General features: G+C 37.0%; 7 protein-coding genes across 13 annotated transcripts in view; 2 read left to right on the forward strand and 5 right to left on the reverse strand.

The window, feature by feature from the left end:
• Positions 1-275: 275 nt before the first annotated feature.
• On the reverse strand, positions 276-9115 carry ethe1 (ETHE1 persulfide dioxygenase). Of its 2 annotated transcripts, XM_079624643.1 has the most exons (8): positions 8749-9115; positions 7156-7285; positions 5608-5752; positions 4637-4785; positions 4111-4240; positions 3054-3143; positions 2706-2822; positions 276-727 (listed from the first exon to the last, which is right to left on the reverse strand). In XM_079624643.1, exons 2-8 carry the CDS (start codon positions 7183-7185, stop codon positions 681-683), a joined length of 708 nt encoding a protein of 235 aa, XP_079480769.1. In that variant the 5' UTR covers positions 7186-7285; positions 8749-9115; the 3' UTR covers positions 276-680. The 2 variants fall into 2 exon arrangements, with proteins under 2 accessions (XP_079480769.1, XP_079480768.1); XM_079624642.1 differs by lacking the exon at positions 8749-9115 and having other exon boundaries at positions 7156-7652.
• A 191-nt stretch (positions 9116-9306) lies between these two features.
• LOC307004970 (uncharacterized protein) lies at positions 9307-24983 on the reverse strand. The gene is made up of 10 exons (XM_079624644.1): positions 24414-24983; positions 22449-22989; positions 13354-13458; positions 13118-13240; positions 12840-13014; positions 12491-12669; positions 11810-11905; positions 11594-11736; positions 10095-10250; positions 9307-9458 (listed from the first exon to the last, which is right to left on the reverse strand). Exons 1-10 carry the CDS (start codon positions 24447-24449, stop codon positions 9405-9407), a joined length of 1608 nt encoding a protein of 535 aa, XP_079480770.1. The 5' UTR covers positions 24450-24983; the 3' UTR covers positions 9307-9404.
• An 837-nt stretch (positions 24984-25820) lies between these two features.
• On the reverse strand, positions 25821-54510 carry drd2l (dopamine receptor D2 like). Of its 2 annotated transcripts, none has more exons than XM_079625388.1 (8): positions 54323-54510; positions 45919-46289; positions 44270-44379; positions 41723-41859; positions 36680-36885; positions 30843-30926; positions 30404-30752; positions 25821-26925 (listed from the first exon to the last, which is right to left on the reverse strand). In XM_079625388.1, the coding sequence occupies exons 1-8, from the start codon at positions 54348-54350 to the stop codon at positions 26729-26731; spliced, it is 1482 nt and encodes a 493-aa protein (XP_079481514.1). In that variant the 5' UTR covers positions 54351-54510; the 3' UTR covers positions 25821-26728. The 2 variants fall into 2 exon arrangements, with proteins under 2 accessions (XP_079481514.1, XP_079481515.1); XM_079625389.1 differs by having other exon boundaries at positions 30397-30752; positions 54323-54470.
• A 1012-nt stretch (positions 54511-55522) lies between these two features.
• On the reverse strand, positions 55523-74619 carry xrcc1 (X-ray repair complementing defective repair in Chinese hamster cells 1). The gene is made up of 18 exons (XM_079625386.1): positions 74472-74619; positions 73504-73602; positions 73081-73173; positions 72817-72924; positions 71133-71291; positions 70944-71021; positions 70738-70861; positions 69792-69889; positions 67833-67989; positions 66380-66611; positions 66152-66268; positions 61957-62035; positions 61609-61699; positions 59754-59796; positions 58630-58769; positions 58445-58535; positions 58223-58298; positions 55523-56993 (listed from the first exon to the last, which is right to left on the reverse strand). The coding sequence occupies exons 2-18, from the start codon at positions 73552-73554 to the stop codon at positions 56886-56888; spliced, it is 1845 nt and encodes a 614-aa protein (XP_079481512.1). The 5' UTR covers positions 73555-73602; positions 74472-74619; the 3' UTR covers positions 55523-56885.
• Positions 74620-74758: 139 nt separating this feature from the next.
• LOC307005338 (B-cell receptor CD22) lies at positions 74759-86153 on the reverse strand. Its single transcript, XM_079625387.1, has 9 exons — positions 86097-86153; positions 84726-84842; positions 83036-83413; positions 80783-81094; positions 79335-79598; positions 78391-78660; positions 77397-77496; positions 77099-77270; positions 74759-75779 (listed from the first exon to the last, which is right to left on the reverse strand). Exons 2-9 carry the CDS (start codon positions 84766-84768, stop codon positions 75672-75674), a joined length of 1647 nt encoding a protein of 548 aa, XP_079481513.1. The 5' UTR covers positions 84769-84842; positions 86097-86153; the 3' UTR covers positions 74759-75671.
• A 47-nt stretch (positions 86154-86200) lies between these two features.
• On the forward strand, positions 86201-105058 carry LOC307005341 (pituitary tumor-transforming gene 1 protein-interacting protein). Of its 2 annotated transcripts, XR_013799250.1 has the most exons (8): positions 86203-86503; positions 87500-87546; positions 88142-88250; positions 91312-91417; positions 94923-94988; positions 97244-97290; positions 103184-103429; positions 103487-104376. XR_013799250.1 is itself a non-coding variant. In XM_079625398.1 (7 exons), exons 1-7 carry the CDS (start codon positions 86242-86244, stop codon positions 103231-103233), a joined length of 687 nt encoding a protein of 228 aa, XP_079481524.1. In that variant the 5' UTR covers positions 86201-86241; the 3' UTR covers positions 103234-105058. The 2 variants fall into 2 exon arrangements, 1 of the variants encoding a protein (XP_079481524.1); XM_079625398.1 differs by having other exon boundaries at positions 86201-86503; positions 103184-105058.
• Positions 105059-107477: 2419 nt separating this feature from the next.
• Positions 107478-144179, forward strand: part of cdk14 (cyclin dependent kinase 14) — a 180191-nt gene continuing 143489 nt past the window's right edge. For 2 of the 4 annotated variants that reach the window (XM_079625390.1, XM_079625392.1), the window contains exons 1-2: positions 107487-107806; positions 112698-112729. In XM_079625390.1, the coding sequence (XP_079481516.1) occupies positions 107713-107806; positions 112698-112729 (126 nt within the window). In that variant the 5' untranslated portion in view covers positions 107487-107712. Of the gene's footprint in view, positions 107807-112697; positions 112730-116379; positions 116407-144179 lie in introns of those variants that run through there. The other 2 variants (XM_079625391.1, XM_079625397.1) reach the window with 2 other exon arrangements.

Consider the following 144179-nt stretch of genomic DNA (forward strand, 5'->3'; position numbering starts at 1 on the left):
CTCTGAAAAGACTGAAAGTCAGAAGATCAAACTAACAGCATCACCGTAATCTGAGTGTGAAGACTCATCAGCACTGATATACTGATGCAAATGACATTGTTTTGAAGACGAGACTTTCAGGCTGTGCATGAACTTTCAGACCATTTCACTTGCAAATCACCTGGTTTTTCTCGTCTGTCCTGACGGTAAAGGCATTTAAGGAAATGCAACATTCAGGATGTTTGTATAAGTGACAAAACCCCCAAAAGAGCCAAAAACTGTGCTTGACGCAGCTGTGGATTGACCAAACATTTATTAAAAACAGATTAAATATATATATTTTAGAGTTTTATCACAAAATATATCATAAGATGAGTTTTACTATAACCTTTCACATTACAAATGAGAGCTTCAGCACTTGATTATTTAAAGGAAGCTGAAAGAAGCAGACAATCATTTCTCTGAATGAGATATTACATGATTCGGCACACAGGTTAGGCCAAAGTAGTTTTTGAAATCCAGAAGAAGAAGAAAATCGACAACAGCAAATACTGACAATAATGAAAATGTAATTTCATTATTCTGGTTCATCTTTGTCTGCTTACCCTGAATCACAGGAATCATTACATATATCATCTCACTGAATGTAGTTTATAATTATATGCACTGTAAAATTAAAAAGTTAATGTCAGCTTTCACATTCAAATATCATGAAGTCCACACACCAAGTTCGCAGGCACTGATATATCTGTGGGTTTAAAAACAAAACATGAGGCATTTTAGTTATTACAATAATGTTAAAAGAACACAACTTTAGACCTCATTTCCCATCGAATTAAACTTCAAACACACTCAATATGAGCAAACCGACACACCCTGTCAAACCCGACCCAACCATCTTAGTCATAATGACTTTAATAACTGATAGATACATGTTTTCACTCACTCCATTAGAACGGACCCCTACGGCACCTTTAAAGGGATAGTTTACCCAGAAAATTAATTCGTCATCATTTACTCATTTGCATGTTGCTCAAATCTGAATAACTTTATTGTCGTAGAAGACAAAAGAAGAATCGGGTTTGACACCATGACAGATGTTGTAGCCAAAAATGCCACTTGTGAGTGTGTGAAAATGTGAATGAGCACTGAAACCTGGGTCTGTTCATCACACAAAATATCATATGACGTGGAATATAGTGCCAGTCGTGCTCACAGATGTTGAATTATTAATGTTACACAGAATAATTACATCATGCCGGTGTGGAATGACTTTTTAAAGAAGTCTCTTATGTTCAACAAAGCTTTATGTTTGATAAAATTGTAATATTGTGAAATATTATTACAATTTATAAAATGGTTAGTTCCAATCCTTGATTCTGATTGGTTAATAGCTGTGTTTTATTTACGATATAACACGGCTATGACCGCTTCACCCAACGGTTCTATGCATCACTACACAACAACCCTAGCAACCGCACTTAGCAACTTAAACACGTTTGATCTCATCCGTATTGTTCATTGAAGCTATAGTAGATTATTGTAAGAGATCGAGTAAGCGAGTGTACCTGCATTTACAGTAGACATAGCATTTTCCGTCAGGTCAGTCCTATATTCCTAATAAAAATGTCCGCTGCGATATCTTGTCCTTTTAACAGTTAAGGGGTTTTCCCGTGCCTATAGTCATCTGTCAGTTGCATCTTCCTTCTCCGTGATCACAAGTTTGAGTCCTTTCAATGTAAAAGTCTTCTCTACTGACTGACTCACTCATAAAGACAGTCTTTATGAACATCATCAAGCTAAGAACATCATCAAGGACAATACTCATCCAGGCCACCATCTGTTTCAATTGATGCCTTCGGGTAGGCGTTACAGGTCTATACAAACAAGAACTACCAGATTTAAAAATAGCTTCTTTCCAAATGCAATTGTTTCCATAAACAAATGTTGTTAGACAAACTCAGTCACTCACTGTCAACTTTTGCACTGCGATTACGGTTTTAATTCTGTTTTTTTATTATTTTTATTCTGTTTTTATTCTGTTTTATATATAAGGTTTATTTATTGTATTTTATCGTACACGCCCAATGGAGAGCGATCCTAATTTCGTTGTATTTTAAATGACAATGACAATAAAGGCATTCAATTCAATTCAATTCAATTTGCCGCCATCTATTGGCAAAATAATGTAACGTAACTTGTTGAAAACTATGATACACTACTATTCCAAGGCTAGAGATAAGATTTAAAAATAATTAATTAATACTTTTACTGGCAATAAATTTAACAAAAGTGACAAAGACATTTATAATAATAATAAAAAATCCAAATTAAATAAATGCTGTTCTTTTGAACTTTCTATTCATCAAACAATCCTGAATTTTTTTTTATTGTGATTCCCACAAAACTATGAAGCAATTATGAACAATTTTTTTTAGCATTGATAATAATAAGAAATGTTTCTTGATCAGCAAAACATCATATTATAATTATTTCTGAAGGATCGTGTGACACTGAAGACTGGAGTCTGAAAATTCAGCTTTGATTAGTTATATTGTAATTATATTCAAATAGAAAACATTTATTTTAAATCCTAATAATATTATAATTTTAAATTATATAATATCTTTATAGTATATAGATGTATATAATGCGCATATAAAACTGTAACGGTACCAACAGTGTATTGTAACTGTACATGCAACATAAATAAACTGATACTCTACCTAATTTTTTAGGTTTGGGGAGATTGAGGTTGTTCATGATGTTCACAAACTCGTCCAGTGTCTTTGTCAGCCGTGGATTAAACTTCTTTTCCTCGTCTACGGTGGACACAGTCTGACCTTCAGCGTTCAGAGTAAATCAAAACAAACAGGAGAAGAAAGAGAAAGTTAAATATCCCTACTACTACAAACCTTAGTAAATAGTTGTTTAATTGTTTAACATTCCTCAATGGACTGTAAAAGCAGCGGTTTCACTTGCCACACAGTTAAAGTGGTTTTAGACTTTAGTTTCCCGTGGTAAAATGACTTTAACACACAGTGACTGATAGTTTAATGCTGTAAATCATGTACCCTTGTAGTCGTGTGCGGGGTAGATGAAACAATGTGCAGGCAGGGTGAAAATCTTCTTATGGATGGACTCGTACAATCTCTTTGGACAACCTGAGTGAAGACAGAGAGGAGCTTTACGGTCTCGCCATCATGTGGCCATTTGAAGTACTACAAAAACAAAGGCAACAATGATCACAGGGAAACATTACTAGGGCTTACTATTAGGGCTTATGATATTGTGAATATTCACAAAATACTACTCTACAATTTCATTGATTTTATTCTGCTTTTTATTTGGGTATTACATTTTCTAAACAGTATGTAATTTGACTACCTTCACAATCAACGTAGGTACATATTGGCGTTTATGACTGTGTTGTTATATTGGTGCATATTAATGTAAAAGATTAAATCTTATTCTTCCTTGTGTACATTTATAGAAAAAAAGTATGAAAATATCATGACCTTTAATGCTTTTTTACATTCTCATCTTTCTTTAGTGTGTGATGTTCCTGTCTGAGCCTGAAAAAGGTCTGCAAAGTTACAAAGTCCTCCAGCGAGAGTTATTCTCAATATCATTGTCTCTGTTTCTGAACAAAACGAGTCTTGAGGCTTGAGTTTTCTTCCAGGAACGAACATGTCACAATATTCCTCATTTAAATAATTCCCACCTAAGGAATATGCAAATAAAGGGGGCGGGCCTGGTTGAGTTAGTTAGTAGTGTGTTGAAACTCGCGGTTATGGTAAGAGGCGTGACATTTCCAAAACACCCTCAAAGCAACTGACGAATCACAACACACCGTTCCAGACAACCAATCAGAGCACATTGAGCTTTTCAGAAGGAGAGACTTTATAGAGACCGGAACTAAACAGAGCGTTACTGACAGACTGGGAAGAGAGGTTGAGCAACAATGTCAAATACATGAAAAATACTGTGTTTATTAAACATGAAAGCCTATTCTAGTAGAGCCCAAATACAAAATCAAGACTGTAAAAGGGCATAATATGGCCTCTTTAACAGCTCCACAATGGGAGATTAGCTCAGTCTGTATTTCTGTAATCCTAACGCTTCGGTCACCTTGCTGAAAGTCTGTCCGTCCGCAGCCCCGGATGAGGATGGCGTCACCAGTGAAAGCCATTCTCTGATCTCCAGTGACGTACGTCAAACATCCATCCGTGTGTCCCGGGGTCTCTCGCACGGTTAGACACTGAAACACACCAAGAGCCAAAGTTCTGAAAAGAGTAATAATCCTATCAGCACTTTAGTGATTATATAACCCGTTCAACTCTCACTGACTACGATAAGCATGATAACAACACTGTAAAACATCAACACAGCCTTTGTGTTTTTCTTCACACTGTCATTAAAATAGATTAGTCATAAATAAACTAACTGTAAATGACCCGTTCGTGATCCTGTTTTCAAATCCGAGTGGATTTGTAAGGTTTAGTGGTCACTTGCAATATTAAATTGCATATTATATATTATTTAGGTGATATTATTATATATATTTTGTATATATATAAATAAACATACTGTAAATGCCCCGGTCATGATATTGTTTTTGAAACAGTATGGATTTTGTAGGTGTAATCCTTCATACATGTTTTCCGAAAGGGATCCGGTCTCCCTCTGAGAGCTGTATGTCCGCAGTGGCTCCGCTGTGTTTGGAGATGCAACTCTTCAGTCCAAACACCTTCTTCTTCAGCAGTCCAGTGCCAGTGATGTGATCCGCGTGACAGTGAGTGTTCACTGGTGGAGAACAAGCACAGACAGACATCATCAAACTGACAGAAGATTTAATTCATAAATGGAAGATGGAAACCAGGGCCTAAAATGAACACTTGCCAAGCTCCAAATGCGAGTCAAAATCGCCGTTTGAGACTGGAGAATATGAAACGGTGAGACTCGCCAGTTGGCCGGTAACATTTTTGTGAATTCTAACAATGCCTGAAGGTCAACGACGCTCGGGACGGTTGATGGGAAAAGGAGCTCATTACATTACTCACGCACAGTGTAGAGAGTTTTGTGTGTGCAAACATCCAAAGTGCGCGCCCAGAGCGTGTCTCAGACAGCATGCGAATACTAAACTGAGCTTTCACGTCTTCTTGCGCTTGAGAAAAAAATCTCTCACTGCTCTAGACTGAATAACTTTCGTAACTTTAATAAGGATGCTAAATTTATGCAGTGTTACTTAACATTTGTTTACTTTATTAAATTTCTGAACCTGAAAACTACAGTCAGACCTACCTGAAAAAACTGAAAAGCAGTTTTTCCCCTTCATTTGCATCTTTATTATATTGTATTTATTTGTGCTTTTGCTAGTAATTTGATTATTTGTTCTAATTTTATTACTGACTGTTTACTTGTCTTTAATATTGTTTTAAATTTACATTAGTTAGGCTAGTAGTTTTAGTTGTAGTCTCAAAATTCTGTGTAAATTTTCCCTCATATCTAAAGTTTAGTTGCCATTTGTTGCATTCACAAAAACAGTTTCATGGCTCCGGCCATTGGCGGCTGTGGCAGAAAAGTTAGTTTAAGGTCCTGGATAGAACGGTAGATAGAAATATTCACCGGCCACTATGAGTTTAAGTCCCAGTTGATCGATGAGCTGCAGGTCTCTGTCCACTGTTTCCAGCACGGGGTCGATCAGCACGGCCTCTCTGGTGTCTGTGTCGGCCAGCAGGTATGTGTACGTGCTGCTTTCAGATTCAAACAACTACAGGAACAACAACATCATCATCAGGACTGTCAGAGTGAGTCAGCTGAATGTGTGTGTCCAGAAACATTCCATTCATATCTGCCTTCATCAGCAAAATACGCTTACCGTGTATCAGTTTACTCGTTACATGCAGCTCACACACACACAAAATCAACAGGGTAACCATTATTTCTGACAAAATTACATAGTAAAACTTATTTGATCTAATTTGATATTTTCCACCACTGATATAAAACAAATTAAAATGACAAATTAATTTTAGAATAACAGGAAGTAGCCGAAAGAAAGATTTTACAGAAGTAACGGTAACACTATACAACAAGGTCCCCATTAGTTAATATTAGTCAATGAATGCAATAATTAATATCTAAAATTAATATTAGCAATTTATATTTTGTTACAGTATTTATTCATCTTTGTTTACATTAGTTAACAAAAAAAATATAAAAAAATTGTTCATGCTATAACTATTATTTAACCATTAAATAATAAGAAAAAACTTTTGGTTTTAATACTGTATTTGTAAATGTTGGAATTAACATTAACTAAGATAGTTAATGTAACTCATGCATGTTAACAAATGGAACATTATTTTAAAGTGTTACCAATGTAACAACAACTGCAGGTTTAACTGCATTTTATACTTGCATTGTATATAACATACCTGTACACATAGTGCATACATATATAGTTAATTGTCTATTTTGTCTATTGTTTATTTTATATTTATATATTTTTTAATCACTTATTTTATTTGTATTATCCGTCTTGTCATTCTGTCTGTGCAAGACAAATTGGTAATAAAGCTCTTTCTTTTTCTGAACAGTGGAGAATGAATGAAATGTTGCAATTTGTTATGCTTTTGCTATGGACTGTCATTTAAAGATGCTAAAACGTCAATACATTTTTAGGAGTTTTGCTTCACAGTCGTTTCAATGTTCCTTTGTTTTCATGCTAAACATATAGTATGGTAGTCATAAATATGTTTCCCACACTTATGTTAGTGGAAAACATATTTATGTAATAAATATTTACATAGTTATGTAACTGACGCATGTCAGTTCTGCTCAAGCTCACAGGTCAGGTGTTCAGAATCACATTAAATAATATCAACATCTATTGCAGATTTATTGTTTTAGAAAACTTTAGGTCAAATGATGCGATATAAGTTCCTGCAGACTTTAATAAGAATGTATGTGTCTGTGTTTCACTGTCTGATCATAGTGTATGAGAGATGATGTCCTGTAAAAATTAACTTTCCATCGTCGTTTATAGCAGTTCTGTATCCACAGTGAGCAGGCCACCATTAAATACAAAAACATACACTTGTTTCTCCTCATGTCACATGAATAAACAAACTAATGTGCAGACAGAGCATCAGAAGCCCCGCGCGCTCTCACCTGTCTGAAGAGCGGGGCCCCGGGCTCCATCAGTCCGCTGTAGAGTCTCACTGACGCCGGGCCTCTGTGATCGATCACCGGTGCTTTGCAGTTCCACAGCCGGATCGCAGAGCTCACTGCAGGCTTCAGTCTGTTTAAAAGAGCTGCACTCATTTTACTTCTGTGTGCAAGTCGGAGTCTCCACCTTAAACCGGTATGACAAGTCTCTCAGGATCAGATCACTGAAGGAACTTGGGTCGTCAAACTGAACTGTAAACGAGCGAGTGCACGCCTCCTTCCGGGATCACTGCAGATAGTGGAGGCGCGTATATTATTTGGCAAGAGACGTGAATTGCTCATGCATGGGATCGCTTTATAAATTTGCTAATATGCAGTATAGATAGTAGTGTCAATTCCTAATGTTTATGAAATTCTAAAGTGATCACGGGCACTGACAAGGAACCTTGAATTGTCCGCGCATGCGCAGCAAGCTCGTGTGTGCAGCGCTGCCACTTGGCGGTGGGACGCCGAATGAACTTGGTTTAAAAACAAAACCTAGCCTTATATAAAAATATAACCATAAGAGAACATTCTGTTTACATTTTTATTAGGGTGTCACAAAAACCTCCCTCTCTTCTGACAACATAGAAAACAGAAACTAGTTCACAAAAAAAGAAGAAGATAATTTTGATGAAATCTGAGAGATTTCTGTCCCTTCATTGACACCTGCGCAGCTACCACTTTGATAGTACTTCAGACAGTTCATAAAGAGTGTTACACAGCACATATAAGCTTCTGCAAGAGGTTTGTCCTCGTGTCAAGCAGGTTCGGTTGAGCTTCTGTTTATGTTCGCTGATCAATGTTTATATTTAAGCCTAAACCCCTCAATTCATATGGATAAGTTTTACGAACGCTTTATAAACTTTTTGTAGCGTCTAAGTGGTAGTTGCGTAGCTGTCAATGGAGGGACAGAAAGCGCTCAGATTTCATCAAAAAGATCTTCATTTGTGTTCTGAAGATGAACAAAAGTATTATGGGTTTGAAACAATATGAGGATGAATAATTTTTGGGTGAACTATCCCTTAAAGTATCAACATCTATTGCATGCAGACTTTTTTTGTCAAATGTTGTGAGAAATGCTCCTGCAGACTTTAAGTGTCTGTCTGTTACCAAAACTTTTTAGTTACCAACATTCTTCAAAATATCTTTTGTGTAAATAAGAAAAAAAAATAGTTTATACTTTTGGGTGGACTATCCTTTTAAAAGAATGCTCCTAATCTTATAAACTGATTCCCAAAATGAACCAAACAGGAAACGTGCTAACGTTAGGATAGTATTTCGTGTTTGCTGGGGTTCAGTAGTAGAAACATTGCAACGTTTCAATCAATTAAAATTATACTATAATAACTAAAGGTTAAAAATACAATAGAAGCAGCTCACATGCTAAAAGGCATCAAAGCAACATTTTACAGAGAACATTTAAAATTATAGTAGGCGACAATTAATGTTATTCACATAACCAGAGTAAACCACAGACATATATTAACAGAGGTTTCTGAAGCCAAAATAAAACTTTAGAGACTATCAGAGTCAAGAGAGCTGCTTTGAACTTACCTGGAAATACGCTTGTAAAGGTCAGCAGCTGCTGTCCTTCTCTATTCCTGCACTTTCAGGTTCTTTGTAGGGCAGTGGGTGACGAGCACAAATATTCAATGATCATGAGTGTCTGGAGTCACGTAGGCTCAAAAATATCATTGAGTCTCTGAGGGTCAATTACAAGATGCTTCCAGTGAGACACCAAGCAACAGCAGCAGCACACCTTAATTCATTTTCATGAGCCGTCTAAAAGATGAAATGAAAACAATTTGATGTTTACCAGGCACTATGTGCACAAGTTCCAGTTCATTTATGAGCTTCAAGTCTCTGTCCAGAGTTTCCAGTACAGGTCAATCAGCAGGATATGTGTTTAGATTCAGATTCAAACAACTACAGAAACAACATCATCATCATGACACAAAGAGACAACTGTCAGAGTGAGTCAGCTGAATTTACTACGCTTCACATTCCTTTAATATCTCCCAACATAATTTTTATTTATGTATTGTTCTCACACGCCCTTTTCCGAGCTTACGTGACTCCAGTCAGTCATATTAAATCAGCATGAGCCGGTCTGGATGTAATGATCTTTATTACAGATGATATCTGCTTCTATTCAATGTTTCAATTATCTGTTGTAAAATGAATACAATCTGTATAACAATACTGCATTTTCAAAAGTTATTATCCTTTATGGTGGCCACTGAGAACGCCTCTTGATTTCCATCCTGAAATAAAATGAAATAAATGTTAATGGTTTTTGGACTTTATAAACATGCCGATTGGTTTAAAGGAATGTCCCAAGTTCAAATCAGCTTAAGTCTGTGTAAACAGTCTTTTTTGTTGGTGGTGTTTTGTTGTACATATCAAATAAAAGGTTCTGGTTTTATAAAGTCATGTCAGGAAGGGTTGGTTTATTAGATGTGGTTTATTTTACAGTCAATCACTTTTTTTGCAATCCCCATTGGAGAAATAAATGGAAAAAATACTTCCGGAACTAGTCAAGTCAAGTCAAGAATATTTGTATAGCGCTTTTCACAATACAGATTGTATCAAAGAAGCAGCTTCAACGCTGCTGAAAAAGTGGGCGTAAAGTGTAAACAATGTCATGTCACTTTTAGTGCTTTATACAATGCAAATTGCTCAGTATTGATTCCATTTAGTGTCAATGTTACAAAGTTCATCAATTCGATTGTATGCATAAAGTCCTGAGGTTTTACTTTTGTGTGTTATGCAGTGTTTTGCCCCCATAGACTTCTATTGTAAGGGCATTACAGTAAATGTTATTTTAGGTCAAAGCTTAACTTGAACCAGTAACATTCCTCAAACAAAATGATGATGCTGTTGGTGTTGTTAGCGCTTACACTGATGTATTGATCCAGCCACTGGAGAAGCTGAGTGATTCTGGTGTAGACGCCTGGTTTATTGCGTCTTCCACATCCTTCTCCCCAACTCACCACACCAGCCAACCTCCAATCACCAGCTTCAGTCTTGCACACGAGAGGACCTCCGCTGTCACCCTGGAGAACAATTACACAACACACACACACACACACACGCACGCACACACACACACACACACACACACACACACAGGATCCTTCAAGGGAATATTGGTAACACTTTACAATAAGGCTCTATTTGTTAACATTAGTGACCATGAACTAACATGAACAATACTTCTAAAGCATTTATTAATCGTGGTTAAATCCAACATTTACTAATATATTATTGAAATCAAAAGTTGTATCTGTTAATTATTTAATGGACATGAGCTGACACAAACTATGTTAGAAGGGCAGAGAAGAGAGATGAAAATATAAGAGCAGCAGTTTTATTGAAGAAAACACACAAACAAAGATCCGAAAACAGCAAAGAAGATGCCAATAATCCATACAGGAAACATAGATCCAAACAGGAATGATGAAATCCAAGCAAGAAAACAAACCTAACAAGGATAATGATAACAAATGCAACATCTTTACAAGGGGATGTAAAGACAACAACCGACTACTGAAACACAGGGGTATATACACAAGATAACAAGGGACATAACAGTTGAGGGTAATTATTCACTATAGAAACAAACAAGGGTAACTATGGAAACAAAACAAGGGAGCTAAGGAAACGAGGCAAACACAGGAAGTGAAACACAGGAACAATGGGAACAGAAAATACATATCAAAATAAAAGATCTTAAACACAAAACACGGAAACAAGACAAGAGTTATGACTAACAATAAACAGTTGTATTTTTTTTAAATGACACAAAAGTCAGTATTGTATTAGTATCATTGATATACGATTACAATTTTTGTTATTTTTCTTGAATTAGGTTTTATTTGATATTTTCTGCTTTCATTTTAATTTTTGCTAAAGTTTTCGTAATTTTGTTTAAATGTTTATATAGTTTTTATTAATGCGAAATGTTGCCCTTTAGCCCTTTTTTAAAAACTCATTGTTAGTTAATGGTAATGAATTAACTAATGTTAACAAATTAGACTTTATTGTAAAGTGTTCACTGTTCATAATCTGTATCAAAATATTTCACATAAAATGTACAATTCTGTCATCAATCACTGGTTTATGTCATTTTCCCTCATGAGCTACTGCAGGTCAATATGAATCAGATTACTTTTAGTGAATCTGTTCCTCATTATTATTGGACTTGAAATAATAATGTGCATGAGCATTTTATAGTCTTTTTCATAGCATTTTATATATATATATATTTTTTTTTTTACCTTTTGTGTTCCACCGAAGAAAAAAGAAAGTCAATCAGGTTTGGAACGACACAAGGGTGAGTAAATGATGACAGAATTGTAATTTTTGAGCAGTCTATCATGTTAATGGATGTGTGTACCTGACAGGAGTCCACTCCTCCCTCCATAACGCCAGCACAAAGCATTCTGGGAGTGAGTTGGGAGCCGTACACGTTGGACTGTAAGCATATGGACTGATCGATCACCTGAACGTAAGCCTGTCTCAAGTGTGAGGACACCGACCCTGCATGAGAGAGTGAAAGACACCTTCACGAGAGTTCGGGAGGCCTGTAAACGCTTCAGAAACACGATCTCACCTCCTTCATGAGTGTAACCCCAGCCCGTGACCCAGCAGGGGGAGTCAGGAGGAAAAGACTCGCTCAGACGCGGTAAACACACGGGTCTCACTCCATCTAAACAACAGTCAACACATCTGCTCTGAATTACAGAGGAGAAACCATCTGCATTAATATCACTTAAGTCAACATGACATTCGCACCTAATTTTACTAGATATTATTCTCATTTGTTTTTTACCTATCTATATATTATAATACAAAAAGAGATCCTCTTTTATTGATACTTTCAACTAGAGATAAAAAAGGAATCTTAAATTTGCTTTGAAATGTTAACAAATATCAAGATCAGAAAAGAGTATATCTTGCTCTCTGATTCAGTCACATATGTTCATACGAAGATAAACAAAAACGATAATATTTTTAAATGTATATATTATTTATATACATGTAAATAGTAACACACACACACACACACACACACACACACACACACACACACACACACACACACACACACACACACACACACACACACACACACACACACACACACACACACACACACACACACACACTTTTTTAAACCAGAAATGTGTATTAAGAAATTAAATTGAGTCAATTTACATGGTACATAAACTTGCAAAATTTTTGGAATTGCAAATGAATCTGCCCATAGCAAGTCCTGCCGGAGCGAACATACCTCCCATCTCCATCTCAGTCTGCGTGCGCAGCAGACACAGGTCGTAGTCGTTGTCGTTCCCTGAGAATCGTGGGTGTGGGTGTATTTGCAGTGTGTTGTAGCGTTTGCCCTGAGACGAGTCCGAGACACTGACAGTATCAACAACCACGATCCAATCAGACTCCAGCATCATATCATATCTGACAAACAACACAAACGCAGTCAAAATGCATTTGTACAGCGCTTTTCACAATACACATGGTAATAAATGTTTATAATTTTTTTATATCTTCACACCTTATAGTCGCATTTATCAGGTTAGAGCTGGTCGATAATAAAGTTAACATTTTCTCTGTTGTCTCATACTCACTGTACAAAGCAGTGTGCGGCAGTGACGACCCAGTGAGAAGTAATGATGGATCCTCCACACACGTGTTTGCCACGCCAGTGTAAACTGGTCTGCCACCCCCACTGGTCCTTCGCAGCCTCCGTACCACCAACAATACGCATCCCATGAGACCCAGCATTCATTGCTGTGGAGCAATCTGGGCGAGAAAGACCAAGTTCACTTCGACAGGAAGAGACCATGTGACACCATCATAAAATCAAATCTGCACAGCAGATCTCTTAATAAATCTCTGATGGTACCTGAGGAAATGTTGATGGTATCGTTGGCTGGATATTTCACCGAATAGAAGGGCGCCGGTGTGATGGTGCAGTTCTGTGAGCCGCCAGTGTCTCGCACTTTGGTTGGGAAACACACAAACTTCACTAAAGAGGAAAAGTATTGCGTTATCTGACTGTTTTCATGATTTAATCACTGTAAATAGATTTATATTGATTTGATTCTAGCAGATCACAGTCTTTACTGAGAGCACATGCACCTATAATGGCAAAGCAGACGGTGAGGATGATGAAGGTGGGGATGAGGGTCGTAATTAAAGCCAGACGTGATGGACATGATGGACAGAGTCTGAACCCAGAGACATCTGTGATGAGAAAACAGAAGCGAATTAAAAAGATGTAAAACACAACTATCTATCTATCTATCTATCTATCTATCTATCTATCTATCTATCTATCTATCTATCTATCTATCTATCTATCTATCTACCTATCTATCTATCTATCTATCTATCAGTCCGTCTATCAATCTATCCATCAATCAATCCATTAGTCAGTCAGTCTGTCTATCAATCCGTCTATCTATCTATCTATCTATCTATCTATCAATCTATCTATCTATCTATCTATCAATCAATCAATCAATCAATCAATCAATCAATCAATCAATCAATCTATCAATCTATCTATCTGTAGAGGCCAAAGTACAATTCATAGCAATGTGAATAAGAATGAATGTTAAACAAGTAAATAATTTCTTTTAGTAGTTCATGTAATGGTTACAAAATGTTAAATAATACTTAAAAGGTTAAAAGCTTTCTAGAATTCATGTGTTTATAGGATTTTTCATGTGTTTGTAAGATTTGGTAAAATAGTATACTGCCTCTTTAAGAGTATGCATACTCCGGCTACGTTATGTTGATTCTCAGAACGCGATTCAGATCTTGAGAGCTGTGGAAGCAAATGGTTTTCTTACCTGATAACTGATAACTGATAACTGATAACTTCTAGTTATTTCTTTTTATTTTCAGTAACAATTAGAATAAGTGTATTATTCAGCTCACATTCTTTGTTGTAAACCAGAAACCAAGGAATAAAAACCGGAGATTTTCATCTTTTATTTCAACAACGTTTCTGAGGTGGATTTATTGAACGGCATTGCTGGGCTGGCAATGAACACTGCAAATGGGAATAGCTGCTTGGATTAATGTTATATAGTTATTAGTGTAAGCCATTGCACATATCAAGATTTCAAACCTCTACATTAGTAAGAAAACCCGCTTGACATTGGACATCGAACCGAGAGGTTTGCGGCAAGTGGAACATTAATGAAAGTTTCGACGAGGGACTGACTGATCATGCGCTGTGCTCGTGGCTGGTGAGTGATAAGTGGATTGCTAACGGACTTAACGAGTTTGTCATTGCTGCTGCGTGACGGAAAAAGTAAAAAAAAAAAACGAACTGTATGAATATCAAAGCAATCATGACGGAGACAGGAACAGAAGCCACGGTAAGCCCAATTGAGGAAAAGCGAGTGGTTAAACCAACACTTAAAGCATTGGAATATAGTTTGAAAACTAAAATGAGCTCCAGAAGAGCTATTTTAGGACAACTTACTGCGAGAAAAAACGAATTGCATGCTTTAATGGATGATGATGCAAATGTGGAAATCATAACAAAGGAGTTGTTGACAAAGTATGAAACACAGATAAAGGAATTCAGTAAAATAAATGCTGACGTTAAAGACTTATTCTGCCAGATTGAATGCGTAGAGAATTTGAACACAGATCAAAGGGATTGGTTTGAGCCAAGAAATAATGAGCACAGAGAATTTGTGCAAGAAGTGAATGCATGGCTACAGGATGCAATACTACGCAGAGAAGAGGCTAACAAGGTTAATGAGCAGATACACCCTGAAGATAGTGTGTCAGCCACCAGTAAGTCTAGAAAATCGAAGTCTGTTTCGACTACTTCTGCAACTTCGTCAGCGCGTGCTGAGCGCTTAAAGGTTGAATTAGAGAGAGCTGCTCTGTTAGTCAAATCAGATACATTAAGAAAAAGACAGACTTTGGATGAACAGGAACTACAGCTCAAGGTTGAAAAAGAGCAGTTGGAGCTGCAAGCAGAGCTCGCTGCAACGGATGCACGATTAGCCGTGATAAGGAAATATGAATGTTCAGATGTGTCAAGTAGAACCAAAGGCAGTATGGTGGAAATAGCCACGTCTGCGACAAGGAAACGTGATGTCAGCCACAGTAAGAGAAGTGTATCTAACAGTGGAACTTGGCATAACCACACTAGTGAAAGAGGCGCAGGCGCGATACGAGCTCCTGTCACTTCAGATGATCACACAGATAATCTGGTTACCGTCATGCAACGACAAAACGACATCACTGAAAGCTTAATAAAGCAGCAAAGGCTATCTACATTGCCATCACCGAACATTCCAGTTTTCAAAGGAGATCCATTAGAATATCGTCTATTCATGAGAGCCTTTGAGCACCGCATAGAAAGCAAGACTGAAAACAGCAAGGATCGGCTTTACTATCTAGAACAGCACACAAATGGACAACCTAATGACTTAGTGCGCAGCTGTTTTCATATGGATCCAGATCAAGGATACCCTGAAGCCAAGAGACTGCTAAAGGAACGCTTTGGTGATAAATATAAGATATCCATGGCATACCTTGATAAGGCTTTAAACTGGCCTGCCATTAAAGCAGATGACACCAAGGCACTTGAAGCATACGCCCTCTTTATGACAAACTGCAATAATGCGATGTCGGATCTGGAGTACTTAGAAGAGATGGAAAATGCTGCTAACATGCGCACGATCATCTCAAAGCTTCCATACAGGCTGAGAGAGAGATTCAGGAGTGTTGCCATAGACATTCAGAAGAAGCAAGATCGGCGGACAAAGTTCAAAGACGTAGTGTCATTTGTCAACACACAGGCTGAAATGGCTTCACACCCTGTGTTTGGTGAAATCTTAGGACAAACTAAGCGCCAGACTGAAAGGTCAAGTGGAAAGAAAAACATTACAACTTTAGCCACTGAATTAAAAGAACAGAAAGCTGAGAAATATGCAGCTGGTGCCGGAAACAAGAAAGCTCAAGAGAAGGGAACAAACATGGACAAAGCCTTCATGAAACCTTGTATCTTCTGTCAGGGAGATCATACCATGGAACAGTGCAAGAAGCTCCAAAGAAAGCTGCACAAAGAAAAGCTTGAATTCCTTAAGAGCAAAGGACTTTGCTTCAGTTGTCTTATAAGAGGACACATGAGTAATGCCTGTGAAGAAAAGAAGAGCTGTCAGATATGTTCAGCGACACACCCTACGCTCTTACACATAAAGCAAAAATTTAAAGACTTATCAAGGGAAGAAGCTTCACATGAGGAGCAAAAAGAGGAGTCTCCAAAGGGAGAGCAAACCGTTGTCAGTGGATTCGTGGATGCAGGGGAAGCATGCTCTCAGACTGGGGTCGGGGGTACAGGTAGTGTCTTCGCCATCGTTCCCGTGAGAGTAAAGGCGAAGAGAGGCAACAAGGTGCTGACTTGTTATGCATTCATGGATCCAGGGAGTAACGCCTCCTTCTGTACTAACAAGCTGGCTAACGACCTTCACTTACAAGGGAAAAATGTGAACATCCTACTCACTACTATGGGAGACCAAAAGACAGTCTCATGCAAAGCTGTATCAGACCTAGAAGTGAGTAGCCTAGAAGGTGATGACTTTATCGAACTTACAGGTGTTTTCGCACAAAAGGTTATACCCGCAAGTAAAGAGAACATTCCAACCCAAAAAGACGTGGATAGGTGGCCACATCTACGAGGTGTACGAATTCCTTCGATCAATGCTGATATCGGTCTTCTGATTGGGACTGATGTGGCAAAGGCTTTGGAGCCAGAAGAGGTAATCCGCAGTGTCAACGATGGGCCGTATGCAGTACGCACAGCGTTGGGATGGACAGTAAACGGACCGCTGCGTGATAACATCAGAAGCTGGACAAAGAACGGATACCCGCAGATTCAGATGAATCGGATCTCAGTGGCTCGACTCGAAGATTTGTGGACTCAGCAATTCAAGTATGATTTTCCTGAGAATGCTAAAGGAGAGCAGTTGGAGATGTCTAAGGAAGACCAACTGTTTATGGACAGAGTCTCTAAATCGACAAAGCTGGTCAACGGCCACTACTCTATTGGTCTGCCGTTGAAGAACAAAGATGTGAAAATGCCCAACAACAGAGCAATGATAGAGCAACGAGCGCTCAACATGAAAAAGAAGCTTCAGAGAAAGCAGACGTTCAAAGAGGACTATGTCAGCTTCATGAATGATGTGATAAAGAAGGGCTATGCTGTAAAGGTCCCAGAAGAAGAACTAAAACGGAATGATGGAAAGGTGTGGTTTATTCCGCATCACGGTGTTTACCACCCTAAAAAGCATAAAATGCGAGTGGTATTCGACTGTGGTGCTGCATATCAAGGAACCACACTCAATGAACAATTACTGCAAGGGCCTGACATGACAAGCAGTCTGATTGGTGTCTTGACTAGATTCCGTCAAGAGCGAGTCGCAGTCATGGCGGATGTGGAATCGATGTTTCACCAAGTCAAAGTCCCACCAGAAGATGCTGACCTTCTCAGGTTTTTGTGGTGGCCGGACGGCGACACCTCAAAAGAGCTGCAAGAGTACAGAATGGAGGTACACTTGTTTGGAGCCACTTCCTCACCAAGTTGCGCGAGTTATGCGTTGAGAAGGTGTGCCGAGGACAACAAGAACATGTTTGATGCTGCAGTAGTGGATACAGTCTTAAATAATTTTTATGTAGACGATTGTTTAAGATCAGTTGCCACTGAACAAGAAGCAGTCAGACTATTCCAAGACTTGAAGGCCATCTGTCAAACAGGAGGTTTTAGGCTGACAAAATGGACAACGAACAATCGAAATGTGTTGTTAAACATTCCACTGGAGGACCGGGCAACAGAAGTCAAAGATCTCGATCTTGACCAGGATTCACTCGCCATCAAGAGAGCTTTGGGAGTACAGTGGTGTATCCGGTCAGATCAGTTCAAGTTCCATGTGCACATAGAGCAGAAGCCTCTCACCAGGAGAGGTATCTTGTCTACGATGAGTTCAGTTTACGACCCACTGGGAATGTTGTCGCCAGTCATTCTGCCTGCTAGAAACATCTTGCAAGAATTGTGTAGACTAAGAACAGGCTGGGATGACACTGTGCCAGAGCATTTCGCACAACAATGGACAGAGTGGACTGAAGAACTTCAACAGCTCACTGACTTTGGAGTGGATCGGTGCTTTAAGCCACCTGAGTTTGGGAAAGCAGTGCAAGCTCGGCTGCATCATTTTTGTGACGCGTGCGAAACAGGCTACGGTACTGTTACTTACTTAGTCCAGAAAAACAGTAGAAACCAAATACACTGCTCATTTGTCATGGGAAAGGCAAGGGTTGCACCCCTTAAACCACCAACTATCCCACGAATGGAGCTGACGGCAGCTGCCTTAGCTGTGAAGGTGGATGTTATGCTGAAGAAAGAACTACAGTTGCCACTGTCAGATTCCAAGTTTTGGACGGACAGTACTGCTGTACTCAAGTACTTAGCAAATGAGAACATCAGATTTAAGACATTTGTGGCGAACAGGATTGCCATAATCTTGCAAGCATCAAAAGTGCAACAATGGAGCTACATCAACACTCAGTTGAATCCTGCTGATTGCGCCTCCAGGGGACAAAAAGTGAGCGTCTTCATGAAGAATGAAGTTTGGATTGCAGGGCCTGTCTTCCTCACTAAACCTGAAAGGGAATGGCCAGATAAGCACGATCTCCACGAAGAGCTCATGGCTGAAGATCCTGAGGTCAAGAAGGGCGTACTTGTCAATGCTACAACGGCAAAAGAAAGCACTGATGCAATGCAACAACTAATTCGATACTACTCTTCATGGATACATCTCAAGAAAGCTGTGGCGTGGCTCACGCGACTCAAGAGAACCCTGGTAAACCTGTCAAGGAAGAGAAAGGAGATGAATGGATTGTACAGTGATCAGCAACGGGTGAACAGGGAGATGTTGAACTACAAAAGGAGTCTCAAACAGACTTACCTGACCGTGGACAATCTGCGACAAGCTGAGACGGATATCATCAGTTATTGTCAGCAAAGTATGTTCCAAGAGGAGATATCTGCTCTTCGGAGAAAGGACTCCATCAAGAAGAGTAGTCGAATATTCAGACTGAATCCACGACTTGAAGAGGGAATCCTTCGTGTTGGAGGGAGGCTCAGTCGAGCATCCATGCCAGCCGAAGCCAAGCACCCGATGATCCTGCCTAAAAACCATCGTGTGGCTGATCTGATTCTCCAGGATTCACATGAGCGGCTGGGCCACAGTGGACGTAATCATGTCTTGTCTCATGTATGTCAAAGGTACTGGATTATTGGTGCTCACTCGTCAATCAGAAGAATGCTGTCACGGTGTATTATCTGTCGAAGACAACATGGTGCATTAGGCACACAAATGATGGCGGACTTACCAAGAAACAGAGTTGTACCAGACGAACCACCCTTCACCAGAACGGGAGTGGATCTATTTGGGCCATTCAACATTAAACGTGGAAGATCATCTGTAAAAAGATATGGGGTGATATTTACCTGCCTTGCATGTCGTGCGGTCCACATAGAAATGACAACATCATTGGAAACAGACTCCTTTATTCAAGCTCTGCGTCGCTTCATTGCAAGAAGAGGTCAGGTGAAGGAGATGAGATCTGACAATGGGACCAACTTTGTTGGAGCTAATCATGAGCTCAGAAAGGCAATAAAGGAGTGGAATACTTCACAAATTGAGGATAGCTTGCTCCAACGTGACATCAAATGGTTATTCAATCCACCATCCGGATCCCACCATGGAGGGGTGTGGGAGAGAATCATCCGCTCCATCAGGAAAATCATGGGTGCTACGCTGAGAGAACAAAACTTGGATGAGGAAGGTCTTCAGACGTTCTTCTGTGAATGTGAAGCCATTCTGAATAGTAGGCCTATTACTATGCCATCCAATGATATTAATGATCTGGAAGCTCTTACCCCACAACACTTACTTCTGCTCAAGACTAACCCCAACTTACCACCAGGACTCTTCCATAAGGATGATACTTATGCGCGTAAAAGATGGAGGCAAGTCCAGTATATGAGCGATCTATTCTGGAAGCGCTGGACCAAGGAATATCTGCCTCACCTCCAAAAAAGACAGAAATGGAACCATCCATCACGGAACTTCATACCGGGCGATGTAGTCTTGATTGTCGACGAATCAGCCCCCAGGGGATCGTGGCTAATGGGAAGAATCGTTAAGACTATGGAGGACGAGCATGGAATGGTCCGCAAGGTTCGAGTCAAGACAAAGACAAACGAACTTGAGAGGCCGATAACTAAACTCTGCTTACTTCAAGAAGCAGTATGAGAAGGACTGTTACTGAGCTTTACTCAAAAGAAAGACATTTAAAGTTATAATTGCTTCTAGGATAGAAGGCAATTAGGGGTCGGGTATGTAGAGGCCAAAGTACAATTCATAGCAATGTGAATAAGAATGAATGTTAAACAAGTAAATAATTTCTTTTAGTAGTTCATGTAATGGTTACAAAATGTTAAATAATACTTAAAAGGTTAAAAGCTTTCTAGAATTCATGTGTTTATAGGATTTTTCATGTGTTTGTAAGATTTGGTAAAATAGTATACTGCCTCTTTAAGAGTATGCATACTCCGGCTACGTTATGTTGATTCTCAGAACGCGATTCAGATCTTGAGAGCTGTGGAAGCAAATGGTTTTCTTACCTGATAACTGATAACTGCTAACTTCTAGTTATTTCTTTTTATTTTCAGTAACAATTAGAATAAGTGTATTATTCAGCTCACATTCTTTGTTGTAAACCAGAAACCAAGGAATAAAAACCGGAGATTTTCATCTTTTATTTCAACAACGTTTCTGAGGTGGATTTATTGAACGGCATTGCTGGGCTGGCAATGAACACTGCAAATGGGAATAGCTGCTTGGATTAATGTTATATAGTTATTAGTGTAAGCCATTGCACATATCAAGATTTCAAACCTCTACACTATCTATCTATCTATCTATCTATCTATCTAACTATCTATCTATCTACCTACCTACCTACCTATCAGTCCGTCTATCAATCTATCCATCAATCAATCCATTAGTCAGTCAGTCTGTCTATCAATCCATCCATCCATCCATCCATCTATCTATCTATCTATCTATCTATCTATCTATCCATCCATCTATCAGTCCGTCAATCAATCTATCCATCTATCTACAAATCAGTCCGTCTATCTATCTATCTATCTATCTATCTATCTATCTATCTATCTATCTATCTATCTATCTATCTATCTATCGATCCATCCATCCATCCATCCATCCATCCATCCATCTATCTATCTATCTATCAGTCCATCTATCTATCTATCTATCTATCTATCTATCTATCTATCTATCTATCTATCTATCTATCTATCTATCTATCTATCTATCTATCTATCTATCTATCCATCCATCTATCAGTCCGTCAATCAATCTATCTACAAATCAGTCCATCTATCTATCTATCTATCTATCTATCTATCTATCTATCTATCTATCTATCTATCTATCTATCTATCTACCTACCTATCAGTCTGTCTATCAATCTATCCATCAATCCATCAATCAATCCATTAGTCAGTCAGTCTGTCTATCAATCCATCTATCCATCCATCCATCCATCCATCCATCCATCCATCCATCTATCTATCTATCTATCTATCTATCCATCCATCTATCCATCCATCTATCAGTCCGTCAATCAATCTATCCATCTATCTACAAATCAGTCCTTCTATCTATCTATCTATCTATCTATCTATCTATCTATCTATCTATCTATCTATCTATCTATCTATCTATCTATCTATCTATCCATCCATCCATCCATCCATCCATCCATCTATCTATCTATCATCCATCCATCCATCTATCAGTCCGTCAATCAATCTATCCATCTATCTACAAATCAGTCCATCTATCTATCTATCTATCTATCTATCTATCTATCTATCTATCTATCTATCTATCCATCCATCCATCCATCCATCCATCCATCTATCAGTCCGTCAATCAATCTATCCATCTATCTACAAATCAGTCCATCTATCTATCTATCTATCTATCTATCTATCTATCTATCTATCTATCTATCTATCTATCTATCTATCTATCTATCCATCCATCCATCCATCCATCCATCCATCCATCCATCCATCCATCCATCCATCCATCCATCTATCACCTCACCTGCCCCGTCTGTAGAGGAGTTCTTAGAAACACTGATGTTAATGCTTCCTTCCTGTAAGATGGTCTCCTCTTCTCTGGAGGAGGCTCTAGGGTCTGCGAGGGGCAAGGAGCCGCTCTCAGGTGGTGGGAATCGGGGCAGATGTGGCATGAGTGTCGACAGTGTGTAAGGAGCCAACTCCGAGACTCCCAGCAGCTGGACACAACCAGGAGAGATCCGTGGATGTGTGGACGTGTACAGCGTAACAGGAGGGAGAGGAAACTGTATGGATGCACTTTCTGTTCCGTATAGAGGGAGTTCTGTCGGCTGCGGAGACACACCTGTGAGATTCTGGACAACCCCGCTTTTTGATGTAGTTCCAGGTATCAAGGTGAGAGGTGCGTCCATCATTACTGGAGCCATGAGAAGAGGAAGAGCCGTGTTTAAAAGCTTCGGGCAGGTGGACAGCAGATCTGGAGGAATCCCAGTGGACGGAGGAGGACATGTTGGGAAGGACTGCGGAGGCTCCTGGTTGTCTTTTGCAGGGCTGATTTTATAGAAACCCTAAACATAAGAAAATGTCAAAAGTTAATCATGTCACTTATCACTTGGCCTGGACGGACTCCAGACTTTTTTTCTAGCCAGTGTTCCTACACATTTCAAATTTCCAAACCTATAATATTTCTTCAAAATCATCATTTTTGATGATTTTTCAGACCATATTCAACATAAATGGTTCATACAGCATTACCAGCAGCATTTTCTTTGGTATAGTACAGTCATCTGTAATACTTTTCTCTTTTCTTCATTTCTCTGACACATCAGTTTGATACTGTAAATGTGGGTTGATGAGTCACGATCACCAAACAGCGAAGTACAGTCTGATTTAGATAATCATTTGTTCCTTTATCTGTTGTTGGTTTGAGTGACAAACGCACATTTCTTTTAGTGAAGTACAAAAGAAACTTGTTTATGGTAAAGTCCTTGTGTGTCTTGAATTCATTCAGTCATGTTCAACTAAACAATCACTTTTGCCATGAAAATACTCTGCTTGTGAGACAAATTTATTTTAATTTTATAGTTTAGAAAACTGAATATGGGCAATATTCTTGAAACTTATTGTTCCATACTTTTTTCTTTTTTCATACTTATCCAGACCTGGAAATTACTCAAATCAAAATTGCGTAGGAACCCAGTCTATGAGAAGACTTTAAACAAGGTAAATTTAGTTAGAAGGACTAATAAGATACTTTTAAAACATAAAATTAGCCAAAATATTGAATAAAAAAAAATAATTTTGTTCATGATGGTCACTTTGGTTCAGGATGCATCTGACTATCAGCACTATTGCCAATTGTGTTACCCAGACAACGAAAAAGATCATATAAAGCATAAAGGATGCAGAAAAGTATTTCTGCAACATTAACCATTTAAGATAATTCAGAAAGAACAAAAAATAGCTATTATAGTTAATGGAAACTAAAAACATAGAAACACTATGAGTTACTTCATTTCAGCTAGTTGCCAAGGCAGTATTTCTTATTTTCACTTAGTTTAACTTTATGTACTAAAATAACTAAAAGTGAAAAAAAAAAATATATATATATAGACATATAAAAAAAACTAGTAAAAAAAGGACAAAAACTAACCAGAATGACTAAAACTTGAACCAAAATTAAAATGAAAAACAAACAAAAAATCTAAATATTAATACAAACTTTAATAGTCAATTATACTAAAATAATACTGCTAGTATTATACAAAATATAATCATGACCCTGTTTCACATTAACTCATGCCATTGGTTGAGCAAATGTCACTGTGTCAGTTTCCTCTGTATTAAACAGGATATGAAAGACTATTTAGCAATTACACACTCCGCCACCACACATTAAATGTCATGCTGTTCAGCTAATGTAAACTCAGCGCCAGTTTCTTCAAGACATTTTGATCAATTGTTACAAATACTAAGAGACTATTGTTCTTACCTGGGCAAAAGCCATAGTTTGTGTCAGCTCATGCATTTAAAGCAGTGAGGCCATTCTTCTAGTGCCTCCAACAATAGATGACACTTGGAAACGCAAGCAATAATGAAAGTCCAGAAACCTTGGATGAGTGTCAAAAGAACAACAGCAGAGATGCCGCTCGCTGCATCCACCATCCATTCATCCCGCTGAGATGCTCGCCGTGTTTCATTGTGTCCCAGAGTTGCTCTCTTGTCCTTCACTTCCTCTATATCAACAGCATTTCATCCGCTGGCATTCAGTCGAAACCTTCAGCTGGTGTCTAACGCTGCTCAGGAATCTGTATGAAGAGTGGTTCGGCTGTAATGGATAGCAGTTGCCAAGGCTGATGAAAAATGCATGCTGATTATTGTTAGACGGGGTCAGAGTTGAGAGACTGAGGGTAAGTTATACTGCGACTGATCATCGATGGGTCACAAAAAACACAAAGCCAGTGACTCGGCACGTACCTACACAGGTTACTGTTCATAATGAAAAAAATCATGTTAGCATCATCTATACTTTGCATTGGTTGTATCTAGGGCTATGCAGATTTGTATACAAAACAGGCATAATACATATTTAAAACATGACACGTTTGATGCAACCTCAAATGGAAAATGTGCGCATGTGAGTGTGTGTGTTGGTGTGGTTTGAGGCTGTGAATCCTGTTTCACCCCAGCAGGGGTTTTACCTGCCCGATCACATTACAGGATTCGACCGTGTAAGGTGCTGGAAGTCAACAGGAGACGTGCAATCTGTAATGGGAGCAGTTAGATTGAAAACAAGATTAAACTAACTCAGTTACGACGTCAGATTACACTAAAGGACAAGCCGAGGGAAGGCAAACAAATAAGAAACAGGAGTTTCAAGCGTCTTCAGGCTCCTTTTGAATACGGTATAAATATCATAAAACTAAAACTAAAAATTTCCGGTACTTGAAATAAACTGAATGTTCATTTAGTTTAGCTTGATGTACTAAAATACTAGAACTATATTGACATATAAAAAAAACACTAATAAATATGACAAAAACAACAAATTTACTAAAAACAGGAAAAAAATTAATTCAAAATATTACTAAAAACTGCTACAAAAATTTCACAATGATAAAATAAAAATGCTACATATACTGGATATGTTTTTTGTTTTTACACCAGATTAAATTAAACTAAAACAGATTAATTATTTATGAAATGAGCCCTGATGATGATGTATATAATTGGAAGTTTTTTTAAATATTTGCACATTTTTAGGTCATGTGGTAGGGGACAAAAATCTCAGTGGACTCAATATTGAACATTTATCTCCTGTTATTTACAGCATACAGTACAGACTCAGACCTTCTGCATGATATTATGTTAGATCACACATTCTCTCAAAGATACAAAATGATAAGTGTGTTTATTTCTTCTGTGCATTTGTCAGCATGAGCATATTTTACATTAGCATCAGCTCAGCACTAGAGATTCCACTGAATTATTTAACTTCAAAACATGTTTAAATATTTAAAGACGATTGAACTGGTTTAGAGATTAAAAAAACCAAACTGACCTTATCAGTATCATTTGAAATCTACGAAAATGTATCTTTAAATTGTGCATTTTGTGATCATTTTCAGCATTGTTTTAAGGATAAAAACATGATTTAAAGGGATAATTCATCCATAAATCAACATTCTGTTATCATGTAGCCTACTTACCCTTATGTTGTTCCAAACCTGTATGACTTTCTTTCTTCAGTGAAACACAAATGATTTGGATGGTTAGGAGAATGCTTGAGCTTCTGTTTTTGATACAATGGATGTATGGCCAAAAAGGACAACAACAAAAAAACACCATTAATTTATCATAAAAGATATGCATCATATCAATACTCCTCAAGTCTTCTGAAATCCTTTGTGTGAGGAACAGACCCCGATTTATTTTGTCTCCACAGAAGCATTCAAATCTCATTTATGATCATGTTCAATTAAACAAATCATAGCGTGTCCCCATTGAGTACAACATCTTTGTTTGCGTTTCACAGAAGAACTGAAATAATATGGGTTTGGACGCACGGGAGAGCAAATGGCGACAAAATGATAACTTTTGAATGACGTACTGCTATAAAAACATCCTTTGCCGATTGCAACCGTTTCAGAGAATCAGTTCCACAAACAAAGACTCTTTGCCTTTTCAAATGTCTCGTCTTTTCTTTGCTGTCACTGTGTTGCTTGATCTGTGTTATCGTTACATACTGAGCTTCAGATGTTCCCCTTCTCTTGTTCAGTAAATTCCCCTGTTGTGGTGTGCTGTCTGTCAGCAGTGCAGGATTTTAATGAAGGCCTTGCGGAACTCGATGTTGAAGGTGGTGTAGATGACGGGGTTGACAGCGCTGTTGAGATACCCAAGCCATGTGACAGCGCTGTAGAGCGACGGAGAGATGCAGCAGCTGCCGCAGTGAGCTTTCAGCACGTGTGTGAGGAAGAAGGGAAGCCAGCATATGATGAAGACACCTGCAGAAAACACAAACATCAAGGAGTGAAAACCACTTCAACAACTTCTGCATTTGTAAGCTGCCCTGGTTACAAACATCAAATCAAGAAATCACCTCGTTCACTCCTTTTAAAGGGGCTGCGTGTAAGCATTTTCTTGTATTAATCGCTTTTTGTATTGGAAATGTGTGAACAGCTTGCAACGAAACTTAAAGGGGTGGTTGATTATGATTTCACTTTTTTAACTTTAGTTAGTGTGTAATGTTGCTGTTTGAGCATAAACAACATCTGCAGAGTTACAACGCTCAAAGTTCAAAGCAAAGGGAGATATTTGCTTTTAAAGAAATAGCTTTTTAAGGACTACAACAAACGGCTGGTAGGAACTACACGACATTCCTCACGGATTAGTGACATCTCTAACCCTAAAATGTACATAAACCCCGCCCCCAGGAATGCAATTTATAGATTATCATGACAGAATATGCTAATCAATGACTAGAAGATAACTACACATCAGCAACATAAATTGTTGCTTCTACATGTTGTCACTTCTTATTGAGTCGCTCATCATTGTCTGACTCCGGTTTGAACATACAAGCCTACAAGTTTTTTGAAAATTTGTCTGTGTGAGGTAAAAGGACACAAGCTGTTGAAGCTCCGCCCACTGTGTCGGGGTTCATTTGCATTTAAAGGGACAGACACAAAAACAGTGCATTTTTGCTCACCCTCAAAAAGTTTTAACATGCTATATAAAAATATCTGTGAGTTATTGTGAGCTAAAACTTACAGCCTCTGGGGACATCAGAGACTTATTTTACATCTTGTGAAAAGGGCATATACCACCCTTTTAAAAGGACAAGACCTTCCCCGAAAGCCTGTAGACCGACTTTTATATGAAAGATTCGGGCCGGTTTCACTTGGAAAATCAAAAGGATTTCACACGTTTTCACACACTCCCGAGAGTCTCTCTTCCATTCTATGACACATGAAATGATTGCTTATACAATATTAATTTCAGGATAATGCTGAAAGAGCTATTCTATACTGTAATGTCAATGTGTCATGCAAAGACAAAGGACTAATTCAAACTATAGTCTAACATAGCCAGATCTATATAGTCTCAAATATACTTTATAATCAAACTATCATAACAGTGTAGTTTTAATGACCTCTTCTGTCGACATGATGCCGGTGAATTGCAGTGCTTTTGCAAATATATTCACATCGCTATGATCGATGCTTTCTTAATGGCTGTTTTCTCATACTGGCATTTTTGTAGCGTGTTTATTTTGTTATTGAGAGGAAAGCTTGCAGCACATATTTACATATTCATCTAATCGTCGCTCTTAGCAGCGTCACTGGGGCATTAGCAGATTGTACGAAAATATACTGATGAGATCGTACAAATTCAACATACATGTCACTGGTGTGTAAGCAGATCGTACGAAAATGTGTGAATAAGATCGTACAACTTCTACATTCCCGTCACTGGGGTGTAAGATCGTCCGAAAACGTATGAGTGAGATGTTACGAATTCATACAAATTAGCCACCAATTTATCAAAACGTATCAAATTAGTTACAAATTACCAAGAGATGGTGTTGGAATAACACAATAAGCATGGCTTTATTTTAAAAGTGTTTTTTTACGATGGTGTCAATTGTGTGTTGTGGTTTGCTACGTATCACTGTGGTTTTATAGTTGAGACAAATTTCCTTGGAAAAAAAAAAGGTTTAATGACAATAAGGTTTAACTTGGACTATATTTCACATGTAATTACAAAGAATCAGCAAGTAAAACATTGAATTACATTTTTTTTGTAAAACATACTCCAAAAAACAACAACTACGAACTACGAACACTGAAACAAATTTGTGTTTGATTTACTTCTAAACAATTTTCACTTTTAAAATTGCTTGTAAATTTCACAAATAATACAAAGAAACGGCAAGTAACACATTGAATCAAATGTGAAATTGTGAAGTAGAAATACTGAAATAGTTTTTTTTTTAAGTAAAATATACTGTATAAAAAATTATACAGTGTAGGAGTTAAAAGGTGCCTATAAAAAATACTGCACATTTGTACCGTTCATCTGAAGTCTAATAATAAATGTGTACGTGACGAAGTGCTGTTGAAGAAATACTGACTATCAGCACTCTCTGAATACCTCTCGTCCAAACAAATGAGAGAACTTGAACTATCTGTTGAATAATGAATATTAATTATGTCAAAAGTGCTGCTTAAATGTCAAGCCTAAAAGAACAAAGAGACCTAAAATCACGTATTTCACATGCTTATGTTCACCAGCATGTGCAGCGACTACAAACCAGCCGGAAATGCTTCTCGACTCCAAATGGAGTCCGTAGAAAGATACTTTAATCGGAGAATAAGAAGCCAGTTTTCTTTGACAACATGAGATATTTCAATGTGGACACTTGAAAGTGGACTCAAATCAGGGTTATTATCATTAACTAAAATAAAAACTAGTAAAACATTTAATTTATCTGAAATAAAGCTGAAATAAAATAACATGAATATTAGATGAAAAAACTTAAGGTTAATGTAATTTAGAAATTTAGAGTTGAAGCTGGAAATATAAACTGACCTAAAATAATAAATAATTGATAGTGATACCTAAATAAAGAAGAAGAAAACCCCCCAATTAAAGCTAATTCTAAATATTAATTAAAACTATATAATACTTAAATAACAATGACATAAATCTAATTTTGTCCACTTTTGCTGTGATATGGTTTCAGACAGAAAAAAAAAAAAAAAAAAAAAACTCAGCCTAAATTATTTATTATTGGTCAAAAGTAATTTCTTCACTCAGTCGTAAAGTTAAACTCTCAAGTCTTTTTTTGATAGAAAACTGCAAAATCTCTGGTGTAGTTGACTATTTTAATCTTAATCTGCTATCAACATCTTTTCACCCCCCCCCCCCCCCCCCCCCCCCCCCCCAATTCTGCATCCTGGTTAGATTCTCAATTTAGAGATTACTCAAAAGAGAAGCGCACAGCAAACGTGGACAAACTGTGACCCCTCTCTTTTTGGGCTTAGATCTGGACTTAAATGGCTGTAATTCATGAATGCTTTGGAATACAGACCTGAGGATGGCCTCTTTTTTTAAAGACACTGAGCAGATTTTAGTAAAAAGTGTAAAAAAGAAGTGTAAAAAAGTTGCAAATGTAATAAAACCTTTTACATTTCATACAAAAATATATTTTATTAAATCATTTGGACTCTAGAAAATCAAAGCCAAATGTCAAACCAAGTTGTGTACTAAAATTTAACCCAGTATATAATTTCCATGGTACCATGGTTATGTAATGTTTTTTTTTTTTAATTTTGAGTTAAGCTCTTGAAATATACCTAATTTATGACAATTGCTATAATATGTGTTATGGGAAAAGGCAATATAAAACGTGCCTAGTGTCCTGCTACCAGTTCATAGTTTTTATTGTAATTTATTTATTACCTTATTATTACCTCTCACCTAAAACGATGGCGAGCATCTGTGTCGCCTTTCTCTCTTTCTGCTGTGACAGTCTTCCTCTCACTCTCTCCTTCGCCACGGCTCCTTTCTCTCTGTCTGCGTTTCTCTCCCTCCATCCGTGCGGGCCGTTCGCGCCGTCCTGCAGGGCGGCCCTGCGCAGGCCGGGGACCGAGAGCGTGGAGCAGGGCCGTGTGGGACGCGTGGGCCGTGTGGGACTGGGTGCCGCCACAGACACCGACAGGGAGATTTTAGCGTGTCCAGGCTGCTGTGGAGGCTGCTCTCTGTCCTGACTCAGAAAACACATGGGTTCCACGTCCAGAGGATGAACCACGGCCTCTTTCACCAGCGTCTGTCACAGAGAACATGATTCACACAGACATTCACGCTTGGGAGGTGACTGAATGTGACAGGGACAGTATGAATAGCTGTAGTGTTTTACCACTTTCTTGCGTTGCGGAGCGGCTGGAGGAGGCTTTAATATTAAAGTGCACAATTTCACATCTTCAGGATGAGTACACTTATTCTGACAAACAAAAAGAGAGAGAAAACAATGAAACAATGTGACTGTAACGGTCACCAGCTGGAGTGCCCTTGAGAGCCACCAGAGGGCACATCAGACTATTATCACTCCCTCACAAACTACATTTCCCATAACACTGCCCGGACTCATCATCACTGATCGCATTCACCTGTATCTCATTACCGTGTTAGTATCAGCCTATTTATACCATGTACACTCATTCATTCCATGCGAAGTCTTGTTTTAGTGTCACACTGCAATTCTGAGCATTCTCCCGGTTTTCGGCTTTCTTGCCCTGTTCCCTGGATTACCGTATATACCCGAATATAAGACAAGGTTTTTGTCCTAAAAATAGGCTGAAAATTCGCGATATAGACAAAATCACGGGGGGAAAGGGAACGAATTAATATGCAATAGTGACTGAAACGCGACCCATTAAGACAAAACCAGCTTTCCCTTCCAAGATGTTAATCTGCACAAAAATCCTGATAATCGAGGCGTCGTCTGATGAAATCAAATACACATAAGATAAAAACAATATAAGTGCTGTGATTTCGGCTATATTTGCATGTAAAATTAGAGAAGCAACATAATGGGCCCTATTTTAACGATCAGAAACGCAAGTGTCAAAGCGCAAAGCGCAAGTAATTTTGTGGGTGGTTCCCGGCACTGTTGCTATTTTACCGGCGGGAAAAACGACTCTTGCGCCCGACGCAAATCTAAAAGGGGTTGGTCTGAAGTAGCTTCATTATTCATAGCTGTGGTTTGGGCGTAACGTGAAATAAACCAATCAGAGCGTCCTCTCACATTCCCTTTAAGAGCCGGCGCGCTTGTTCCATGGCGGATTGCTATTATAACGGCGGATTTGCCAGCGCACGCCAGGAGCGGTTCACAGCCGAGGAAACCGACGTTCTCGTCAGGGCTGTAAAACACAGAGAAGTGACATTGGGGATGATGGGAGAAACCCACCCAAATTAGCTTCGGTTAAACAGGCGTATAATTTGGGTAGTAAATGTGTAGCCTAATCTAGATTTTTTTTTTATCTAGATAGATCTTTTTCACATCTTCACGGACACAACAATGATTTCCCTCGTGTGTTAATATTTTTCCTTGTAATAATGTATGATTTGCAAAAATGAAAACTGCTGCATCTGTTTATATTAGAGAATCAAAGTGGATGCGCGTTAACATTATGGCCAAGCACGCGCCCTTAAAATACCATATCACTAACGCGCAACGCGCCACTGTCTTTAGACTGTTTTTTTCCTGGTCAGTGGCGCAATTGCTTTCTAAAACTGGAAAATAGCACCATGGAGTTTTGCGCCGGAACACGCCTCCTCTTTGCGCTGAACCGCCCCCGCGAGCGCAAGTTCATTCCCTAATTTACCGACGTGCGTCTGTGGAGGGAAAAGTCCGCTGTGCGCGGGTGCAAAATAGGAATGATACATGCGTCGGTGTTCAAAGTCAATTGCGCTGGGTGCAAGATAGGGCCCAATATCTGTTTAACTGAATTAAAACACTGCTCCTCTCTGCCGCGCGAGACGCAGAGCGAGCGAGCGAGAGAGAGAGGTGCACGAGAGAGGTGTGTGCGTGACGCAGAGCGAGTGAGAGAGAGAAAGGTGCACGCGCGTGCTGAAAGAGAGAGAATTAATTATCAGTGCAATTTTCAAATAAAATTATTTTCTGTTGAAAACCTGATTTTTCCCACAAAAATCTCTTTTTGTCCAAAAAATAAGTCTGGAAATGGGGGGGTCGTCTTATATTCGGGTATATACAGTACTCTTTTGCCTCTGACCCCTGCCTGTTTTGTGTGTTTGTTTGTACGGACTGCCTGCCTGTGTTTGACCCTGCCTGTTCTTTGGATTACCCCTTAATAAAAGCTGCATTTGGATTCTCCACCTTCGTGTCTTGGAGCAGTTCATGACAGTGACCGATTGCAGTCACTAGTTAAAGGGGGGGTACAATGGTGTTTCATGTATTCAGAGTTGTTTACAGTGTTAAAGAGATGGATTCTCATGCTAATAATGGCCAAAGTTTGAAAAGTTATTTTGAACGAATAACAGAGAATTTCTGTGCTGAAAATCATACTTCCGGGTTGCAACACGTTTCGGCTGGTTTTTTTCTATCGTAGATCTAATGACGTAGACCAGAGTGGAACTCCTTATATGAGCATTGCTCTCGGAAAAGCGCGTTCACGCACACGTCGACCAGAGGAGAGAAAGACCGCGCTCATCGACGCGCTACTACCGGAAATCATCATCAGCAGCGCTAAATAGGAATGGTTGATGTCAAGAATGTCTCCAAAAAAGTGTGTTTTGGGATGTGAGGGAGGGAAGTTTACCTTGTTCAGCTTCCCAAAGAACCCAGTGTTACTGGAACAGTGGATGCAGTTTGTATTTCCGGGACAGCAAAGGAGTTCGGCAAGTGCGGTTTTGTGTTCTGGTCATTTCAGTGACGAATGTTTTATTAACAAGGCCCAGGCCGTCGCTGGATTTGCAAACCGGTTGCAATTAAAACCTGGCGCGGTCCCAGTGATAAAACACCCCATTCATGTAAGTACAACGGTATCACGCGCTCCCGCTTGACTCTATAGCTCCGCCCACGCCCAGAATCAAGGACCTCGGCTTTTTCCGGATAGAATCGGAAAGCTGTATTTTTATTTTATAAATATGATGAAACTAAAGACTTTTTGGAGATATGAAGGACACACTATTACTCTATAGGTACTCAAGATTAACATGAGATTGACTGAAACTAAGTATTTTACCCCCCCTTTAATAATTTTGATTCTAATCAAAAGGCATGTTATATCTAGTTCAAAAATTTTGTGTTGGTAAGACTTTTTATTGTTTTTGAAAGAAGTCTCTTATGGTGTGTGTGCACACCAAAAGCTAATTTAATTATTTGAGCAAGTAGATTACATACAAAGTCAAAGCAAAGCCGCGAATAGACGAAAATAGGCTTGTTTGAGATGAGCAAAATCTGCGCAGAACCGATCACCGGTGATCACCGCGAGATGCATGCCGGTTAGAAATGTGTCCGACTGCGTTCCGCCTGGCTCTGATGTCATGCTGACGTATGTCAAAAATCTCTCGCGAGCGCAAGGCACACCTGTCGGATTCTGCAGTCTAGCGCAGTTGTTCTCCACCATAGACAGTATATAAGATGGACACAGCGACCCCATAGACTTCAACGGAGAAAAGTGAAGCCCATTTGAAGCACTCACTTCCTGATCGCCAGGCGAACTGCGCAGACTCAAACTGAGCTTGAACACGTGAGCAACGTGTCTGACAGCTGTCAGTCTTCTAGTAGCTGTGCGGAGAGAAATCTGAATCATTCCCTTCCGAATCTCGCAGAGACGGAGAGCGTGAGCATTAGCTGTCCATGAGCTAGCAGCAGGAGCAACTTTATCACTCTCTGTGGGCTACTCCCTTCACTTTATCGGACTTAATGCCTCCACGTTCCCCCGATTGCCTGCGAGCTTCTACGCCGGTCTATACGGTAATTTCTCTACAGTGCGACAGAGAGTCGCGTGAGTTATGACGCAATCGTTAGCCTATTTTTACAAAAACGGCTTCTACGGTGCCATAACGTAAGGTACAAGGTAATGGAGCCTTTTATACATTGTCGAGTTTCTTTAGAAATAAATAATGGACAAATGGAGTCTTTGGACGCCTCAGATGTAAAGTTATTCGCTGTCAAAGTGACGCAAAAATGAATGGGAGTCAATGGAATGCTAACAGCAGGTGAAGTTCTGCTATAATGGCGGCGCCCGCGGAGGCTTCAGTTTCCGGCGGATGGATTACCCCCTTGTTCTCCACCGACTGCGCGGATCAAAAGCATGATGGGAAACGACTTGCTGACGACACAGCTTAATGCTCATTGGTTTAAACAACCATGATGTAATGTTCTCTTTTAAAATGTTTGATATTAAAACTCTGATATCATGTTTTATGTGTATAAATGATCTGTGAATATTCCCAAACTCTCTGACAGTGCGATCTCTATATGGATTATGTGATTATGTAATTAAAATATATATAAACACATGTATTAAAGAAAAAAAAAAAGATTGATAAACACGTATTTGGAATGGGATTATATAGCCTAACAAGTGATTTGGGTGTCTTGTTCATTATATTTATTTTCATATTTAAGCAACAGAACTTAAATTACATCCAGTTTATTAGCAACATGTGCACGAGCGTGAATCCCGTGAATCCCGCGATATCCATCTTTGATCTCACAGGTGTCAGATCCACTGTGAGAAGAGAGAACTGTCCAGCTTGCCTGCGCTTTTTTCACTCCTCCCCTCACTGCAGCCGTCTACTCTCGCATACATTTCAGGCGAGGCAAGGCGCATCTCAAACAAGCCTAATGTTTTTATTCACGCGAGTGACGCCAAAAAACAATAAACATCCCGCGAGAAATCAGGTAACGCAATGCGAATATTCGCTTCACTTTTTGTGTGCACAGACCATTATGCTCACCAAGTCTGCATTTATTTGATGAAAAATACAGGATTATTATTACAATTTAAAATAACCTTTTTTTTTTTAAATATATTTTCAAATTAAATTTTTCTTAAAGCTGAATTTTCAGCATCATTACTCCTGTCTTCAGTGTCACGTGATCCTCCAGAAATTATCTAGTATGCTGAAACATTTATTATTATCAACGTTGAAAACAGTTCAGGAGCTACATATTTCTATGGAAACTGATACAAAATTTAAAAGAACAGCATTTATCTGAAATAGAAATCTTTTGTAACAATATAAATGCTACTGTCACTTTTTATCGATTTGATGCATTGCTAGGGGTATAACTGAACACAAAAAAATCCGCTACATTTCTCAGTTTTGAAGTCATGGTTTAGTACAGCAGGAAAAAAAAAAAAAAAGAAACTGTGGTTTACTGAACAAACTATATCTGTCTTTAAATAAAAAAGTCTGTCAATATTGCTGCAACTGGCAGCAACACACACTGCAGTTTATGGTGTTGCTGGATGCAAAATATTTTAGAATAAGGTTAGAATTATTACACTCTTTCGATTTGATTCACATGCACATGCCAGCACTCGTTCATTGAAATCTGTGAAGTTAAACGTAGACTTGCTTGCTGTCAGGGTAAACTTTTAATATTTGCGTGAATTTGTAACATTTACAGGTAAGAAATATGTTGTGCGCTGAGGAAACAGCATCTCAAAGCCATTAAACACGTGCATCTGACAGTAGATTTAGGATTTAGTTTGAAGCGCATGTTTAAGACCACTCGGATCATGCACTTATATGGCAGCAGCTCACTCTGTGTCCTTTTTTATTGTTCAGATGCATTCGCAACATCAAAGAATATTGATATAAATTATATTGTCTCATAGGAGGGAAACTCAGAGTTTGAAATTACGTTCCGCACACAGAGAAGTTCCGCAGGTTGAACAAAACTGTATTTATTAATATTTAATATTATATTATACGAACTGAACGAAAGACCCTTACTGAAAATGTTCATTATGAATACATTTCCTGAAACACCTCTTATCCTTACAGAATAAATGTATTTATTTTGCTGTGTTCATGATTATAATAATGATCATGATTATGATAATTGTTTGGTGGACTACTATTTTGAAAGAAAGTCTCGGTAGTGTACCATTATTTACAATTTCAAAACGTTTGATGGCACCAACTGACAAGGCATTCTCAGTGCAATGTGATTGAAGGACTGCTAAGGTTAGGGCTTAGTAAAAACCAGCACACCTTGCGAGATCTCTGTCCATCTCTGGGCTCTGGATGGAGACCGTGTCTGCGTGAAGGTGCGGTGCGTCTGCCCCGTCTGCGCAGCACCACGCAGATCTGCACATACACCATCACGGTCACAATGAAGGGCACGTAAAAGGAAGCAACAGAAGAGTAGACCACGAAAGCAGGGTCGGCAAAGCTGCAGTCTTTCCCTTCTTGACTGGCTGATATGAAAGACAGAAAGGACTAGAGTGAGTCTCATGCAAACAGGCATTTACATCAAAATCAAACTTCTTAAGGAATGTTAAAGAGGCCATATTATGCCTTGATTTTCTCTTTGAGCTCTACTAGAATACGTTTTTATGCTTAAATGTTCAAAAACCAACTTATTTTTCAAATATTTTATTGCAGCACCTCTCTTCCCAGTCTGTCAGTATCGCTCTGTAAGTTTTGGTCTCTATGAAGCCCCTCCTTCAGAAAAGCGTAAGTAATGCTCTGATTGGTCGGCTGGACCAGTGTGTTGTGATTGGTCAACCGCTTCGAGTGTCTTTGGGAAATGTCACGCTTCTTACCATAACCGCGAGTTTCAACACACTACTAACTAACTCAACCAGGCCCCGCCCCTTTATTCTGCATATTCCTTGTGTGGGAATTATTTAAAGGGGAACTTGGCAACTCTAGCCATTTCTTCGCTGATTTACACTTTTGTTGTCACGTGTTTTCTCAACGAGCTCACCCTACAGCTGTGGGGCGTATATTTCACAACACTGTCGTAAAAAAACTTTTTTTTTTTTTTTAAATTTGCGGCACCCTCTTTCTACTGCTGCTCATGTGCATTTGTTATTATCGGAGCCGGCCAACTTTATCTATGTGTGGAGCTATGTCTACCGAGGTGGGTAATACATCATACACAGTATCATATAACATTGACATGTACATTTTGTATTGTGTGTGTGTATTTTAGAGGATGGATACCCGACCCAAGCCTGATGGGCCGGGCCGGGTTCGGACAGATATCTAGAAATGATGTTCGGGTTCGGGTCAGGCTCGGTCACATCAGCGCGATAAGGTATTGAACATTTTAAATTTAAAACAGCTTATTATCTATAGCCAATGTGCCTGATGCTTTCACTTGATGCAAACGTTCGTTTTTGTGATTAAAATACATGTAAAATATTACCATAACATCTGTCTTCCTGTGTGCGGAAATTTGTTTATGTAGCCGTGACAACGAAACACGTGCATGCGTGCCTGTGTTAAGAGCGCTTGTTGCTCTGTGCGTGCCGATGCGCTCATCCTGTTGACATTTCCGAATGCCTTCCTACAGTTGCTTAATAAAAGCGGGCTTTCCACACTAACAAACGTACATGTATCATTAGTATGAGAAATGGGAGAAAAAATGGGTTTTAACTGTCGGTCTCGGGTCGTTCTTGGACATAAATATCTTTATGCCTGTCTGGCTCGGGTCGGGTTCGGTTACTGCTCTGTCGGACGCGGGCCGGGCTCGGACAGAAAAATTTGGCCCGATCCGCACTCTAGTGTACATAACAAATTACCGTAAAGCAGTTTGTGTTTCTCGCTCATTTTCGCTTCTCACGAGACATCCTATTTCCAACTAACAGGTGTTGTGCCAAATTTCGACCTCCTGCCAAATTATTACCCCCCTCGTTGAAGTCAGTACCTGATTGCCTAATCCTAACCCCACCCCTAATCCTAACTCGTCCCCCACAACTAATCCTACCAATGCTGGGGGGGAATAATTTGGCGGGGGTCTAAATTCGGCACAACACCTGGACGTTAGTCCCCATGTTGCAAGGTTGGTTTTCCGCCTGAGAACGCTAGGGGGAGCGGGGAAAGTCACAATTTTCTTCAGAACAGATTATTTAACCATCCAAATGATTTCTAAACAGTTTTATTAAGTTGAAATAGTTGCCAAGTTCCCCTTTAAATGAGGATTATTGTGACGTGTGATACAGAGAATAACTGTATTAATTATCTGGCCTTGTGCTTTGCAGACATTTTTCATGCTTCAACAGCAACATTACACACTAAAAGAGAAACTGAAAATGTAAAAAGAAGCATTATAGGTTCTCTTTAAAGAAACTTTTAGACCTTGACTCAATGGTTCTTGCTAACATAATTGCAGAGCTCACAGTGGAAGTGTCATGTTTGATGAACACTGCATATTTTTTCTGTTTTTCTTTTCTGCGTTTTTATTGTTCAAGCACCTCATCCGTGTGCTGGGACAATCTGTGAAGGACTCTGTATGCAAGCGCAGATGCCACTTGAGCTGAAGAGGTGCTCGCTTATTGAAATTCAGTCAGGGAGGTGTTTCGATCATCCTCCTGCTCTACGTTGTTGTCAAGGTTGGTTGGACATGTGGAGCATATATATATATATATATATATACGTATATAACTTTAAATAAAGACACAAATAGTGGATAAGTAGAGGCTTCTCAATACTGAGGAGCTGCCATCGCTACATATTACATTAAGGCACTGAATTGCCTTGAAACGTGCAGCCTTATTCAATGTGTTTAAGCAATTGCCACTGAAACAGGAAGACATGGCGGCACACATCGAGCAGCTCCTCTCCTTTTATAAAATAGCCAATAGTGTTTAGTTTATATCACTAACTCGGTAAAGCCGTAGTTTTCTCCTAATCTTGAACCGTTTCTCCTCCTAATCTCTTCTGTATTGCTTTCAAATATAAATTCTGTGCAGAATTCAAATGGGTCCGCTACGTTTTCTGGTCTGCGCTGACTCACGCATATGATCCGTTCTGTGCTATCGTGTCTCTGGACCCGAGCTGCAGGGGTTCACGTAACACTAACGTGAAACCAGACTTCATTCGCCCCAATGGAAAGCATATTTTCACTGTCTGAATCGTTCATATCCCCTATATAGTGCACTATGTGCCATTCACCATGTAAAAAAAAAGTAAAGGTGTAAACAAGTGATCGATTTTAGCTGCAGCTTCAGCATCTATTTACAATGTAGGGGCGGAGCTTCAGATTCTAGAGAGCATTTGATTGGACAGAAAATCTATTGAGAAGCTGAAGTGCAGAGAGATGTCATCAAAATCACTGATTCATATTGGCGAAAGTGAGAGACTGAAAGTTTTGAAGGCTTATATCTTCTAAATGCGGATTTTGTCATTGATTAGGAGCACCCTAGTTTATAAATAACAGTAAGCCTAACACATTCATACTAAAAGCCCAAAAAAGGGGACTTTAAGCATAACTAAACTGAACGAATGGAGTTCAACTAGTAAAAGTTCTGCTTTATTTTCTTAAACAGCTGTTATTTTAAGATCACTGATTTAGTATTTTAGTTTTTGATAATAGTTTGAACTACATTTTATTTTTATATTCTGTTTTAGTGTGTGCTTGTCATTATTAGTTTTTTTTATTTTTTATTTTAAATGTCTCTATTGTTTTTATTACATTTTAGTTTATTTTGGTTTTAGTTATTTTAATACTTCAACTTAAACTAAACAAAAATGAGAAATTTTGCCTTTGATACAGTAAAACCAACGCTATGATTGTCAAATGCAGAGAAAGCCTCCGCAACTGAAATCCATTCATGGTAATGGCCGTTTTGTTTCTGACATGAGCTGTAAGCGGTTAACCAATCACAACAGGCTGAGCCATCTGACCAATCAGAGCAATGACCAATCAGAGCAGAGTAGGCTCTTTGAAAGGAGGGGTTTCGAGAGACCAGATCCTTGTTCGAACCATTTCAGACACTATGAGAAAAGAGGTGATGTGCAATGTATATAACCAATGAAACAGAATGTAGAGCAAATGGAGACTTTTGCAGTGCCGCACAATCTGAAAAAAATGACTAACAATAAATGCATAATAATTTACAGCTCCTGTGACCCATCCGTAATGATTCCCACTGAGCTAAAAAAGACAAAAAGAGGCTGTGTTCTTTGGAGGGACATTGGGATTTGCTCTTATTTCCAAATCCTTATCACATCATATCAAATACAGTCACATGACTGTGTATGATAGCTGATCTTTAGAGCTTTAACACAAAGGAAAACACACATATTGCCTGGAGTGCAGAAATTATAATTATGCACGGAGGGAAACCTCATTACAATTGCATGAATCCAGTCACGTCCCTTTGGATGGAAATCAGCACAAAAGTTCACTCTGCTGTTTCAACCAATGAAGTTCATGAAAACTCGGACAGAGGTCAGGCTCATAGGACGGAACTAGAGAGCTGGAGGAAGAGGCATTTTATATTAAACTCGACAGGTTGAGCAGTGATGACGGCTTCACTGTTTTAAAAGAATTGCAGCTCTTTATTTAGGGCGCATTTACATCAAATCAGCACGACATGGTGACATTGAACACTAAAACACCCAGGTACATTTTTTCAACACAAATGCTTGGTTGAGAATGTTGATGGATTTTGAGGTTTTGATCATCTTTCTGAATCCGATCCAGACGTAATCTTTGACAAAAACGCTAATTTCTCACCTTATTGATCGAAATGTTGCTTTTTTTAATTAAACTTACCCCCGTTCAAGTGTTGATAAAAAAGAATGCATGAAGCTAGAATTAAATGTTTGTTTTGTTTTTCTGTTTAAAAGCAGATGCTTTATTCTTTCTTTTCACATATTGCAGATATTCAGATATTCAAACAACAAAATATTCATGGGGGCAATGAAACTTTTGTGAAAATTATCAAAAATGCTGGTGGTGGCTGGCAACTTTTCAAAAACGCTGGCGGAGAAAGAGTTAAATGTAAGTTATTCAATATTAAACTTTTCAAAGGCAATTTGTTTAACTGAATAAGCTGAAAACTGTCTTTTCTGCACTTTTTCCTCACTCATACGTACATTTAAAGTTTTGTCAATATTTTTGTAATAATTTTTTTCCTTTTGATTATTACTGTTGCCTGTGTTGTTACAGTAGTCATTCAGCAAATTATTTTAAATTTGAACCCAGTGTACATATAAAAGAAAACAAAGCACTACGATTCTATCAATACAGTTTCCTCATAAACTAGTTACAATGTCCAGGTAGGCCTAAGTGTTTTGTACCTGTGTTATTGAGACCAAACAGCAGCGGACAGGAAATGGCAAATGACAGGAACCAGACGATAGCGATCATCAGAGCGACCCGTCTTCTGGAGCTGTAGCGCGTGTTGTAGAGTAACGGCATGGCCACGGCTGTGTACCTGCACATCGACACACGACACGTTTACATGAATGTGCAACATGCTGCTGTTGAAGTGACATGCAGAGGTGCTTTCAAGTTACAAGTGTACCAAATTAAATTTTATGCTACATTGATGGCATACAAGACAGACCGTCAGGCTATGTTCAGAAGGAAATACTAGTTTACTACTTATTGAATACTGCGAAGTACACGCTACATACAATTTTCAAGAAATATTGAAACCGGTTTCTATTAAGCAACATTGCAAGCAGTAGCATTCTACATTGTTATCAACAAAGACAGTTATTTAGCATTTATGGACCACAAAACCAGTCACATGACACACAAGTATATTTGTGGCAATAACATTGTATGGGTCAAAATTATTATTTTTTCTTTTATGCCAAAAATTATTAGGATATTAAGTAAAGATCATGTTCCATGAAGATATTTTGTAAATTTCCTAATGTAAATATATAAAACATTTATTTTTGTGAGTGAATGCAGCACAATCGCGAACATAAATGTAGAACTTTAACATTTTCTCAATGTTTAGATTAAGTTTTTACGCTCGCATTAGGTGGTTTTTTAGGCAATTCGAAAAAGAAATATTTTGCCAAACTGCAATGGAAAGTTTTTGCGCATTTACAGTCACCTGACGTAATGACGCGGTGTGTTCGGACAGAATACGAGACAGAGTTCTTTATTAAATTCATAAAATACAAAAGAATTACAGGAATACTGAACTCTAAACCTCAAAGAAATGCCACAATCAAGACCTCGGAGCAGATATGAGGGAGAAACGCCCAGAAACATCTCATACAGTATAGGCTACATGTGCCGCTCACAGTTAGTGTCTTTCCTTACCATTAATGCTTGGATAACACGCTTATCTCCTTCGATTAATAATAATGGCTAGTGTGGCGGCTGCAATATATAAACCTACCAACATTCGTTGCCATGATTTTTGGAATGACTTATCGCGAGAGGGAAAAATTACATTTTAGTCGCATAACATCGGTCAATGGAAACGGTCAATATGATTTTTTATCGACAATAAAAAAAAAATGCTAAAGTTTTGCACAAATCTGTAATGGTAACAGTACACGAAGCACCTTGAGTTCACCGGCGTCAGAATGAACCCAGAACATCATCCAAATCTCAAAGCTTTTATCCTGTTACAGTTTACAACTCTAAATGTAAATGAAGTTGCCCTTGTTGTAACAGCGGTGGTCTGTATGTTAATGAAGTTCAGACACCCCATTGTCTGAGAAGGTTCTCTGTGTCCCACAATTGATTACCATTTGCTCAGGATGTGATCAATGGTGAAGAAACAATATAACTTGACTTGCTTCATCTCTATGATAATTAAGCCATTTTGGGGATGAGCTTATTCAAAAATATATTTGGGAGTGGAATCTGGGTCGAGGCAGACTTCCAGCCACAGCGCTTCAATCAATATAATGAATCCTCTATTGCATTTGTCAATCTGTAAACATCAATAACATAGATCAGAATGAAGGAAACAAACAGAGGCCATTTATCTCGGCTTGGAGGGCATATCATTTTAAGTCGGGTTATTTGAGAGAATAAAACCCAAAGGCACAATAACGACCAGAGCATATCTTTAAAAGTCTGCCGAACATTTTATTAAAATGTATTTTAACTACAACACGAGCGGATTAATTTATTGAAAAGTTTGAGGTGTCTGTTTTAAAGGTTGTGTATCACATGAAAGACGAACTAATTTAAAACCCTTTTTAGTGTATAGTAAGAATAGCACCACTGTCCTCTCATTTAAGCCTTTTCATGTAGAAACACAGTGATTAGTCAAAACTTAAACCGCTTCTGAATATACTGTATGTAATGGTTGAAATTAAAAATGTGGATTTGAATAAGAGGGGAAGTTTTCGTTTTACCTCATTCTCAGGTACAGTAATGATGCTTTAACGCTTATATAACGGCCAAGCATCATTCAAAATGCAGAGAGGTGAACCACATTACCTGCAGCCCGTTTCTATAGGCCCTATGAGTTATTCATGCACATCGACTTTAATGTACTTCCAATTTTCCAGCACATTTCCAGAGCCGGTTTAATGAGGAGCAGCATTCACTAAAATTCCCCGCAAGGGAAAAAAAGTGCCTCTAACACACTGCAGGATTTATAATTCATAATCTCCTCTGCCTTGCCGGCATGTAATTGCCTGGAGTGCGTTTAAACCAAAGATAAATTGAGGTCAAGCAAAGCTCCAAACAAACACTGAGGCAAAACAGATTAGGAAATTGCTAAAATGCTAATCAGAATCATTCTTATTTTTATTCTAAAAAAAATATAATAAAATAAAAACAGAATTTCATTCATGCATCGCTTTGGCTGTTAGTCGATGAGTCAACTGGGATGTAAACGCGACGGTGAATGAATGGGTCACCTATCGATGCTGATGGCACATAAGTTGAGGATGCTGGCAGTGCACATCATGACGTCCAGGGTGAGGAGAATGTCACAGTGGATCCGACTGAACCTCCATTCACCCACAACCTGTACAAACACATACAAACATCAGTGCTTTCTGAAATATCAGCATAAAATCAGCTTATGCCACTTAGAAAGTTAGAGACCGTCTGGCTGACGTGTACAGTGACCAATCACGGTTTGTTTTGTTCTTATATTGGGTCCAATGATATCAGGGAAATGGAAAATGCGAATGCATCACAGAACCCGGGTCATAAAAATGATTTACTACAACTTGAAGAAATTGTGACAGTATAATATTACTATTGTATAGTAGAATGTACTTCTCAATGTAATTATAGTAAAAATATGAAAACTTTTTTCAAGGAATATAAAAAAATGTCTTCCATGTTTTCTTTTTAACAGTAAACCTCTGTTGTGCAGCACTTTGTTTGCCAAAAAAAGAAGATTTGTTTTCTAATGTTCATTTTGTTACATTTTAAAGGTTTAATTAAATGGTTCATGCATTCATTTGCTAATACCACCATTTTTGATAATAAATTAAATCATAAATTCAGAAAAGTTGAAACAGAATTTCTGAATTTTTTATAGGACTCTAATATTTAAAAAAAATAAAAAGTTTAATTATTAACAGTTTTAGGAATTAAATTGATTATACATGCTTTTTGATTATTTCAATATAATTAAACCATGAAAAAAATTAATTAAGAACATTTTAAATGGAAAAAACAGAACTTGGGAAAGAAATAAAACTGATTTCATAGGGCCCTGAAAATATAGGCAAGTTTTTATTAAATTATAACTTTTAATAAATTGTTGTTAAATTGTAAGATAGATGATTACATTTATACTTTTTTTACAAATTCCATAGGGAACTACTTACTGTATGTGCTTATAAAGGTTGCAACTACATGTAATTACTAGGGGTGTCACGATTCTCCAAATCCTCGATTCGATTTCGATTCTAAGGTCACGGTCTGATTCGATTCTCGATTTTTACATTTATTTTTTATAAAGCACAGGTTGCTATGCTATTTTTAGACTAGACTTTAATGCAATATAATATCTGACCTTTGTTCGCAATGTACCATACTACATTGTCAAATTTAAAACATTTATTAACAACATAATGTAACAATAACTTATATCTTCAGTCAATTGGAAACTGAAGTAAAATAACCTGCCATCTAGTTTCTCTTTTGTAACTGCAGTCAAGTTCACAACAAAACAAACAAACAGTTGTTGGTTTAACATGTTAGTTGTGCTGCCAGTGGAGGAATACGGTACACGCACATAGCAGAGCTTGCAAACTGTAGCTTTATTGAAGCATGAACGTTGAACGCGAATGCGAACGTTGTCAAGTTCTGTCGATGGGTCTCCTGCATCTGCAGTTGCCATGCTATCTTTTGACTGGCTGTAGCTAAGTTAGAGGAGGTTGACTCGCAGCACTTCAACATGTGTGTTTTTTTCCGCTTGTCAAGCCGACCGGACGTGACATGGTTTTAATTCGAAGTTCGAGATTGTGACTTAATTTCGATCGATTCCGATTGTGACACCCTTAGTAAATAATACCAATTAAATTTACCAATTAGTATGTCTACTGACCTCCAGATAGACGCCCCAGGGCATCACCAGTGTGGCCAAGAGCATGTCCGACACGGCCAGTGACACAATGAGGTAATTGGTGGTGGTCTGCAGCGCTTTCTCTCGGGACACGGCCACACACACCAGCACGTTACCGAACACCACGCAAAAAATCAGCAACACCAACAACACAGCGTAGAAGTTATACGGCGGTGAGGAGGGAGATGGAGCCACGGAGCAGTTTGAATGTGGGAGAAACGAGGACAGGGATGGAGAGACGGAGGAAAACGCCATGGAGGAAAGAGCTGGAGATGAATTCAGGGTTGGGGAAGCGATGGAGAAGTTGTCTTCAGTTACGTCGAGAAGAGGCATTATGCAGCTCCTCTGGGCACCTGGGAAGACATGGAGGACGTTAAAACTATTCAAGGAATAGTTCAGACAAAAATTACAATTGTGTCATTATTTATTCATTAACCATTTTGCAAAGCCCTTAACCGGATATTTCCCATGGGCACATGTGTAACTAATTTATTACATCAACACCTCGTCAATAAGCTGTTCGAGAAACACAAACATCCAATTGACCCACTTTATTAACAATATACACTGTAAGAAAAAAAAACTAAAATACTGGAAATGTTCTGCCAAAAATTTTACTTTAACGCAATCAACGCAATCTTTAACCTAATAAAAATAGGCTACCTAAAATACCTGGGAAAATTCAATACGGAAAATTCCTTTATATCATCGTGTATGTGCATTGTGCTCTATTTTAACTTTTCTAAGACTGAACAATATTATTCATTTATTTTATATTAAGAAACTGGTTAATTAAAAAATATTGTGTTTTCTGCTTACCCTTAGCGGTGATTCACTGCCTATTGAATATTATGCATTGAATCACTGGCAAACAAACTATATTCTTTTAAACTGCAACTGTTTATTTAAAGCATGAAACTTGAATGCAATTTCTGGGTTAGGTCACCCAAATATGAAAATTCTGTAATTAATTCCTAGGCGTGGAACCGCAGCCCCACGGCTCGCATGAGATTCACGGATTAACTGCTAAATTTAACCATCATAGAGTGAAAGTTTATAATTTGGACGCGTTTTGTCTTGCCAATTTACACATTCAAACAATTTTAAACTCAGAAGAAGAGGCGAAATCGGGACTCGCGCGTTATCTGTGCTCACAGCCGCTGACCTCGAACGGACACATACACACAAAATGATGTCTAAATAACCCGTAAGTATTCTCTCGGTTATGTCATAAGTGAACAGTTGAGAAAAAAACTGGATGTTTGTTTGTCAGTTTTTTCGGTCCGTGCAGTCAGTCTTAAAGCACACACCTAATATTCCTAATGTTGTCTGTATCATTAATGTCAATAAAACAACAAAATACAGCTTTAACAAAGATGAAACTATTAATTTCTACAGTGAACAAATAGTGTTATTTTACATTCAGGGTTAATTATAAATGTGTGTACCTGAATACTACTGTTAGACTTTGTAACTTTGTTATTTAGTTTTCATCTCTGCTTGTTATTTGTGTATTTGTTCTTATTTTATTACTGACTGTTCACTTGTTTTTAATAATGTTTGAACTTTATCAGTTAGGCTAGTAGTTTTTGATGTAGTATCAAAGAATTTCAAGCGAGCTTTAAGTAATAAATGAAAAGTAAAGTTACGCTAAGTAAAGTTTGTTCTCACGCGTTAAGCAAGAATGGTTGAGCTTCTGTTTATGTTCGCTTATCAATGTTTACAACAAAAACGCTTAATGATTAGTTTTACAATCGCTTTATGAACTTTTTGAAGCATCAAAGTGGTAGTTGCGTAGCTGTCAATGGATGGACAGAAAGCTCTTAGATTTCATCAACAACAAAAAAATCTTAATTTGTGAAGATGAATGAAAGTCTTACGGGTTTGGAGTGATTAATGACAGAATTTTAATTTTTTTGGGTGAACTATCCCTTTAAATTATTTTCCCAGCACGCACACACATGCACGATCAGGCGGTGCATTACAACGCAACGTCTCATTACTTGCCATTTTCCAAGCACTTCAGTGAAAGTGGCGCCCAACGTGGGGACTAATTGCATTGGCAGTCTGCTCTGTGGCATCAAGAGCTTTGCTCAAGGAAACAAATGTAAAGCTACAGTGAGGTAAAGCCAGCACGACTGCAGTTTCATACAGAACAGTTACGCATGAGTCATGTAACAGCAGGTTTTTAATCTAATAGTCTATTGAAACCATTGAAGCAAAAACACAGTTGACTTGGAAGCATTTGCGGCATTTTAAGGTTGTTCAGCTACCAGTAAAAACTTCAGTGTAAAAAAGTTTCAAAGTAACAAATTAAACGTACAGTACAATGCTCTAAAATAAGGGCTGTTGTCCCCTGAATTTTAAGCTTCAAATTAACCCAATTAAGAAAAGTCAATGAAAAACAGGAAAAGCAATCAGTAACCGTTCTGCAGTTACATTGATCGCTTTTAAAGGAGTGTAAATCAATGCACAAAGTCACAACGACACTAAGTCCACGGGCAAACGACTCAATTTACAAAGCAATTTATGCAGCTTCAAAAAGTACAACAAATCTTTTCAGGTTTCACTCAAAAAGGACAACAAATCTTTTCAGATTTCACTGAGATCATCATCCCAACATTAAGATGTTTCTTAGGGCAGCAGTTCATTTCAACGAATTATGCAAACGAGGCTGCAGCTGCGCGGCAGTGAGGCGGACGGTCCGACCCTGATTAAAGGGAAAGCGGCACTCGACACATTATGCAAAAGGGATCTATCTTAGCTTCTGTTCTCATCCTCACGCCTGTTAATCAGGAATCACTCAGGACAATACACACTAATGAGAGCTCTCGTATCTGTATTTCATTTGAGCGTTGATGAATCTGTCATTACAGAGACACAAACACTGATCATCACTGATGAGAAAATGATGCATGTGTGTTAATTAAGTATTAGCTGAATGTATGCACTCGAAAATGAATAGCTCTGCGTGCAGTTTGATTCTGCAGTGGAATAATTGCTTCCTAATCTAATAATCACATCCATCTCCTAAACATTTCTGCAGCTGATGATCAGTTTTAATCCTCATGACAACATACCACATCGCACTTCAAACCAGAAATAAAAAAGAAACTGAATTGGACCATTTATATATATTTTTGCATTGTGACATTATTTTAATGACAATTAAGCACAGTGCACACTTTCTCCTACAGCAGGTCACCCCAAATTCATTTTATATTTATCAAATATTTTTTACTAGAAATCACTAGCATAATGCATACTTTACAATTTACATACAATTATTAATGATATAATTGTTCCAATATTACAGTAATGAGAAGAGCTTTTGCAATACATTACTGATACTGAGGAAAAAACAAACACTCCTCACGCTGCATCTGAAATATCACAAAAAATGAACCAAAATCCTGCATGCCTGATGCAGTTCACATGACCAAAAATGGTAATGAGTAGGTAATTGGAAAATGACAATTAGGAGTAAAATGTGCATAATTGTCATAAAAATCATCTTACTATGAAACGGGATATTCAATGAGAAAGAAAATGTGTAGGTCAGGACTTGATTTGGACTAATTGATTGGATGTTGAAAGTGTCTCTGTATGACAGGCGTCAGCTGAAGTTGTTTCAGAGATAGAGAATTAGCATTAAACATTGTGAAGAATCATTAAAGGGATAGTTCACTTTAAAATTAAAATTCTGTCATCATTTACTCACCCTCAAGTTGTTTCAAACCTGTATTAATTTATTTCTTCTGCTGAACACAAAGAAAGATATTTTGAAGAATGTCAGTAACCAAACACAACAGTAGTCTGTACCCATTGACTTCCATAGTAGGAAAAAAAAATACTATGGAAGTCAATGGGTACATACTGTTTGGTTACTGACATTCTTCAAAATATCTTTCTTTGTGTTCAGCAGAAGAAATAAATTAATACAGGTTTGAAACAACTTGAGGGTGAGTAAATGATGACAGAATTTTAATTTTAAAGTGAACTATCCCTTTAATGTGAAAGTGACAGTTCACCCAAAAATGAAAATTCTGTCATTAATTACTCATCTTCATTTCGTTCCAAACCCATAAGACTTTCGTTCATATTCAGAACACAAATGAAGATCTTTCTTGATGAAATCTGAGAGCTTTCTGTCCCTCCATTGCTACGCAACTACCACTTCGATGCTTCAAAAGTTCATAAAGAGATCGTAAATGATTGTAAAAGGTTATATGAATTGAGCTTTATATGATGAACAGATTGAATTAATGCTTAAGAATGAACATCATTGGTTCTTGCGAAGTACAAACGTGCTGCGTAACACGAGAATGAACATCATTGGTTCTTGCGAAGTTCAAATGTGCTGCGTAACACAAGAGTGAACATCATTGGTTCTTGCGAAGTTCAAACATGCTGCGTAACACGAGAATGAACATCATTGGTTCTTGCGAACTTCAAACGTGCTGCGTAACACGAGAATGAACATCATTGGTTCTTGTGAAGTACAAACGTGATGCGTAACACGAGAATGAACATCATTGGTTCTTGCGAAGTTCAAACGTGCTGCGTAACACGAGAATGAACATCATTGGTTCTTGCGAAGTACAAACGTGCTGCGTAACACGAGAATGAACATCATTGGTTCTTGCGAAGTTCAAACGTGCTGCGTAACACGAGAATAAACATCATTGGTTCTTGCGAAGTACAAACGTGATGCGTAACGCGAGAGTGAACATCATTGGTTCTTGCGAAGTTCAAACGTGCTGCGTAACACGAGAATGAACATCATTGGTTCTTGCGAAGTACAAACGTGCTGCGTAACACGAGAATGAACATCATTGGTTCTTGCGAAGTTCAAACGTGCTGCGTAACACAAGAATGAACATCATTGGTTCTTGCGAAGTACAAACATGATGCGTAACGCGAGAATGAACATCATTGGTTCTTGCGAAGTACAAACGTGATGCGTAACACGAGAGTGAACATCATTGGTTCTTGCGAAGTACAAACATGCTGCGTAACACGAGAATGAACATCATTGGTTCTTGCGAAGTACAAACGTGCTGCGTAACACGAGAATGAACATCATTGGTTCTTGCGAAGTACAAACGTGCTGCGTAACACGAGAATGAACATCATTGGTTCTTGCGAAGTACAAACGTGATGCGTAACGCGAGAGTGAACATCATTGGTTCTTGCGAAGTACAAACGTGCTGCGTAACACGAGAATGAACATCATTGGTTCTTGCGAAGTACAAACGTGATGCGTAACGCGAGAGTGAACATCATTGGTTCTTGCGAAGTACAAACGTGATGCGTAACGCGAGAGTGAACATCATTGGTTCTTGCGAAGTACAAACGTGATGCGTAACACGAGAATGAACATCATTGGTTCTTGCGAAGTACAAACGTGCTGCGTAACACGAGAATGAACATCATTGGTTCTTGCGAAGTACAAACGTGATGCGTAACGCGAGAATGAACATCATTGGTTCTTGCGAAGTACAAACATGATGCGTAACACGAGAGTGAACATCATTGGTTCTTGCGAAGTACAAACATGCTGCGTAACACGAGAATGAACATCATTGGTTCTTGCGAAGTACAAACGTGCTGCGTAACACGAGAGTGAACATCATTGGTTCTTGCGAAGTACAAACGTGCTGCGTAATTGGTTCTCACACGCCAAGCGAACATGCTTGAGCTTCCGTTTATCACAACTGATGTGTGAGTTGATGAATGTTTACATATGAATAAAAGCCTAAATTAAATCTGTTCTTCATACACGAGTCTCTTCAGAAAATTTGGACTAAACCACACAATTCATATGGATTAGTTTACAAACTTTTTGAAGCATCAAAGTGGTAGTTGCATAGCTGTCAATGGAGAGACAGAAAGCTCTCAATTTCATCAAAAAGATCTTCATTTGTGTTCTGAAGACGAATGAAAGTCTTACGGGTTTGGAACGACGTGAGGGTGAGTAATTAATGACAGAATTTACAAATTTGGGTTAACTAACCCTTTAAAGGAGAACTCCGGTCAATTTTAACATTGAGCTAATTTTTTTTGTAAATTTGGAGTGCTGTCAATACAGAGAACAACGACAAAAATCGGTGTTGCCTACACTGTGTTATCCTATTTTTAAAATTTGCACCCTGTTGACTTCAATGGGGCAAGTTATAAACCTGCTTTTAGCCTCTTAACATCTTTGATGTGTCATTACAAGTGCCCAGCCATGTTAGATGATTCCTTCAGAGTGAACACGAGTGAATCTGACTGCAGGAGATGTGAAAGATATGAATAAAAATGATGTTATATCAGCCAGCGCAAATACCTGTATTTAGTTCCTGTTTTCGGTCAAAGTCCAAAGTAGTCGATTGTCGAGTTCACGCGCGTGATCATAGGTAACTAAACCTATGTGCGTGAACTCGACAGTTTATAACTTGCCCCATTGAAGTCAACAGGGTGCAAATTTTAAAAAGAGGATAACACAGTGTAGGCAACACCGATTTTTGTCATTGTTCTCTGTATTGACAGCACTCCAAATGTACAAAAAAAATGTAAGTTCTCCTTTAAGACCAGGAATGTGCAGAACTCAAACAGAGTAATTTCATGTTTAACATAATGATCCTAAAAACAGGCTGCAATATGAAGATGATCTTGACAGGTTTCGTGAGATGCAAGAGTGTTTGAGCGTGCCGTTGCTCAAGGCCCATGTGGAGCTCAGATGAATCTTTAACGGGTCAGAGATAGCCAGTAATAAGGTTTCTCATCTGCTGCAGGGGAATGTGTCACTCATGTCCAATGCCTCGACGGCTTCATTAACCACCGCAGAGCTCAAATTCAGATCCATATTTTAGCACTTCTACCAGTTATTGAACAACAAAGATCTTTCATAAAGTTTAATAGATGAATGAAAATATGAATGGTGTGTAGTTGTAACTATATAAACTTTGACACATAATGTGCATGAAATAGTTATTATATATATATATGCATCTGTACATATACATGCGAGTAGCAGATAATGCATGAACTACAGAAGTGAAATCCTGGCAGCATTAGAGAGTCAGTGATTGTCCACATATGCGCCATTGTTACATCGAAAATGAGCAGCTATTTAAGCTTTTTAAGCTCTGTTTGCATATAATGCGCCAGGTTTTTGTTTTGCTGTTATGTGACAACTCCTCTGATCAGGGCCGCAGGGATGCGCACAAACCCATACAACTAACACCTCTATGTTATTAGAGCACCAGACAAGTGATCTCGCCCTTTTTGCTATTGAAATTTGCATCATGTACTTTAATGCAAGACAAACTGCAAAAGGAGAAAAAATAAACAAATAATTGGAGAAAAAGGAAACATACAGCATGGTGTAAAATAATACAATATTTAAAACTGAAAGGGGGGTCAGAGCTCACAATATTTAGGATTTTGCACCATTTTTTTATGTGACTAATGTAAAATTGAGTCTCATTGATCAGATGGCTCTTCGTACAGATTTTCTTTCTCCATTGAAGGATCCTTAAGATCCTCTTTGGAGAGAGTCTCGCATTCATCTCGGTTTTAATTTAAACTTTCTACTCAAAAATGTCGATTGTTAGTATTGAAAACCTTTGGATTAAATTAAAAACATTTAAAGCAGACTTTAGACCCTACTTTATTAATTTTCTTATGAACAAGAAATAAAAAAAGAATTTTGAATCACAGACACAAAGAAAGTATATAGAAAAAATGTATTTCATGTGTAAGTGACTATATTAATTATGAGGTTTGACGATTTTTATCAGTGAAATTAAAAAAAGTGCCAAAATCTATGCAATAATTGGAGATATAGGAGACCATGCAGAGCAAAGTGTCACTTTTTATTTTACTCCTGTGAATATTTCTCAGGGTGTTTATTCTTAAATACAGTTTTCTGCACAATGACCCCAATAGTGGGGCATGTTGTCACAATGACAACCTGCTTATTATAGTTTTTTTCAGCTAAATTTACCGAGTAAACAACTATGAAAGACTAAATTCATGAAACATCATGATGTAACATGTCGTATCAAACTATTGTTTTCGCTAAATGGTATTGTAATAAATCTATTGACTGAAATTAGCATAAGATATGACACGTGACAAACACCTTTTAAACTTAAAAACCCTGTCCTGACTTTTTGTCTTGTATTTCATTGTTCGCTTGATACTCAACTGATACTATTACAAAAAATATGACATATTTTTTAGTAGCCTACAGAAATCACTCTAAATGTAAGACTTTAAATCCAACATACAAAATCCGAAGTTGAGTAACAGACATTGTGACAACTTGCCCCGTAGGCTACTCAAACCGCCCAGAACGAGAGAAAAATATGAATAATAATAAGGTAAAGTGACTTACTGTCATTTAGCAGGAGCTTCACACGCATGTCAACAGTCCTACAATGAAACAACAGATACTGCTTTCATATTAATGGAGAATGAGAATAAAGATATGATTGAGAAGCAGCAGATGAAGTAATCCTGCACATTGCAGCAGATGCACCTGATCTTCTGTTCCTCACAGGCGCGCGCCTCCTCCCGCCCAGCTGGTTATTCACCCGATTTATATCCATTTACATTAACAGTTATAAAATAAATAGTGACAAGGCGTATCTAAATAAAGATCCATAATAACTCAAGCAGCTTAATTCTCCTCATGACGGGAACAGACGCAGCGATAAACTAATAACGTTTATTTATTTGCATTGATTGTCAGTTTAAATCTAAATAAACTGTTTAAACTTTGCTTGTTTAATTTTTGTTTTTATTGTATGAGCCGTTGATGGTGACCGCACATTTTAAGCTAACGCGCCATAATAAAGCGCTTAAGAGCCATAATAACTCAAGCGGCTTATTCTCCTCATGACAGGACCAGCAGTGGTGGCGGCAAAAAAATAAAACTAATAGCGTTTATTTATTTTCACCGATTGTCCGTTTAAATCAAGAGAAAGTGGTAATTTAATTTGTTTAAAATATTTGATTGGATTAGCTGATCACCTCGAGGTCAGAGCCGTTGAAATACGCACAGGTGACCACACATTTTAAATTAAGGCGGGAAAAGAGAAGAGTAGAGAATGAAAGATTGACGGACAGATAAAATTACTGATTTGAGACTGGCATAAAGATGCATACAGAAGCGTTAATGTTTTCATGTTTCCAGGGATCAGAGAACAAATGTGTGTGTGTGTGTGGAGATGACAAAACAGATATTACGCTCGAAAGACGAAGACTTGAGTGAAGGAAAAGAAAGAAATTCAACAACAACAAAAAATACTAAGAGGGCAAAAAGATAGTGTCAATCCACTGTTTTTCTGCTGAGTGCAATTTTGCCATTTAGTCAAAACACAAGGACACAAATGAAAGATGGAGACAGACTGCTTTCTTTAGTGAGGGACAGAAATTAGAGATGCATCCAGTTAAAAGAAGAAAAGACTCAAATGACTCAAGGACAGTAACATCATGACAGTCTGTACGAATTCAGGATTCTGTTTGATGAATCCCAGCTGACACAAAACAGCCTAATAGGAGGTTTTCTGGGACAGACACCAAAACTAGTTAGGATGGTTTTTAAGTTTTTAAATGGCTTTAAACCAGCAGCACACAATTTCCATTTGCACTTCATACACAATGTTTTCTTAGTGTGAAGAACATTGAAAAATGTAAAGAACATTTTCCACTAAAGAAACTTTTGTTGAATGGAAAGGTGTGAATGTTTAAGGATCTTCATGCAACCATCAATACCACTAAAGAACCTTTATTATTGGGAGTGTATCAAGCTTATTATTTATATCTAGATTATTAGACAAATAATTACAGTCATTAGTGCACAAATGTTTCTAAGACCCTCAACTGATTTGTACAGTGGCTTATGCGCATATTGTACTTTACAAAGATAAATATCGAACTAATAAAATATTTTAAAGGAGAGCCAACCTAGAAAAACATGAAATCACTCAATATAAACATTTCCCAAACAGCAAATCAGACAGAAGGCAGCGGCCCGCAAGATAAACAACTATTTTCTATATTTATTCTGCAACTGCTTCAAACCAGAATTTCAAAATAATTACATTAATAAACAAAATGGATACAAATTGAAACACACATTAAAGGGAATCGAAAATAAAATACATTTAAAAAAACAAAAACAAACATTAAAACTGAGTTCACATCATAAAGTGTTCTTCAATAAACGTAACAAAACAGTGTTTTACAGCAATATTTATTTAATGTGCTTTTTTTCTTAAATATGGTTGTTTGAATATTCATCAAAGGGCTCTAAACATCAGCAATATTATTGTATTATTCATTCTGAAGACCACACCTACAGATGTTAAAAAGTTCCTAATTTAAGCAAAGCAACAAATATGAATATGGATCAGCTAATCAATAATAGACCATAAATGTGAACGTTCATATGAAATGAGTATAAATCTGCATAAGTCAGATTCAAAAGGGACTTCAGGTTCAGTCTTTAGTAATTAAAATGTAACGGCTAATAAACCGCTTTTGGATGGCTGGTGAAACGGATCATGAATATGGATCAGAGTCTTTCATTTCTGGGTTGGCGGGTTGGTATCTGCCATTAGTTCGTTTTTTCAACATCAAAACAAAGACCTGTGACAGATAGAGCATTCCCAAAAATGATACATAATTTACTCATTCATAAGTCCTTCCAAACCTGTATGACTTTCTTGCATGGAACAGAAAAGATGTTTAACAGAATGTCTCTTTGCGAAACAAAAAAAGATGAACGGTGATCGGGAGAAAGTCGTATAGGTTTGGAACGACATGAGGGTGAGTAAACGATGGCAAACTTTTCCTTTATGAGTTGAACTATTTCCCATAAGACAACCAAGGTCTACTCAGGTCAAGCCTTGATGGACACACTCTCAAAGAGCAGGACGCCGATTCAAAATCTCTTAAGGGACTACAGTGTAGGGCTGGTACGGTAACATCTTCTGCCGGTCGTTGATGGCGAAAATCCAGGAAGGCTTCACAAAGCTCAGACTCCCATTTTCCATCAAGGCCTATAAAAAGACAGAACAGAGAGTAAAAGAGGATGAAAAGGAAGAAAGGACCTTGACTCGAGACATTTAAAGAGTAGCGAGAGCAGAGGGTTTTCATTACTATGAGAACATCACATGAATGACTCGGGTTGAACAGAAACGGGTCTGCATGTGCTGTGGGGTCATGACTTTCTCAAAGCCTTTCAAATGTAGTCTATTAAAGCAGGACAATATGAAAAAGCCTGAGTGGAGAGATAATCTCGTGCAAAGCCTGACCAGCCTATGAAGACACTGGTTACTGGTGTTTGCCAAGTTAAGCCAAAGAGACCTATGAATTTAATAAATAAAAAAAATCCAGTTTCCAGTAATTTATAAATTATTTTACAGTCACAAAGGACAATTTGCAGTAGAAAAATGTACATACACCATAGAAAATTACCACTTTCTTGCCAACTTCATGCATGTATACTTTAAAATATCTACCAAAGACACCATTATGCTATTGAACTGAATTGAATCAACACTGAACTGACTCAAGCTGAATAACAACACTATTGTCTTCTGCTTTATGGCAGAATTAAACGGTTTTTTTTCTCCCCACAATTGATCAACTATACATAGTTATTGAACTGAATCAACATTGCAATGAAAGTCATGGGTGTAAGGGAGTACTCATCACTTCAATCAATTTACGAATCGCTGATTTTAAAAAATGCACAGACAATAGTGAGTGATTCAAGCCATGTTTTATTTTCAATGTATCAGATGCTACCATCAGGAAGACGGTATAGAGTCCCATTATGTAAGAGCAACCGTTACAAAAAGTCTTTTATCCTTGTATCTATTAATATGTTAAATAGCAAGATGTAGTAATGTAGTCTGGTAATGCTCATATAGATTTTAGCTTTCTATTTATTGGTTTGTGTGTGCATATGTTATATGTTGTATGTATGTATTTTTGTATAAATGCAGCTTTGAGTCCAAGACAAATTTCCTGAAAAAGGACAATAAAGTATACAAACAAACAACATTGAACTGAAAAAATAGTCTTTTTAAAGCTGCTTTTCAGTAGAATTTGAATTCGTCTCACATTTGATGAAGTTTGCATCATTGATTCTGTTATTGTCCTGTTTATTACCGTGAAGCTGCTTTGAAACAATCTGTATTGTATAAAGCACTATAGAAATAAAGGTGACTTGACACCACCAGGTGACTTGTTCTGCTTCAAAAAAGAAATAAGGAAGACTCACATCCTCAAAAGATTCGTCCCATCCCTCGCTGGTGATGACGAACTGGACCTTCTCGCTCATATAGTCTTCAACAGCTCTGAGGAATCAAACAGATCAGATCATTTCATCGGTCACGCTCCACCTACAGCCTCTCCGAAGTGCTGCTGACGCTCAAAACCACTTTAAATAGATTACAGACGCTTTACGCTCGTGCACTAATCGGAGTACACGTGTGTCTCATACCCGTTAAAGGCGATGATGTAGCGCAGAAGTTGCCTTTTCTGGTTGTCAGGGAACTTGCCGTAGAGATAGAAGCGCTTCCCTTTTAGGAAGTCTGAAGGAGCAAAAAAATAAAGATGATTGAATAAAGAGATGCTGTTGCTGATACTCCAGACTTCTACGTCAAGGTGAACCGGGAGGCGTCAGACCTGGCAGTTCAGGGATGGGTTTATCCTCCTCTTCCTCAGCATCCGTGTTCTCGTCTGTAGAGCCGCCGTACAGATCTTCATCTTTCACCTTTCCTGGGCTCTCCATTGCTGCTTTTTTCTTCCTGCGCTCCATCTCCACCCTAAAACAGCCGAACACAGGAGCATCACACATCTGATGATGATGATGATGATGAACTGTTTGACAGACATAGGTGGTGTCCAACATTAATGTGAGGGCTTTTGTCTGATAGGTGGCAAATATGATACGGCACAACAGTAGAAATGTTTTAACCAGTGGAGATTCTGCTGTCAATTATAATGCATCATCAAATTAGCCAAAATATTTAATAAATAAGCATACACAGGGCTGGCCCATGCATTTGTGTTTATTAAATATTTTAGGTGATTTTTAGCATGGTCTGAAAGAAATAATTTTTGCAATGACGCATTAAATTGATCAAAAGTGACAGAAAACACATTTATTGTATCACGGTTTTCATTCAAATGTGAAGCTGCACAACAGTCTTGAAACTTTCATAATAATAAGAAATGTTTCTTGAGCATCAAATCATCATATTAGAATGATTTCTGAAGGATCATGTGACACTGACTGAAGACTGGAGTAATAATGCTGAAAATTCAGCTTTTAATCACAGGAATAAATTACATTTTAAAACATATTCCGATTAAAATCAGCAAACTAATATTAATAAATGCATTTCACAAAAATCACAGTTGTTACTGTATTTTTTAATAAAATGCAGACATGGTGAACAGAAGAGTTTTCTGTCAATTTTTTATTTTTTTAAATCCTACTGACCCAAACTTTTGACATGTAGTAGTGTTTGTAAAACTTTTCTGCACAATTCTTTGGACCACAGATGAATTTAGACATTATTTAAAAGCCTGAATAATGAGAACATCCAAAGACAATTATAATCCTTGATTAACACATGAAAGCAATGTATTCATTTATTTTTTTAACGCCATGTCAGCATATGGCTATATTCATGGTGAAAGCCAAGTTTAGCTACTCGAAAATAAAACTAATGTTTAAGATACACTTTTTCAAAAAACCTTAAGACTACATTTGGGCAATATTTGTAACGCAATAAATACCTTACCTGTTCAGCTCATCTTCAGTGTCCATGCCAGACGCGTCATCCTCTGTGAGGGGACGTACAACATCAAAAAACATGAATCAGTAGGAGTAGACGTTATGTCTAAAATTCTGTATTATTTTTAATAATCATGCAGTAAGCCTATTTTTGGATAGTCCAGAAAATGCGTTACAAATGAAAGATAGTTTTCTAAAGACTTTACAATAAGGTTCAATTTATTAACATTAGATAACTACAATAGTTAACATAAACTAACAATGAAAAATACTTTAAAAGCATTTATTAATCTTAGTTAATTTCAACATTTAAGAATACATTATTAAAACTCAATAATTAAAACAACAACTGTGCTAGTAAATCCAGCTGTGGTATAAATGCTAGATCAAAATCTCTGCCCGCTGAAACATCTGCACAGTGTGCCGTCCAACCACTCAGCCCTAATGATGTTCATGAAAATGGACAATGATTCACCATTTTCTTCTCTCATAGGTTTTAAGTTGCATGAACATGAAGAGCTAGGTTTGCTCACGTCAGCTCATGCGGACCCTCAATTTACATAGAAATGAGAAACATGCCCAAGTCTCCTCTCTGCGAATGCTCCGGGCAAGTGTCTGTAACGCACTTCCAGCCTCTCCAATCCTACTGCTCTCTTCTGGCCCTCCATTTTTTAGATTTTTCCTGATTGATTGGAGTGCTGCTTTACACGCACTTCATTAACCCGGCCTCTCCCCCTCCTGGAGCCACGGGGCCCCACGGCAAACAGGTTGACATATTAATGATTTTCGATGAGGGCATGAGCCTCAGGCATGCATGTAGATGACATGCCATGTTCGGGAAGCTGAGCTTCTGAAAATGACGTGGACGGCAGCATCATTAAACCTTTTAAAATGACCATTATTGATTTTGATGGAGGAGCACGGTGACGTACCATTGCTGTGAACGAACAATCATGTACGTCTACAATCAACGAACCTTCTCTAGTACATGACCGTCTCGGTTTACCTGAAGCATCTTACACTGATTCTGAACGTGTAAGTTCATGTAGGCGTTCAAATGCCCTCGTTTATTAGGGTGAAAGGTCATTAGCGGTTTAAGCAAAGGGAAAACGAAGCAACTACATTATCACCCGTTACCCTGAGTTGTATGTAAATTACTTAATTGAAGTCAGGTCTGTTTTTTCAATGCATTGTGCACATCTGTTTAGGTTTTATGTTGAAAGTGGAGAACAGCTTTGCTACAGTGCCGCTTTATTGACTTGTGTGTAAACCAGTCGCAAGACTTTCGTTCATCTTCAGAACACAAATTAAGATATTTGAATGAAATCAGAGCTTTCTGTCCCTCCATTGACAGCTACGCAACTACCACTTCAAAAAGTTAATGTAGAGATCATAAACTAACCCATATGAATTGATCGGTTTAATCCAATTTTTTTTGAAGAGAATTGATTGCTTTACATGAAAAGATTGAATTTAGGCTTTTAGACTAAGAACCAATGAGGTTCATTCTCGTGTTATGCAGCACGTTCGAGCTTCTGCACAATACCGACAATACCCACAATACCGTAGCATTAAAGTCAACAAGATATGCCATTCACAACCCATTTTACTTTTCAGTATTTTCAAGTGTAACAGGATATTCAATAACTTTTTGCACTACACAATTTTGTCCAATCAAAAGCTGTCTATAATAAGAATGTCCCTCCCCTTGCATCAGACTAGAATGCAGTAGACTTGTTTTTAATGTGAAATAACCACAAGACAAAAAAAAAAAAGAAAAAAAGATAGTGCATTTGTCATTTTTGATATCATGTTGACTTTCTATTGTACTCAAATTTATCTCTGTTTTATTCTGTCTTTACCTTGACCTTCCGCATCCGTTGAGCCACCATACAATTCTTCTTCCTTAATCGGCTGCTTTTTTGGGGTCACATGTCTCTTTTCTGGTGTTTTCTAGGGAGGCATGAGAAAAACGATGCTTATGCAATTGGTTTCGGATTAATGTCGCTGATGTGTTTCCTGCTTTCGAGTCAATGATGCATGTCGCAAAGTCAACAAATCTGAGGAGGATGTCTCTATGGCAACAGCACGCCGCACCAAGGTTATGTTGCTCTTTTTATTCACACATAAAGACCTAATAGGAGGACTGCATTAAGACGGGTTTTCATGTTTCTTAAGACATGATTCATAAAACATATAAAAGCAATTACCGTTTTCTGCGTTTCCTCCTCGCTCTCATCCTGTTCTGCTTCACTCTCTGAACTGGACTCGGCTCCATCCATGAGATACCTGAAAAACACAATGACTGAGTATTACTGGAACTGGATGGGAATGTCTGCTGTCCAAACAATCAAGTACAGAAGCTGAAAAAAGTTTGAAGACTTTATTAGCGAAAGATCCTAAAAAATCCTTCACAATCACATCACTACCGAGAGATACACAATCAAATCGGACCTGGTATTTATTTATTCTGTACGTTTACATTTTGCACATTTGCTCCATTAAAGGAATAATCCATCCAAAAAATAAATTTGTCATAATTTGTTCTTCTTCACATTGTTTCAAATGTGCATGACGTTCTATTGCGAAACACAAAAGGAGATGTTTAGCAGAATGTCCAGAGCGCTCTTTTCCAATCAAAATTGAAAAAAGCGTCATTATTATAGCATGAGTCATATGGACTGTTGTTATAAGTTACATAATTTATGATACAGTCCATAAATCAGAAAATTCACCATCCACTTTCTTTGTGGATAAGAGTAACTTGGGGATTCTGCACAACATCTCATCTTAGTTCATGGAAAAGGACACAATTTGATCAATTGTAAAAAGTCAACCAAAGTTTAAGTTTTAGGTGAAATATTCCTTTAAACTGTACATGAAGAACATAAACAATTATCGTCTACACTCAAGTGGATGCATTTTTATCTCAGTTTTGGGAATAAGCTTCAGTGAGCAGGATAGAAACACGCTTCTTCCTGCACTTCCCATTCCACCTGTATCACTGCTGGGGAAAAAAATCAGGTTTGTGCAAGGACACACAACCGAGCTGATCTGTGTTCGATAGCGTGAGAGACGTGCATGGACAGATACACCCTCCTCATCTTCAAAGGAAGTGGCTGCTTTAATTACCCATGGCAGATGCAGCTTTTAAATACAGAATACATAATCTGAGGTGGGCACTCAAATCAGACACAATGGAGAGCCGGGCACAGAACAACACAGCTGCCTCCCGCTAAACCAATCGACGATAACAGACGAGACGACTGCTAAACGGATAAACGCAGACAAAGCACACTCTGCGCTGGACTTCACACTAGCCTTTTATCAAGCAGCATTTATGATAATCACTAGGACTGGCCAATATGTAACATGGCTAAAAAACCATCTCAATATATTACAGTCATTTGAGAATAATCTTATACACACACGTGTCAAATATATTTAGGGCTGTCAAATCGATTAATCGCATCTAATATAAAAGTTACACACGCACACATACAGTAGATGTGTGTGTGTGTGGATATATATATATATATATATAAATATATATATATATATATATATATATATATATTGTGTGTGTGTGTGTGTATATATATATGTATATACACACACACACACAATATACATGTACACAGAGATACACAAACACACACACACATATATACATATATATATATATATATATTGTTAGAGGCGCTTGATCACGATTAATTGATTTGACAGCAGTAAATAGTTTGCATGTATATATATATATATATATATATATATTATTTTTACAACTTATTTTTATTTCAGTTTTAGTAATTTTAGTACTTTAAGTTAAAGTACTTGTGCTAAATCAGAGGATGCATCAGTGAATCGGTTCAAAATATTAAAACGTAAGAAATAAAATACAATAAAAACCTGGTACAAATAATCACAGCATGTTTTTCACTAAATTCTATTTAATAGTTTTTAATTTATGTGCACCAGTATAAAAATACAAAAATGATAAATTGCAATATTTACCAACAATAAGTAATATTGTGCATATATCTCCACCTATCATGAAAAATTAAAACTGCATTACATAAGTTATTGCAATATTGATAATGTTGCATAATTGATTAATTCAAAATAATTGTGAATATTTGATATGGACCAGTACTATTGCACAGACTAGCCAACAAATGCAGTGGTTCATTTATTTAATAGCCTGAAGACAGCCATGGCTGTTTAGTTTGTCATCTTTAGCTTTCTCAGCACAAGCCCGCATGCAGGAACACCCGAGCACAAATGCCACAGAAAACATGATGAATGTCATGAATGTCAAATCTGAAAAAACATGATTTGTATGATCATCCACAAATAATCACCAATCTGCAGCGATCAAATCTCCAGCAGCAGAGTTTCAAAGACATTGGACCTTGTGTGCCCCTTTGCTATGAGAGTAACTTTAGTAACCAAGTCATTCATTATTCAGGACACTTTTTGCTTCACATCGCTGCACGCTTTGAACGGACTGCACAATCAGAAGGGTCATTAAAGAGGCCATCACCGTCTGTAAAGTAATGAGCAGCACATCATCAGAGCTTGTGCATCTCGCTTGAGTCAGTATCTGGGTGACTCGAATAGCAAATCTCACAAACTCAATATACATCTGAGAATAGGGCGGAGTAGAACTATAGTCTAGTAATGACAATACAGTCATAATTTAGTTTTCTACACTGTCAGAAAAACTGGTCCACCTCATTCATGTCTGAATCTGTGTTATTTTAATATTATTTATATACTAGTAAAGTAGTACTATTTATTAATAATGAATCATTTAACTTTTTTAATACATTAGTTTTGAATTAGCTTTTATATTCATATTTTCATTTTAATTTTTCTTAGTTTTAGTAATTTTGCTACTGTATATGCATTTGTTACTTTGTTTTAAATATACATTTTTACCTTTTATTTATTTTTATTTCAAGTTTTGTTTTAATGATTTCAGTACTTTAACTAACTTAATTTGTTATTCAGTTAGTTGCCAAGACAACTTTTCAAATTTTTATATAAGATTTTTATTTAAGATTAATATTTTGTTTTATCTCAGCTTATTTCAAATAAAAAAACAACAACACTGGTCCGAATTATGTCATCACAAGCAATAACGAGCCATTTAAAGGTCCTGTATGTAACTTTTTCACTCTACTAAAGCATACAAATACCATAATATGTTTGCATATATCGAGGAAACATGCCAAGTTCACATACACGTTTCTCTGAAAAACACTTCCACAGCCAGTTATTTTACTTTGAAATGTGCGTTTCAAGGCTGGAATGTTTGTTTTTGTTTTGGTCTGTGATACTGCAGGTTGCCAATTTTCATTGTCCATTGCGCTCGTTCCTGTTGCGTGTGCTCAAACTGGCAACCCGTGCGAGCGCAGTCGAGTCTGAGGAGCAGACGGTCTCTGATATTTTGAATTGGACGGCAGTACCTATTTCGACCACTAGTTCTTACATTCTTACAGATTGCACCTTTAAATGAAGTTTTATGTAAACAAAGTTCGGGAGGAGCATGTTCAGGTAATCATCCAATCAGCACAAGAAGGAGCCAGTATAAATAAAGCCTTCCCTTACCTCCTGTCTCATGACTAATTTCTCAGCATCCCACCACCACCCCTTCACCCCACATTTGGCTGGGTCCGTTCATAGATACCTATGATCTCTAAAAGTTATGGGGGGAATACTCTGGGGTCGGGCCGAATTCTGAGCTCGGAGCCCTCCCCCGGACAGCAAGCCAAATACGCATTATAATATTACATCAGATTTCATTAACATGTAAACTCGTGAAAGGGGCTATGTGGAGTTTTCAGCAGCATCTAGCGGTGATGTTTCAGATTGCAACCAATACGTTTAGCGAGTGCTCGTGCTTTTTTTATTTATTTTTTATTATGTGGAGTTTGTGTTGGAGTCTGTGTTGTGCTGGTCGTTTCTTAGTATTAGCAGACTCCATGTCATAAAGTTGCAGTGTCGTCGCTGTTGAGTGCAAATTCAGTAGACAAGGTGAGAGGCGAGACGCTCGGGAGCGCATGCAGGTCTCAGTCACGTCACTAGATTTCGCGGGAAATCCGACCCGGAGACTTCACATAGAAATAGGAATACTTGCTTTCAGAGGTAATAGCAAAACCCGCCAAGTGGATCATTTTATTGTGAGATTACAACCCCTTCACACACAGGTAATAAAAAATGGATTCATTTTAGTAGAAAAACTACATAGTACCTTTAAACATGCAGTGCAAAATTAGAGAAACTAAAATTCGCTATAGTAAATGTTCCATGATCTGACCTCACATCTGTTGACTGCTACTAATAAATGACAAACAAAAACAAAAGCTCTCTGACTGATGCGGATGCTGCAGTTCGTCTCACCGTTTGAAGGAAATCTTCTGCTTTGTTTTGTGACAGTCCATCACCCACTCTTTCCTGACGATAATGCCTCCAGCTGCTTTCACCTGACTGTACTTGGGCGTGTTGGCAAACGCACAGCTGCAGGAGAGAGACAAAAAGCTCTGAACAACAAGCACGAGGCGTCTCTGAATGCTGACACATATCATGAGGCTCTGAACGCTTCATGACACTAATGGATGGGCTCCTTACATGAGGTGTGTGGAGTCTGGAGTCCAGTCGGATTTGTATCGGCCTCCCATGGCCAGGGCTTTGTCCCGCAGCTCTCCGCGGAAGGGGTTCTGGAAGCCACTCAGGACAAAGACGACTCCCTCCATGATGCGGTTGAAAGCAACCGGTTCTGCTGACTTGGGCTTAGGTTTGGGTTTTGGCTTGGGCTCTGGCTTGGATTTAGGACTCTCTCTCTTGTCTGATGTCTTTTGGCCTGGAGAAGAATTCAAGATTTGACACCATCGAGAATTCAGTTTGTGCAGTGGCTCTTAAAAAGGAAAGCCTCGAGATGACTTAAAAGTAGATGATTGAAAAGTAGATAAAACATAAACTACTAAAACAACAACAAAAATCTATTTCATACATTGTAAACACAATAAGGTTCTATTTGTTAGTGACTAACTTCATTAGTAAACACAAACTAACAATGAAAAATACTTCTAAATGATGCATTAACAGAACATTTCAACATTTATTAATAGATTATTAAAAAAATCAAAAGTTTTCTGTTAATATTATTTAATGGACTTGACATGAACTAACAATGAACAGTAGTATTTGTTTAATTAATGTTTACAATAATAAAGACGATTAATTAAAATACTAACAAATGTATGGCTCACTGTTAGCATAACCCTATATTTATATATTATATAATATAGCACAGCATCTTGAAAAAAAAAAAAAATCAGCTGATTTGCAAAAGGCCGAACCTTAAAATAGTAAAATGTCATGAATGTAAAAAAAAAAATCAGCTAAAACCGAATTGAATAGTTGTAACCTGGCTCAGAGGATTCATGTCTTTGTGGCATTTCTGGTGATTACGGGATAATACAAGGCTTCTTCACCTCACAAATGGTTGTAGAAAGCAAAAATGCTACAAATGCACATCATGTTTTGTGAGAAAGTATGACATGCTATTTTTGAAATTAGAACCCCAAAATTAGTAGCAAACTATTTGATTCAGCAAATATGATGCAAGCTGGTGTAATATACATTTCTTATTTTAATTCACCTCCTGTAAATTTATTTTTTGTCTTTGAATAAACAGGATTCTCCAAGTCTTGAAAAACCTGGATATATGAAGAAGACTCATTTTATAAAAGTATGATTTTTAGTCCAGGAATAGTCATGGAAATCAATAAAATCTTATAGTATTTTTATAATTGGAAATTTTTATATTTGATATACAATAAACCAATAAACATACAATAAAAAATAATAATAATCCTGACCCAGTAAAACCAGGAATGACTGGAAAAGTCATGGCGAATCATTGGTTTAAAAGAGCAAAATCCCTGGAGAACATTCAGCTTTTTAAAACTTCTTCAATCCAGAAATTTGTTTTAATTATTATTTTAATCCCTGGACACTCCTAGTTTCTGAGAACCATTGCCTTCATGTGTTCAATGAATATGACAATCTTGTTATTTACCGGTGGTGATGGGACTTGCAGTTGCACTGGTTCTTGCTTTAGATTTTGGAGTGGCAGAGTTTGGTTCAGCAGAGGCAGAGGAACTGGGCTTTTTGGATGGCGGACCGGTGGCTTCCAGACGATCTTTACTGAACTCGAACTTCCTCTTCACAGGAGCCTTTAAAAAGCACAACAGGAAACACATCAAGCAGTGGTTCTCTAAGAACAGACTTTCTTTTACTCTGCGCTGCTCTTTGGAGCTTGACAAGTACAATCACCATCCTCTCAACCATCATTCATACAGGTTTAAAACAACATGAGGGCAGAAAAGAAATGTTTTATTTTTGAGAGAACTGTTTCTTTAATGTTCAGAGTTTTTTCTAAACAAAAAAGTGACATTCAAAAACTTAAAGTCAGCATGAAACGGAAGTTGCGATAGTCTTTTCTTCCCTATTGTGACATATATAGGAGTGAAACAGCTTCTCGGATCAGGAAAAAAATGTAGGACGGGGCTTGACTTTGTCCTTGGGGAATTGATTGGATGGTTGTGGTTTGCTCTTGGTGGATCTTGTGAGTGACAGGTTTCCCCGCCCTCACGCCACTAAAGAGGTCATCAGAGAAGAGAAGACCTAGCAACAAGTGGGTGGGGAAGTTATTTTGATTAAAGATTATGAGGCACATGAATTTAAATAAATAATGATGTGCATGGATCAATTATTTTTTAATAAATACTGCAATATTCCATAAAAAACAAGAATAGTCAATTTCGATTTCATGGTGTCTTCAATATTTTCAAAGGGGAGCGTTTGATAAGCTCTGATGTCCTACAGATCCTGCTGAGATTCAGTTTTTCCAGTTCCAGTTATTATAAGAATATAATTCTGTAACGCTATAAAAGGTCAATAATCCATTGCAGGCGACTACAAAATATCTGCCACTTCAGCACAAAGACAATAGCATCAGGAACTGTGTTCGCATCGGAGAGATGATTTATGGGGACCATAAGTGGAGCAGCTAATTTAATAAGGAAGTAAAATGGGCTACTCATTAGTTAAAGGACAGGAATACAGTTATACAGGGCTTGTTATGTAGGGCTCCACACCTGAAGAGAGAAACACTGATGTTCGAAGGTTTATGGTTGGTAAGAAATGTTAGTGTTTTTGAGAGAAGTCTCTTACGCTCACTCAAGCTCACCTGCATTTACTTGATCAAAAATAGAGTAAAATCAATGTAAATATATTTTAAAGGGGTGATGAACTGAGAAGCCTAATTCTCCTTGAGCTTTTGACATATAGGATATTCTTATAGTAATGATGACCTCTTAAAAGTTTCAGAACTGAAAACTTCCTTGTTAGTCCAATAAAAGCTTTTATTGACAGCAGGCACAGCGAACGACAGGTTTTTCAAAGTGGGGATCTATGACGTCAAAGGGTATCAAACACCGCCTCCGCAGAAGATCAACGCCTACTTCAACACCGCCTGTTTAGCCCCACCCACCGATTCACACATTACCGGTACATGAAACTCATAATATGCTAAACTGTTATCCAATCATAGCAGTGGACGTTTACTTCCAAGTCTTCAATGCGGCACGCCAGGAGCTAGGCTCATACCCAGGGTAGAAAATAGCCTATTACTTATTCATTTTGATGTTTTTAAATGTAAAAACCGAGCGAAACGTCATAGGTTGACCTAAAAAGCCAGTTCATGACCCCTTTAAAATGTAATTTATTCCTGTGATCAAAGCTGATTTTTTAGCATCATTACTCCAGTTTTTAGTGTCATATTTCTTATTATCATTGTTGAAAACCGTTGTGCTGCTTCATATTTTTGTGGAAACCGTGATAAAATAATTCTTTCCAAAAGAAAAATCTTACTGTCCCCAAACAGTAGTCGCACAACTAAATAGAACAACAACAACAAAAAATAACTTATAACTCGCTCCAACCCTAGTTCTGATCTGAACATACGGGTCAGTACCTGTTGTGTGCTGGTGCTGCTGGAAGACGACTGTGTGGACGAACCGTCGGACTTCAGAGCAGCAGTGGCGTAACTTAACCTGTCATTCTGAGGAGACACTGATAGAGACACACAGGTAATAATGTTTGTTTTAAATACTTCTGCGTACACAGGACCCAAAATGAACATTCACCAAGCATGGATAAAATCTGTCTTGGAAGGAAATCCAAAATGATTTTATTATGAACAGTAACCTTCAATATATAGGGGTGTAACGATACCCTCATGTCACGATTCGATACATATCACAATACTGAACTCACGATACGATATTATTGCGATACTAAAAGACAAAAGGTTGCCAAAAAAAATGCACTGTTGATTCAAATGCTAAATTTGATATTACATTGTGGGTGTAAATTAATATCTTGAACTTGTGCTGGAATCCCAAATGCACAGGTCAATAGAGACACCAGAATGACAATATTCATGATTCTGAAGCTGAAAATACAGAATTATTTTAGACGAATATGCTTGAACTCTGTCACTGACTAGATATATTTAAAATAATGTAGGCCACTTTTACTGGTAACATAAGATATTTGGCATTATCATGACACAAATATTCGCCCATTGCATTATTATACATTATATTCAACATTATATATAGTAGTTTAATGTATTATTACTGACACTATAACTCTGTAAACTTGAATTTTTTCACACACAGTCATTTCCATTTTGAGTGAACTACACACAATACATATTGTCACTATCCACGATACAATATCGTTGCATTTTTGTATTGCGATATGTTGTGACACGATATGTTGTTACACCCCTTACAATTAATGATTGTGAGTCGTGACAGGCCTAATACCAGCAAAGGTATTGGTAAAGGTTCAACCATTTATGTGGCCTATGGGATTCATCAAACGGTTTACATTAATACTGTAATATGCATTACCTTTCAGCCCTGTGCTGGATTTAGCAGTGCTCTCTCTGCTAAAGAACAGACTTCCCGGCTGCATATTTGAGCCAGAAGAAGGGGATTCGTCTTTAACACGGAACTGACCCAGTTTAGTTAGTTTCTGTCAGGAAGAGAGACAACAGATCTCAAGAGCCGTCAAACAGCAGGACACTGAACACGAGCTGTGGAGGAACAGCACTCACCGGTGGAGTCGTGATGGGAACATCAGTGCCGTCTGGAGGAGAATGCAGCTTTATAAAGGTGACTCCATATGCTATTGACTACACACAAACAGAGAACAAAGGCTCGCGATTCACACTCGTACTGTCGTGTCAGGTGCACTGTGCATGCGTGTTTGAATCAACATGAGAGAAAACAATGACAGTGCTCACCTTGCTGTAAGGCTGACTGCACACAATCTTCACGCAGTCCCACTTCTCCTGCGCCGCGGCCTTCACCAGCTGGTTGGGTCCGAAGAAGCGCACTCGGTTTGTGTTTGTGCCGTTACGGCTCTCTGTGGGTGACATGAAGGACGACGTGACCAACAGAACCTACAACAGATCGCAAGAAAGACACATTAACACCAACAGCCTTGAAAATTACACATTCTTCAGAATCAGATTTTACCTCAAGTGTTCTCAAGCGAACAAGACATTAACACAGATACAAAATAAATAGATATAGAAAAATAGTTTACTATTATAGTTACCTAAAACCCCCCAAAATGTACTTGATCTAAAATAAACGTTAAATTAAATAAAATAATATATAAAAAAAAATTAACTAGTTAGTTGCCAAGAAAATATTTGGATAAAAGCATCTGCTATGTAAATGTAAATTACAAATGCCTTTAATGGTATATTTAGGGGTGTAAAAATATATTGTGTCACATTATATTGCAAAACAAAAATGCAACAATATGTATTGTATAGTTCACCCAAAATGTAAGTTTAGTCAGATTTAATCTAAAAATTGTATTGGTGCATCAAATATGACAAACCCAGGAGCTCACACATTTGAGCTCCCATGCAAAAAAATGTCATTACTTTAATAAAATACAATATTAAAAACGTTTTAAATGTATATAGTCAGGGAAAGAGTGCAAGCATATGCACTCTCTGTTTTTTTTAACACCGCCTAAAAAATCTGAAAAGGTAAAAATTAAATAAAATTATTAATAAAAAAAACTATAATAGTCATTGATACTAAAATAGCACTGACCACTACAAGACGTTATTTACATGGGTGTATAGGATATCTATTGTCTATGCAGCTATTATGTTGAATGTGTTGATAATTATAAGAGCAAAAAAAAATAAGTAGGCACATGATGGGTGTTAAATGGGCTTCACAAATAAATATATATGAATTATACATATTGTGCTCACTAGTCGATCTACTACGGGAGAGTGTTGTGTGTTCAGAATTGAGAAAAGTGTTTTATTGAAAGATTTATTTAAAATATTTTAGTTTTCTTTACAAAATGTAACTATATTATCACCTATACAAGTATATCAAACTTTATCCAAATTACATTCAAGCAATATATACTATACAGCAAATCATAACTGCGTGATTGTTTATATCGTCGCAAAATATAAACTATATTAATCGCCCAGCACTAATCTGCTAAATGCAACTATAAGTTACTATGTTACAACTATAACTATGATGATATTAAGATATTATTATATCATTTTGCCCTTATTTATTTTGTTTTATTTAACTTTTCCTTTTTTTATTTTTGTAAAAAAAAGAAAGAAAAAAACAATTTAACAAATCTGGAGTACAATTTATATTTAAAACACATTATGTAATTGTACATATTTATATTTGTAAAAACACTTTGCGATTGCATTGAGCACTATATGTAAATGATATACTATATGATTGTACTCAAATGAATGATCAAAATAAACATAAAATAACAAAACAAAAATATTATAAACATCAACACAATTCCCTGTAAAGCTGCTTTGATGTAATGTGTATTATCCAAACTTAACTGGATAATAAATAAATGTATTCTAAGATAATGCCATTTATGCTTTTAAAGCTTGTAACTTTAAGACGCACCTCAAAGTCTTGATCTTTGACTGACGTGGAGTGTCCAACAAGGACCTCAATGAAAGCAGAGCCTTCATTTCCAATGTCTATGCTGTGAATTTGCTCTTCCTTTTCCAACTGGAGAAACAACAGAGACAAAAAAATAATAATTTCATTAAAAGTTATTAAAGTGCAAGTGGTGTTCAGTTCTTAACTTGGAAAAATTAATTATTTGTATTTATTAAATAAATATTACTTTTAAATCTGTTTTACTTTTAGAAATAAAAGTCATACTTGAAGAATGACTGAAACTTGCTTCTCTCCAGATCTTGCAGCTTTCCATTTTCTGTACGTGTCAGAGCTCAAGAGGTTATCCGCCTTGTGAGTCTGTGCAGAAGGATTGAACAAGTCTCATAAATAAACAACACTTTTATTTGGTCATTAACATCATGTTAGTAGACTAGCTTCATTCTTCCTCGTCTTGTGAGTGTGTTTAGACAGATGTTTTAATACAGTCTCATATTTAAACTTCAGTATTAAAAACAGAGTTAGAGTTTGATTCATTTCAAATGATCTGTTTAAATAGACTTCCCTCTGTCCTCATATATAGAGTCTTCTCTTGTTTATAGATTAGTGTACGTTGATTGTAAAGTGACCTTGGGCTTTTGGAAAGCCACAAAATCGTATAATTTTGCTTAAATATAAACGGCTACTTACATTGTCCTCACTGCTGCAAGACACGACATGCTTAAGTTTGATTTCAGGCATGTTTGTCAAATTAAACACTCGTCTCTGGTCTCATAAAACCTGAAAACACTGTACAACAAAAGAAGTTAATAATAAACATTATAAGTGTAAGTGAAAGCTTATGAAAGAAAGATGAAAAAGGTAAAGATGCAGTAAATCTGCATAACACTATGATCTATAAAAACTTCTGAGCAATGAATTGAGACTTTTTTCCACCACCTTTCCAGTTGTTTATGATTTTTTTTTAAATCATTCAGACTGATTCGTTAGTGAAGAACTCAATCTGTAAATCGACTCAAAAGAAGGATTCGATCACAATTCAGACATTAAATGTCTTGGTTTTAATCTACAAAAGAGTAATATATAAATATTGTGGTAACTATGGTCAGATATTAACAAGGACACAGAGTAATAATGCCCAAAAAACAATAACGACATTCAAATTTGACATTCATATATATGAGCATGTCTGTCCATATATTGCATATATCTAACCTACGATTTATTTCATTATATTCTACTCAAATATTTGACATAAATGCAGTTTTGACCTCATAAAAATACAAAATTATTTAAGAGATCAACTCAATCATTATCTTAAAGAGACCTACTTGAAAACAATTCATATTTTGTTTACACTGAGTATCTGTTAGACTGGCTGTCATTCATAAATACGGGACTGAGTGTGTCATCAGCCCGCATCTGGACCAAATGATTGTCAACAGTGTCTCTGGTGTAGTTTAGCTAGTATTCGACCATTAAAGCGACTAGTTAAGTTAACTAACGTTAGCATGCTTCATAATTTCACAGCGCCCTGATAGCGAACAATGGAGCTGCATTACAGCGGTCATTAAAGCGACATAAACAGGGCTGAAAACATTCAGACACTCAATTGAATTAAATCAAGAACACTGTACCGAAGTCCAAAGTCTACAGACCTCAGTTATGTGGCTTATTGTAGCTTGTGTGAAGACAGTTTCACGAACACTCACGCATACAAACTCCCTCTCAATTCACAACACGTGACATCACTTCCGCCGACCGTCGTATCACATTTCACATCACGCTTCATAGGAAATCAGTGGTAAAGATGGTAAAATAAAGGTCCGTTTTAAATGCAAAACATTCAGAAAAAAATATATGGAAGTTATCAACAACAACAACAACAACAACAACAAAAACTAAATCTAAAAGAAAATGAATTAATTTATAAACTGAGAGCTGTCATGCATAAAGGAATATTTTATTCATTTCAAAAAACAAAACAAAAAGTTTACATATAATAATCATGTCTCTATGTCAATCAGCCTTTCCCTTTTCCCACAAAATGAGAAACTGAAATGTTGATCAATAGCCTTTATTTTATGCTTGTTTTTAATAGGCCTACATGTTGTAACTAATTTTCCACCTGCAGCTTTAAGGTTTTCTTTGAAATGCATCTGACACGTCTGGCACTTGCCACACAAACAATGTTCCCCTTTTTCTCGGTTCCATGACAAGATCAATCTTAGTGTTCAAAACATTTAACCTTTTGCCAATTTCCCTGTTCCAGCCTGCATGTTTTGGTTTCCAAGAAACTCTATACTTTTATTTTTCTATTGTCCTCAGGACTGACCTAAAATACTTTCAGTTCATGACTCTATGTCTTGTATCGTTTTATGAATATATTGTCCTTGGAATGTACAAATACCACCTTTGAAATATACTGACTTTTCAATGATGCAAAGAATTTTCACTGATGACTTGCTTTTAAAGCGCATGTCAAAGGAAAAGCTTTAGACACTCTCAAATCAAATGTGACTTTTCACAGCTCAGTCAGTGTTCATGAAAATAACCAGAAATGACCTTAGACTGAATTGCAAATCACTGACCGGCTGTTCAATTGAATGGCGATTAAAACACACAGCATATAAAGCCACTTTTTGTCGATTCAATGATTTTGCAAACAGCCTAACAAACAATATTCACAATATTCTTCAAACTGTAGCTTGAGATGCCAAAGACAGCTTTATTTCTTTATTTCTGGAGGCTGGTTGATACAGAAACAACAACAGGAGCACAGGCTCGATTCTCAGTGAAAATGCAGAGGTATGGTTATATAAACACAGACGGGTAAGATTGCTTCTGATTCATTGTGATCATATGACCTCCACATAGATGGCCGTTTCAGAGTCTATTGTGACGGCGGTCGGTCTCTCGCGCTGCTCTCGCTGTCGTTTGGCTCCTCGTCTTTGTCTCTTATGAATCTGCAACACAGAGACGGCTGCATTTAAAAATCAAATGCATCATTATTTCACATGCCTTTTATAAATACAGATGTGTGATAGCTCTTGTTGATTACTTGTTGAATACAGATTGTTGAGATATTTCCCCCCAATGACTTTCACTTATAATGTAAATAAAAAAACATTCTTTTTATAATTTAGAGTTTCAATAAATGCGCTTTTGGACTTGTAGGAATACATTTTCAAATAATAATAATAATAATAAACAATTCAGAATTTAAAAATTCAGAATGTAAACATTAGTGTGTAATGTTGCTGTTTGAGCAGAAACAACATCTGCAAAGTTACAACGCTCAAAGTTCAAAGCAAAGGAAGAAATTTGCTTTTAAAGAAATCGTTTTTTAAGGACTACAACAAACGGCTGGTAGGGACTACACAACATTCCCCACGGGTTAGTGACATTATCAACCCTAAAATGTACATAAGCCCCGCCCCCCTGAACACACAGTCCATGTTGAGAAGAGGAAAAGTTGTTGTAGTCGAGCACATTTGTGAGTCAGCTCAAACTTTAGCATCTGCCTTTTCACATGCAATAGAAAGTCACTCTGTGTGCATCTCACAACAGTTCCTATACGAGCGATTTATAGATTATCATGACAGAATATGCTAATTGAAGATAGTTAACGCCACATCAGCCACATAAATTCATCAACTAACCATTCAGAGACGTCCTGTTGCTTCTAAATGTTGTCACTTCTTGAGTCTCTCCATGTTTGTCTGACTCCGGTTTAAACATAAAGGCAGAACAGTTTCTGTCACATTAGTGTGTCTGCGTGAGGTAATCGGAGCTGCTAACACACGCACGCACGCACGCACACACACACACACACACACACACACACACACACACACACACACACACACACACACACACACACACGAGCTCTTGAAACTCTGCCCTCTGTGTATATAAAATATAAAAAATATCTGTCTATATATAAATATCTATATACAAATATCTGTGGGGTATTTTAAGTTAACACTCTGGGGACATCAGAGATTTATTTTACATCTTGTGAAAAGGGCATTATATCACCCCTTAAAAATACAAAATTTCAAAAGATCAAGTAAAATGTTATCAATTTCATACAGCAGATGACTATCATTGCATCCGAAATCACATGCTGTCTGAGTAGGTACTATATTTGAATTTAAATTTACTTTGCGATCTGTGTTGTTACGGTCATGTGATCTACCAGTGTCAGTTGCGTCGCTTCACTTAGGCGCTGTCCCTAACAATTGTCTTGACTCAAACTGTACCAATCTTCATCGCTTTTTACCTGTTTGCTTCGTACAAAACTTGGAGTGCCGTTCTGATAGATGAGCTGGTAACTGCCGTTGGTGTAGATGTTTGTGACCTCACTGCAGTTAATGTAGAGCGGCATGTGCTCCTGATAGATGCCCAGACTCTCAGGATGTATTGCTGGAGGTCTGTAGGCCATGACGCGTCTCCTTTTCAACAAGAAAAGAGCTCAGATGTTATTTACACTTAATGTAGTCAGATGAGATTTGTCAGACATGAAACTGAATTGTTAGTGACATAAGCACATGATAAAACATTAGTGAGAAGGATCTTACTGTCTGTTTGTGCAGCAACAGCAGTAAAATATCAGAAGACTCAGCAGAAGAAGGAAAAACACAGCACATGCTGCTGGTATTAGTATCCATATCAGATGACCTGTGGAAAAAAAACAACTTCCTCATTATAATGCATGTGTAATGAATATGGAAACTCTTTTTTTTTTTTAAATGAGTAATTCAATATTTAAACATTTATGTAAATATTATAAATTATATTTATTTATATTTATATATAAATTAGTGCTGTCCATTTTTTTTACATATATGTGTGTCTATATATTATTATATTTATATATATTAGATATTTGTCTGTGTGTGTGTATATACTGTATTTACACACACACACACACACACACACATGTATGCGTGTATATGTTTATAGACACAGATACGCACATATATAATATATATATATTTATTATATACACATATATTATGTTAACAAAAACTTTGATATTAGATGTGATAAATCGATTTGACAGCACTGACATAAATTAATATTTAATAAAAAATATAATAAAATTAAATATTTATAAATAAGTAAAATAATGACATTCCAGAAGTTTCCATTACTGAATGTTCTTCAGGTATTACACCATTACCAAAAATCATTTCAGGCCTTTCCTAGTCTTTTCCACTCTTTTTTGTCTAATTTTCTGTCCTGATTTTTGGAAAAATCTGTAGAATGGATTTAAACACTAAATTTGTGTTAAACCGAGCAGTTTTTAACTACACTCTTTGGTAGATAGAAGAATCATTATATTATCAATTATTATATTTAACAGTTTAAAACAGAAGGATGTGCAGAAGGAAGTGTTCCCATTCTGTGCAAATCTTCAGGATTTATGGATCAGTTACAGAATCATTGCAAACAAAGATTCCACAGAAAATTAATAGAATAGGGGTTTGAAACAATGAGTGAATAATGACAGAATCTTCATATTTGTCTGAACTATAATCCTCTAAATGTCATTGTTCAGCTGTAGCGTACCATCGTGAGCCTCACACAGTACGTGAGAGTCGTTTCCCAGAGAGTTGATTGCGTAACATTCCACCGGCAGAGGAGCGTCTGCGAATCCACTGAGAGTCGCCATCAGTGTGTGGTTGAAATAAGAAAAAGAGGCATTGTATCCGTCCGGCAGGTGAGTCCCGTTCACGCTCCAGGTGACAGCGGCACGAGGGTTTGAGTCCACGGCACAGAAGCAGGACAGCAGCGTCCCGTCCCAATCACAGGACGAGTTGGACAGAATCACAGGAGCGTCTGCAGGGACGAGAATAGTGGACATGTACAACATGAGACAAACAAAACAGCACGATAAAGGACAGAATACAGAAGCGGAAGAATGCAGTGTAATTTTGTATCATGTTTTACAGGTCTATTATTATAGCTAACAAAACAAAAAACTAGAACCATTAAAAAAAAATCTTAACTTGAAATAAAATCAACTTTAACTAGAATAAAATAAAATAAAACAAAAAATTCAAATAGTTGCCAACATTTTAATTTAGTTTAAATGTATGTAATAAAATAAAAATACAACTGAAAAAATACTATATAGACATATAAAAAATAAAAATAAAAAATAAAAAAAACTGAATGATGGGAAAAATATGAGATGGGAGAACAAAATGTTCCCCTTGAAACTTTTTGTTTGCTCACAAAACTTTAGCTTTCCACCAAAATGTTTTCAAATTAAAAAAAAAAAAAAAAAAAAAAAAAAGAATTCTTAACTTCAAATTTTTCCCAAATTCTTCAAAATGTTTTCAAATTCTTCATTTTTTTTCAAATTCTTCATTTTTTTTCAAATTCTTCAAAATGTGTTCCTTTTGTATTCCACAGATGCTGGATTGTAACCACCAAATAGAGAACAAATAATGACAGAACGACTGAATTAAGTGTGTGTATACTACTAAAGCACGAGGCCGTTGACTCACATTGCACATTGAGGGCCGTGAGGCGAGACGCCGCCCGTCCCAGTCTGTTGGCAACGGTGCACTGAGCGCGTGTGTCTCGGGTCACGTTGTAGATGCGGACGGTGGGAGTGCGTTTGGGGAGGATCACCGTGTTTCCCGACTGAACGGTTGACCACTGGAATTCAAACGCCGGCGGGTCGGCCTTACAGGAACAACTCAGCAGAGCATTTCCTCCGACCCGGACAGACATCGTGAGGACCTGAATGGAGACGTCTTTGGGAGGAACTGTGAGGAGACCAGAAACATTTAGAACTGCGTTAGATCAGGGGTTCTCAACCAAGGGGCATGGAGATGATTTAAAATAAAACAAAGCAAACTTTAAAATAAGTGAAAACAACTGAAAATCCAGATGTAAGCTGGTATCTGTCACAATTACTTTCAGTTAAGTCTATCTTAGTTTCATTTTCAAGGACTTTTAATTTGCTCGTTTTTTGTTACCCGTTTCCTGTGTTCCTTTGTTCCTGCCAATCAGTCTCCTTGGTTACTCATTAATTATATCCCACCTGTTAGTATTCAGTTTGTCATCTTGTATATTTAATCCATTCAGTTCCCTCTGTCAGGTCCAGTATTGTTGTGTTTCACCACTATCAGATTACCCGAGTCTATTTGATTGATAAACAACGTTTATATTTGAATTATTCGTCAATCTTCATCATCCTCGGACTCAACTTTACAGTATCATATTTCTTATTTTAATTAGAACGGCTATTTATTTATTTTTTAGCTCAGAACCACAATCCTAACAGAAACCTGGATATATATGAGGGAATTTCTAAAAGTGTGATTTATAGACCACAAAAAGTCATGGAAATTAGTGAAATATTAAGTCATAGCCTTTTTATATAATGCATGTGAAATTTTCAAGTTATGTCAAGTTCTAAAATATTTGATCAGTGCTTAGAAATTGCTATAGTCAAATAAATAACTATTTAAAAAATAATAAAATCATTGAAAGAAATAAAAAAGTCACAAATGACTAATCAAGTAAATTTGTTGATAATAAAACGTGTAAACTTTATTATAAACTTTAATATTCTGGATTTTTTATTATTATTTAGAATTACTTTAAATATTATTATAAATATAATTGATCATATTTATACACATTTTTAATTAAACTAATTTAAATTGCCACCCCTAGTTTTTACAAATACATTTTTTTGAAAATGAGCAGCTTTGCACAACAGAATTACCAGAAATCTCTTTGAGGGCTTTCATATATTGTCTTTGATAATGATGGGCCTTGAAGTAAAAAAGGTTTGACACTTTGGATGTTGTTATACCATTTAAAACCGCAACTTTTTCTCATATGCAGCATTGGTTTAAATTTGAAGTTCTACATAACCACTGAATTTCCAGGGCTTTTCTGCTTGTTTGTGATTAGTGAATAAGGATCTGTGATATCTTACAGTGAGCGAGGATCTCTCGGCTGGCTGAAGATCTCCTGTTCTTCAGATACTCCACCTCACATCGCACTCTGGGGTTTGTGTGTTGCGGGACGGTAAAGGACAGTGAGGTCCACATGACCGGTAAGTGACCCGGGTCACGCTGCAGCTCCGTGTCTCCGTGAACGCTGCTCCCGCCCTGATCGCCTCGCTCCCACTTCCACAGCAGACGGGGCCGTTCGGACGGGCAGCTGAGCCTCACTGAACAGTTCAACACGACCCCCTGACCCTGCTTCACGGGCCCCGGGTCGGTGACCTCAGGCGGCTCTGGCGTATCTGATGATGAGACACAAGATTCATACACATATTCTGTGTTATTAGATGTAAAATCACATGAACATCAGTGTAGTTATAGTATCATTAAAGGTGCAGTAAGCGATTTCTGAGAAACGCTGTTGATATTTGAAATTATCAAAACAAATACGCCCCTACCCAAAAGGATCACACCCCTATCTTGATAGCTCCGCCCCAAAATGCTGTGCAGCACCAGCACCTCCCCCTCATGAGTGGACACGCCCCTTACTGCTGATTGGCTACAAGTGTTTTTTGTGTTTTGGTGCTGGTTCCGATTCACTTTCGACAGCATTTCTCAAAAAATCGCGTACTGCACCTTAATATACTTTTATAGTTTTTATTTATATTTTGAATTAGTTTAATTAATTGTTTTATTTTTATGATTTCCTTAGTCATTTAAAAATGTTTTTGCCATTTTTCAATGTCAATTTAGTTTTATTGTTACTTTGAATTAGTTTTTATTCTTATAATTTCCATTTAAATGTTAGATAAAGGTATAATATTTTTTGTTTTGTGTTTTTGTAATTTAAAAAAAAAATATATCTATAAATATGTTTTTTCATTTTAAATTTTTACATTTATTTTTAAATATGTCTATATAATTTTTATTAATATTTTGAATTTATTCAAATATTTTTTGTTTTAATTTTAGTTAAAGTTGTAAAGAAATGTTGTTTGTTTGTCACTTTTATTATTATTTAAAAAAAATATATATAGCCTAGGCTAGGCTATCTACAGTGCTATGCATAAGTTTAGGCACCCATGCTAAAGTTGACTAAAAAGAGGAATAAAAAATCATCTTTTGGAAATTGAACTTAATGCCTTAATTTAAACAAATAGGAAAAATCCAACCTTTAAGGACACCAATTTTCTTTGTGAATGAATAATGTATCGTAAATAAATAAATGTTCTTCCTTAAAATACAGGGTGCATAAGTTTGGACACCCCTATGTTAAATTCCCATAGAGGCAGGCAGATTTTTATTTTTAAAGGCCAGTTACTATATGGATCCAGGATACTCTGCATCCTGATAAAGTTCCCTTGGCCTTTGGAATTAAAATATCCCCACATCATCACACACCCTTCACCATACCTGGAGATTGGCATGGAGTACTTTCCATAAGATCATCTCTCAATGCAAATCAAACCAGCTGTTAGGCTAACTGAAATAAAACCATGCCAATCTCCAGGTATGGTGAAGGGTGTGTGATGATGTGGGGCTATTTTAATTCCAGAGGCCAAGGGAACTTTATCAGGATGCAGAGTATCCTGGATCCATATAGTAACTGGCCTTTAAAAATAAAAATCTGACTGCCTCTATGGGAATTTAACATAGGGGTGTCCAAACTTATGCACCCTGTATTTTAAGGAAGAACATTTATTTATTTACGATACATTATTCATTCACAAAGAAAATTGGTGTCCTTAAAGGTTGGATTTTTCCTATTTTTTTAAATTAAGGCATTAAGTTCAATTTCCAAAAGATGATTTTTTATTCCTCTTTTTAGTCAACTTTAGCATGGGTGCCTAAACTTATGCATAGCACTGTATATCTATATCTATATATAGTGTTTAATTATATTTTGGATTTAAGTAATTTGTTGTGTTTTTTGTGTGTGTGATTTCTATATATATATATATATATATATATATATATATATATATATATATATATATGTTTATTTATTTTTATTTCAGTTTTAGTTAGGCTACTTAAATACTTCAACTGAAACTAAACGAAAATGTAAAAATATTGCCTTAGCAACATACTGAAATAAATTGTTATTTGCTGTAGGTTTGATCATTTTTTATGTTATTTCAGTAAACATGTATAATTACTTAAAACAACATTTTAAACCCTTTTTTAAAACGGTTTTAGTTGTATTTGCATCAGGTCAGTAGGCTACTAGAACATAGGCCTACCAGTGACGCTGATGTTGATTTTGGTGCCCACAGCCCATGACCTTTGACCCAGCTCCCTCATCTGCAGTTCATATGTGTTCTGGTCTTCCTTCCTGATTCTGTAGATATTGATGGAGCAGTCCCCGGAGCTGAGGTTCCCCGCGAGGGACGTGCGCTCTCTGAAGTCTGGATGAATCGCATCCCCGCGGTGAGTGCTGAAGACCGTCGGTCTCAGTTTCATTAAGAAGGAAGTCGGGGTTCTCGTGAGCCGAACCTCCATCCGCGTCGCGCTGGGAACCGGGCTGAAGGAGCAGGGGAGCACGAGACACGATCCCTCCAGGACAAACACTCGCCCCGGGGCAGAAAGAGAGACCGCAGGTGTCGCCCTCCACAGGCATGCTGATCGAAGCAGAGAAGAAACGGTTTACAGAACCATAAAAAAATATATATATATAGGCTATATATATATTGTGTAAATAATTCAGTAACACTTTACAACAAGCTTCCATTTGTTAACATTAGTATAATCAACTAACATGAAACTAACAAAAAGGATACTTCTGCAGCATTTATTTATCTTAGTTCATTTTAATGGTCACACTTAAGATTATGGTCCAGTTCTCACAATGAACTATTAACGACAACTTTTGCCTCAATAAACTCCTAATACTTATTAATATTTAGTAAGGTAGTTGTTAAGTTTAGGTTTTGGGAATAGCAATAAGGATGTATGGTCATGCTGAATAAGGCAGTATAAGTACCGTAATAATAAACAGCCAATATCCTATGCTTGAAAATTGGACCCTAAACTAAAATGTTAACTTTTAATTTCAACATTTACTGATTAAAACCAAAAATGGCAACACTTTACAGTAAGGTCCCATTAGTTAACGTTATTTAACGCATTAACTAATATGAGTAGTATACAGTGTTTTTTAATCTTTGTTAATCTCAGCTCAGGTCCACTAAATAATGTAACAGATACCTATGTTAATCATGTATTAGTAAATGTTGAAATTAACATGAACTAATATTAATACATGCTTTAGACCTTATCATAAAGTGTCAAAGTCGTATCAGTTATTATTATTATTTCATGGATCTTAACATGAACGATGAACAGTAGTATTTTTTTATTAACTAATATTAACAATTATTAATAAACACTGTATCAACATGTGTATTGCTGATGCATTAACTAACCTTATTGTACCAGTAATTCTGTTAAACCAATTCAGAGATGCATGACTTAACAGATGCAAATGAAGACTGATAATATTTCACATCTCATCGCCAAAAGTTGCTCATTGAAACTAAATTATAATAAATTACTTATCCTAATGAGAATATTAAACACACTGCTTTTATGATCTTTGTCTTCACGTGTATAAAAAAAAACACTTCAGATCAGTCTCGCATTGTGACAAGAGAATTTCACAACACATTCGAATATAGAAAAGGGAAGTTATGAAGTGTCTGAGTCTGCATTCACAGTGCACATGCACAAATACAGTCACATTTAGTGAATATTAACATACTCTATTATTTATGTGTTCACGTTTATTTAATGATGTGTGGAAAGAGAGCATGTAAGAATGAAATGCATGGTTAGAATTGAGACGATGTTCAGAGAAAATGATCTTTGCATCATAATCGGATTTTGATTTGATTTTGACAGGTATCAGGGCAGATGTACTAAAATCACACTTACCAGTCATCACAGTAAAGAGCCCGATCGCTGCGTCCAGAGCCATGAGTGCACGCCAGCCGCAGGGACCACATACACGAGTGGACAGATGATGCCTGCTGGGGATTTTCTGGTCTTTTTCTGTTTTAAAGGGAAGTCAAAACTGGAGATCTGGCATGTTTCGTAACGCTGACCTCCTGTTCCATGACGTTCTTGCTCCAACATCTTGTCTACATTCACATTGCATTCAAGGAACACAAGGTTGTTATCAAGTCTGGCTATATAATTAATAATTCTGTAAAAATACAGTAAAAATGTAAACATTACAGAACAATGTGTAGGCCTAACTGTAGTTAAAATATATATATTTTTAAAACAGGTAATTCCAACAGACCCGATCTGCTGAATTAGCAAGGCCATGTTGCTACTAAAATCAGTTTGTACTTTTAATATACATCCACCATAATAACACTAGTGGTTTATAGAGAAAAAACACATGATGATTAAAAGTACATTATAAATAGCTTCTCCACAAGTCGAGGTTAATACTAGATAGAAAGTACACACTGTCACACAAATACAAAACACCATCATGGATGGAAACATGACATTATAATAATGCAATATAATTTAACAACATAAGATGTAGCTTAATATGTAGCCTACTGAAATAATAAGAAGGAACTCAATTATAAAAAAATTAAAAAAAATAATAAAATGTAAAATGCCACACAGGGAATTTTTTTTTACTGTTCTTTTTATTTTTTTTTTTTTTTAAATGGTACATTAACAGCATTTTACTGTAAAAGTACATGAAATGTATGGCTGTTACATTTACTGATAACCAATTAACAGGTTTTTACTTGCACATTTTTACAGTCTCTTACCATTGCTTTCATTTTTTTACTTTGCAGGAATGATGTCATATTCATCAAAAACTAATTGTGTTATTCTTAGCATTTTTATTAGTATTATTACTCAAGGTTAAGTTCACCATGTGCTCAGCAGTGACACACTCTCACATTTTAACCCATTTCCTCTCTTAACGCTTCCTCCTCATACATGTTTTATTTTGTTGCGAACATTCAGTTTAGAATCTGCCTAGGACTGAATACACCAATGCCGCAATTTCTAATTCTAATGATTAATTGGTTCCTGCATTAAGTGAGGATAATCATAGTTTTACTATAGCAACAATAGTACAGTAACCTATGGTATAATGTAGTAAACCCACAGTAATCACAAATGTACTGTTGTTGCAAAGTAGGCCTACTGTTTTTTTTAACCATGCTATTTGTAGCAAAACTATCGTAATAAAAATCAACCTGCGAGAAAACATGGTTAAAGTTTTACTATAATAACACCATGTTGTTGTTTTTTTAAATAATGACTTACATTTGGGTTTGTTTGGTGTCTTTACGTTTATGATAATTATATGATGATTATACTTCCGTTTATGGAGTTTTTAAAGGACTTTTATTTTGAAAGCACAAGTGCGTCAGCTGGGTTGTTGTCTTGTGCTTCCGTGTTTTGTCATTTGATGATTGGTTTCAATTGCGTTTTGAGGAGAGTTTTTGAGATTTCCACTTCGCCGAAAGGAAGATTTCAGAGCTCAAATACAATCCAACACTCTTCTGCTGTACCCAACCTTTTAATCCTCCACAGTATGGATGAATCCCGAGTCTTTGGGTCGATGTCGGTCTTCCTGCTGTTGTGTGTCGCATTCAGCGCTACTGTGACAGCAACAGTACCACCAGCAACAACTACCGCTAAACCTACAACTCCTCCACCTCCTCCCAAACGTATGTTTTTACTTGTCTTCCTTCTCATCCTATATCCCTATAGTCTGAAATAGTCAGTCTGAAAATGCTTGTAATATAAAGTCTTGTAAATATATAAATATATATATTATTATAGTCTCTATAATTATATTACAATAGTTTTTTATATTTTATATAATATATTTAATAAAAAAATGTCATTTTAATTTCAGTGGTGTTTAGTCATCAATATAAAAAAAACATCAAAAGGACTTTTATGAATAACACATAAGTTAAAGTTACATATTGTGTGAATGTCAATGGAAAAATAAATATTTTTGAAGGACTTTTGTATTTATTTGTCAGTTGTGTTACTCTTGTATGCCATTTATGATTAGTAATCCAGTATGTGATTTTTAAGGAAGCCCATTTCTGCCACATAAGAATAACATCATGCTTTGGTAGATCATATGACATAAATAGTCACAAATATGACATACAAATTAAAAATTGTGATATAAAACAATAGGCTATATTGAGGAAATGGGCCTCCTTTGATGTTCATATCAGTGGTAGCTTTAAAGTGACAGTTCACCCAAAAATTACGTTACATAGGCTAAATACATTTACTCACCCTCAAGTTGTTCCAAACCTGTATGAGTTTCTTATTTCTGTTCAACACAAAATAAGATCTTTTAAAGAATATTGGTAACCAGACAGTTGATGGTAGCCATTGACTTCATAGTAAGGAAGAAAATACTAAGGAAGTCAATGGCTACCGTCGATTTCTGGAACAACCAACATTCTTCAAAATATTTTCTTTTGTGTTCAACAGAAGAAATAAACTCATAAATGATGACATAATTTAAATATTTGGGTGAACTATCCCTTTAACAAAATGAAAGCATAATTGAGTTATGCCTAATGAGGTTCCAGATCATCTGGGTAATTATTTGGCTAAATTCAGTTCTTTAATTTCAAAGTGAAAGTGTTTTTATGTCAGTGTTTTGTTCTGATATGCTTTTATTCTCACCCCAGCATGCAATACTCAGACTTCCTGTGAGACCTGCCTTGCCAATGTTTCGGTAAGATCATATACTGCTCATTTACTTTTTATTAGCCGGGTCATTCCTTTTTTGCACTGCCATCTGAACATTTCAAAAATTAATATTGTAATTTAGGGAAGTATTTATATAAAAGGGTAGCCTATATCAGACTAATCTGCTCAGACAGTTTTATTAATTATAACTCTACTATTTACACAAAGACTGACTTGTGTCATGAATATTTTAAAGAGACACAAACCAACTAACACTACAAAACATACAATTCATCAAATGCATTGATATGTGCTTGTGTTAAATGCTTTAACCTTACATTTCCTTACAGTTGTACTATAGCAACAATATGTGTCAGTTTGGTGTCTGTACTTTTATAATAACTATGATGATTATATTTTCGTTTCAACTTTTGAAATGTTTTTTTTTTTTTTTTGTGTGTCATTTGTTTAAACCGAATGAATGTTTTAGTGAGACACAAATACCAACAGCACAAAACAGCATCAAATGCATTGATAATAATGTGTTGAGCTGCTGTGTTTCCACTAAAACAGTGTCACTTCTGTAGAATGAGGCCTTTAAAAATAATAATTATTATTATAATAAATGTTTTTGCCAACAGTGTTTGTGGTGCAAGACCAACAACAGCTGCACAGATTATCCGGTGTCGTATGTGATTCCTCCGGCGTCGGTGTGTAATCTCTCTCAGGCCCGCTGGGGCGTTTGCTGGGGTGAGTTAGATTTGTGTTCATGTTCTATCATGCTAATAGCTTTAAGATGCACAATATATACAAGATGATTTTTATTACATAGCCAGCTGTTGAGACGATGGAAGCAATACTTTCACATTCGTGAAGTGAGATTTGCATTCAGGGCTGAAAGTCCCTCAGTTCAACTTCCTTTAAAGATGAACTGAACTGAACTGAAAATAATCAACGTTGATAACGTGTTGTTTATGACAGTTAAAAGTAAATTACACTAAACATTTTTATTACAAATATCAATATAGCTTTTTTTTTAAGCAACACAAAAACTGCGTTCAACGTACCATTTTATCCCTTTTAAAAAATTCTGCCATTTTAATAATTGCACCAATGAGAATAGATAAAATATATCTGTTATATCATCTTTACTCAAATTCCAGTTCAGTTCATCTTTAAAATGCAGGGGAAAGACAGCAGTTGCTTTGTAATGTCATCATGGCACTATTCCTAAATCCTGAGGACATTATATTTATTATTTATGCAGATCTCTAGAATACTTGATTATGATAGGTCAGTCGTGGTGTTCAGTGGTTAAATATTCCTGAATAATGACCTTTGTCCAGGGCAACACAATATAAATGAGCGCTCTTCTGTTTCCTAACTACCACTGATATTATACATGTTAGTATTATTCATTATAGTTAAATATTAATACTAAAAATACTTTTTCTGAAAATTTTGTTTCAGTTTTAGCACTAAGTTAAACTTATTTCAGTTAGATGCCAAGTCAACATTTCTAATTTTCATTTAGTTTTTAGTAGTAATTTTGTTATGTTGTTTTGTCATTATTATTATAATTTTTTTTATTTATTATATATGTTTCTAAAATGACATGTATTCTTATTTTAGTTAGTAATTGTAGTACTTCAACTTAAATGTATTTAATTTGCCAAGGCAACATTTAAAATTTTTTGTTTAGTTTTACGCATTCCTTCTAATATTTATATTTAATTTTATTTCAGCTTTATTTTATTTAAAGTCCCACTGTAGTCAATAATTTTATCCCTTAAAATTAATCTTTAATCACTAAAATTACATATTTAAAAGTTTTTTTCATGCTTTAAATAGCTTGTATGTAACTGCACCCTTGCTTTATTTAGTATACGTGATTTCATGAATATGCAAATTAGTCTCCGCCTCCACTCACTCGCACCAGCTCCGAATTCCTGGTGGGTTTTCCAGAAAACTGGTTATGTGGCATTCCCTGGACATTTTTGTGACATTTTACAATTCAATGTATCAGAATGGTGATGCGTTTTATGTATCGCTCTCTACAACGTCGGACACATGACAGTAATTAATATGATTAGCCTTTTGCTTGACTATGTTATCAAACAGCTTATAATCTGTTGCTAATGTTACACAAACCATGTTCCCATTCACCATCTCAGAGTCAGACAGCTGCCTTCTAACAGTCAGTATCTCAGACACACTTTAAACAACTCAGAACGTCAGTGGAGAAACCCTAATCATCATAACATCGTATTATACATCATACACCTGCTAATGCTAAGTGTACACGATTTTTCATATCAACAGAAAAATGCACGGGGATAACCTGGCTTCTCTTGAGACTCCCTTGCTTCACAGCTGTTAATGATATGCTAAAGCCCGCCCCCCTCGTGACGTGATTGGTTACAATGTAGTTTGTGGCGTTAGAAACACCAGCGATTTCAAACTGCGTTTTTGAGACGGTCTTTGGTTCATGGCAGTTTAAGGAGAAAATGCAATGCTGTTGACTTATGAATCGGTACATGGTTTGTCTTAAAGGGATAGTTCACTTTAAAATTAAAATTCTGTCATCATATACTCACCCTCAAGTTGTTTCAAACCTGTATGAGTTTCTTTCTTCTGCTGAACACAAAGGAAGATATTTTGAAGAATGTCAGTAACCAAAGGGTTAACTGGTCCCATTGACTTCCATAGTAGGAAAAAAAATACTATGGCAGTCAATGGGACCAGTTAACTGTTTGGGTACTGACATTCTTCAAAATATCTTCCTTGAGGGTGAGTAAATGATGACAGAATTTTAATTTTAAAGTGAACTATCCCTTTAAAGCATATTAAAAACACCACAAAGACATTAAAAGCTTAATTTTGACCTCAGAAATGTTGTTTTGTACTGAGCCCCCAAAGGGACACGGCGATGAAGGAAATATGAGATGGGAGGAAAAAATATATTTCAATGTTTTTGCTCGCAAAAGTTTGTGTTCTCCCGAAAACCGTTGTGTTCGCTCACAAAACCTTTGCTTTCCTTCACAAATCTTTTGTGTTCTCTGAGAAACTTTGCATTCGCTCGACCTTGCATTCGAACTTTTGTGTTCTTTGCGAGCGGATGCAAAGTTTCTCAGGGGAACGCAAAAGCATTTACACAAAATTGTTTTCCGCCATCTCGTGTTTTTGTCCCTTTAGTTTTTTTTTTGTAATTTTGTATCTCTGTAGCCTCTACAAGTATAGATCATAAATAATTTAAACTCAAATCAATATTTACCTGTTCTTTTATTTATTTATTTGGTAAATAGTCATGTAATACGTGTGAAAATGTACATTCAGACTGTCATTATCACAAAATAAATGATAAAAATCCTGAAAGGCTGGCTTTATGTTCTCCCTTACTTAGTTTCTCACTTCTGCAATGAAAGTCTCAAATATTTCTCTTGAGTGTCTTGAAGCAGCTCAGTTTCAAGTCAGTCTCAGGGTCACAAAAACACTTATCTGAACAAGAAGACATTCAGACAGACGCATAACCTTGTGGATCTGATGATGTTGAATTGAAAATCATCGGATGAGAACAGAATGTTGAGGTCGTAAATAAGTTGCGTAACCTATTGCTTTAAGTTTTATATGATGAATCACATTGCTCATGCTAACAATATAAACAATTGCACATCTCTTCAATCACAAGAACGTTCCTGTCTTCTGCACTGTTAGTAAATGTCCAGCAGGTGTCAGTAGTGACACACGCTTCAACAGAGCAAGTGTGCATGAAGTTCAGTGTTGTGATTTGCTGTGTTTTGTGTTGTGCCAGTGAACTTTGAGGCTCTGATCATCGCGATGGCCGTGGTGTTGGGAACGCTGCTGCTGGCGATCACCGTGTGCTGCTGCTGCTGCTGCTGTAAACGCAGACGCTCAAGGTGACAGACTTCTCTTAACACACACACACACACACAGACGTTAAACACTCACTTAACAGAAGACGCCTTACACAGTCCTCCATACGAGCATCAGTGCCTCTTTTCTTTAAATAATCACATTCACACTACCAGGTTTCACTTCCACCTCAGAGCTGCGATGCGTTCTGTGTTAAAATATTAACCCTGTAAAGCCTGCCATATCTATAAAAAAAAAATAAAAAAAATAAGTTTATTGAACCTTCAGACAAAAGAGGTGCCCAAACTGCTCAAAAATATGCAATTTAGTGTAGATTCTGATATTCAAATAGCCAAAAAGATCAAACTCTAGCTTGTAATGTAAATCAATGAGACCAACAATATGTTTTGGTAATGTATGATATTTAAATGCTCTGTATTTTATACAGTGGTGGGCAAAACATATAATGCAATGCAATATAATGATGTTTGAGAGATGAACAAAGAAACGTTCCTTAAAACCCTGATGGATCATAATTGATACTTGCATTTGAACATGATTTATGTATGAATGATCAAGTAAACCTAAGTGTTCATCTTGAAGTATTACTATAAGTTATTCTCACACTTGATAAAAATCAGTAAATATTTCATAGCAAAAAGACACATGAAGCTTGACCTGAAGGTGGATGTTTTTACAATGAAACTAAAAGGCCTTTTACTTGCTAGAAAGTATAAAGTATCAGTCAGACGGCAAAAGGCATTTTGTAGATTGTGTGCAATCAAATATGATACAGTAGCTTTATAGGGTTAATGAACACAATTACATTTTGCATTGGATATATTAATTTAAGAATGGATGTTTTCCCCACAGAGATGCTTTTTAAAGAAGCCAGTATTTGTATTTGACGGGTTGTAAAGGGCATGTCTGTGTGTCAGTCAGTCAATCAGAGATGATTTAATTTGGCAAGCCGTCCATCTGCTCACCGGTTCATGTCAATCACACATCTCTTGTGATGAAAGCGCAGACGTGTATTACTTGAAGAAGCAGCGAGCACTTCCTCTGCCTCTTATTAACACTTATTCAGCTTCATTCACTCATGTGAGCTTGGCATGAATGTGAGCTTTGTGATATTGAGACTCGCAGAAAGACTACAGATCAGTTTCATTTTTTTTTCTCTTTCTGAGTAAGGGATGTTTTATTGTGGTTTATCATCGAAGGGGAATTCATGTGGCTGGAGTTTCAGTTTCGGTGATGATGACCTATAGGGGATTGTCCTGAAGCTGCTGATTCTCAGCAGAATTACTGTAAATGTCAGATTCTAGTACTAGCCTATTTTAAAGGGGTCCTATTATGCCCTTTTATGAAGTGTTTTTGGGGTGTACTAGAATATGTTTTCATGCTTGAATGCATTATTTTTCACATATTAATTTTTTTTACAGCACCTTTCCTTAGTCTGGCTCGAACACGCCGTTTTTCATAAAGCCCCTGCTTTCGAAATACGAAATGTGCTGTGATTGGTTATGTGGCCCAGTGTGTTGTGTTTGGTCCTGTCCATTCATAACTGCAAGTTCTTCTCTAGTGTAAATAATGATGGCGTCAATTTCAAACCAATTCGAGCCGATTCAGACCCTGACAATGTTAACGAACAAGAGGATTTCATGCACAGACTTTGCAAGCACTGATTTCACAGGACGTTTCAGATTTATATGTTTTTGGGGATTTTGTCTTACAAAAGCGAGAGCTTACAAAATCTACAGAAAACAACCTGTTCTCCATCAAACGTACAGCGAGCACATAAACGTTGGGGTTTTAAAGTTCAGGAACAGTGTTTAAAATAGGTTTTAAACACTCTCTACGTTTGTAAGCCTTAGGAAAGTCAAACAAATGAGTTTTGGAAACGGGGTGGACAAAACAGCGTCTCTTTGACAGCGACAACACTGTCTTCTCTAATTCAGCTCAACCAGGCTTCGTCCTTTTTTTGTTTTTTTTGTTTTCTGTCAGCAGAAATTATCGAAATTATCCCATTGTGACTTCATAAGATCCGGAATAAACTTGTTGGTGTCCAAACGAGTCGTTCATTGTAGTTCTTGAAAAGTGGATTCTGTTTCATAAAATGTCTCCCTTCGGAGTGGACTTTGAGCTTTGTAACCTTGCAGATCTTTTTTTTAAGCTCAAACAACAGCAACATTACACACTAACTAAGGCTACGTCTACATTAATCCGGAGACATTTGAAAATGATATTTTCGTTTATAAACGCTCTCCGTCCACACTAGCGTTTTCAGTGTGGATGAGAAACTTTTGAAAAACGCCTGAAAACGCTAAATTCACCTTTACTGCGCATGCGTAAAAGATCACTGAGATGATACAGATGGAAAAATAAATAATACAATTATCGTGCAATTCTTCTAACAGGATTATTTTATTTAGCAAAATATCTCACTATTCACTGATGCGTTCAGGTCGCACTCAGTCACCGTATGTTTGGTCTTAAACGCGACTGCTCTCCTGTAAGCCGCAGGACAGCAAATGTGAGAACATTGTCTGTCATCTTTGCAGGACTGTGTTATGAAGAGTGTGCAAAGTCATATTTTAGCAACAGTGTAAAAGTGAATAGCACATAACAGGCACAATACCGGTAAACATGTATTTATTGGTACAACATGGATCACATGACTAAACTTCGGCTCCGGCTTCACAGTCCCCACTACAACGCAAAAATGGCGTTTTCAAATTTATCCACTTTGGAGAGCGCATTCCAAAAGCTACGTTTTCGTTGACTTCAAACGGCGTCTCAGTGTGGATGGAAGGCCAAAACGGAGAGAAAAATATAAGTTTTCAAGCGAAAACGTATTAGTGTGGACATGGCCTAAAGTTGAAAGAGTGGAAAATCATAATAGGATCCCTTTAAACTGACAGAGTGTGTCTGCTTCCCGAACAATGCTAGGAAGACTGTTCCAGAGTCTGTGCGCTAAATATGAAAAGGATCTACCGCCGCAGTCGATTTTATATAGGTTTTATCAGCTAGGCATAATTTTGAGATTACAATAGACGTTAAGAACTATAACGCGTTGAGAGCTCGCTTTAGTACTGAGGAGCTAAACCATTTAGTGCTTTGTAAGTAATATTTAAATGCTCATCCACTCACAATTACAATCCCTTTCATAAAATATGTCAACGTCTGTTCAAGCTGATGTTGTTGTGTATAACTGTCGACAAGGACTGCAGGTGAATTTGCTATTTATTATTTACTGGCTAATAAATAGGATTAAATAAGCTTTATTGGTCAACAACACGCCCAGGTTATATTCACACCCCAACCTCAAAATAAAGAGAATTTATTTTGCATAAAAAATAAGATTACGATAAGATAGTAATAAATAAGATAGTAAAGAAATAAGATAAACATTACAAATAGTTTGCGTTGCAACATTATTTTCATGATATTTAATTATTATTTTTTGTTTTTTAGGTGGCATATTTAATGTTTATCTCTCTTATATTAAATGAGTGTGGTGATTGTGATTATATATTGGTGTATTTTCAGTTTTGACCGTGAAGATGATCAGTTTGCCCGTCGAAGAGAAGAGATCAGACAGCGAGCAGATGAACGGTAAGTAGATCTCAGACCTCAGATCAGGCAGGCACCTGTTGGTAGTGGATTCGGTCACATAATGTGTGTGTGTGGCTCAATTGGTTCATTACGTGTGTTGCGTGTAAATATGTCTGTAGGGTCTTTCAGCAGCTGTGCTGCACTAACAAGGTAATTTCTGTGTCAGGCACTCGAGGGGGAACAGAAATCTCCTTTTGAACTCGAGAGCTCAGATTAACCAAGATCAGATATCTCTGCAGGGTCTTGACGGATTGTGTGTGATGCATCTGATGTACAAATGTGCTTTTGTTCAGTATTTTCTTCATTTTCTTTCACAACAGTGTGTTTCTTTAGTACGTTTCGTTTAGAATGATTATTGCAAACAGTAGCACAGTGCATTCTGGGAGTCTTACAATTGAACATATGTATTTGGAGTTCTTTTTTTCTTTCTTTTTTTTTAAAGAAGAATTGAAAAAATTATGACTTACACTTTTGTTAGGTTTGTTCATATTTGTTTCTTGTTCTTGCATATATTAAATGTTTATTCACTATGTTGTCTGCCGTAAAAGTACCATAAAAGTATTTTTCTCTTTGAATATTCTTTGCACTAAAATATGACATTGTGTAAGTAGAATTAGTTGCGACTGGTGTTTCAAGTTTAATTGAATAAATACATTTTAAATGGAGATGTTTAGGGTCAGTAAGATTTGATTTAATTTTCTAAAGAAATTTATGCTATTATTCAGCATCATATCAAGGATGCAGTTCATTAATCTAAAGTGACAGTAAAAACATGTATAATTTCAATTAAAATGCTGTTCTTTGAAACTTGCTATTAATCAAAGAATCCTGAAAAAAAAATCATGATTTTCAATTACCGGTATTCAAATAATATTTTTTTCTTGAGCTACAAATCAGAATTATTTCTGAGGGATCATGTGGCACTGAAGACTAAAGTAATAATGCTGAAAATTCAGCTTTGCATCACAGGAATAAATTACATTTTAAAATATATTACAATAAAAATTGTTACTTAACATTGTAATAATATTTCAAAATTTTATTATATTTTTTTGATCAAATAAATGTAGCCTTGGTGAGACTTCTTTCAAAAACATTTAAAAATCTTACTGACCCCAAACTTTTGGTAGAGTAACTTTGTCTTTTGATTAAAGTTTTGAATCGCTGTTGGTCTAAGCATTTGGCACTCCAGTTTAATGTGGAAATCTGATCTGATTGGGTTCTCTCAGTAGATACACACACACACACACACACACACATGTTAAACAGCAACCGGTGGAGTCATTGTTGTGGTGCTTTGTGCAGGATTGTGTTAGCAGCAACAGATGGCTAACCGCTCCGGTGATTGTTCTCAGATCAGCTGCTCATAAAGCTCCGGCTGATTTATACGCCACTTTTGTGCAGATATGAAGCGACCGCAGGTTCGTACGGAGACCAGGCTCCGGCTCGGCCCATCTTCTTTATGGGGTGTAGAGAGAATGAATGATGTACGGGGAGCGAGTGGTGTCGTTCAGTGTGTCACGCACCCATAAAACACTGCTGCTCGTATTTACAACGCCCCATGCGAGCCTGTGAAGGAATGGATGGGCTTAAACAAAGACATGAACTCGGCATGCATCACCTTCTGCATCCCATGTGCTGCTTTTTAGGACTTGCTGTGTTTTCAGTTCTGCAATTTTTGCAGCTAAAATTTAATCCAGGTTATGAGTTTGAATAGTTTTTCTTGTGCAAACTATTTCAGGTTATTACATTGGACAGTGGTGACCAACACAGTATTAAAAATAAATAGCAATACAACTACATTACATATGGATGAGAAATTAATTTGGATTATCTCCTAAATTTCAAGATTTCATGCTCTTGAATCGTGAAATCAAAGTTGCAATTAATCGAATATTGCAGAGTTTATTATAAATAATTTATCAGTGCACTTAGTTTTTTTTGCTTTGTTTTTTTTCATTCACCTTGTAATCTTTAATCAAAATATATTTTTGTTTCTCTCAGATAAATGTCACAATAGGCAGGAAAAGTAAATCGTATTTTCTGTTTCATGCTGTCTTTAACTAGTTTCTACCAAGTCATAGATGATGTTGCAACAAAACACAGCTCAAAACAAGTCAAATGATGCCAATGACTATTAGTTTTGTTGGTTCGCAGAAATTCAGTTTTTAACTCAGTAGAAGTTGGAAAAATATGCATAACCTAGACCAGTCTGTCAAAACCAGTTACTAATCTCTGGTTACTGTCTATTGCAGGAAGGTGGAGAGGAAGACGAAGCATGATGAAATCCGCAAGAAGTATGGTGAGTCACATCAGTCCTGATCTTCTGTCCTTAATGTCATTCACAGTCTACTTACCATGACTCTTTTCTGCATTTTATAAAAATAGCTAATAAAACTATGGGAATACTGTATAGTGTATAGTGTAGTGCTGCCTGCTTTTACTTCAATGCTTCAAAACATACAAACTGTAGAAATAAAATTTAGTTTGACAAGAAATGCATACACACAGTATACACATACAAAGCTTGGGGTCATTAAGATCTTTTCATGTTTTTGAAAGAAGTATCTTATGCTCACTATTATTTGATCAAAATTACAGTAATATTGTGAAATATGATAAGCTGAAATAACTGTTTTCTATATTAATGTCATCCCTGTGACTCAAAAACTGAATTTTCAGCATCATTACTAATATGCTGATTTGTTGCTCAAGAAACATTTCTTATTATTATCAATGTTGAAAACAGTCATGCTGCTTCATATTTTTGCTTTCAGGATTCTTTGATGAATTGAAAGTTCAAAAGAACAACATTTATTTGAAATATAAATCTTTTGTGACATGTCTTTACTGACACATTTGATCAGTTTAATGCCTCCTTGCTGAATAAAGTATTCATTTCAATCTTACTGACCCCAAACTTTTGAACGGTATTGTGTATATATATATATATGCACAGTTCATATGTATCAAGCAGAAGCCTTTACTGCAGAAGGTTTTTAAGATCATGTCAGTTTGTCCTAACTTCTGTCCGGTTATATCGTCGCACAGACGTCGCACACTCTACTGAGCGTGAGCAGACGGTGTTTGTGTTCACACACTAATGTATTCAGGCCGCTGATGTGGATGAATTTGCTGGAGATAATTGCACCAATAATTGTGGGTGAGATTCAGATTGATCTGCTGCACTGACGCTACTAGAAAGTGCTCAATTCTGCAACAACTTCTTAGTTTCATTATTGGGTTAACGTAATGCGTCTTCAGTTGTAGTGTTCTGATTACAGGACATTATATGGAGATGTTTTCACACAGGTCATCATGTCAGCTCTGGTTGTCTTTATTGATCTGGTTCCTTGTGTAGATCTCAGTAATGCTTGATTCAGCGTATACGGTTTTTCAAACGATTGATTCGTGATCGATGCTTATGTGGCTGAACCTCAGCAGAGGAAGAGTGGAGATTATGAATGTGTTGTAGTGATAGTAATACAAGTGCTAAAAGTTACTGATTGCTTTTCTAGATAGCAGTAGGACAGTGGTACTAATCACTATGTCTAAAACATAATTATTTTACCCATTACTTATGAATTATGACCTGATTAGCTTTAACCAGATGGACATAGACACCAACCTGTTATTCCACTTCCTAAAAAATGATGAAAATGATTTATTTTCTGGCTGTTGACAGTATTTTCTGATTTATGAAGTGATAAAAAGATATATCCAAAACCCCCTCTGCAAAAACCTTTAACTCTAACATGTCGAACAAAATCAAACAATAATTTGGAACCCTACTTTTTTGTTTATTAATTTCTGTTTATGTTTATTTTTTTACCCTATTACCCTTGTTACTATAAAGTTTAAAAGCGCAGATGCAAAAAATCATGAGGGTTTGAGGAGAGAGATTAATTTCTCCAGAATTTCTTCTTTTGTTTTACACCTTTTTGGTTCCTAATATAAACCTGGCTGGCTGGTTGACTCACGCTTGATTAACTCTGTGCTAATTAGCACTAGTGGAGAGCCGAGAAGAGCCGTAATTTATGTGGTGGCAAAGCCCCGGGTCCAGTCCCAGCGCTGCAGAGGAATGAGGTGAAATGTAAATGTATTTGGCGCCTCAGATCACAGCTCCTGCAGTGCGTGAGAGCGAGAGAAACCGAGAACCAGGGTCACCAGAGCCGCAGCGTTCAGAGCGAGACGGAGGGCAGGAGGACGAACCTGCAGAAAAACACGTGACCTTGAGAGAAGCTGAAGGAAGCTGGACGTGTGGGTTCATGCCACTGAAGAAGAACGATGAAAATGACCTGAATAAGAGGAAACCGCAGAGAGCATTTCTTTCAGAAGAAATAATGTAAAGCTACATGGAAAAAACTTCAAAGTGCCCCAGTTATGCTTTCTCGTTTGTAAATGTAAAAGATCTGTCTCTCAAAAGTTATTGTCTCTCAAAAGAAAGAACCGATTCTGAACTAATACTGAGTCGTCAGTAATTCTAGTCTTCCTGCTCAAACCTACATAGGTTTGTAACAAATATGCATAATGCTCGCCTATGGTCTTAATTGGCTACCCAAAAACAACGTCTACTTTGACCATCAAACACTGTAGTTGTAGCTGAGCCCTGGAAGAGTTTGGTTTGTGTTATTAGTGTCGAGAAGACGCTACGGAAGCAAATGTACCTTGCTTGCACTTCAAAAGAATGAGATTGATGCGGTAAAACCGACACCATCGTTTGTTTTACTGTGTTTCAACTTCAAGTGTTGAGGAACATCCAAAACTGAAATCCATATATGGTAATGGGCGTTTCATTTCCGACTCATGCTGTAAGCGGTAGAGCAATCACAACAGACTGGGCTATCTGACCAATCAGAGAGGAGTAGACCAATCACAAAAGACTGGGCTATCTGACCAATCAGAGCAGAGTAAACCAATCACAAAAGACTGGGCTATCTGACCAATCAGAGCGGAGTAGACCAATCACAGCAGACAGGGACATCTGACCAATCAGAGCAGAGTAAACCAATCACAAAAGACTGGGACATCTGACCAATCAGAGCAGAGTAAACTAATCACAAAAGACTGGGCCATCTGACCAATCAGAGCAGAGTAGACCAATCACAACAGACTGGGCCATCTGACCAATCAGAGTAGAGTAGACCAATCACAACAGACTGGGCCATCTGACCAATCAGAGTAGAGTAGACCAATCACAATAGACTGAGCCATCTGACCAATCAGAGCGGAGTAGACCAATCACAACAGACTGGGCCATCTGACCAATCAGAGTAGAGTAGACCAATCACAACAGACTGGGCCATCTGACCAATCAGAGTAGAGTAGACCAATCACAATAGACTGAGCCATCTGACCAATCAGAGTAGAGTAGACCAATCACAACAGACTGGGCCATCTGACCAATCAGAGTAGAGTAGACCAATCACAACAGACTGGGCCATCTGACCAATCAGAGCAGAGTAGACCAATCACAACAGACTGGGCCATGTGACCAGGTTTAGAAAGACTGTATGCTTTATCAAACCGTTTCAGATACTTTGAGAGAAGGGGTTATGCTGCAATGTATATTATGAGAAAAGGAAAGTGTCTTTTGACCTCGGATGAATGTAAACCTATTGTAGGAGACTCCAAAAACTAAATTAGGAACCTTTAAAATAGCATAATGGGGCACTTTAGAAGCTAGGTCCAAATGGCGACAAACAGCCTGCAGAATCAGAAGCATTCATGCGACTGCAGTGCGACTGTTTGACATTCTCGCTGAGCCGGTGAAGATGGTGTTCAAAGTGAAGAGAAGATCAAAGGCTGAGAGCACGCTCACACCATATAATGACATGACCGGCTCCTCATTCCCACTCCAACTGGAGATCATCGTGTTCTCCTCATCTGCGGCCGGTAATGTGCTGAGGAGCAGATCCTGAGCAGTTAGATGTGACCCTCATGTCCAGTGTTGTGCTTTCAGATGTTGCAGTCATGGATTTTATGAAGCAGTTAGTAGAAGATTATGATTTTATTCAAGGTTTCATATCCTACAACTGTCCTGCAGTTTTCTGTGAACACTTTACAATAAGGTTTCATTTCTTAACATTTAGTATCTAACAGTGAGTAATATATTTTTTATATAACATTTAATAATCCATTTCAATGTTATTTAATAAAAATACAATTGTTCATGTTAGTTAATAATCCATTAACTACTGTTAACAAATACAACTTTTGATAAATTTTTTTTACCGGTATTAGTAAATGTTTAAATGAACATTTAACTAAGAGTAATAAATAATTCATTTTTAATGCTTTAAGTGAATAGTTTTCTGAACATTAGAGTTTGTGTCCAGGTTACATTTCATCTCAAATAATGTTCATGCATAATGTCATTTTATGTTTTTTTATTTTTTTTTGTTGGGGTTCTTTGATGTTTTTGTGAGATTCACCCAACGAAAAACAAAACAAAAAAACATTTAAAATTATTATTTTTAAAAACTTTTTGCAGAAATTGGAGATAGCCTGCTTTAGGTAATAGAGACTATGATCTCAAAAACTAGAACCGTTTCCACAACCTGCTGCAGTGCAAACTAAAAATCATTTTTGGAAACTTTGCTTATTCAGTACAAAATAGAAGTCATTGATGTCATTGTCTGAGTGTGTGGTGATGCTGCTCTATTATGACTGATGGTTTCTGGGCTGTGTCCTCATTGGCTCTGCTGTGTGCTTGTGTGTCCTGTGGTGCACCGTGTGTGTGTGTGTGTGTGTGTGTGTATGGATGACATGACAGCATGATGGATGGAGGCCTCCTTTGTGTTTCTCCTGCTCTCAGCAGTCTGTACGTCAGGGAACGGGTGTCTCCGACCCCGCTGCTCTCACACATGGACACACACACTAGCGTCTGCCCTCGAAAGGACGTTCGGTGTGAGATTCTACCATGTATCAACCTCTTAATACAATTGCACAACAACAGAGTCCAAAACAAACACTGGTAGTTGACTTTGACCAATTAGCTTGTAACCTTTACACTGTACAATACACTGTTTTTTTCAAGCGCTGGTCAGTTTTGAGAGTTTAGGCTATTTTGCTTCTATAACATGTCTTCTTTCAGACTAGAGAAAACACCCTAAATAGACATTTAAGTGTATTTTATTGCACTTTATCCATTTGCATTTGTAGATTTAAAATCCAATGCAATTTTTTTTCTCCTGCATTGAGTCAGAAATCTTCACTTTAGCAGCTTTACATGCACCAAACGTTCTAAAAATATTTGGGTATATTTTCTGATTTATTGAGCAATAAAAAGTGACATCCAAAAATCCATCTAACTCATATTAGAGTTAGATGGATTTTTGGATGTCACTTTTTATTGCTCAATAAATTAAACAGCGAAATTAAACTTTTCAATCTGGCTTTATTCCAAATTTCTGTTCTAGAAATGTATGCAAATAACTACATATTAAATTAGATGATGGATCATTTGCATATTATTTGCATATGTTTATACATAACGTTTCATTACAAACCAATTGTCTTGATGTACTGTGATTAATTGACTGAGTGATGAGTATGGTGATCTCTGTTAGTTACACAAGTAGTGTCTTCTCTTCTCAAATTTTAAGATGAAAGTCACTTTTGCGATTTAAATCAAATGCATGCAAACCGTTTTCTTATTTAAAAAAAATATATATATTAAAGGCAGTTTCATGGCTGATCAGAAACATTTCTGGCCGCTTTGGACCCTGTATGTCACGTGACCATCAGAGGTGAGCGTGGCCCGTGTCAGATCCGCTGCTCTCAGCAGTGCACATGCCCGAATCGACCCAAGGTTACGGATGAAACTGCTTAAAACACGTCACGTCCTCTGAAAACCTGCTGCACCTCCTACCCATCAGGGGGGTGAAAGTTGAGAGGCTTTGCCTCTCCCATCTGCCCTTGTGCAAACAAACTCAGAGCAATGTGTGTGAGGAGAATAGATCTCTGTGAAATGTATTTCTGCTACTAAATCACCGTAAGCTTCAGTGCCCTGGAGCAACAGGCGGTTAGAGGAAATGTCTCTGACTGAAAACATGATGTGTAATGATTAACAACCAGTTCTTGATCCCCACTTGTGATTGTTTTTGTGACTAATTGCTTATGGTCCTGTATTGTGAATCGATTTGGGTAAATGCATGAATGTAAATAATAATATCTCTCGTCCTTCTTTCTAGGTCTCATCCCAGACTCCGACCACCCTTACAGCAAGTTCGAGAACGAGTAAAACCGAGGGATTGGACGTCCAGGAATCACTTCACCAGATGCTTTGCTTTGCTCTTTTGAGACACGTCAAATCACTTTAGGTTAGATGAAGCTGGATAGCAGCCGAAACTGAGATTAACCTTGTCAGCCCTTCCAGTGGTTAGTTATCTCTCTCTCTGCTCTGATTTGACACTTGCTGAATTCTGAACCGCATACTAGTATACTACTCTTACTACTTGTACTATTTCTGCCATACAAAGATATGGTATGAGTAGTATACTAACTAGTATGCGGTTCCTCTATATTTCTTTAACACAACAGAATCACATTTTAATTGCTTTAGAAGCAACTGATGAAAATGGCCAAAATGTAGTGAATTATTTTTGTTTCTTTGTTTTCTTATTGTGAGTTTAAAGACTAGTTCACCAACAATGGAAAGTCTGTCATTATTTACTCCCCCCGCGTGATTCAAACCTGTGTTTCATTGATGCACAATTCATACGAATCTCCATGCAACTCTTTTCTGCAAAAGCAACAGACTATGACTTTCCAAATTATGAGAAGGACAATAAATATTCCATAAAGGTAGTCCAAATGATGCGTATGCTATTTTTATATTGCTGATGAATTCAAAGCGCATACTATCATACTACTCGTACTATTTCTGCCATAGAAAGATATGGTAAACATAGTATGACTAGTATACTTGTATGCAGTTCTGAATTCAGTGCAAGTCTTCTGGATTCGTATGATACTTGCTGTGAGTTTTATTCAATGAAAATTCACCAAAGCTGTCTTTCAAACCATTTGTCTTTCCACATATTCAAACGTAAGAGCCTGGTGGAGAAGATGTTCAGTGAAGTTAAGTTTCAGTCTTTTGTTTGCATAAAGCATCAAATGAAGACTTCCAGAATAGTGCATGCATCATATGTTCATTATGAACTATTGTGAAAAATATTGAACAACATATGGGTTTGAAACGATACGACGGTGATTTAAATAATGACAGTTTTCATTTTTTCACTCAATTATTCCACTTCTTGATTCAGTTGTGATCAATCAAGAAGCGTCTTTTTAAATCACTCCGTGAATGACTTAGACGTTTATATTTATACTGTGTGTTCTTATTAAAACATGTTCTAATAAAAAACGAGCTTCTGCTTTTAAAGAAATGCTGTGGTTAAAATCTGTAAATCATGGAAACTGTGTGGACTGACGATTAGTTAGCAGGACAGACGAGTTAAGTGAAATTCGCATCACATCGCTTTCACTGCCTGGAGGAAGTATAGTTTCATGTCCTAGTCGTTCCATCAGTCACAACGGCTCCTGATCTCCATACTAAAACCATGAGCTGCGACGTACACGAGGTGGTGGTGATTCTTTTCACTATGTTTAATAACTCACTTCATTTAAACGCTGAGCAGAAAATCGTTCTTCTCTTATTTCATGCCACCTGTTCTACAGTGCAGCGTTAACAATCCACAAGCACATTAGTTATGCAGTTCATTCTGTGCCGTAATTAGAATAACAGAGAAATTTGTAGTGCTGGGTATCGATTCAAATTTCAAGAATCGATTCGATTCCGATTCTCAAGATCTTGAATCGATTATCATTATTCGATTCGATTCGATCCGATCTGATCCGATCTTATATTTTTAAAATCAAAAGTTTTAACTGTTCATGAACAATCAAGTGTTTGTATTAAATAACATTCACAAACATACATTAATGTTGTAAAAATGTATTGTTCACTCAATGTATTGATGTTAGATAAGGCATTAATGTTAATGAATGGTGTCTTCATGTAGTGTTACCAACTAAACAGGAGATAAAACGTGTTTTATTTGACTTAATTGACTGTCCTTTTATTTAATCCAAAAATGCGTTCATATTTAAAAGGCCTTTAGATACAACGAACCGCACACGATACCACTTTAGGGGCCGTTCACATATCGCGTTTTATGCGCGTGCAAATTCAGTGAGAAGCACTTCAATGCATCTCAACAGGTCCTGTGACAAAAACAAGCCTGTTACGGCCTTTCCGTAACAACATGGAAAGCTCGGCCGAACAGCTGATCATAGCTGTACAGGGCGGCTTTTTATTTCTCATCTCAATGAATATATCTAGTAGTAAAGCTAATGCAAGGGCTAGAAATCAATACATTATTTGATGATACTTCCTCGTCATCATGGAGAGCGCAGTTTGCACGAGTTTGCACCGCTTTCTCCTCTCAACAAGCGCGTGCTTTCCCTTTGCGTCTGCCGTTGCTATGCAACCATGAACAGAGGCGCGCCTTGAAAACGAATTTGCACGCGCAAAAAACGCGCTATGTGAACGATTCATTCCTCCTTTCTGGTCAACAAGTGGATTCAGAGAAACCGCATTAGCAGCGCCGCCGGTCGCCGTGTCTCAGTGTGTTTATGGGGAAAATGTAGGCCTGTTATTAAATCGATCCTCTGAGTTACGGATCGATCTTTAGAAAATAATATGAAAGTCGATTTAGAATTGGTGAATCGATTTTTTCAACACAGCACTAGAAATTTGTGCCCGCTACATTCATTAGACTGCAAAGCAACAAAATCCTGCGGGGAAATGCAAATGTTTGGGCAGACTCTGCAAAGCTCATCCATGGGAATTTGCTGTGTAGATCTCGCTCATCAGCTGCATTTTAAAGACGCCGAGCAGAACGAGTCGAGCACAGCAGTCGCATGAAAGATTTAAGTCAACATGAAATCAACACTGACCCTATTTACTGTCTTATAATGTTCCTGAATAATTCATCATTGCTATCCCAAGGAAAATGATGCAGGAGGATGCTGACATTTTCAACCACCTGTGAAATAGAGACACTTCACACAATGGATCGCAGATTATGGAGGTAAATTATGGAGGTAAAAAGGCTTGTGAACTGTTTGAGTTCCTCAGGATCTCAGCAGAAATCAGCAAAGCAAGGTGTGTGATTGCTTTGACTGTGAACTTTGTGAAGGAATGTTTCTATTCGACTCGACTGTCCTGTAGAATCTCGACCTCCCACATTCTCACCGCATTTCCATTCGGCTACAGACACACAATCAGTGACTCATCCGTGAGTATATGAAACCATGCGCTGGTCATATTTCCCTTCAAAATCAAAAGTTTTATTTGGAATAAAGAAATTTAAGCTTTTTTGCTTTGTGACATTATCATGACAATTTTTTTTTATTACCATCTCAAATTGTCTTTAAATATGTAAAGTAACCTGTAAAGTGTTGTTACTATTTAAAAAAATAAATAATACTCCACTTATAAAACAATGTGGCGGTACTATAGTACAGTGATGATGTCATATGGTTATACTTTGGTATATCAAATGGTAAGGAATTTTTTTAGTTTTTCATATTTTTTTAAAAGTCTCTAATGCTCATCAAGCCTGCATTTATTTTATCAAAAATACAGAAAAAATAATAAAAAATTTTTTTTATTTATTATTAATACTTGTATTTAGCAAGGATATGTTAAATTGATAAAAAAGTGATAGTAAAGATTTAAATGGTTAAGATTTATATTTTGAATAAATACTGTTCTTTTTAACTTTTTATACATTAGTGAATCCTGAAAAAAAGTATCACATGTTCCTAAAAATAAATACAAAATTAAGCAGCACATCTGTTTCCAACAATGATAATAAATCAGCATATTAGAATGATTTCTGAAGGATCATGTGACACTGAAGTAATGATGCTGAAAATTCAGCTTTGACATCACAGAAATAAATGATATTTTAAGCATATTAAACTAGAAAACCATTATTAAAAATTTTAATATTTCACAATATTTTTTTTTTTCTGTATTTTTGATCAAATAAATGCAGGCTTGATAAGCATAAGAGACTTCTTTCAACATTAAAAATAGTTTTTAACCTTTTGACTGGTACTGTATGTAACAGTAGCCTACTATATGACAATATTAAAACAATATTAAAGATAACTGAATTATAAAAAGCATAATGAAAAACAAATGAGTGAATTTATTTAATAATTTATTTAATCTTTTTCTGGTTGAATTATGAATTATAGAATCTATGGAATATTTGGATCCTTAAAAGCAATTTCCGAACTATACAAATGTAAATGTCTAAATGTCCTGAAGGCGCCTGGCTCTTATTATAAGGCAAGGCGGAGCTCTACAGATGATGGACAGTTAATGCAGCCAGTTAAAAGCGAGACGTCCGTTTGACGGCCAATAGCTGGCTCGTGGGGGCGGGGCTAACTCAGGGTTTTATCCGCACTCTCGCCAAGCGAAAGGAGAGAATCCCAAAAATGACATCCACATTTCCAGAGGAAAACCGCGGCGTTTAGAGACGTTGTCCTGAAGTTTCCCTCGCCTCGTCACATTATTGCGGATTACATTGTCTCCAGATATGTAGTCAGTAGACTTTGGAAATGCACATTTAATACAGAAGGACAGTGTTTGCATACAACTGTTATCTACGCGTCTAATTTACTCCCTGATTTCAAACTCATGTGTGATTTAATGCCAGCGGCTCAACCTGCCGAAAAAATCGGCAAAATGAAGAAATTAAGAAGAACTTTGTCGGAGAGCTTCAGTCGCATCGGTGAGTGTCCATCATCCATCGCTTTTATTGTACATGAGCTCATTATTTCTGCAGGACAGTGCTTGGAAAGTTTGTTTTCACTGTAAATGGTCGTTTTTACGCATTTGTACGGTAAATGAAACGCGAACGAAACAACTGAACTGTGCACGTGAAGTGCAGATGTTGCATGATTGTTCATGATGCGGCTGAGCTCTTCACAAACCAGCAGAATATGAGCTGTAGAATAGACATCTTCTTCTCATGGACTTGTAATCTGCAGATGCACCAGTATCTGATTGTGTGTGATCTTCTGTCAGAGGTTCACATGTGATCAATGTGTGTGATCGATCAGTGTGAAACTCTTTTCATTGCTTTCCTGCATTGGGATTCATTGTCAGTGTCTGAAATCCTCTAAACTCGCAGAGAGAGACCTTCATCTGTACAGGTCTTAGATTGTGCAGAAGAATCATAAGATCTCATTACTTGAGCAGATCAAATGGAGACTTTTGCTTAACATCAATAGTTAGTTATTCATGTGTATTCCCTGATTTCATCAAAACCTTGTTAAAGGGATAGTTCACTTTAAAATTAAAATTCTGTCATCATTTACTCACCCTCAAGTTGTTTCAAACCTGTATGAATTTCTTTCTTCTGCTGAACACAAAGAAAGATATTTTGAAGAATGTCAGTAACCAAACAGTAGTCTGTACCCATTGACTTCCATAGTATTTTTTTTTCCTACTATGGCAGTCAATGGGTACAGACTACTGTTTGGTTACTGACATTCTTCAAAATATCTTTCTTTGTGTTCAGCAGAAGAAAGAAATTCATACAGGTTTGAAACAACTTGAGGGTGAGTAAATGATGACAGAATTTTAATTTTAAAGTGAACTATCCCTTTAAGGAAGCTTTTGGTTTATAATAAAGCATGCAGGCATACATTTGACTGTTCTGATCTCTGATATTATAATGTTGCTTCTGTTTGAAAATCCTAAACTAAAAATAGTCAATTCTCATTAGAATATGGAACCTCATTTAAAATTATATTTGATCTTTGGTCTCTCTTAGACAACAGGACATGTTCAGTCTTTTGATCATCAGATGTTTCACCTTATGTGTCACATTTTAATATGAGCTCAAATAGAGACTTGAGGAATCAATGCTACTTTTATGGCTTATTGTGTGTCACCAGTTGCGAAGAGCCCGTGAGCACTCTTTAGGGCACTATAAGCTGGTCCCTTTGCGGTTTGATTTGAGCTTCTGATTGTCTTCTGTGAGTGTCATAAAGGCTGTTCTGTTGCAGTGGCGGCTGAAGATGCTGCCTTGGGGCTTTTATATCCTAAAGACGCTGACTTCACCAGTCATGTGTCTCATCATGGTTGTGCTACGTTCATCTGTTCTGGTAAAGGACAGTGAGAGCAGAACTGATGGGCTGATGATTGTGTCTTTGTACAGGAGTAATTCATACGGGCCCCGTTCCAAAGTCGAGTTAATCACGCTGTCTGCGGAGACAACTTCTTTTGCAACATTCACAAAGAAGGCATTACTTGAAGTGGTTTACATGTGAGCGAACCTCAAAAGCATCCATGTTGCATTTCACCTCAAAATTAAAATAATTATATTTTCTTATAAAGTTAATAAGCCTTATGAGATTAGCCTTATACTTTACATTTGAACTGAGTCATTCAATTAATCATTAATTTTCACTTAAAATTAATTAATTAATCAATATTCATTTCAATATTTTTATAAAACATTTTAATATACAATAAGCAGTGTGTATATTAGATTAAATAATCTATGAGTCATTCAATTAATCATTCACTTTTAAATTAATGAATTATTATTTATTGAAACATTTTTTAGAAAACATTTTATATATACAATAAGTAAAGTGTTTATACACACACACACACACACACACACACACACACACACACACACACACACACACACACACACACACACACACACACACACACACACACACAATATATATGCATGTATATACTTTTTTAGTTCTGTACCGTAAGGTAATAAAAGTAGTTGACTATTTTATTTTTATGCATGTGAGTATCATGTTATTCATGAACATATTTAAATCAGATGTAAGTTGAGTCTCATGGAGTCGTGTCATATGTAGTATACACTAAAAAAAGTAGAAAAAATCTTCACTCAGCAATTGCTAGTAAATTTTATAAATTAACGGCAAGTGACACATTGAATTAAACTTGAATTAAGTATTTGTAATAATAAGTAATTGAAATAAGTATTTTCTTGTTAAACGTACCTCAATAATCTTTGTATTTTTTACAACTATATGAAAACTAATTTTTACAGTGTAGCGCTGTATGGCGCGTTGTCTCCTCATTTAGCTCGGTGCGGATGTTCTTGGCGTCTCTGTGTTTGTATGTTTGAAGTTGGGATGTCTCATCCGGCCCATCGCTCATTTTGCATTATTATCTTTTCATCAGGCTGTCAGTCGACTGTTTTTAGACACTCTGTTCCATCTGAAGCCTTTAGAAAGTTTTTTTCTTCTTCTTTTGAATGTGTGGGACGGATATTTTGAGACTGTATTTTTTCTTCTTCATTGAAGTTAATCTGCTCACCGAGACAGTGAAGCTGCTTTCATGCTGATCGTGCAGGAATGTCACAGTCACACAGGTAGCATATAATTAAATCATAACCTAGCCTATTACTTATGTTTTTCCTTGTTGTCCCCCCCCCCCCCCCCCCCCCCCGAAGTGAAATCTGTAATAGTTCTGCAGTTTCTGTCTCAGTTCTCCTCTGAGAATGGTGCAATTTAATGGCTCGTCGCCTTGAAACAACAACAGTGACATGAATAAATAATTTTGCGAGGGACGTGGAAGAGAGATGCTCGGCAGCGGTGCTCGTTTAACAGTGCTACTGTTTGCATGACTGTGCTTCAGTTAAATAAGCCAACTGTGGGAGGGTTTATTAAGCAGACAAATGAAGGAGATCCGTGTCTATTATCTGCGGGATGTCATCATGAGCACAGATCTGAACACATTATTTTATATTTTAAAGGAAAGTTTTTTTGGTCGCATAATGTTGGTTACCACAATATATTTTTGTATGCTTATAAAAAGCAGACATGTGAAGCTGGTATTTTACAAATATTGAACCCTCGTGTTCTCCTTTCATTTTGAATGGAATTTTTTTATTTATAATTTATTTAATTTCTTACTTCACCGGAATGTTACGAAACTTGGTAAAGGTTTTAGCTCTTGCTGTGTACACACACACACACACACACACACACACACACATACACACACACACACACACACACACACACACACACACACACACACACACACACACACACACACACACACACACACACACACACACACACACACACACACAAGATCATGGACATGATTTTAAAAGGTTAAACGGTCCTGAAAAAATAGTCACACTTGTGCTCCTCACAACCAAAAATGACTATTTACTAAAAATTGACAAACAAATTACTAAAACATTACTAAAAGCTCTCTTTTTTTAAATATCAACCTCAAATTTGGTAATCAACTTGTTTAGATTGTTTAGCTTTGATTTTCTTGCAGAGTAAAACGTGTTTTGGAAAATATGTATTTCATTTGTAAATTTTTCCTAACAATAAACTTAAAATTCTATAACTGTGAAGCCAAGTGTCTTGTTTAAAAAGAGACTAAACTTAAGTCTTTTGACTTTTTCAACATTCTTTATTGTGTAATGTTGCAAGGTTACAAGTTCACTCCAGCGGGAGTTATTCTCTATATCAGTGTCAGTGTTTCTGAACTCCATTGTAGTCTTGAGTTTTCTTCCGGGAATAAACATGTCACAATATTCCTTATATTAATGTGGAAAATAATGGGACGGGGCCTGGTTGAGTTAGTTAAGTGTGTTGTTGAGCCTCGTGGTTATGGTAAGGGTATGGCAAAAACTAAATCAAGATTTTGAAAAAGGGCACAATAGTTCCCCTTTAAACTAATTATTAGATTTTTTTTATGTTTATTGCAGTGCAGTGTTTTGCGTCATAGACTGTAGTTATTTTCTGTTGTTATCAACAGTATCTCAAACACTTTTACATCTCAGTATGAGTATAATATGGGGAGTTTGTTTGATCATAAATTGGTTTATTGACTGTAGATCAATTCTCCCCATGTGCTAGACACAACCGAGATCTTTACCACAACATTTAAAAAGATAAAGCAACTGTCATCCAGTATTTACAAGTACATATAGTCTCATTAGATCTGAGAGGAAAGCTTTATTGCCAACAACAATCCATTGTCTTCTCCCAGTGGCCATCTCACCCCAAACGATCTCCAGTTTCTGGTTCCTTCATTGAATGATGTTATAAAAGTCGATGTTTGCTATGAGAGTATCGGTTTAAGTGTTCACCCTTCAATAGATAAGTCCATTTCTCTGTGGTTTCCAGGCTTTATTGGAGTTGTTAGCAGATGCTGATGTGGTTTATACGTGTATATGTGTGTGTGTGTGTGGGTGAATCTCACAAAACAGGACACATCTCACCCTAATTCAAAATAAATTATATATATTTTTATAAAGTGAAGCATATATATTGTAATAAACGTTTTATATTTGTAATATATAAACGTTTATAGTATAGTTTATAGTAAAACAAGGCTTCATTTTCTTTATGGAAAATATATTTTCTAATTTCACTTGATTTTGGCATTAAATCAAATGTAATGTGGACTTGCTCTTCACCCTTTTCTCTTAATGACTATTTCAGCCAATTACAGCCTTTCTTATTGGTTTTTCATTTGCATGTGCAGAATGCATTAAAGAGCCACTCTTTGATTATTTCATTCTTTTATTCACTGTTCAATAGTCAGTAAAATGAAAGTCTGATTTTACTTTTCTTTCTGTCCCCCTCAAGCCTTCAAGAAAGAAGACAGCGGCTTTGACGAGGTAAGCGAAAATACAACCATTTCACGACCCTTGGGAGTGTTGGAAGACGCAGTTAATGCAACTGTCGTGAGATGTTATATGACGTGTTTGGTGCAGTTGTGTGCTGTCTGTAGCTTAATGGATTTCACTGCGCTTTGACTGTCATTGGAGTAGTGCATGCTGGGATGTGCTGTTTGGATGTTGCTATTTGAGGCGGTGGTGTACGTCTCTGGGGTTGAAGTGTCAGTTGTGATCATTTGAGAGATGCTTCATTGTTCCCAGTTTCTTCATTGTGGCGAGGCACCAACCCGTCCATACATTATTGCATTGGCTTTGGAAACAGGCCCTCGAGGGATATTGGAGGGAACATTGAACAGGAACATAAAATATTATTTGAATGCATTTGAGGCCCTTTTTCACTGTTACAGCCATTATACTGATTGTGCTTATTGAACCATGGTTTCCAGAGTACTATTTTAAAGACATTGACATACGATTATGTAGGATCTATTATCTAACTTTAAAACCAAATTTCTCAAAATGCTAACCATGCATTTTGTATTCATGCAGCTTTGTTTTAGTGCCACACGTCCCATTGCAATACATAAATTGTTTGTTTGTTGATTTATTTGCATGTTTTTGTATTCTTCAAGTTAATTTGCCATCTGCATTTCTGTGGCTCAATCTGTAGCGCATGGCACTAGCAACGCCAAGCTCACTGGTTTGATGCATGAACCGATAACATGCAAACCTTGGATGCAACATAAGACGCTTTAGATAAAATCTGCCGAATGCATGAACTGTATGTAAATATAATTTGACCTACACCAGAAGCAAGTGGCATGTCACATTGGTTCCAAACAGAGACACCATAATTTCCACCAAACGGCCATTGTAGCTGAGCGTTTTAACTAATACTTCAGCCTGAATATGGCCGTTTATGCATGTAAACGATCGATCACTGTTTCACTCTTCAGGAAGTCAAAGTACCGATGACTCTGAACATTAAAGTCGTCATGAAACGGAAGTTGTGGTAGTCTTTTTTCCCTATTGTGATGTATATCCAAGTGAAACGGCTTCTCGAACAAGAAAAAAATGTAGGGCGGTGCTTGATTTTGTCCATAGAGAATTGACCCTTCGCAGTGAGCTTGATTGACAGGTGATCTGACCAATCATACTTCGCCATCCACCATTTTGTCCGACAAAGCAGTCAGGAGGGTTAGTGGATTAACATGGGAGGATTTGAACTTGAGAAACGGAGTGTACTGACGCCTTTCCGCGGTTAAAACAACATTCCTCCTGATGTTCATTCATGTTTATTTGATGCTATAAATGAACTAGAAGGAAGAGATGATCGGTTCACGAGCAGCTTTAACTGAGGCGACACAGCGATCTGACAGACACATTAAAGAGCCACAAAACGGTATTTATAGTTTAAATTTCTTTTAAAAAATGACCAAATTTGAAAGCTGAGACTTTTTTTAACTATGTTTAATATCAAATGTAACCGAAAAGTAAGCTGGTCTGTCCTGTCTGTCAGTGTGTTGTCAGTGTCTCTCTGCTCCACGATGTATTTTTCACTGCGTGAGAACATGGTGTGGCGTGAGAGCGGCGTAGCTTGTCGGACATAGCGACAGTAACTAAGGGGGGCGGGTCTTTGCGAACGGTCAATTGATTGGCTGGTTGTGGTTTGCTATTGGTGGATCTCACATGAGTGACCGGTCGCCCCGCCCTCGTGCCAGTGAACACATCATCAGTGAAGAGAAGAGATGTCACTGTAAGAGGGAGGGGAAGTTATTTTGATTCAAGATTATGAGGCACATCAATAATAAAAAAGAATGATGTGCACGGATAAATCATGTGTAATACCGTAAATGCAGCAATATTCCATAAAAACTACGAATTTTTGATTTCATGGTGACTTTAAACACCAGAAACTATCTGGACATCAATAAATGACAAGCTTGATCTTGAACTGGAGCTTGTGAGATCTTTATATAACCCTGAGCGCTGGTGCTCGGGTGTCTTGGATCGCTGCAGCTCTTGTCTTTTCACTGCCGTGGTCAGCCGTCACATCTGGTTAGGCCTGGATGAGCGTGTGTGTGTGTGTGTGTGTGTGTGTGTGTGTTTCTGCGTTCCTCCCTAGAGACCCACAGGAAGCCCGTCACTGTCTCATCGACAGGCTCTCTCTTTACAACCCCGCATCCATTTAACAACACGCTTTACGCATGCATAAAAAATACAGCGGATCATGCAAAACAACAACCTTGACTGAATAAATGTAAAATTCAACAGTTCGCAGAGGTTTGCAGATGTCTAGTTGGGCTTTTTTCCTGCGTGTCATGTTACGAGACGCTCCGTCAGCTAAACGAGGCCTCGTTGTGCTGCATGTTTAATGCCTGGAGTCTCTGAAACTAATGAGTGAGTGACAGAGTGAGGAGTTTCTGCTTTTACTAGTTCAAAAAAAGGCCGTTACTGTTGCTCAAACTTGAACAAAAAGCCCTCTTGACATTCACAACCCATTCTACTTCTGAAATCTGACATGAAACAGGATCTCCAGTGAGACTAAAGTAGGATTGGATGGATTTTATCCATCAGGATTTGATTGGACTTGAAAAGCGGGTGTTTATAGGGACTGATGTCCGCAGAAAAAGGCGGAGCAACTCATTTATAAACATTTTACAGAAAGATTATGCAAAATAACTTTTGTTTTTCTTTGGAATAACATAAAGAATCATGCACAATAGGACCTTGTGCTAAGAAAGATCATATATGCATAGTGGCAGCAAGTTTTGCATAGACGAGCATTTTCTTTCGAAAATATAAATGTTATTTACTTCCATTTATGACATTTAAAGCTATTTATTTATTTATTTATATAATATGTAACAAATACAAATATATAATAATATAAATTGTATTACTTATATATTTATTTCAAATTAAACAAATACATTATATACATATTAGTGCTGGGCAAAGATTAATCGCGATTAATAGCATCCAAAATAAAAGTTTGTGTTTACATAATATATGTGTGTACTGTGTATAATTATTTTGTATATATAAATACACAGACATGCATGAATATATTTAAGAAAATATAATATGTATATTTATATATAATATAATGTATGTATAAATATATATACAGTGTATATGCAAATATTTCTTAAATATAAACATGCATTTGTGTGTATTTATATATATATATATATATATATACAAAATAATTATACACTGTACACACATATATTATGTAAACACAAGCTTTTATTTTGGATGCGATTAATCTTTGCCCAGCACTAATATGTATATAATTGATTTATTTATAATTTTTTTCTGCTGCAGCAGTATTTATTGGAATCGTATCTTGGCAAGTATCTTGGTATCTTGTTGATTTATTTTTAGCTTGTTTGTCCATGAAAATGATGTCTCCGCGCAGTTTGTTGAAACGATAAGATTTGTAGCATTCAAAAGCGTTCTCTTCATGGGAACTGGTTCGGTGCGTTGGCTATAAATGGCTGCCGCCGCTGGGGAAACATGTAAAGAATCTCAGAAGGAAAGGGACTGTTTCCTGTTGAGCATGAAGTGTGTGTCTGAGAAAGCAGAAAGTATTTGACCTCCCCAGAAATGTCCTGATTCTCTCTCTCTCTGTGTGTGTGTGTCTGTTGGATGCTGCGTCTTCATGTATACCGGTAACTAGATGACTGATTTTCCATAAACCGCTGGTGTCTCTGGTTTTGGCCCTTTGAGGCAGCGCTGGATGCATGTGGTGTTTCTGTTAAACTAAGGGGACTTTTGTTTATTCAAGCTACACTGTAGAAAATATCAATATTACAATATTTGTAAGTTGTAAATAAAACAGATTATTGAAGTATGTTTTACAGGAAAATATTTCAGTCGGTTTCAAAAATGTACAAATTTCTTTGTAATTATTTGTGAAAATTTCTACCAATTTCTTAGTGAAAATAGTAAATCCTAAACCATTTTTTCCCCAGTGTATATCAGAAATATGTAATGCTTAGTTGCTACTTTTCAAATGCCCTTTGTCTGTTGATTTTATTGCTTTACTCTTGTCCCAGAGCCAAAGAAGTCAAGGAAGATATCATTTGCGAACAGAATATTATATTGCATTTCCAATCAAGATGTTATTTTGCTAAGTTATGCTAATGGAATGAAAATATGTTATTTATTGTGAAATTAACCTTAGTAAGATGCTGGAGTCTTTTTATTCCAAAAATGATTAAAAGGTAATTTCCACTATCGTCATTATTATCACAATATATTATCTAAAAAAAAAATACTGAATGTGATTCATATTTGTCTGCTGTTGGACATTGCTAGTTGACAAATTAGTGAAAGTTTGAAGAGTATTTATTTTCAGGGGTCGTCACGTCAGTGTCCGGAAGAAACAGTCGTTATAGAGAAGCTTTTCATATGCACTTGTTTATGCGAGGATCTACTGTTACTGTCACACTAAAGTTTGCACATGCACAATTTTATTGCATTCTGTGAGTGTGAAGGACATTAATGTGTCAATCTCACAAAAAAGTTTATTGTTCATATTTCACAGCAGAATAAAATATATATATATTTTGGTTCAAAAAGACTTTTTTTATTCTTTTGATCTTTATTCATTCTATTTCAATGATGTCTCATGCCACAGCAGAAGTCATGATGCATTATTTAATTAATAAAGCATTAATGCATTGTGGTATTTGTTGCACTGCCTTTTATTTTTTTCTATATAAATATATAAGGAATGACTATCAAACAGAATTATGAGAATTAAAAATCACAAAAGTAAAATGTCCTTTCACATTCAGTATTTATTTATTTTTAGAAAAATGTTTAATTATCATGGAAATAATACAGCTATAATGTAAACATCTCAAAAATAGGATTATCTTCTTTAAGTGAAATGTGTAGCATGAGCTGGATGAGATTCTCGCTCACAGAAGATCTCATTGTGTTCTGTGTGAGTCGACTGCAGGCGAGTCGTATGAATGAGCTGAGTATTGTGTGTTGAAGTGTGCATCTCGACAGCACTCAGATTTATTTATAGCTTGATGTCACATCATCATCATCTACTGGACTCGTTTCAGAGTGACCTGCCCGTCCACAGTCATACTGTTAATGACTTCACAAAGGTCAAGTTTGATCAGTCACACAGGTGACCTCTATGTCAGATGTGCTCATCTGAACACCGTGACTGTATCTGATCTTGCTGATAGCATTGATCATCTTTATTTCTGATGAAGTAGAGCTGCACGATTAATTGTTAATCACGATCTCGATTCAAACACCCACGCAATCTCATTCCAAAATGACAATGGTTCGCCTGTGTCTATTAAACCCTCGACAAAACCACACAATTCAGATCTGCGTTTGCATTGCCACTGACCCAGAGAGAGCAGTTGTCTATGAAACCGCCTTTTCAACATCAACATTATAAAAGTTTATAGTTTGGATATAAACACTGATGTCTATTGAAGCGATCAAAATAGAGTAAATCATCTTTTGAAAGTAACTTGGGGTTTTAAATTACGATTGTATCAATTACATCGTTACACCAGTAGGTGGCAAAAAGTGACTGTTTAAAAATGTATTTGTCATTGAATCAATCATTCATGAGATTCATAAAAAAAAAAAAAACGCTGATTTATCAGCAGCCATATCACCCTGTAGCCCAAGACCGGTCCCCCACTGAAGCTAAGCAGGGCTGAGTCTGGTGAGTACCTGGAAGGGAGACTCCTGGGAAAACCAGGTTGCTGTTGGAAGAGGTGTTAGTGAGGCCAGCAGGGGGCGCTCTCACTGTGGTGTGTGTGGGTCCTAACGCCCCAGTGTAGTGACGGGGACACTATACTGACAAAGAGCACCGTCTTTCGGATGAGACGTTAAACCGAGGTCCTGACTCTCTGTGGTCATTAAAATCCCAGGATGTCTTTCGAAAGAGTAGGGGTTTAACCCCGGCATCCTGGCCAAATTTGCCCCTTGGCCTCTGTCCATCATGGCCTCTTAATCATCCCCGTACACTGATTGGCTTCATCACTGTCTCCTCTCCACCAGTAAGCTGGTGTGTGGTGGGCGTTCTGGCGCAATATGGCTGCCGTCGCATCATCCAGGTGATGCTGCACATTGGTGGTGGTTGAGGAGATTCCCCCCTTCTATGTAAAGCGCTTTGAGTGTCGAGAAAAGCGCTATATAAATGTAATGAATTATTATTAATTATTATTATCCAGTAATGAAACGAGTGAGTCATTGAATTGTTCATTCAACCGATTTTTTTTTTTTTTTGTTATTCAGATTAATTATGATAAATAACATTTGATATAGTCTGCAGGATAATTGTTTTTATCAGAACTTCTTATTTTTCTGAACTTTTTTATCAGAACTATGTGTTTTGTTGTTAATTATCATATTTGATACATCAGTCTCTTATAACTCATGATATGAATATGGAGGGAAAAACAGCTTAATTTTATTCAGAGGCCCAAATATATGCAATTTGGTGTAGATGCTGATATTTATATTGCCAAAAAGATGAAGATTTTGATAGCTTGTCATTGTAAATCAATGAGATCTTTATAACAGTTTAGCAGAATTCTTACACACAATGCATATTAATATCAGTCGTCACCATATATCTGCCAATAATATGTTTTCGTTTGAAGATATTGAAATGCTTCATTTTTGTGATTTAAAGCTCTGTAGTTTTAAAACCTATAATGCAATGCAATACAATGATGATTAAGAGATGAACAAATAAACCTTCCTCAGAAGCCTGATGGATCATATCTGATACTTATATTTGAACATTCATTTTCTAAAAATGATGTATGGATAATCATACATCTTGAGTCGCTTGCATCTTGACATTTTACTAACAATATCAAATTTATTCTTACCGGTACATTTATTTGATAAAAATCAGTAAAGATTTCACAGAAGACACGTGCATTTTACTAAAGACCTTTTACTTGTTTAAAAAATATAAAATATCAATCAGACAGCATGTTGTAGATTGTGTGCAACAGGTTTTTCAGCTTTGATCATGTTGATCATTTAGAGACCTTAGAAATATGGATACCAGATATGATACAGTAGCTTGAATAGCTGATCTCAAATTTTAATTCTGTCAATATTTGATTTTGCACCCTCATGTTGTTCTAATTTTTTTTTTTTTTTTGTGCAGTACTGAAGGTCAACTTTTTGAATCTTCATGCAGCTCTTTTCCAGACAACAACATTTCACAACCATGTCCGTCAAGCTCCCAAAATACCCATAACACTCGTGCACTGTATTCCAACTCTTCTGAAGTCTCATGATGTCCATGCCAGTCTGTTTCTCAGACAAAGCAGAATGTGACTTTTGAAGATTGAAACAGTCATATGAACTATTATGATAATTTTATGAGGTCTTTTTTGGGATAAGAATCTTCAAAACAAGTTCTAATTTTAAGCTTCTTTTTTTTTCTTCCAAATAAAACGACAGAAATGTGATGAAGCAGAGATTCTGTCCTCCACATCCGCTATTTTGTCCTCTTCCAGCCCCCCCGCTGCGCTCCCAGACTGCTAATGGAGACCCTGCCGCACCGGGGCATGGGTGAATTTTAAATAACTTTCTGGGATCGAGTGGTTCACAGCTGAAGGAATGCTGGGCCCTCAAAATGGCGTGAAGCCCCGGAGGGATTCGGTGCCTTCAGTTAGAATGTGATTATTGTGAGACTTGAAATGCTTGTCATTGTGAGCGCGCTTGAGAGGAAAGAGATGCACCCTTGTGCGTTTGGCTATGATGCCTGTTTTAATGTCTTCTCATCCGTGGAGGAGAAGGATTGCGCTCCTTTAGATTCAAATTTACATTTATCCATTTAGCAGACGTGACTTAAAAAAGGAGGAATGCATCAAGCCATTTATCTTAAGGAGGCAATAACATGAGAAGTGTTAGTAATACAGGGAGGAAGACATTTAAAAACATAGAATAACACTTATATGTGGGATTTATATTCAGTAAATTACATTTTTAAACGGTTCACTGGAATGACACGTTTATAATGAATTACTTTCTTCTATTGTAAGTCACTTACACACAAAAAAAGATGCATAAATAAATTAAAATGTATATATATATATATATATACATTTATTTGAACATTCATTTTCAAATAAATGAGTCTGGCATATATATATATATATGCATGCGAATTTACATAAAAATGTATGCATTTAGCAGACTTATACTGTATTATATATATATATATATATTAGACATTAGACTAACTGAAGTGGATATAATAATACATTTTAAGCTCTACATATCAAAATATATTAGCAGAATTACATTTACATTTATGTATGCAAAATTAGCAGATGCTTTTATCAGCAGTGACTTACAGTAGAGGAAATGAATTCATTATAAATTCCTGTGAACTCTTTTTATTTTCGGATCCAGTCGTCAGGCTCACAGCTGTAAAACTCCTGAATGCGTGATCGACTGAAGGTGTCACAAAAGAAATTGTAATTTTCTAATCATAAATTCCTGCCTCCTGTCTCTTCCTGTCTTTTCTCCGTGTGCAAGAAGTTCATTTTTTATTCTCGGCTGAATTAGAGTCTGGCACGTTCTCCACTTTCATTTGTTTGGTGTCAGCATGTGGAATTAATTTAATAAATGTCATCTTTCATCATGTTAAAGGCTCCCCAGTTATTTGTGGAATGGGCTCGTTGTTGCCACCACAAATCACCTTTTTTCTTTTTGTGTTCTTCAGCCTTAATTTCAAGACAAACATCTCGTATTTTATTCTTTGCTGATGAATATAATCTTATATAAATCTTATAATCCAGCTCAATGGTATTCACAAATGAATCCTTAACATAAGTGGATCAAAGTCTGTGGGACTTTCTGTGTTCTGTTGTATTTTTGTTATGGGGTGAACATTAATTTCAGCCATCAGGAATTGATCAGATAAAGGATTAAAAAAGACAAGATTTTGATTTGATATAAAGTGCACGGATGAATCGTTCACAGTAAGATCAAGACCATGAATTAAAGATGACAAATTCGGTCAACATTTACTCACCGTCGTTCAAAACCCATATATATAGACTTTGGTTTACTTCATGAAATGAAATATATGGTGAAATAATGTATTTATTGAACATCGAAGCATGAAACCCTGTTTAAGTAGAGCCCAAAGACAAAATCAAGACTTTGTATATATGCATATGTGTGGGCATAATAGGTCCCCTTTAATTTTTAACCAAAGTCTTATAGGTTTGGAATAACATAAGGGTGAGTAAATTATGATTTTGGAGTGAACTATCCCTTTAAGTCATTCAAGAATGTGTTGTTGTTTGTCACTTTTTCTGGGAAAAGGACAGAAAACACCCCAAACACAGTCAAAGATCAGCCTGAGAGATTTCCGGAGAGAATCCGTCTGTCACGGTTTCTGCCGCCTCAGTAAATCAGCATGCGTCTGGCAGACAGACATGTGACCAGACCGACTGCATTATCAGGACGTCAGCTCCTCCTAATCGCTCGCCAGCTCAGCTGTTCCACACGGAAAACTTTACAGAAATCAGAACCGTTACACAGCATTTCCAGGATAGAAAATCAGCATTGCTGCATTCCTCATTTCAGATAGTAAATGACAATTTTAATGGGCCGTCATCTGTTTTCTTCTTCCTCCATTAGCTCATAATGAAGTGTGAAACGCTGAGTAAATGTGATGAGATTGTCATATCGCCATTCGCCCCTCATCCATTATTTGTTTGCGTTAGTGTGTGTAGCTCTTGGCTATCATCCATCCATCCAGATGCTTGCCAATTATCTTTGAGATGGTGTGTGGGGAGTGATTGAATCCAGCCAAACACACAAATGTCGGTTTCAAACGCTGCACACGGTCCTGGATCAAAGTGTTTCGGGAACTGCCAGACAGATGACATGTTTTCCTTCCAAGGAACACAATGCAATTTTGGCCCAGATTTTTTGCTGTTGGAGAAAAAAATGAAACAAGCATTTGCTGGTGAAAAATGTTCGTCATAGATAATCATGACACTAGCAGTCTCTTCTTGTGTTGTTTAGCTCATTGATGTTGACTGGTTTGGACTTGCAGTCTTGTGGCCTTTGTTTGCCACATTTGCTATTTCTTGGTGGTTTGTAAGGATGCTCCCAAGTGCCCTTTTTATAAATTGAATTGTATCATCAGGATTATTTTTAAATAATTAGATGGAGCGATGTTGGATTTGTAATCGTGCATTCTCTTTTTTTTTTTTTTTTAAAGGGGTGGTTGATTTATGATTTCACTTTTCTAACTTAAGTTAGTGTGTAATGTTGCTGTTTGAGCATAAACAACATCTGCAAAGTTACAACGCTCAAAGTTCAAAGCAAAGGAAGATATTTGCTTTTAAAGAAAAGGACTACAACAAAGGGCTGGTTGGGACTACATGACATTCCTCCCAGGTTAGTGACATCACCAACCCTAAAATGTACATAAACCCCGTCCCCCCTGAACACACAGTCCATGTTGAGAAGAGGGAGAGTTGTTGTATAAGAGTACATTTGTGAGTCAGCTCAAACTGTAGCATCCATCTTTTCACATGCAATAGCTCTTGAAACCCCACCCTCTGCCGCAGCTCATTTACATTTAAAGGGCCAGGCACAAAACTGTGCGTTTTTGCAAACCCTCAAAAAGTGACAACTTTAACATGCTACATAAAAATATCTGTGGGGTATTTTGTGCTAAAACTTCACACACACTCTGGGAACATCAGAGATTTATTTTACATCTTGTGAATATGGCATTTTACCACCCCTTTAATTTATTTTAGTTTTACTTAAAGGGATCATATAATGGTACATGCACTTTTACAAGTTGATTGCACTGAAATGTGTGTTGGCAGTGCCTGTACACAACCATCATAAAATGATAAAAATCCATCCAGTGGTTTAAAAAAAAATCTCCTTATATGTTTTACCCTGTCTCAAATTGAGCTGTTCGATTTTGTGGCATCACAAAATCGACGCCCCTCCCACGATTGTTGATTGACAGCAGCGTTTCAACACAGACCCGCCCTCGCTCGTGACCGAGCTGTCAATCATAGTCATAGTTGATACGCTGGAGCAGTGTCGATGAGCAGAATGGCGTCTCAGCGATTGTGGTGTTCTGCTCTCGGGTGTAATAAAGAACACAATCATTCTGATGTTCCTAAATCAGAACCGCTGAAGACGCAGTGGCTGAGTTTTGCTTTTTAAGGGAATATTCCCCACAATCAACACAAATGTTTTTTTGTTTGCGCTAATCATTTTTCACCAGACTGCTTTACAAACGAAGATCAGTATAAAGCTGGTTTTGCTAAGAAGCTGCTCCTGAAAAAAGGATCGGTAACGTTACCAACTATTTGTGTTTCTGCTGAACCTTCAGAAGAAGTGAGTGTAACATTTTATTAACCTTTATATTAATCTTTTCAAATCGCTAGCATGCTTCACGATGAATGCGGCTAATGTTTACACTAAGGGTACATTACAGCATGTTTTCTATGTACGACGTTCTCAATATAATTCATAATCCCACGTTTATAATGAAACGCGTTATGGTGTTATTAAAAAATGTGTACACAGGTGTTAAAGTTAACGTGGTAATACTACACTAAGCTTACTTTTGTATATGGTTTATAACAGTGTCTGTTACTGATAAAAACAGTTATAAACTGCATGAAGATGAATGGTAACACAATACCTACAAAATACTGTTTACTAATGAGAATTTTTAATTAAAGCTGCAGTCCGTCGTTTTTCCTCTTTGTCGCCATCTCTGTTAGAAATCTGCAATTGCAGTTATTCGCGGAATTATTAACTGTGCGTGGGTAGTAAATCGGCATGAAACAGCGCGGATGAACACAATGTATTGAGGCTGCTGCGTCGCTGTGGATACTGTACTGTCATCAGCAATGTCAGAGTATACTTTTTGAAAGTGTCAACATTAGAATTTTCATCGGAAAATGTCATCTGAACAAGTAAGTAACATTCACTTTTGTTCTGACCAAATTCGGGGTGTGGGGGAAGCATTGCAGTAGCTATATCATGCTGATTAAATCTAACGATTGCTTATATCACGTCAAAACGTGAAAAATATATTTTTTCTGTAGCCACTCTGAAGTCCGAAGTCTTTTGGGGTTTACAACTGGTGAATCTCCAGTTGTCACTGGTGATTGTCGCTTTAAACTTTCGGGATCCGCCATACCAAGTGCTAAGGTATCTCCATAGGGTATCTCCACCTCCATCATCCACACACGCTAGCCGGGGACTCCTTCTCTATGTGTACAGAAGTGACGTAATGACGCAAAGACATGCTCGAAATTCCCGCGGAAATCCACCAGTACCACTGGAATTAAAATCATTATTACAAGCTTACCGTTTTGAATCGAGGTAAGGCAAGCAGATCGTTTTGAACACTGGCTGGTTACGTTTTTTTTCAAAAATGTCTTTTTTGATATTTTTAAACCCAAAAAAGTGCCGGACTGCAGCTTTAAAGTATATTACAAACTTTCAATTTAGACCCTAAAGAATCATATTAACTTGTACAAAAATGGCATTATATGACCCCTTTAAGTTTTCCCCGGACTCCAGTTTGAAAACCTTGGTCGTTGATCACTTTGGATGAAAGCATCTGCTAAATGACTTACTTGCAAAGGAAAAGAGCGGTTCAATCCAGGAAGTGCCACATTTGTCATGTTGACATTTAAATCAGTTGAAGAAGCGCTCAAAGAGGTCATCGTTTCAAAGCCAAGCGCATGATGTCAGCGTGCACCTTTCCCTGAATTACTTTTCCTGATCACTCGTCTACATTTACAGTGGGGCTTTATGTACTGCATGCACTCATAAGTGCCCGAGGTCAGTTATGATGCCGTGAGTTAGTAGACCGTTTGGTCCTCATCGTTTAGAAGTGCATGTAAAGTGGATCAGTTCTTGTAGCACAGAAAATAACTTCTTCTCAACATGTCGACAACACAAACCAAACTCTTCCAGGGCTCAGCTACGACTAGTGCTTGACGGCAGGGACGGATTATGGCGATGATGTGCCCTGGGCACGGATGTCTCAAAGAGGCCCCGCCCCCCTCACCACATTTTGTGACTTTTTTGTGTGTGTGCTAAATCGTTTTTTACGAGTTGCCCAATTTGTGTTAATTCATATGGGCACAGTATGCATTACCTGCTCTTCCTCTCTCATCTCCTTCTCTCTTTCTTCTCTCAGTCTCTTTATCTTGTATATCTTCTCTTCCCCAAAGCTGAGGTTTGATTAATATAGTCTTTGCAAACTGATTATTTCTGTACTAGGTCGCTTAAAACTTCTATCTTAAAACTGCTGTTTTGCCTCTTATCTTGCACTGTATGCCCGTCAGGTTAATTCGCTCGCGCTTCTGTGAACATAAAGCCCGCCAACTGTGATTTGATTGGTCATCTCATCTGGTCACTCTGATGAAGCAGCTCAGGTGAGAAGGTTGGTTATCGTCGCGTCTCACGAACGTGATGTGCGAATCATTGCCACCCACACACCACATTAGAGTTATATTAGGCAATTATTTCACAACCTTCATTATATAAACAGAAAAATGACAGATGTCCGGACCTCGGGTACCTCATGGTTGGTACGGCCCTGAGTGACAATGGCACTAATTCGGGGGGAGAGAATGCACAGAATATTCTGTACGTTCACACCACAAATTGGTTTATTTATCAACATCTAAAGAAGCTTCTGACCTCTCCAAATCATATCACAGCTCACGTTTAGCAGGTCATGTGTAACTGTCGTTCACCACAGGCATTTAGCTTAGGGATCCACTTGGTTGTGGTTTTAAACTCATTTTTGTTTCGTTTTTCGAGTAACCGTCTTCTACGCGTGACTTTATTACGCAATGATTTTCACTCGCCTCTAAATGTCCCTCTCAACAGCGCAGCAATACATTCAAATTATTTATTTTGATATATTTACAAGTGAATACTTTGCAAATACAAAATAATAAAAAATCACATTATTCCACAATATTCAACACGATTTTACTGAAAAAAAATAAAATAATTATAATAATTATTTGAAAAGAATATAAATTTGACAGGGCCCCCTGCTGGCCCAATGCCCTGGGCAAGTGCCCAGTAGGCCCGTGCGTTAATCCGTGCCTGCTTGACGGTCAAAGTAGACATTGTTCACGGGCAGCCAATGAAGACCATAGGCGAGCATTATACAAATTATAAACCTATGTAGGTTCGAGCAGGAAGTTAGTTTGAGACTTTGCAGAGCTTTTACATTCTCATACAGTTCTATTACACATTACATGAAAGGCAATAACTGAAAAGGCATAATACGGGCACCCGCTGGTGATATGTGCTGCCGTCTCCTCCTCTAAGCTGCTTAACGCTGCTATCATGAGCTGAAATTATTAGAAAGTTTGAAGACAGCGGTTCAGAGGAAGATTACACATGAGGAGGTCCTGATGGTTTGGAGAATCCTACAAACGAGGATTCATTTTTGTAGAACATTGGGTCCTCATAGGTTTCATTTAGGTTTACTTTGTCTTAGATGCTTCTCATAAAATTAAAGAGTGGATACACATGAGTCAGTTGTCCTGCAGAAAGAGTATAGAGCTTTAGATCATATACCCATCCACTTTCAGTGGAGTTCAAGCCTCTCGCTTCTGGTCGTAGATGTAGATACCCTGGCCTAAGGTTAGAACCAACCGAGCAAAAAACTCATTCATTCCCATGGCAATAACCCAATCAAATAAGGTGTGGGGAGGGTATGACTGGAGAATATATGTGAAATAATGTGAAGTTAGTTTTATTTATTTATGATATTGTGCATGTGGATGATAATTGTGTTGTGGATTATGTGTCAGTATGTCTGTACTGTACTACAAATTGCCTCTCTGAGGACATTAAAGTTTTCTAAGTCTAAGTCTAGTATCATTCGAGAAGAGTTCATAAGGAGAGCTTTGACTTTGATTGCAGACAGTTTGAGACATTGTTGAGATCTCTTCTGAAACCCAACATGAGACTCGTGAGATAATTGAGGTCTGCATGTTGTTCAGAAGACACATTTGAGAATAGGGATGTGAATGTTTGGTAGACAGCGAATCGATTCGATTCACCATTCATAAGTTTTTGATTAGATTCAGAATGATTCGATAAAAAAAAATTCTATTCAGTTTAATTCGATTTGAATGTTTAGATTCTGATATTGCAAGACATATCAGCGTATATGGGATGCATTGAGGAGGCCAAACTACTCTCAATGGCCAAGAAGTGATGCTGACATAATTTTGGTCTGTGCATCACTGTGATTTTGTCAAGTATAAGATACAAACTTTGTTGATCCTGGAACATTCCTGTCTGAAATTTTAGCTCTAAACCTAGGTGAATAACACTGATGTAGAAGCAGCTAACCCTGTTTATAAGCTTAAACTTGACATAAACTGTAAACGTGTTCCTCAAATCTGATTGGTTGATTGTAATGTTGTTCCAGGATCAATAAACATGTTGTGAAATCAGGTTCTCCATGGTCAGTGACACTGGCTCAGAGACACTGTGTGAAGAACAATTCTTTGTGACTGTATAAATTAGTTCTCAAGTTGGAAAAGACGTTTGTTGTTGGAGGGCAGATATAAACGCATGATGACAGGATGATCGTAAATAGGTGTTTCAAAATTTTAAAAGGTATGTTTGTTCTTATGTGGCACTTTAAGTAATTTGGTGCCTATTTTTTTCTTATAGGAGCCCAATGGCTCCTTCATTGATTTGTTGTTGTCTGGAACCCTGTATATTGTAAAAACTCAAATACATGATTTTTCTGTTTTTGTCATTTTAACATGGTGTAGTTTGTTCAGTATAATGTAAGAGACGTCTCAGAACTCAGATCTTCAACATGCGTCTTACATTGACTCTTCATCCGCTGATGTTCTGCTGTAAATGCAGGTGGGTGGTCGCACTCTTCCCCTGAGTCATGATTATGTTGCTTCTTCTGGTGGTTTTTGTTCCCCCTAATGTCTCTGTCACCATGGATACGCAACAAGTACAGTCTTCGGGATAAAGCCTTTGTGTCCGTACTTTAACAAATGCATTCAGCTCCCCAAAGAACGGCACACAAGCATGACATCACATCCTCTGCATTCATCGGCCACACGAGTGTCGTTTGGGTGATAAATCAAATATTCATTATATATTCTCAATTATTTTATGTATTTTTTTTTATAAATGTTGCTATATACAATAGCATATTGTGATGATTTTATTTTTAACAAACTTTATATGTGGCAATTCATTTTATTGTCATTAGGGTTGATAAGTTTGATATGAATCAGTGAATTTGTTCAAAACTGATTTGATTCACTTGTATCATATCTCAAATGTGTTAATGAAAGTTCTGACATTTTTCAAATGTTTTAGTAAAAATATGTAGGTGAGTATTGCTGTTTATGACTGTTTGCATTTATGACTATTTATGTATTTATAGTCATAAATTTGACTATATGATTATTTATGACTATTGACTATATGACTATTGACTATATGACTATTGACTATATGACTATTGACTATATGACTATTACTATTTATGTATTTATAGTCATAAATTTGACTATATGATTATTTATGACTATTGACTATATGACTATTGACTATATGACTATTGACTATATGACTATTACTATTTATGTATTTATAGTCATAAATTTGTATTTATGACTATTTATGACTGTTTGCTGTTTATGACTATGAGTATTGCTGTTTATGACATATCAATTATTGATTCAATCCACATTCACATTTGTATAGCGCTTTTCATAATGCATATTGCTTCAAAGCTGCTTCACAGAAAATTCAAGGTTTCTGCATTATAATTTCTGCAGTTATCAGAGGTGGTACAAATATGTTACTTTATTTATATAAAGCATAATTTAAAACAACAGAGAGTTGAGTAAAATGCTGTATACAGGAGTCAAATCTAAAACATTAACAGATTAAACATTCAGAATTTTTTTTTATTTCACACAAATATTCTTCATTTAATGAAAAGCACGACCCTGATTATTAAAAGATTTTTAGTGTATTTTACTTGTTAAAGTTAAGATTTTGACCGTTTTGGTGAAATGAGGTTCATATTGTATGGAAGCTTGTTTACGCCACTGAATTAAAATTAAAAAAGTTAATTAATTCTGATTTCTTTTCTCACAATTCGGACTTTTTTTTCTCAGAATTGTGTGATATAAACTCTGTTGCAAGAAAAAAAGTTAAGTTGCAATTATCTTTTAAATTGTTTTATTACCGTATGTGCCGTAAACAAGCTTCCATAATATTGAGAAATCTGAGCATAGTTTGACATATTAATAAGATCTCTTCTGAAACATGAGGTCTTTACTCCCCTAGAGCGACGTCTTGTGCACAGACTCTCATTAATAAGACTTTGATACGAGACAAACAATATTTATTTTGCTCCATTTACAATGTGTAAGTCTGCCATGTCTGTGAGTATTAATTATATGGTCCAACTTTAGTCTGTCTGCGCGCCGGCGTCTCCCAGCGTGAGAATGCTCCACAGGGGCTCGAAGGTCACGTTACACTGCAGCGGATCTAAAATCACTTCAAGATGTTCCCGCCAGATTGCATCTGACCTCAAATGCCACTTCATTTTCTTTTTCCCCTCGTTTGCCAGGACAGGAGTAAGATATTGACCGCTAGCCTTGAACGCTGGTCTTTCCCGGAGGTCGCATCTCCTGATCCTGACCTCCAAAAGAACACTTAGCATTGAGTCTATACAGTCTGGAAAAACACAACAACAGCAGCATTCACTCCTTATCCTTTTGAGGGTAAAGATGCTTCTCAGACTTTTTAAAAATGATATTCGATATGTATCTCAATATTTATGTATTTACTTTTTTTTTTTTAAAGATGCTTTTTAACGAAACACTCATTGTCCAGTAGATTTAGCAATATTTGCCAACAATAAAATACATTTTTTTCATACTGTATTTTATTGTTGGCAAATATTGTAGTTAAAACAATCTTTAATGTAGTTAAAAAATAATCTATGAGAGTCCGAATGTTTATTCCAAAAAACAAAATACAGTAAGAAACCAAGTGAGTTAAAATAATCCAGATGACTCAGAATATTTATTTCAAGTAAATTACAATAAGAAAGAATGAGTTAAAATAACTAAGATTCAGAATATTTGCAAAAAATTTAATTCAGCAAGTAAAAAGTGAGTTAAAATAAAAAAAAAGATTCAAAATATGTATTGCAAGTAAAATACAGTAAGAATTAAATGAGTTAAAATAATCAAGGCGTGTTTTAAGTAAAGAATATTTAATTTATTTAAATTAATCATTACATTTTCATTTATATACATAGTCATACACGGAAATATTCCATATGTGTATCTTACTAAATCAATTAATGCATGAAAAATTATGCAAACGAATAATTGAATCAGAGTTTTAAATCGATTCACTGACAGTCTCTGTAACTTTGGCTCTCTTTAAACTTCAGTACAAACAAATAAAGGATCATGCAACTAGTCTTGATAGACAAACACACACACAAAAAATCATCATTTTATATTTCCAGCACAATTGTTCAATCAATATCGCTCCTCTTAATTTTTACAGTGTGTGCATCTGCCTTCCAGCGTTGTCAGTGACAGAATGACTTCTGTGGTGGGCCGTCGCAGTGCCAGCTGTGTGTTTGTGTGTGTGGATCCTCCGCCAATCTGTCAGTGGTAATTGACGCTACATGGTTCTCAATCACAGCGGCTCAGTCTTGCATGTGAAGGTATGAGGACCGAAGCGCCTGCGTTTTGTGCGTAATCCCCGCTGGCCCTCGTGACCCACGTAAAGCTCGCCGTGCCACTGCCAGCGTGGGTTAAGACCCTTCATCTCATTAAAAAAATGAGTCGTATAATCCGTCCGTTAATTAACCTTCCTTAATAGCCCCTCGAGGATGTATAGTAGATCAAATATTGCTGAGATATTAAAATGCAAATGCAGATGTGCGGAGGCCTGCGGAGCTCGTTTCATGATGAGTGTCAGTGACGGGTTCAGAAGCAGCGCTTGATGGAGATGGAGTCGCCCCGTGTGCTTCTCATTTGTGCAGAAGTGTTCACGCTGTGTTTGATACACTATGTGCCTTAGTATCTTAGGAGATTTTTGGAGGTAAATTAGTTCTTGTTGAGATTTTATTTTATTTTATTATTATTTTTTTTATAAAAAAAAATTAAAAAAAGTTTTTATTTTTTTTATTTTGATTCTCATCAGTATATTATATTATATTATATTATATTATATTATATTATATTATATTATATTAAGGGCTGTGCAGTGATTAATTGCATCCAAAATAAAAGTTTATATATATATATATATGCATGTATATATTTAAGAAAAATGTGTTATTTGTGTATAAAATATTTATATTTATATATAATATGAATTATGTATATATATATATATATATATATATATATATATACATATATATACATGCAAATATTTCTTAAATATATACATGCATATGTGTCTATATATATATATATATATATATATATATATATATATATATATATATATATATATATATATATATATATATACACAAAATAATTATTATCATACACACATATATTATCTGAACACAAACTTTTATTTTGGATGCGATTAATCGTTGTCCCTTATATATTATTATTATATTATATTATATTATATATCCCTTTGCAGTTCATGGTAACTTTTTGAAATGTGATTTTAAGGACATTTTGTCACTTTTTGAACGTTGTGTCACTGCTTGATGTGTAGTGTAAAGTCTGGGTGTTGGCACAAACGCAGTTGTGAAGCACTGATGCAACAGAGCAAGTTTAGCTCTTGACCTTCGAGTCGTGCCGTAGGGTCGGGTACGACCGCGCATAATCCCGACTGATTGCTGTCGCCATTTGGCCGCCGCTATTGTTGTTGATGAGATGTTGAGCAGCAGCTGGTGTCTATATTAGCGTGCTGTAATTAGCTCATACTGATGATGAATACGGTGGGATATTCCCCCCCCTCCCCAATCCCAGCTATCAAAATGTCCATTTCGGTCATTAGAGTGTGATATGCAAGGACAGATTCCTGGCTGACGGGAATATGCAAAGCACTCTGGAAATGTCAAGCTCAGGAATGTTGGTCCGTGCTAAACACGCGGTTCGTTCATGAATAATGCAAACTCAGAGCGACTCTGTCTGTGAGATCTGAAGTGTTCGACATGCCCTCTGTGAGTCAGTTCTCGTGCCTGATCGTGGTGAGGTGTTCGTGGAGAAAGCGTTACTGTCTCTGAGTGTTGAGTTGCATGTCAGGGATTTGTGATTCTCTCTCCCAGGATTCAGAGCGAAGGCGGTTGTGCGCCGGACGTGAACCGCTCTTAATAAAGCACTGAGGGCTTTTACCATTGACCAATTCAGTTTGCTGACTTAGATAAACCCAATGAACAAACACTGATGTAATCTATAGAGTTTAATCAGGGTAGTGCTACACATAAGGACATCGTGCTCGCCGTGTTTCATTTGTAATGGGAATGCAAACAAGGCTGTGAGGGATAGAATATAGTGGATTCAGTATAATGGATTTTACTGTAGTTTAACAATGTTCAGCTAATAAAACATCTTTCCAAAGCAAACTTTTAGTGGACAAATGCTCTGTGAAACCGTTTTGAAAATCACATGTGATCTAGGACCTTTATAAAGTGTGTGCCAATGCATTATCCCTTAGCCTTGTTTTCATCCACGTAAAATTGAATATGGCTTCTAACCTTTGTACACTTTTGGATGTCGTTTAAGGCAAGACGCCACAGGTGAAAAAAAAAGGTAACTAATGAATATCACCATATTTCCCCCAATTGATTAATCACAGTACATTAAGACAAATGTGTTGTATTTAGTGCTGTCAAATTAATTGCGATTAATCGCATCTAACATAAAAGTTTTTGTTTACATAATATATGTGTGTGCGTGTTAACTGAACACACACACACACACACACACACACACACACGCATATATATATATATATATATAGCCTAATATATATACATATTTTATATATATATATATATATATATATACACACACACACACACACACACACACACACACACACACACACACACACACACACACACATATATCATGTAAACAAAAACATCAGATGTGATTCATCGATTTGACAGCAGTTGTATTACAAGTTTTCTGAAATATATGTTTAAATATGCAAATGAAATGATGCATATCTAATTAAATATGCACTTGTTTGCATAAATGTCTAGAGCAGAAATTTAAACATTGGATAAAGCCAGGTTCAAAATTATTGTTAGATTTTGTTAGAGGGAATATATTAGATGTATATTATATTAGATATATTAGACATATTAGAGGGGATTTTGGATCTCTCTTTTTATTACTCCATAAATCAGAAAATACTGTCAATAGACAAAAAAAAAACTTAGACTATAGATAGGAATTAAACTGTAAAGTTTAGTGTATGTGAAGCTGCTGAAGTGGACCGCCTTTAAAGATATGTATTATCATAGAAATCTACATATGCAAATAGATAAAGTGTAATAAAATAAACTCTTAAATGGGTTTTGTTGGTTCATTCTTTCCACGAGTCTGAAAGAAGACCCGTAATGGAGGCAAAATAACCCAAAATTGAGTGCTTGAAAAACAATGTTTAGCATCTTAATGGTATTTGTTTCTTTATTTTACACTGGACATGCAATTACACCATTGATCTGAGTTGTTTGTCATGGTTTTGATGTGACATTATGTGTGTTGTAGTGTGGTTGAGCTGATGGGTGGAGAGCGATTAGTGTGGAATGACACAAGGGTTAATGCCTCTGAGAGATGAGATCATTTCCTGCTCACGCCCTCCGTCCGTCCGTGTGTGTGTGTGTGTTAACTGAATATGACTGACCATCATTGCATCAATATTCCATTATATTAGCTCATGTTTTAAAGGAACAGTTCACCCAAAAAGCATCAATCATTTACTCAAACCCATATGAGTTCAACATCAGGGGGAGAAATGATGTCAGAATAAGAAAATGACTGAAGAGTGGTTTGGTAAAGAGTCACTTTCTTTTCTGTCTAACAGAGCAGTGTTGCTTTAGTACTATTCTAGTATCTATTCAAATTTGAATGAGCTTTTATTTAATATTTTCAGTTTTGTTTAAGTATTAGCCTAACCTGTATCATTTAAACTTATGTATTTTATTTAGTGTTTCATTTTAGTTGAGATATTAGGCATTTTGCAACACTGTAACTGAGTGGTTTCTCAGGGTTTTACTGGCATCAGCAGAAGGGGATTGTGGGATGGTGGGATGAATCATGTCCAAATAAGATCATATTTAAAGGGTTAGACTTAGTTCACCCTAAACATTTTAAATTCAGTCATTTAATTATTCATCCTCATGTCGTTTCCAAACTAGGGCTGGGCTTTTTTTTTTTCTATGAATTTTTTTTTTTTTTTTATGTGGTCGATTCAAAATCGATTCTCAAAGGCCACAAATCTATTTATTAATCTATCACCCAAAAGCCAGTATTAGTTTTCCTACACTGTTTACAGCCTTGCAGCCTCCATGTTACAGCTAATGCTGTGAGATTTTATGTTAGTTTTCTCTTAAACATAAAATAACCTGATCCTGATTGGTCAAGGCATGCGACTGTTTTGACTTGTCCAATTTTCAGCATAAATTTTTCATCTTGCATCAAAATCCTGTCTATTCATTGAATGCATTTGAAGTTGGGTTTTAATGTACGCAAGTGTACCTAAAATAAAAAGTTTAATATACAGGTTTGTGGCTCTTCTTTTTATTAATTAACCACTTGTAAACTTATGTTCACCATTCTTTTTTATAAATATAGGATTTGTATTAAATCTAAATTCATTGAGTCGATTCGGGAATCGAATTGAGAATCGAAATTGAGTCGAATTGGAACATCTGAATCGATACCCAGCCCTATTCCAAACTCAGAGTTTTTTTCATCTTCAGAACACAAATGAATATCTTTTTGATGAAATCTGAGAGCTTTCTGTTCCTCCACTGACAGCTACGTTACTACCACTTTGACGCTTCAAAAAGTTCATAAAGAGATCGTAAAACTAATCCATATGAATTGAGCGGTTCAGCAGTCCAAATTTTCAGAAGAGACTCGATCGCTTTATATGATGAACAGATTAAATGTAGGATTTTATTCACATAGAAACATTGATTAGCGAACATAGGAAGCTCAACCGAACCTGAAGCGTGAGGACAAACCTCATTGGTTTGTTCTCATTGCTGCGTAACATGAGAAGAACGAGACCCCCCCCCCAAAAACCAAGCATAAAATGCAAAATGCCTGCAATCTGAGGACACACGAGTCTTGTCACATGATGTCTTTGTATATTTTTTATTTAAATGGCACAAGTCACATACATCATTCTTGTATTTCAGGTGAATGTTGCTGACAATCCAGTGAATCTCTCTATAAGTGTAGTTGCAGTCTAAGGACGATTACATGCTAGAGTTCATGCTGTGCTGCAAATCCAGTGACTGGTGCATGGAGGAAAAGCAGGGTTTGTGAAAGTGACTTAACTCTTTTCAAACCCTCAGAAGACGTCGTACACGCTCCCGTCCGTCAAACAGGCAGATTTCCCAGAGAGTGTTTAATCTGCTGAAGTAATTAAAATCTGATTGGTCTGTGACTCCCTCTTGACCTTGAGACTCATTATTGGCATCGATCTGCCCTTCAGTTCAGTGTCTCCCGGTGGCGTTTCAGGACCCGTCACTCACGGGTCTCATAGGTGCACCTGCTGATTTCAGGCTTTGAGTTTTGATTTGTTCCATCAGATTGATGCCTGTCAATGTCAACATTGTCATTTTCATCCCTGATAAAGCCCATAAATTGAGCACTGATCCATTCAAGAGATTGATCAGTGGTGACAAAGGTCTCCAATTCAAAGCTTTGAAAAAAAAAAACACACAGCTTTTTGACTTATTTAAAATATTTTTACATATAGGCATTTAGCAGAGACTCCTTTTGAGGCAATTACATAAAAAGTTTGTCTGTGTGTGTGTATATATATATATTGTGTGTGTGTGTGTAGTTTGTCTCTAATGTACTGTATGTTGAGGTCACACTATTAGTGGTGATTTGAACGCTCTCTGCTGACTCAGCGTCTTTGTGTTTTCTTCCCGTTCATTACGGTCCTGAATGCCAAAGTCAGCACAAAGTTGAGGTTACTCCTCTCTAGCTCCACTAGAAACTCTTGAACCAGTCCCAGCGTCATTAACAGACGGGTGAAGACACGTCCCCTGAGTTTCAGACTATTGTTCTGTTAATTAGTTTCAAATGAATTCTGGGTCAGTGCTCTGAGGCAATCAAACACCTTTCCAATATTCTGTTGCTGTTGTGTGTTTTTGCGATCGATTTTTAAACGGAGGTGTGAAGGGCCGAGAGGAATAACGATGACTGGAGTGTGTGTCTGGAGGAGAGGAGCGCCGCGTCAGCAGTCTTAAATCTCCTGCTCCAGTCAGGAGATGTGCAGATACACGGCTGCCAGGAACTTAGTGGCAACTTCTGTGGTAAAAACAGTGTTAGAGTGTGAGTTTGATTCATTTCTGTGAATCAGTCCAAACTGTCCAGTTGTGTCAACTGACTGAAAACTGATTTATTTTTGTCTTCACTCAAACATATTCAGCGAAAAGAGGAGGCGTGTTCCGGCGCAAACGTTCCCTGGTGATATTTTGCAGTTTCAGAAAACAATTCCGCCACAGACCAGGAGAAACCTAGTCTAAAGTCAGCGGCGCGTTATTCAGATGCTATTTTAAGGGCGCATGCTTGGCCATAATGTAGCGGGTACACAACACACATACACTTTGCTTCTCTCATCTACACAGACGCAGCAGTTCATATTTTTGCAAACCATACATAATTACAAGGAAAAATATTACCACACGAGGGAAATCATTGTGGTGTCCATGAAGATGTGAAAAATAGGCATAAATCTAGCTTACACATTACACAAATTATTCAGGCTAATTGTAGTAATGACGGATCAAACCTGTTTGATCAATAGTGGCGAGACACATCGGTATATAAGGACATCTGACTGTGGGTTGTCCGTCAGGAACTAGGAAACAAAATCACCATTACCATCATGTAAGTTGCGTGCGCTGGCAAATCCGCCGTTATAATAGCGATCCGCCATGGAACAAGCGCGCCGGCTCTTAAAGGGAATGTGAGACGACGCTCTGATTGGTTTATTGCACGTTACGCCCAAACCACAGCTATGAGTAATTAAGCGACTTCAGAGCAACACATTTTAGATTTGCGTCGGGCGCAAGAGTCATTTATCCCGCCGGTGTAATAACAGCGTGAGACCTCTCCACAAACTTACTTGCGTTTCACGTTTGATAGTTGCGTTTCAGATCGGTAAAATAGGGCCCTTTATCTCCACATTAATAGAAACAACATAAAGACATTTATTTTAAATATTTAATCGAACAGGTATAGGAAATAAACAGAAATTGAATAAATTTAGCAAACACTTCACCGTTTTCACTTCATAAATTATACATTTTATATAGAGTAATCCTTATCAAAGCTAAAAAGGTTATTTAGTCAAGAACACTGATTAATTTTCTCTGTATTTTGTTCTTTGATTTACATTAATGACAGACATCATCACAGCAGCAGGTTTATTAGGCTGCTGTCACTTTAAGACCTGCAGCGCCGAGCGCATGACGCAGATCGGACATATTGGGCCCTATTTTAACGATCTGAAACGCAAGTGTCAAAGTGCAAAGCGCAAGTAACTTTGTGGGCGGATCCCGGCGCTGTTGCTATTTTCCCGGCGGGATAAATGACTCTTGCGCCCGACGCAAATCTAAAAGGGGTTGGTCTGAAGTAGCTTCATTATTCATAGGTGTGGTTTGGGCGTAACGTGAAATAAACCAATCAGAGCGTCCTCTCACATTCCCTTTAAGAGCAGGCGCGCTTGTTTCATGGCGGATCGCTATTATAACGGTGGATTTGCCAGCGCACGCCAGGAGCGGTTCACAGCCGAGGAGGCCGACGTTCTCGTCAGGGCCGTAAAACACAGAGAAGTGACAATGGGGATGATGGGAGAAACCCACCCAAATTAGCTTCGGTTACACAGGCGTATATTTTGGGTAGTAAATGTGTAGCCTAATCTATATTGTTTTATTTTTTTTATCTAGATAGATCTTTTTCACATCTTCACGGACACAACAATGATTTCCCTCGTGTGTTATTATTTTTCCTTGTAATAATGTATGATTTGCAAAAATGAAAACTGCTGCATCTGTTTATATTAGAGAATCAAAGTGGATGCGCGTTAACATTATGGCCAAGCACGCGCCCTTAAAATACCATATCACTAACGCGCAACGCGCCACTGTCTTTAGACAGTTTTTTTCTTGGTCAATGGCGCAATTGCTTTCTAAAACTGGAAAATAGCACCATGGAAGTTTTGCGCCGGAACACGCCTCCTCTTTGCGCTGAACCGCCCCCGCGAGCGCAAGTTCATTTCCTAATTTACCGACGTGCGTCTGTGGAGGGAAAAGTCCGCTGTGCGCGGGTGCAAAATAGGAATGATACATGCGTCGGTGTTCAAAGTCAATTGCGCTGGGTGCAAGATAGGGCCCATACTGTATGATGTCCTCACAACTCTTTACGGTCATTTAAGACTTTATTTAACTCATTTAATTTATAATGTTATAAAACATTTCTGGTTCAAGTAAATTTCTTTTGAAATTTTTGTTAAAAAATATACATATTGCTGTTTATTGTTATATTGGTGCTGCAAACCCTCCCAAAAATTAACATGTAGTGCATTATACACACACTATTTTCCAAATCAGACAATAATAGTCAGTCAGAAAAAGCTTTAAGTGAGGAAACCGCAAACTGATATGAGCCAAACAAGAAACATTTCACTACGGAGAAAAGCACTGAACTTCTCCTTTCATGTTCCAAGTAAAACATCAACATGTGGGTTTAATCATGTAAATCATGACATTGTTTTAATTTTTGGCGAAACAATGCTTTTGCTGTCATGTGTTGTGAAATCTCACTGTCTTAGTTTTGTTTTTGTAGTTTTGCCCATATGTAAATAACATTCAGTGTTAACCCGTCGGTTTTACCCGAGACAGACTTTTGAAGAATTGCTTTTCCTCTTTAATTAAGCGTTGTGTTTCACACTGCTGAGTCTCACCGGGGAGTTCACAACACATGCAGATCGTCTTGAATTCTTGAATATATTTGTTTAAATCTGTTTGCATGTAGAGCCTCTGCGCATAATTCTCCAAATCCAGTAAAATCAATATTCATTCTTCACTTTATGCACATTGACGATGACAAACTTTTGTTCTGGGAATTTCCTGCGAGGAGACGCCTTAATGAAGAGATTCATTTGATAAGTTGTGATTGGCTTTATTAATGCGCAGATTAACAGTCTGCACAATGTTTCTAATGAGCACTTCATGGCCCAGAGTGATGAATGAATCCTATTATGGTGTCAATTGAGGTTATTTGCAGCTTAATACGTGAGAAGCACAAAAGGCCAGGCGATTTATTTAGATTTTCGCCTCTATCTTTCGTCGTTCTGGCCAAATTAATGGATCGGCTCGTTAGCTAAACATGAACTTTGAGGGCAGAGCAAATGGTTAACATGATAAATGAGATCTTCTCCTGTATATGATATGAAAATGAATAGCGGCTCTGTTTCATATTCCAGCGAGCTCCCTAACTGTCTGCTGTCTATATAGGCGGCATCCTAATTGACAAGGAATAATGTTAGCACACTCTCCATGCGTCATATAACGCTTCTCATTAGAAATGCACACTGGAAAAAGTATTTCTTCCGTTGTAGTTTTGTCTTGTTTTCCAGTACATATATCTAAAAATTCTGGATTCTCTGGATAAATCAAAACAATGTGCCTAATGCCAATTGCTTAAAATATCTGCATATCAAGTCAGAAAAAAATTATCTTCTTTTCCTTTTGAATCAGGTTTATTTTCTTATTTGTAGATATTTGTTCTTGTTTTAAGGATAAACTCGCTTTATTTTAAAGGATTTCTCAGAAAACAACACTTTTTAATCTTATGTCAGTTTGCATCTCAAGTAAATGTACAATATATCAATTTATGTACAATTTTTATTTTGCGGTTAGTTTATGGTTAAAATTAGAGAATTTTTTATTTATTTATATAGCACATTTCATACACAATGGTAATTCAAAGTGCTTTACATAATAAATTAAAATAATCAAAAGAAATAAGAATAATTTTAAAAAGAAAAAGAAGAAAAAAACTTGTTTTCCCTTCACATTAAGTTTATTTTTGACCCCTTTGGCAGAAATTTGTTATTGTTTTAAAGAATCTGCTATAAAAAATACCAATGCTCTTAAGGAAAAAAATCTTGTCTATCAATCAAAATGTTAGCATGTTTGCTCAACTAATATTGGGATGGTTTAATACGCATAAAATACACAGCACACACACATATTAGCGCACTTTAATTGTATTGAATTATTTTATTGAAGTAACTATAGAACTTCAAATAAAAGCAAATGATCCTGTGAGTTGGGAGAGTTTGAGTGATTCTAATGATGGTTGAGAAGGTTTGTGATTTTCCAGTGGGATTCCCGATCGTCTCCTACGGTGTTCCCGATGGCCCATGTGTGGCATCTCCATCCGTATGTCCACGCAGCGTGTCGGATGTGCTGTGCTGAATTATGTATGATGTTCAGGGCTCCTTTTGGGACTTTCCTCAAATGAGCAAGAGTAAATCTCACAAAAACACGTCCAGCAGCTTATATTTCTGTGGAAGCTTGTTTCCATCATAGAACAAAAGAATAAAAAAGGTAATTGCAAGTTTTTATTTTACAAATCAGACTTTTTTTTTTCTTGCAATTGCAAGTTTATATCTAGCTATTCTGACTATGAGATTACCTTTTGTTAACCCGCCTTTAACGATCTTTCCCTCACGCACTGTGAGACTTTTCCTGCAACTTTTCCGACTAATAAAACTTTGGTCGACTAATCCTGTTCTCATCAACTAACGTTTATTCTTAGCCCTAGTTTTTTCTTCAGTTAACTATGACTGTTGTTTCATATGTTTCTTGTAAAATTCAATAGGAAAATAAAAATAACCCCAAATAAGTCACTAGTTGTCATAGAGTAGAAGCGTAGATCTATAAAATATAGTGGCTCAGATCATTTGCTCTTGTGAGCATCTGATTATAAATCTTTGAGTTCATGTTGACAGATGTGAGCATAGTTGTAAATATTGTTGAGATCTCTTCTGAAACTCTAGAGGAGGCATGTTTTTCCTCAAGAGAAACATCTGAGAATCGGGAGACGGTCAGTTAAATCCCATGATTAAATGATGGAGATATGATCATTATCAAGAGATCTCATTAGTGAGTCCAGTCCTGCGGTGGCGGTTCATGACAGATGGACGACCGTAAGCTTCTTTTCTCTTGCTCTTGTCTCAAACGTGTCTCTGTTCAGGCTCTTCTCCTTTTAAATGAGTTCAAAAAGAAGCTGATAGTTGTGGCTGGAATCAAAATATAGGTTTCTAGATTTTAATAGATTCTCATTTTGATGAACCAATATTGGTTCATAAATCCCAAGAATTGATATTTTAGTCTTTAATGTTTTCAGTTGATCCATGAACAAAACTTCACTAAACATTATTTGTAGCGCATCCCATCTAATAAATCGCATTAAGATTTGTGCTTTTTTACTTTTGATTTGAAACAAAGTCTCAGCTTTCAAATTCTGTCAATAGTATCATGAAATTCCAACAATAAATGTGGCTTTGGCACTCTTGGCAACTTGGCAAGTGTTCATTTTGAATCCTGCTTATAGAAGAAAGTAACTAACACTGCCTTTGTCAACCACCTTTCCAGCCTCACTAATGGTTTTGATGGTAAACCAGCACCAAACCATCACTGGACCATGCTAGTCTAAAGGTGTTCACACTTGTAGTTCGGATTGCTTGGTTCATTTGGTCCGAACCAAAAAAATAATAATTTAGTCCTGGTCCACTTAGCGTTCACATTGGCACTTTAACATTTAAAGATACCGAACTTAAAGGCTTAGGGATATGTTCACAACATTGGTTGGGTTTTATTATGTATATTTCATGATGGAACTTACCGAACATCCAAAACAATGCTGTGTTCTGGGATAGATGCGCTCGTCGTATGTGTGTAACATATGCTGACCAGCTGAGAACTCATGAAGACCTTATAAAATGTGTAAAGGAGTCAAAAAATAGCGTCAGGAATCCCTCCGTCCGTCACACACAAACGAAGATCTGCTGTGGTTCTGATGCTGTACCGAACTGTGATGGGAAACATCGCGACTATGATGAGAAAAAATCGATATGCGTGATTATTCTGTCCTTTTTAGGGTCGGATCTTATGACATCGTGTCTCGTTTTTGGTTCGTTTACATGTCTTTGGTCCGTGTTGCGTTCATATATCAGTCGAACCGCACCAGAGTTCGTTTGGAAGCGGACGAGACTCATGTTTTCAGCGTCTCGGTCCTCTTGTTTGGTGCTCCAGGGTTGGCAGCGTTCACACTTATTCAAATGAACCGCACTAACAGAGCAATCGCACCAGGGTTCGTTTTAATCAAACCAAACATGCCAAGTGTGAACACACCGTGTCCGTTATTAGCCGTTCATCATAAATGGTTGTTTTCCATGTCGGATCTCTGCAGATTGAGGGTTTAAGAGCTTTGTGGTGTAGTTTTCTTCTGTCGTGCGAATAAAGACTCTTTTCTACCTGCGCTCTCACAATGGCAGTGTCCCATTCCTATGGCAACCCGCGCATCTCTCAAGGTTGCTGTGAGCGATAGCGTTTCATGCAATCTCCTGTGAGCAGATACTAGTGCCGTTTTTACGGTTCACCCGCTGCCCTTGGGTGCTCACTATGGGCCGCGCACAATCTCTTCTGTGTTGCTGATAAGGCAAATAGTGTTTTTGTGGAAGCCCCTGTTATATTGAATTATAGGTCAAGCGGTGACCTCGTACGGACAGGCAAGCCTTATTGATCTGTGTGAAGTTGAACTCGGTGGAGCTTATCCAGGTAAACAAGCCATTTCTACTGTCATTTACTGTGTGTAAAAACTCACTAATGTTCCAGGGGGAAGTCTAATTTTAGCATTTCACATTATTGTAAAAAAACAAAAAGGTTTTGTTCTATATTTAAAAATCTGGTTTGTGCTAGAAGGTGGTAAAAGGGATTTTGGCTGAATCACGTTTCACCACAAAATTAAGATCATTTTATTTCTAAAAATTATTTTTCATACTTTGGCATAGTGATAATAGTTTTCATCATGACAATTTGGCACATTTGCCCCAACTTTTCATTATTTATAAT

This window comes from Phoxinus phoxinus (genome assembly GCF_949152265.1).
Source record: "Phoxinus phoxinus genome assembly, chromosome: 10".
Taxonomy (NCBI): domain Eukaryota; kingdom Metazoa; phylum Chordata; class Actinopteri; order Cypriniformes; family Leuciscidae; genus Phoxinus; species Phoxinus phoxinus.

Coding starts and splice junctions, on each gene's coding strand:
- ethe1 (XM_079624642.1), bottom strand. CDS start 7,308: ATGAGTGCAGCTCTTTTAAACAGACTGAAGCCTGCAGTGAGCTCTGCG. Junction 5,753..7,155: donor GGGCCCCGCTCTTCAGACAG/GTGAGAGCGCGC, acceptor TTGTTCCTGTAG/TTGTTTGAATCTGAAAGCAG. Junction 3,144..4,110: donor ACGGACAGACTTTCAGCAAG/GTGACCGAAGCG, acceptor GTCTTCACTCAG/GTTGTCCAAAGAGATTGTAC.
- LOC307004970 (XM_079624644.1), bottom strand. CDS start 24,449: ATGCATGAGCTGACACAAACTATGGCTTTTGCCCAG. Junction 22,990..24,413: donor AAACTATGGCTTTTGCCCAG/GTAAGAACAATA, acceptor TCTTATGTTTAG/GGTTTCTATAAAATCAGCCC. Junction 12,670..12,839: donor GCCGCACACTGCTTTGTACA/GTGAGTATGAGA, acceptor GTTGTTTGTCAG/ATATGATATGATGCTGGAGT.
- drd2l (XM_079625388.1), bottom strand. CDS start 54,350: ATGCGTGTGAAGCTCCTGCTAAATGACA. Junction 36,886..41,722: donor GTTTGGTCTCAATAACACAG/GTACAAAACACT, acceptor CTTTCATATCAG/CCAGTCAAGAAGGGAAAGAC. Junction 30,753..30,842: donor CTCCGCAACGCAAGAAAGTG/GTAAAACACTAC, acceptor TCTCTGTGACAG/ACGCTGGTGAAAGAGGCCGT.
- xrcc1 (XM_079625386.1), bottom strand. CDS start 73,554: ATGCCTGAAATCAAACTTAAGCATGTCGTGTCTTGCAGCAGTGAGGAC. Junction 72,925..73,080: donor AAGTTTCAGTCATTCTTCAA/GTATGACTTTTA, acceptor TTGTTTCTCCAG/TTGGAAAAGGAAGAGCAAAT. Junction 58,299..58,444: donor TACATCATCGCCTTTAACGG/GTATGAGACACA, acceptor TTGATTCCTCAG/AGCTGTTGAAGACTATATGA.
- LOC307005338 (XM_079625387.1), bottom strand. CDS start 84,768: ATGGCTCTGGACGCAGCGATCGGGCTCTTTACTGTGATGACTG. Junction 78,661..79,334: donor CACGGCCCTCAATGTGCAAT/GTGAGTCAACGG, acceptor TCGTCCCTGCAG/ACGCTCCTGTGATTCTGTCC. Junction 75,780..77,098: donor GTTTTGTACGAAGCAAACAG/GTAAAAAGCGAT, acceptor TCTGTGTTGCAG/ATTCATAAGAGACAAAGACG.
- LOC307005341 (XM_079625398.1), top strand. CDS start 86,242: ATGATTGGTTTCAATTGCGTTTTGAGGAGAGTTTTTGAGATTTCCACT. Junction 86,504..87,499: donor TCCTCCACCTCCTCCCAAAC/GTATGTTTTTAC, acceptor TTCTCACCCCAG/CATGCAATACTCAGACTTCC. Junction 94,989..97,243: donor AGACAGCGAGCAGATGAACG/GTAAGTAGATCT, acceptor TGTCTATTGCAG/GAAGGTGGAGAGGAAGACGA.